Below are 144179 nucleotides of genomic sequence, written 5' to 3'. Positions count from 1 at the left end.
AATATTCAATAAAGTCAAATAAATAAGAGAAATTAATTCCTTAGGACACAATGAAGTCAGATAATCTTAAAAGTCTATCAGACTGACTGAGATATGACTATCAATACAGAGAAATGTTCACAAATAATCCTAAGTGAAAAACAGGATACAGAATGTAATACACCAAATAAAATACAAAAACTATACCTAGTATAGAAAGAGTAACAGGATTTAAGATTGCCGTACTTTTTAAAAGTTGGAATAGAATAATTTTTAAATGAATACATCAAGTCAGTCTAGCATTCTCTGGCTGCCTCCAATTATAAAAGGGTCTGTCATCATCTCTATGCCTCTAGTCATCTGCAGTCTGCATTATTCTTCTCACGAAGCAAAGAAGCCTCAACTTAAGATGCTTTGTTAACTGCTTATTAACCATTATAAATCAAAAGCCAATCAACTAACACTCAATCTGTAGGTCAATTAGATTTCTCAGAAAAATTCAACAACTAGAATAGGTGTTTGAGAAGATTTAAATGCCCTATAAGAAGGGCAAAATAATTTCTCTGCCTCACTGAATATGTTATGCCAGAAATCTAATTCCATCTTCGAACATAGAGTGATAAAGAAAGGCAATTAAAAAAAGAATGTGAACTCTGGACAGCCCACTTGAGTTTGAACCCTGACTCTTACCACTTATTAGGTATGTGGAAGTGGGCAAGTTATTTACTTTTTATTTATTTGCCCTTAATCTTTTGATATGTAAAATGAGAAAAACAACACACATAATGTTAGTTCGAGAATTAAATGACATTGCTTAGAAAATGCTTAGAACAGGGTCTAGCACATAGTAAATGCTCAAACATTAATTACTAGTATTTATCACTATTTCTTTTATTTTTAACACAATATCTGTTCCCTGTCCCACCAGTCCAGTAATTCTTTTCAAAGTATAATTAACCAGAATGAATGGAAGACTGTACTCTCGTAACATTATTAATCAATAACCACATTAGTTACATTGAGAATATAAATCCAAACACAGCATTGTAATTCTAAGACAATACACAAAATTTAACAAGTATAAACACTTAATAGTAATTTGTGCTGAACTGAATAAAGATCCACCTTGATGGCATAATAAATCAAAATTGTTTTTGTACTATTAAACTATTTCCTAAGTTTGAGTAGAGGGAAACATCTATAAATGCTTTGCTCAAAATACTATTAGATCAAAAATATTCTCTTCAAATCCTGAGATTTGGAACTATGCACTCAATTTTAGTTAAGAAACTGTATATATGCACATTTCTGGAAAGTAAAACTTGCCTTAAGAACCAATGATATTAAGAAGAATCCATGATTCCACAATGTTGAATTTTTTCAACAATCTCTAAAAACATTATAATAATCTCTAAAGTAAAAATCCTTTGTAAAATTTTAAATCTCATGGAAGTTTTACACATTTTTCTTTTAAGAAAACAAATAGTTAAAATTATTGATGTAGGGAAATTTAATTGCTGAAAGATCTGTAAAACCCCTTTTAACTCAAGAAAGTCATTTATATAAAAACACTCATGCCGCAGTCCGGCTGGCTGCAGCAAAATAACCGGGGGGTGACGAATAACTTGTGTACGTTGATACAGCAGGAGTAGGAGCCGTTTATTGCAGGACAGGAGCAGTATTTATACATTCCACACAGCTTATCTAATTAGCATAAACTAGATACATCAGTCAACCAATAAGGAATCTCCACACTTAATGGCTCGCTTTTGTTACTTCTCAAACCACTCCCTCTGGCATTTTGCCAGGCACCATCCAGACTTGTTTACAAACTCTAACATTCCCCTGGCAAAATGCCAGGTGTTATTTTTGACTTGTTTACAGACTCTAACATTTCCCCCTTTTGTTTAATTTAAATAATGACCATAGTGGTTTTTACAGAAACACCATAAATAACCTGCTACAAACAGAAAGGGAGGATACAAAATGCCACAATACCAAGCCACTTGATGGCTCCATGCAAGAAGCCCTTGGAAAAATTATACCAGCAATGACACTGTTAGCAAAGATACTGAGTTACAATTTGTTATAGATTACAGTTTGTTGTCTCAGTCCAGGTAAAGCAGTGTCTCAATAGATCTCAGTTCAGATAAAGCAGTGTCTCAATAGATTAACTCACAGTCCAGGTAAATCACAGTCCAGGTAAGTTCTGCAGGCAGCTAGCTTAAATCACAGTCCAGGTAAGTTCTGCAGGCAGCTAGCTTGATTCGAAGTCTCGCCCGTTTCTCAGCCGAAGTCTCATCCGGTTTTCAGCAACACTAGAAATTCTTCCACCTTGGTCTTTACTGGCATGAAGGCAGGAACTCCGGATGGCTAAAGAAAATCCTGTAGCATTTCACTAAGAAAACAACCTTCTGAACAATTTAGTACATTATCTCAAGTTTTTTTTTTTGCATTTGAAATAAGTATTAATAGTGCTCATTACTCATCAGCTTCCAGGTGTGGGAGAACCATTGTAGCTTAGTTACTGGCATTGAAAATGACCAAACATCAGGGACGCCAGTAGCATCTTTTGTCGGCTGTAGCGTCCTGGGCAGCCCCAGATGGCCCTGGGGAGTGTCCCGGACTCAAACTGCTACTGGGCACAGGGAGCAAGAGCCTGCTAGACTGTGCCTCCAGGTCAGGTCTAGATTTGGGCTCGCAGCAGTGGAAGAGCCAGCTCCCCGGCCAGGAGGCGGGGAAGGGCCAGTCGCCGCCGCCTCTTGGAAAATCCTTGCTGCGCTATGACCGGCTTGCACACTCGGCAGCCGCCTCTCCGCTTCACGCACCCTCCGGTAACGAAAAGTATTCAGTAATAGCCTTTTGCTGCAACTTTTTTCCTGATAATCCTTCCTCCTTTGATAATCTTTCTTCTTCTGAACTTTCTGTTTCTTTCTGACTAGAGTTCCTGGGCTTCCATCAACACATGCCTTAAATATTCTTGGTTCCATTGGGGTGCCTCCTTCCCTTAGTAATTTACTTCTCACCCCTTCCATATTTTCATCACAAAGACAATACAATACACTGAGACAAAACAAGACACAAACATACTGTATCAATCTTCTCCATTTTCTCAAAATGGCCATTTTTCCTCTCGCCCTATCTGCCTAGGGACGAGCAGATTTGCTCCCGTCCTATCTTTGGACGGGCAGCTTTTTTTTTGTCACTTACCCCCGAGTGTCCCGGGGCTCCCCGTAACGGGCCACCATCTGCCGCAGCCCGGCTGGCTGGGCAAACTAACCAGGGGGTGACGAATAACTTGTGTACGTTGATACAGCAGGAGTAGGAGCCGTTTATTGCAGGACAGGAGCAGTATTTATACATTCCACACAGCTTATCTAATTAGCATAAACTAGATACATCAGTCAACCAATAAGGAATCTCCACACTTAATGGCTCGCTTTTGTTACTTCTCAAACCACTCCCTCTGGCATTTTGCCAGGCACCATCCAGACTTGTTTACAAACTCTAACATTCCCCTGGCAAAATGCCAGGTGTTATTTTTGACTTGTTTACAGACTCTAACACACTCACCTCCCCACTAATGAAACCTTGGGGAGCCTGAGTTAATTTTAATATATACAAATCTCTGAGCCAGGAATGCCTTCCCCATTCAAACCCACCATCCCTCAGTCAATCTCAAGTCCCTTTGCCTCCCCACCTCTCCTGTACTACTATCACAAGTTATCATCTTCCTCTGTCCTGCCACAGTAAAACACTAACATGGAAGTTACATATAATCAACTTGGGCTCAAGGTTAGAAATTATTATATTTCCCCATGTAGATGATAGGTAGAATTGTAGCATGGTTCCAGGTATAAAAGCACTTTCTCCCAGTTATTCAAGTTACTATGGTGAAGAAACCCTTATCTAGTTACTATGGTGAAGGAGATTTGCAGATGTAATTAAGGTCCGAAATTAGCTGACCTTAAACAAAGGCGATTATCTAAGTAGCCTTGTACTAATCACATAAATCCTTTAAATCAAAATCCAGAGATAAGACAAGTCAGAGATATTTGAAGCTTGAGAAGGAATGGATAAAGGGAGATTCTCCATAGCCAGTTGGGAGATGAAGGAATCCATGTGCCCAGGAATATAGGCAGCAGCTGACTGCCCGCAAGGAGATAGGGACCCAAATCCCTACTGCCCCAAAATAATTGAATTCTGCCAACAATCTGAATGAGGCTGAATGCCCCCAGGACCTTTAGATAAGAAAGCCCAACAAACATTTGGATTTCAGCTTTGTAATACCCAGAGCAGAGAACAACCAGTCATGTTAAACTAGAACTTCTGATCTATAGAACCATGAGCTAATGAATGTGTTACCAAAGAAAGCTTAAATAAATCCTGTAGCTTCACTTGCTATTTATTGACTTGAAATTACTAATTTTGGAGATCACAGAGCTAGTAATAAATTATTAGTCTTCCACTAGCTTTGTTGTAGATAATACCTCTGACATGTGGACTATGATGATAACTGTTGCCTACATTTCTCTTTAGGGAACTAAAGACCACTTTTGCTGAAAGCACTAACTATTCACTTGGGCCTGCAGATGTCCCATGGGTGACTGAATGTTGGCATCTCTATCTTTATATTACGTGTATCTCCTTTGTTGTATTAACTTTTGGGTCAGATTCTATTCAGCTCCACAAGTAAACCTGTTGAACATTTGAGAAATGTTTTGTCCCAAACTATAATATAGGATTAATATGACAAGACCTACCTTCCTAGTTTCTCCCCACTTAAAACTAAAGACACCTGCCAGCTGCCATGCCCAGACACATCAGATCATGGAATTAGTGGAAAAAGGTAGCATGCAAGTTCCTGGATGATCACTACCTAGTCCCAAAAAAGACACGAATATTCCTTCCTTTTATTAGCCTCTCTGTCACCATTCCTATCCTAGACCTGTAATCTTCAACCACCTGCTAGAGTCCAGAAGCTTATTTGTGGGCAAAGCTCCCTCTTCCCATTTTTTTGGCCACTGCATAAAGCTTTTCTTTTCTCCCCAACACTCCACTCTCAGACACCAGTTTTTCTGTGGGTTGACCTTCTCATCTGATGAGTTATTTAAGATACTTGTGGTAATTTATAACAGCAACAACAGAAAACTAATAGAATATATATCTGTCATTCTCTTGGTCTGAGAAGCTTTTGGAAGGGAGGGAACAGGATATAATACTTTGAAATATCTTAAGCATACTTCTGGGGACATAACAGGAACACAATACTATTAAACACTTGCTGACTGAACTGAACTGAAATATAACAGAAAGGCTGAGCAAGCAACACAGATGAGGATCACCTCTAGAAAACGTCCAGGCAGTTCTCAAGAAAGTACTGAGCTAATGGCTGTGGATCAGGGAATTACAGCAGGACAAAAATTTAAGACTTGTTGCCAGAGACAGAAGCCAAGTTGTTTTCCTTCCTATTTCCAGCATCCTGAAGTCATTTGGTCATTCTCTGAAGATTACTATTGTGGGAGGTGATCAATGCTACTTTTGGGGTCAAACAATCATTCCTCCCAAAATGTAATGACTACATTTCTTGGCCCTGGCATAACTGAATATCAAAATAATAGGCATATTGGGAGAAAGTATTCATGATAGATCTCAGAAAAGACTCCAATAAAGAATATGCACAAGTGGAGCACGCCTGGATCAGAGCCAAATTAACTCAAAGGTCCACCAGTAGTTAATGTTTGTACAAGATGACAGATGTACTTAAGTCTCATAAAGACTATTCCACACACACACTAAAAAAGTCTCAAGACTTTTCCAGAAAGGAACCTAGAGGGTCACAAAAGAATATTCTGTGTGATTTAATTTATATTATGTTTGAAAACACAAAGGATGTTTTTAAGAGGCCAGCCTGTCTGTGCTCTGGTATCATAATGTGGAAATTAAAAATTTCCTAAATGAGGGAAATCATATGTTATCAATGTCTCTCTATATTCATCCATGTAGGACAAGGCGCTCTGCATCTAAGACACTCAGCAAATGTCTGTAGGATGCATCAAGGGGAGACCCTCTACCTTTCAAAGACACTCAAGTTCTAAGTCATGCACCTCACGGGAAGTGCTACCTCGATAGGAATGGGCAGTCCTTGTTCTGAATTTGTAATAACCACTCATCTCCTCTTCTCGCCTCACAATACAAGCTAGGTGGTGAGTCTAACCACAGCTGAAGTGTAACTAAGAGGGAGGAAAAATACTCATTTACACCACCAACCAGTATCTACTTCAGCCAGCACAACCTTAGCCCAACACTGCGCATGCACACAACGCCCAGCCTGCCATGCTCATGCGCTCTCTCATTGTAGGACATGCACATGCGCTGTGTCATTGTCGCCCGCACAGGCGCCAAGTAGACCTTTTTCTTTTTACTGACGCCATAGCCCCCCTCTGCTGCTGCCTTTGTAGGAAGGGCTAGCTGGCCTCTTCTTGTTGTTTTGGGCTATCCAGGGGGTGTAAGTGACTGGCACAATTGGAATTTGTGCCGCCATCCTACCCAGTCATTCTCCTGCTTCCCCCTCCTGCTTTCCAGAGGCTGGCTCTGGAACTTCCTGCTTGTCATTACTTCCATCTCCATGCTAGTAAACCTTGTCTGGACTCCCACTGCTTTCCCTGTCTTCTCTGGGTGGATTATAAAAGGCGGAGCTTGGAGTGGGAAGGTGTCAGCCAGATGGTGCCCTGGGAGTTGGCTCACGTGCCTGGAAATCCCCAATGAACATCTTATCTTTTAAAATAACTATGCTTTTAGAATGAATGATCATGTTGTCTTTTCTCACACTAAGTCAGAAGATTAGTCACTTTTGATGTTTGTAAGAATGAAGATAATTTAAGGTTGAGGGTGTAGCCAGTGGTAGAGTGCTTGCCTAATAGTTCAGTCCCCAGTATCACAAAAATAAAAATAAAAGACAATATAGTCCATTATCAGTGGACTAGACAGATTGCCAAGCTGTTAGCTTCTCCTTGGTCTCTGCCTTTCCATGCTGAAAAAGTATTTCAATAGTACTCAAATGAACTTGAAAGATAGAGTGTTTCTTAACCTTTTAAGGGTCAGAGACCTCTTTGAGCATACTACCCTTCCTTCTTTTTCTTTACTCCTCCTACCAAATGAATTTTACATACAGAGTTTAGGGAGGTCACAGATCTGCTAAACCCTATTTATTAACCTCTGTGCCCCACCTCGTTTTGCTTTGTTTTGTTCTGCCCCATACTTCTTTAGAACCTTTATGGCGTCAAACTACATGACTTATAACTGGGTGGTTATAACTTTTGGGTCCAACTAGAATGTCATCTCTGAGGAGAGGGCAAGTTATGTGTTACTTGTCTGTTCACAATTACAGTAACTTAAAAGTTATTGGTGCATTGTAATTATGTTTTAATGAAGTAAATAATAAATGAATGAACTTCATGCAGTGACTAGTTGGAAACTGATATTTGAAAGGAGAATGCTATAGAATGACTTTCAGGTAAAAGAGCAGTTAAGGAAACGATTTTGTTGCTGGTATTTTTCTCTTTTGGAGAAGAGAATAACCTACCAGTGTCGCAATGTTCTCTGCCATACGGAATCTCCACCCCTATCCTCCCCTAAATCTAGTTTTTTCTTTTTTCCTCATTTCAAGGACTGATACCTTCAACCAGCCAGTCACCTAAGCAAACTTCTGGTATCCTACCCACCTCCCATTTCAATCACACCTGCAGCTCAGCTCATCTCTCTTCTTCACTGCTCTTACCCTGGGGAACCCATCTCTTACGTCTGGATCCTTGCAAGAATATCCCAGTGGGATTTGGGTCTCTATCTTTTCTTTATCCATCCCCAACCCAGACCATCCTCCCCACTGACTGAGAAATTGGCTTTCCAAGTCACAAATCTAATTGTAGCACTTATTTTATTATATTACTTGGGTTGCTTTTACCATGAAAATAAAAAAAAATAAATTTAGGCTTTCTATATAAGGTCCTAAATAACTTGGACACCACCCTCATTTTTAACACTTAATGCCTTTTGCTCCAGGCAAGCAACTAACTCTTTTTCCTAGACTGTACATTGTTCTCTTAACTCATACTTTTGTTTTCATTATTTCCTCTCCTACGAATGCTTAGCTGCTTGCCTCACTACCATCTGTTTTGTCTCAGTTCTAATTCTGCTTCCAATGAGACAATTTCTGCCATCTAAAGCATCTTCCTTCTCCTCTCCTTCCCATCTCTGTTTTGTCCATGTGTCTGAGGACACTGAGCACAGGGTGCTTTGCTAGGCTCCATTATGTAATGTTAATTGAGTTCAAATAATAATTTCCTTCTTTTAAGGAGACAGCCAAGTGGATGCATAATCATTTCGCTTCCTGTCACTAAAGTCAATCCTGCTTTTAAAAGATTGCTTTCTTTTTGAAATTCTCCCCTTCATATCTGAAACACTACCATTCATTCCCCAACCACTGGTTACCTCTTTGATAGTCCTCTTCTTTTACCATATGGTTTCTAATGCTATTACAGGCTTTTCAAAACATATATTGCATAATCTCGTCCTCACATATTTTAAAAGTTTACCAGATGTTCTCATGAGAAGCCCTCTTTGAATTAAGCTCTTCCTGCTAAGTCTTTACACATGAGAGTTTCCTGATGTCCAAGAAACCCTGTCCTTCTTATTCTGAATTCTCTTCAGACATTTACTAACTCTTGGTGCCTAAATTACTATCTAATAAAGACTACTTTCCATGTGTAGCTCCTTCCTGATTCATTCTCCAAAGATACGTTTCCAGATATAAAATTTCCCATTTCAATCACACATATTATTTATATATATATATATATATATATATATATATATATATATATAATATTATATATTATACATATATAATATTATATATTATATATATATATAATATTATATATTATATATATATAATATTATATATTATATATATATAATATTATATATATATATATAATATATATATATATTAGATGCAAATACTTACAGGCATTTTGTACTCAGCATGAAAAAACATGCTCCTTCAGTGTTTCCTATGTCAGCAAATTTCACAATAATCTACTAGTTGTTCAAACTGAAAAGCTGGGAGTCATGCTTGTTTCCTCTTTTTCATATCCCCTACACACAATAACCTTGTTCTGGCCACCATCATCTGTCTCTCCTGGACTTGCACATTGCCTTATGAGTTGTTTTCCTGCTTCCACTGTTGATCCAGATGATCTCTTTGAAGGTACTGCAGTTTTCAGATAATGTCCCCTTGCTTTAAACAGTTCAGTGGCTTAATACAGACCCTAGAATGAATCCCAATTTACACAACATGGTTTTAAAGGCCTTCAGAGGCTTGCCATCTCTCTAGCCTTAACTTCACTCCAAGTCTCAGTTTTCACTTTTGTCAATCCCAACAACCATCTGTGTACCTTCATCACTTAGGGGCTAGAGACTCATTGCTCCAGCATGGAAATTCCTTTTCTCCAAACACCATCCTCCTATAGTCTCATTAATTTCCACTTACCCTTTCTGTCTTGGTTGATATGCAATGTTTATATCCTTTTAAAATCCCTTTGGTTCAGTTCCATGTTCCCATCATTCACAGTTATCCAGTATTCCTTTATTGCCTTTTATATATTAATTACTGAGGATGAAGATTATGGACTGTTCTTAGTTCCTGCTTTCAGGAGCCTCCAATTTGTATGGAAAGAGAGGCATTTATTTGTCCTCATCACTGGATATAAACTCCCTGTGGACAGTTGCCAAAGTCATCAAGGATTGAGTGGCAGAGCACCAAGAGATGGTATCAGGAAATAGCATGAGAGAAATGCTGGAGGACATCCATGCAAGGTAGGAAAGGCTTTGAGCTGGCAAGAAACCTGATCCATATCTACCTTGGTAGCTCCAGTCACTGCCCAGTGTTCACACAAAAGGGAACTTCATACATCTTGAGGCATTTGTAATTTATGTGTTTCCAAATGCATAGCTATAGATTAATTAGCACTGATGACCCATATTCTGCTAGCTAGCGTATTGAAACAGGACCTAAGCCTCCTCCAAATTCCTTCCCAAGTTATGCCTGAGAACTTGCAAGGCATGTCTCACTTCTGCAGTAGTGTGAGCCCTTCTGTATACTTTCCCTTCAGCAAGCACCTGAGTCCTTCACCAGTGCTATGCTTCCTTTGCCAAAGTTTCCTAGAGCCTCCTTAGGATGTAGGTGACATTACTGAGGTGCATCAGTTATGCAGTCTCAGCCAAAGTCTTGATCTCAGTTAAGACTTAAGGATGACACATGAATAATCTACTTGTTAAGCTACCCAGTATCATCTGAGACTTAGAGTGCCTTGTTTGTTGTTTCTCAAGAATCTCAGGAAACATGGGATCATGGGGCTACTGGATAGAAAGCACATTGTGCCTCTTCTCTGGAATAATATGATAACTGCTTACCACATGAAAAATGGCTGTTCCAGTATTATGGGACTTCTTGATTATGGGGGGAAAACCTTGAAGCTCAGTCAAGACCCTCTAAACTCCTAACTCAGACACATTGCAAGAAATAGCACATTGTGCATTGCATATTCTAAGCTATGGGATAAGCAACCCAAGATAAACCCACTGCAACAAGAAGCTAGTTGAGCCCCTCAGAAGTCAGTCACAGCCTACTCAGGGGTGTCAGTGTGGTGCTTGTTTGGGGGATACCTCTCTGAAGAATCTTTTTAAAATAGTCTATGTTTTCTCTATCACAGACCAAAGTACACGTGAGGTAAATATCTGTGGATCACAGGCTTACTTAGGCAGAAGCAGTCTTCATTGTTTTCAGAGCCCTGCAGGTCCTCTGTGACAGTATGCTGAGTTCCTCTTTAGTTAAACAATCTGTATTTAGAAAGAGAGATATCAGGAGAGTGAGGGCTATGGACAGGTCTTTGATCATTTAGTTACTTGCTTATTTCTCACCTGACAGATGCATGGAAATATTTAAAGGCAGGAAAAAGAGAGGGACTGAAAATAGGCCTGCCCTTAACATTTGCTTGGTCTAGGGCAAGATTATAAATGGGGGCCTTGATACTTGAATGCCTCAATATTTAAATGTACAAATCAAGCTAATAAACTATAAATTAAAATGTGGTCTACTCTTCTAGCTTGGCAAACATACCTTCATAGGTCAGAAAGCTAGAGTTTGATTAGAAATGTTCAAATTCATTGGAGTTCTATTCTGGATATTATAGTGTAGTCAGAGCTATTTTTGCCCCAGTCCCCCTCTCTTTCATTCCTTGCTTCTCAGGGAATGACAAGGGGACTTATGTTCACACACATGGAAATCCAACCCACATGTTCAAGCTTCATCCATCTTCTCCTCCAGCCTCACAAACAGCCTCCTGCTGACCACCTTTCATGTCTTTGGGCAGGCACCTCAAACCCAGAACAAGGGTTTTAGAGTCCCTGAAGGGGATACAGAACCATTTGGGCAGGCGATTCTGAGGTTCTCAGTACCTAGAGCACATTCTCAAAGCGGGACCCTGGGCCCATGTGACACTCTTCCCTGTCTCCAGACTCCTTGCTCAGTGCAGAAGGTCACAACCAGAAGGGAGCCCTCTTGCCCAAGCCAGAGTGTATATGGCCTATAGCCTGTGCTCGAGAGAAGGCCCTGATAAGGAGCTTGAGTGAGGATCAAGGAATTCCATCTTTCCTTTCAGCTGAGCTGGGAGAGGGAAATGCAGACCCAGAAAGAGATGCATTTTTAATTGAGAGAGCAGGGAGTTGATGTGGTCTCTAACTTGTAGTCCTGACTTTTGCAGGGACAGGGAAGGGGAGGATGCAGCATCCCTTGGTAGGTGGAGGGAAGGTGGCAGAAACTTCGGAGGGGTCAGAGGCAAGATTTGGAAAAACCACCCTCTAATACTATCATGAGAGAAGGCTGAGAAGAGACCTATGAAAACTTCCTGACAGTGCCAAGTGTATGTTCACATGGGCATGTTGGGCACAGCTCAACTCCAGAGTGCCCTTTACAGCAACAGCAATGCAAATGGCAACTTCTGGAGTCAAGCACTGTGCCTCTTGCACAGACATACCTGGCACACCCAGGCTCATGCAATCTTCTCTCTGAATTTTGATCTCAACAGGTTATATTGCTTTGCAAAGTCTGAATGAGGGAAAATAATTTTATAGGCCCCTTTGCTTCATGGAATTACTTCCTAAATCCATGTGTGTAAAGTAAACACCAATTTAGCACTACATATATAGCCCAAAAATGCTGACAAAGGACTTCCAAATAGTGTGGTGCTTACTTTTCATTGTGAGGGGCAGGATCATGCTCCCAAGTTGGCATTTTCCTCAACCTTGAAACCCACCCCTGTGAATCCCACTCTGGGCACTGATCCTTTTCTCTTCTCTTACCCAAGGTCCCACCCATTACTTAAAATGAACTATTATTTTAACACTCTTTGTGCATACCATAGAGAAAGAAAACAATTCTAATTACTATAATTTTTCATCTCTGAAATTTTCTCCCTTTTTTGCTCTCCTAAAACCTCAAATTTTCTAATCCCCAGGCTGTGACAATACTTGCCTTCTTAAATTGTCAGCCTGCTTACAATTTCCCTCAGTTTTATTTCCCTAACTCTGCTGCTATGTTGTTTGCTTTTGTTTGTTTTTATTCACACATGACAGTTTGTTTCTGTCAACTACACAGGTACATTGATACAGTTATAGAGAAGGCCAGTTGGCGTCAGTTGGTTATGGAACTAAACAGAGATGATATGGAGGCTGAGATGTTCCTTTTCAAAGCTCATGAAAAATCCTCCAAAGATTCTGAGAGACTGAGGCCTCTTCTAGGGTAACCCTTAGTCAACACTCACAAGATGTTACTGCTCTTGCTCCAAAGTAGGTGAGCCAACCAGTTCAGCTCCCAGAATGTGTTCCAACCCTGAGGACAAGGGGCAGAGCCTGCAAAGGGTGTGACTGAGGGAGGGGGATCCATTCTGGGCAAAGAATGGTGGGAAGACTGACTGTCAGCAGATTTCTTCCCAGGCACAGCCCTGGAGAGAACCCAGAAGTTGGTGAGACAAAGAATTTCCCATCCCCCGCCTTGTCCAAGGAAGCCAGACATTGTTTGGAAAGCAAGAAATGGAACACACTTTTAGAATGGAACACAGATTTTTAGATTTTTTTTTTTAATCTGTAAAGACTCAAACTACACAGGATGCCCTATGTTCTATCCCTTTATCTTTCTCTTTTAACTCTCACATTGGGGCACTAGAAAGTTCAATGGGTTCTGATCAAGTCCAGCTGTCCTCCTCTCCATCCCAGTTCTTTCAGGGCTCTTGAAGAGCTGAATTCCACCCCTAGACTGTCTCAACTCCTGCCTTGGCTCTTTTGATCCCAATAACTGGACTTGTGTGGCTAGTGATTCTGGCCTTTTGCCTTACTCCACATCTACTTTCACAACTCCCTGGCCCTGATGTAGAGCTCTTTCTGAAATGTTCTGCTTGGTTCCCCACCTGCTTGCACTAAGGATCTGAACTTTTTGCAGAGATTGGAGATTGTCAGCATGAACTGAAAGTTTTTGGACTATGCTGTAATATAGAGAAGTTCTTGTGAGCAGCTGTATAAAGGGTTTTCCTCATAGGAAATGATCCAGAACCAATATAACTGCTTTTATTCTAGTATTATAAGTCTTGTAACTCTTTCTGGCTTCAGTTTCCTTGGAAATAATCAATTTTGTTTATCTGTGTTGTCAGAGATTTGTGGGGGATAGGAGGTGATGCTGGAAATTAAATCCAAAGGTAATTTACCATTGAGCTATGTCTCCAGTCCTTCTTGTTTTTTTTTTTTTTTTTTGGGGGGGGGGGAGGGGTAATTTTGGGCCAGGGACTCACTAAATTGTGGAAACTGGCCTGAAACTTGAGATCCTCCTGCCTCAGCCTCCTGAGTTATGGAGATTACAGGCATATAACATCATACCCAGTTAGAAACTTTCTTTTTAAAAAAAAAAATAAACACTTTTATTAAAGCATAACTCACATACAGAAAATCACACATATCATAAGTGAACAACCAGATGGATTTTACAAAGTAAACATAATTGATGAATCAGAAAGGGATAGAATGATTTTAGTACCTCTATGCCCATTGCCATTCCCAAAAGACAACCACAGAACAAAGTACTACTGTTCTGGTTTCTAACATGAGAGATTACTTGTGATCACTATAGAGCCGCAATTATACACACATCATACAAATGCTTGCATGTCTACCTTCTCTGATGAGATCCATGTGTGTGGTATATGGCAGTACTTTATGTCATTGCTGTACAATTTTCCATTGCTTTGATATCCTACAATGTTCCTGTTTTTCTGCTGGACATTGAGGTACTTTCAGCATCTTTGTTTTTTTTGAACCAAGCTGCTTTGAACATTGTGCACACATATATTCTAGTGTGCATAGTGACACATGTCTGTTGGGTTATACTAAGAATGGAATTTCTTGGTGTCAAAGTGTAGCCTAATAGATACTGTCCAACAGTTTTAATAAGTGGTTGTAGCTTCAGCAAATGAGAGTTCCAATTATTCCACATGATCAGGACATGTTCATTGAAATTTATGATGAATTACTATTTTTTGCCACATAAATGCACCTAGAAAGGAAAGAGGCAGTGGAGTATTATATAAATCACTCAAGTGAAACTTCAGGTGAAGCATGCTATTGTTCTGGACCATGAAGTCCTCATCTCTAAATCAGTGATAATTTATAATATTATGTTTTTCTGTAAAAGTTACTCATTTTGTGATTTTCCTGATTCCTCATTCTTCTTTCATCTCATATTTCTGGCATCTCCGTGTGCCACCCCAGGATCAGCTCTTGGTAGACATTAAACAATAGATATGTTCATGTGTGCCGAGGTAGCACTGTTTCAAGTGCAGTGGTGGAATTGGTCCAAGAACACTGATCAGCTGAAGGGCTTAGGAAGAGAGAGTGGGAGGTGAACAAGAAGAATTTGCAATAAGCATTCTTAGCCTTGGAGTGGTGTTATTTTGTTTCAAACAGCAAAGCAGAATTGGAGCGTGGTCAGAGTTTGAAAAGAGCCTCTGACAGAGGTATGCTTCAGTCACCATGGATGAATGACTACTCACACCTACTCCTCAATGCCTGGGCTAGACATGTGGGACCTTCCAGTCTCCTTCCTGCAGTGTTCTCCCAAAAGAAAGTTTGAGCTATGCCATTGGGTGGGGTAGCTTGTGGCCTTTCTGCAAGGGAGACTTGGAGAATGTGGATCTGACATTATCAACTTCTGTACAAGGTAGGGTCTCTGAGCCCCAAAAGGGGTATAGATAAGACCATAAGACCATTAGGACTGTGGCTAGTCATGATAATAAAAGTAAAGCAATTACCAGTTGTTTAACCTTCTTCGGTTAAAAAAAAAAAAACATACCTAAAGAGTATCTGAACATTTTCTTCATTTTAATTATTTTATTTTATTTTTACTTTTATTTGCATTTATTTTATGCTGAACTTACTCTCATGCCATACATTCTTGTTTCTTTAGTTTATTTTTGGGATATCTTTTTCTACTATGCAACCTCCTCTTCTGGTTTAGGAACAATTTGTTCCTTCTCTGAGAATCATCTCAGTGTGGCAGGGGGAACTCATATATGGGTAAATCCAATCATGAGCTCTGTAAGTGCCGTGGTGCATCTTGGGTGTTTTGTTCACCTGGATCTGTCCAAGCACGAGCAACAAAAATTCAGGACTCTTTTAGGGCCACCATCCCTGTGTCTAGCCCCACTGTTTAGCCTGGGCACACCTCCCAATTCCACCATTGTAACACAGAATGGCACACATTACTTCTTTAAAGTGACATCTTTCAGATACTTAGTGGCATGCATACTCTTGATGGCCTGTGCAGTTTCAGTGTCCTTAAAGTGAACATGAAGATTTGAACCTTTTTATTTGGGTGATTTTGTGGGGTTTTGGGGTCAAGAGAGTAGCAGACAATTTTCACAGATCACCTCATGCCACTTATGGGAAGAGACCATTTTAGTTATTTTTTAAAATTTTGTTGTTTTTGTTGTCAATGAACATTTATTTTTATTTATTTTTATGCAGTGCTGAGAATTGAATCCAGTGCATCACACATGCCAGGCAAGTGCTCTACCCTGAGCCACAACCTCAGTCTCCCATTTTAATTATTTTATTTCTCATTGTTTTCTATAGTTACAACTCCCAAGAGCCACACCTTAGACCTATTCCACTCTCAAAATGTACAACTGTCAAAAGTCCAGAAGTGACACAGCTTCCCGAAGCTGTGCAAGGTATGCCAGAGGACTTGCCAAACCAAATGTTTGCCCAACAAGCCACTTTATTTTTTCAGTATTTGAAGCAACCACCCAACAGGGCATGTTTTGTTCCCATACCTGGAACATAATGCCTTGTGATTCCTCAAAGATCTGAATGATTGCACTCTGCTTCAAGCAAATACCTGATCTGGTACTCAATTCTGAGAGCAGAGAAATTCTGCTTCCTCTCATCTTCCCAGCAGCACAGCTGCTTATTAACAGATGTGTAGTTATCACAAGCACACCCAGGTGATCCTCCTTAGTCTCTGGCCGTCCTGGCCTCCTGGAGCTGGCCAGACCAGCTGGCTTTTGTATGGTTGAGCCTTTCTTATGGGGCCAGTTGTGGACAGATAATTTAACAGCCACATCTGCTCTGCCTTTCTCCATCTTCTTCTCTCTTCCATGTGGTACTTCCTCCTGAAAAATTGCCTCATTCTTTCATGAAAACTCTTTGTTTGCCTCCCTTATTCCCTGCTAGAGGGGCAGGCCATCCATCTATTCAGTCTAAGAGGACTCTGCAGAGAATGTGACTTAAATTACCTTCTGAGTAGAAGCCCCACTGCCCCTGCAAAGTCCTGAGGCACTACTGTGGCACTACTCCCTGTGTTTTCTAAAAAAGTAGATGTTCCCCAAGGAGGTCAAGTGTTGAGTCACCAAGCAATGGGAGGCCCACTATGGGTTATTTCCCCCTGAACCTGGAGGAGGCTTTGGGATTAAGGAGAGCATCTAAAGTTCAGCATAGAGAGCAGAGCAGTAAGGAGGGAACTCATGAGCACACCTCATCCAGGGTGTTTGTGTCCCCTGCTCCTTCCTCCAGCTAACCATCATGCTTCACCTTTGCCACACCTGAGAGGAGGAGGTGCAGCCCAAGCTGGAATCCCACTCAGTGTGCTCAGAGGCTTGGTCCAACTACCACCTAGTAAATATTGGAAGATATCTCCAGCCTAATCTCCAGCCACTCCTTGAGCACCTAGGTGACCCAGATCCTCAAATCCCAACCCGCACATCTCCCTGCTGAATCTTCCAAGGGTTATATTGCTCTGTCACCATTCAACATGCATGTAACAAAACCAAATTCTGGAATAGCTCTTCATAGTTTATTAGCATTTTCATGTGTATACTTACTCCACTTAATCTCCACAAAAGATCTTCCTGGTAGTTGCTATTATGCTTATCCCAACACTTGGGAAAATGAGGTTACAAAAGGTTAAGGGATGTTTCAAAGCAACACAGCTACACAGTGGCCAAGGTCACTTGCATAAGCAATGTATCTGATGTCCAGTCATATGCAGGAGAACATCAGAGGCATTCCTAGAGAACCCAACCCTGTTTCTTGGTGTCAGCACTGAGCCAATCAAATCTTTCATTTTTTTCTTCTTGCTTATTGCACTGGTCAGAATCTTCAGTGCAATGTAGAATAGAATATAATCAATGAGAACAGATGTTCTTATCACAATCCTTAGCCTCCAGAGCCACTGGGAATACAGGTGTGTGCCACTGTGCCTGGCTTGTACTCTTGATCTTACAGGGAAAACAGTCATCTTTAACCATTAAGCAGGTATTAGCTGTGGGATTTTTTTAATGTCATACTGTAGTTTGGATTCAGGGTTTCCCCCAAAGATCCATGTGTTAAACACTTGTGAGATTGTAGAAGAAAGTTACATCATTGGGGACATGTCCTTATGGGGAATTTGGGGACCCTCACACCTTCCCTCCACTTGCTCTCATTCTCTCTCTCCATATTTATATGTTTATGCAAATATATAAATACATATATAATATAATTATATATGAATGCATACATATATAATTATATATGAATACATACATGTATAATTATATATGAATATATATATATATATATATATATATATATATATACACTCCTTTTTGTGTGGTTTCCTTCTTCATATGTTCCCCTCCATGATGTGCTGCCTCTCTACAGGCCCCAAAGCAACAAGTCAGTCAACCATGAACTGAAACCTGCAAAACTATAAATCAAATTAAAACTTTTCTTCTTACAATTTTAAACCATGTATTATGTCACAGTAATGAAAAGCTGACTAACACATGCCCTTTATCACGGAAGTTCCCTTTTAGTCCCTGTTTATAGAGAGTTCATAATCAGGAATGGAGATTGGATTTCATCTAATGTCTGTCCTGCATCTATTAAGGACATCATATACCTTTTCCTGTCCATTAATATGGCAAATTAATGGGGTGCAGTGGCACACACCTATAATCCCAGGAATTTAGGAGGCTGAGGCAGGAGGATTGTGAGTTCAAAGCCAGCCTCAGCAAACGCAAGGCAGTAAGCAACTCAATGAGACCCTATCTCTAAATAAAAAATTGGGATGTGGCTCAGTGGTTGAGTACCCCTGAGTTCAATCCCCAGTACACCCCCCCCCCCAAAAAAAGAAGGCAAGTTAAATTAATTTTTAAATGTTAAACCAACCCTGAATTCCTGGACCAAATTCTCACTTGGGTATAATGTGTTATTCTTTTAATATTGAATTTGATTTTCTACAACTTTATTAAGAACTTTTTGCAGTTATATCCATGAGAAATATTGGTCTTTAGTTTCTTTTCTTGTCATGTGTTTGCCAAGTTTTGGTATTGGGGTAAATAATTGAGTTTAGGCATATTTCCTTTGCTTCAATTATCTAGAGACTTTGCAATTATTTCTTCTCTAAGTATTTGGTTGAATTCATAATTAAAGCTATTTGTGGTTTTATTTCACAAGGATCCTTGGTGTTACTTAGAATAAATAAATAAAATAATAAAAATAATCCAGAAAATGTCAAAAACTTACAATCCTAACTGCTATTGTTAATTTCAACTTTCTTACCAATAGGAAACAGTGCCATTATTTTTAATTGTCCCTGCCAGCCCCAGGAAGAATGAAGCTGGTGTCTGGATGATGTTCTAGTGGCAATTTGTGAGCTGAATTCACAAAGAGCTTCTTTCTCATCTGACCCAAATATTTCAGCAACCAGTGACTTCTGAGAATGAGTATTATTTCAGATGCTGTAGGGATGTTCTTTCTCAGCCCCCTCACCTAGGACCTTCAGCTCATTTTGTTCCCACACCTCCCTCTACACTCATAGTCTCCAGTTCTCAAGCAGAATGTTCTCTCTTCTGCATGCTTCAGATCATCTCCCTCCTTCCAGACCCAGCTGGCATTCTTATTGACTTCCTAAGAACGTGTCAACACCACAAAGACCTTTCTTGGAATTTTGGTCACTGTGACAACCAGACCTACATAGCTAATCCCTTTGTTAAACCTACCTTATGGTATTTTCTCATTGGTTCCTATATATTTTTTCAACTACATTGTAAGCTGCTTGTCTTATACTGCCTCAGAGCACCTAATGGGAGGTCTACTGTTTTAGGCTTGTCATTATAGCATATCACATAAGAATTCCAATTTCATGAAGCTGCTTATCCCAAAATAGACCAACTAGAAAGCAAATACTAGGAAGAATGTCTCTTTGTATATATATTTTTTCTCATAAGTCATTGCACATATTGTATGTCATGTCTGTGTATCTCTTAAACATTGATTGGCTTTCTTATTGGCAAAATGACTTCTGATTCTAAAAGTATATGTCACAAAAAAGTTAGTATCTCCTAATATCTAAAACATTTTGCCTCCAAAATTTCAGTATGTTCTACCATGAGGTAAGAGAGCAAATTTCATGTTTATACTGTATGAGGTCCCTCTTTCTAGCTATGGCACTGCCATGCTTCCTCTGGCCATGTGCTTGGTCTCATTGTTCCCTCCCTGAGGCCCTACTACCCCATTCCACTCCCTGTCAAAGGCCTCATATTGTTTCCTTAGTTTGGAAACCCACCAGTGTCCATTTCAAAAAGATAAATAGATAGACAGATAATCTCTCCAAATGAACCCAATCCACTCTCCCGACTGGGCAGAATTAATCATGCTTGAAATCAAGCTATCCACAGTTGCTAAAAATATATGTATTTAACAGCCAAACCCATAATGTTACTAAATATTACCACTTTGTTTTCCAGTTCCCCAATTTTCTAATCCTTGTTTCTGGAATGCCCCTTCGTATCTTCTCATGGCATTTTCTTGGCCTTGGTGTCCTGGCTGTTTGATTTCTCCTTTCCTCCTGCCTTCCTTGGTTGCCTTTCTAATATTTTTATTGTTCTCATGACTTGAGCTGGCCTTTCATTGGGTCACATCAGGTCTTGGTTATGAGGAATCAACAAAGACAGCAATTCTCCTGGGCTGAGAGAGAGCGTGTGATGGAAACTCTCAGTTATAGAGCCCAACCATAATGAGAGTGTTGGGATAAACATCACAGTTTCCTTTTCTTGCCCAGAGAAAGTCAGCTCATCCATGTGCTCCCATGCATAGTTTTATTCTTTCCTTACATAATCTCTGGAGGCCAGCTGTTAGCTTAAGTCTGAGTTACGTATAGCAAGTGCCTTGAAACCCCTGATTCTGCATGTAAGTGGGACTCAGCTCACACACACACACACACACACACACATACACACACACACACATACAAGCCCTAGTAGAACACAGATCACATGCAAATTGATTGACATTCTATTACTGTGGATTGTATATGACTATATTTTAGATCCTATTAATAGAGTAAAACGTACTTTGAGGTAAAAAGTCCAATGGTGCATTTTTTTAAAAAGAAGTTTGAAGCTCTTTAGTTTACCACACACTCAGGTTAAGATTTAGTTCTTTAAGTGTCACCCTACTATGTTGTTCATACCTGAGAAGGCTCATTCAATTCTCTATCTAGAAGTGCATATATAAAGTTGGAAACTCATTCCCCTGAAAAATGTTCTTCCATATCTGTGCTCTGCTCTTCTTACTCCACCTTCTGCTTTCAGCCTAAAGGCTGACCCAGATGAACAGATCAAGGGCTCTCACCAGAGAGCCCATGGGGAATAGCTACATGGTATGGGCAAGGGAGAATAGGGTCTAGGTATTTATTTCCCCAGCTTCCTCTGCGCAAGGTCACATTGAGTTGGCTATATTCCTGAACCTAAGATCATGGAGGCCTCCACATCTCTATATGGTTTCCTCCTATATTCCCATGGGAACCCTGAGGAGTTGCACTATTCCTTGTAGTCTCCCACTACCCAGGCCACACTGTTATTTCATTAAACCTACCATGAATTTTCCTAACTTGAGAGTGTCATTAATTTCCTGCCAAAAGACTTTGAAATATTGAAATCTTCATACAGAAGTGATGACAGGTTGAAATTCCACATTACATTGGGCTATAGATGCCTTGATATAACCTTATACCAAGGGAGACCAACTAAAATGAGAGCAGGGGCAAAAAAAATCCTGTGATTTCACTTGAGGAAATTGCATCTCACATATATCACCTGTTTTATGCAAAGTTCACATAACAACCCAAATTCAGTGTCCTGTAACTATAACTCTCTTATTAGGACTGCTTAAAGTATTAAGACTATAGAATTACTAGAAAATGAGTAAATACTGTTAATGTTTCTTTGTTTCATTTTTGTAGTGCTGGGGAAAGAACCCAGGGGCTCACAAATGCCAGGCACGTGCTCTACCATTGAGCCACATTCCCAGCTCAAAATACTATCCATGTTATTTTGAAACAAGTTTTAAATCATACCTGAAATTTGGAATCATGGGCAACCTTAAACTCTTGCCCATCTTCATAAAAAGTAGGGGGAAATCATGTTTTTGAGTCACTGGCATGAGCAACTTTACTATTAGATTCAGCCAGTTAGTAAGTTTAGTGAGACCAAAGTTCAGCCTGAGGATTGAACATGCAGAAATGCCTAGATGTTCTGCCCTGAGCATATCTGCATGCTTAGGCCCTATGCCCAACATATCACATGCATTGTCACCTTCATTCACAGGTCAGTACTATGATGAGGTCTATAGTACCCATGTCTCAGGTGGGAACTGTCTTTCCCTCACTGGCTCCCATACCTCAGTGGTGCTATGGGTCCCTGGGTCCTGTGATGTCTATGTATACCACAAACACAAACATCCCCTTACTTGGAAGGAAGTGTTGCAGGACTTCCTGTGTAAACCTCTTTCTAAAATGTTCATGGGCTTTGCTATGGTCACTCATCTGACCAAGGTCATCAAGTTTTGAACATAGGACTGTCCTATGGTATTGGGAGTGACACATTTCCTGCCCACATCATGATATGTCTTTCAGAGACCAGAATTTCCCATCTGGACAGTCTCACAAAGGTAAAATGGTCCCTATCAAAATGTATGATGCTTTTTCTTACCTCTAACAGGGTGACATTTCACAGTCCAGGGACAAAACAGGAAGTTGGATGTTAACATCTGTCATACATACACAGAGGCTTTGGGGTAGCTCATGTCATTGAAAACCATAGGGCCCCATAGCAATTTTCTATGCCTAGATGAGCTTCTTATCCTTTCCAGCTACCCTTCTAACCACAACTTGTCCAAACACTGCCAGACCAGGGTATGAAAAATGTTAATATTTCCCCATTCCCAGGAATGTACCTGCATAAACTTGAGAAGTTTCAACATAAATGTTCATTGACTTTACAGGTCACCCCCTGCCTTTAGTTATTTTCTTATAATTTGACCCTGAATTTTATAACAATGAATTTTGGGACACCCTGCATAGCATTATGACAGTTGGTCTTGTGTAAGCACTATTACTAGGAACCAGGCAATTTCAGATGGTATTCTAGTGAAGGAAGACCAAAATTGGAGGATTCAGCAAATACACCATTCCCTTGTCCCACCAGGTGAAATCCTTTAGGGGACTGCAGTGCTTTCTGCCCTTTCTTTTCCTGTCTTGAATTCATGGCCCAGCACATGGAGCAATTGGTCAAGCCTCTTGAGCAGGGAAGACAAGGGTGCCCAATCTAACATGCCTGGGATGCTCTGTTGTATGCAGCGCACTCAGGCTCAGCTAGGCCTGGGCCCTCCAGAAAGTCTGAGAGCAAGACCTCAGCCCAGGAGGAACATTCACTGAGCAAAGAGAAGGAATCCTGTTCTCAGAGGCCACAGGAAAAGAGAAAAAGTTCCTTTTGTTGGTATGGCTTCAGTCTTCTTCATGAGCCATGATGCCCTTCAGCCCTAACCCAGGTGGCATTTTTGTGCCATGAGTTTGAAAAGCATTTATTTCTTGATTACCCTCCTCTTCTCCAGATATGATGTCAAAATTTACACACATATAAGGCATGCATACATGCACAAAGAACATACTCACACATGAAAACTATGAAAGTACACACAAGCACTTGTACTTTCATACTCTCATATATACATACATCGATAGGTAATCTCATACCCTGGTATACACACAAACACACACCCAGCAGCCATGTGTGGTGGCTCTCTTTTGTCCAGGCAGAATGGCATCAGTTCTGACTCAATCCTTTTCATCCACTAGTTCCCTTTGATGAGAAATTGGGAGTGCAGGGAATAGCAGCCATTGGACTGGTTCACCCAATCACATTGAAGTGCTAGTTTAATCTCTAGATGAAGAAGCAGAATAGCTATGAGTTAGGGCATGTATGCTTGTGGTCTGGTGAGCATGTTCCTGAGGAGTATGCATCTTCCTTCCTTCCTTCCTTGTAGATTTATCCAGGGCAGAGATACTTTCAGGCTTTTTTATTTTTGTTTTTATTTTTTTGTCATCAATTATTTTTTGTCTTAAGTCCCCATCACAGAAAGGTAGTGGGTTTTTTTTGTTTGTTTGTTTGTTTTAATGAATGGCTAAAAGAATTAATGCATAAACAAGCTCAAAGAGGAAAGGCAACAACTGGATAATAATGAAGATGACTACAAAAATAGAAGTTTGAGAAGATGGATGATAGGTGATATGAGAAATAAGATAACTTGACAAATTGTTAATTTTACATTCTAATTTTTTCCTCTTACTAATTCAGATATGCAAAATTACTTGATTTTTTTCAGCACAAAATGGACTAAGACTTTCTTTTTTAAAGTAATTAATTGTTGGGTCCCAGCCTCAAATCTTTCTGGCTTGTAAAGAAATTAAACTCTATTTACTGGGATGTCCTTCCTCTGCCTAGGTTACATAGTTCTAGGCTATGTGTGTGTGGTAGGGGAGAACAAGTCTTATCCTCTGTCCCCAAGTGGCCTCTTCAGGTCTCAGGTTCTTTGGCCACATGTATACCAAGGATGCCTCAGGGACTCGGAATGTGAGTCGAAGCAGCCTGAGGCCTGACTTTCCAAGTATGTCATGGTCTCCTGATGATGAATAGAAATGAGAAGGGCCAGACTTCAGGGAGTGCTTTGTCAACAATAACCTGCAATGAGATTCAATTTTTTTAAAACCTCAGCTTTTTAAAACTATTTTTATTATTTGTTGATGAAAAATTTTTTTATTTTATTTAATTTGTTTGTGGTGCTGAGAACCAAACCCAATGCCTCATACATGCTAGGCAAGTGCTCTGCCACTGAGCCCCAACCCCAGCCCCATCATTCAATTTTTTTACAGCACTATGATCCATGATAAAGAAGACATCTGTCTCTATAACCAAATCTAGCTATGGCCTCTGGGTGCCAGCATCTCCTCTCTGGGTTGCACCCATCTCCCTTGAAGCTGTTGAGCATCTCATCTCAGATTTCTCTGGTTTTAGGACCTCACAGAGCACTGTGTGTGTGCGCGTGTGTGTGTGAGTATGTGTGTGTGTGTGTGTGTGTGTGTCCATCTTTCTGCATCTCTTCTTCATACTCACATCCTATAAAACATCCCCAATAAACCCACAGGAGAGTATTACACTGGCCCTTCACCTTCAGTTCCATGTTTAGGTAAAAGTTGGGGACTGAAATCCTAGAGGGAGAGCTCACTAAAGGAGAGAAGTTGTCAGTGACTGGAGAGGGATATGGCCTCTCCTTACTGCCCCAACACAATGTGGTGTGAACTGGGAGGGACATCCAAGAGACTGTCCCTACCACCTTGCACCACCACACAGTTCTGCTCAAAGAGGGGAGTGATATTTTAAATGAAAGACCACTGGAGTCTTATAGCCCTAAAAATAAAAGTTAGCCTGAGACATCAAAGAGTCAAGAATAGGAAATTCAGCAAAAAATGTTTGAAGTCAAAGAAGAAGGTAAAATAAAGCCATTTTCCCCATTTGCACCTAACTGGTTCAGCTGACTCAGTAAAACAGCTTTCTCCAACCCCCACATGCTCTGTCTAGGCAAGAAAAACCTTTCTCACTTTGTGTTTACTCCAGACTCCCTGATCTGACCCAAGAGCACAGACTTTGGGAAGGTAATGCCTTAGGGACATGAAAACAAGGTTAATTACCAGCTCGGTGAGAAATAAGGAAAAATATATGGAAATTGATCTCACAGCATATTAGCCCAGACATATCAGTCAAAACCAAAAAGCCAGGGATTAGAGCAATAAAGAGGAGGAATTCTAGACTTCTTTTTTGTTTTCCCCTCAGTACTAGGGATGGAACCCAGGGATTTGTGCATACTAGACAAGTGCTCTGCCACTGAGCTATATATACTCATCCCTTAAGTTGGTACATTCATGTGTGTGTTTGGGGGGGGGGGTACTGAGTTCAATCCAGTACCTCATGCATGCTAGTTAAGTGCTCTACTACTGAGCTACATCTCTAATCCTTTTTATTTTGTTTTTGAGACAGAGTCTTACTAAGCTGCCCAGGCTAGCCTGAAACTTGTGATCCTTCTTACTTAGTCTCCTGAGTAACTGATATTACAGGTAAGCATAACTGTGCCAGGCTTCCTAGACTTCCTAAAACCCTCAGAATGACTCCAGTCATTGTCATTGTCTATGGAGGATTCTATGGAGACTGGTTACCTACATAATTCTAAGATATATTTAGAGTATTCTTGCTGCATAACTCTCTTTGGGACTTTGTGATTCAACATTCTACTAATTTTAAATATGTATGCCTAGCTCATAAACAAGTTGTGCTCTAAAAGAATCCAGAATTCGGATTCACATACAAAAAATACTAAAACTAATCCATAAGATATGGGTTGTCACATAATTAAAAACAATGCTGATGCTGGCCTAATATGCTAATGAACACGTGTGAGTGTGTGTGTGTCTGTATAAACCAAGTAAGAGGTAGAATTTACTATAAATCCAGGTATTTTAACATTCTTTCTGAATACTTAAAAATTGTTATTTCCTGCATCTTGAATGCACAAAGAAAAGAAAACAAGATGGAATGTGGAAAATTGTGACAGAATTCCTGGCAAGTCAGCCCATCCACATGCCTTTGCTCTAGAACCATCCTAAGCCTCCTCCACCACCTCTGTCCACTGACTATCTCCTGGTTTCACCCCACCATTAGCACATTCCCTGTCTTCCTGTTCCACCCCCAGTGTGAATGACAGGTTCACATAAGGTGTTAAGGTTTAGGAGAAGGAAGGGTTGACATTTCCACTTTTAAATTTGCTAAATTTTATTTTAATTCCAAAGAAAGAAAACTGCAGGTGCTCAGTTGCTAGATTCCCACACAGCCTGATCTATAATGAGCTAAGGTGGTGCTGTATTTGTACAGAGAGGCCTCATAGGTGATTCTTGAACCAGTCTCTTTCTCTACCAGTCTCTTTCATCTAGCATGGATTTCCCCCACTTAGGGCACATACCCAGGACTAGTTACATAATTTGTGGTTTCCAGTACAAGATGTGGTCCCTTTTCAAAAATACTAATAATTTCAATGCAGCAGACCCTCAATTTACATAAGCTTTTCTCTTGCTTCTTATGATTCCTTTTCTAAAATCTTTCTACTCTGTATTACAAAAACCAAGTGCTATGCTGAGCCCTTTAAACATATTGCCAATTCAATACTACAATAACCCTAGAAGTTAAGTACTGTATGCTTGTAACCAAGGTATAGTAGAATTAAAAACAGCAGCAAAATAAAACAACAATAATAAAGAACAATCCTCCACTAAAAAGTGCCTCTTGTGTTTGACCACTCATGTGGTAGCCTAGGTGTGACATCTGTACAAAATCAGATCTTCCCTCTGGCAAAATCAGCCTCCCTCTCCAATCTGCACCTATTGCAGAGTATTCTTTCTTTATTTATTTATACATAACAGTGAAGTATTCTTAAAGTACTTCTTGACCCTGGATCAAAAAATGTGCATTCCTCCCTACTGTCTACAGCATTAAGCCCAACTGCCAATTTGGCTGTTAACTACTCCATTGTTCTATGTTCCTGCTAACCTGCTAAGTGAGCTCTCTTCTATGATCAAAGCTGTGCATTCACTACCCCTTAAACACGTTGAATGCATTTTCACATCTGCAGTGCACTCTCAAATTGGAATATTCTTCTACCTCTATCCAATATTTGTTCCATCTCTCCTACTCAAGTCTGGCTTCCTCTATGTAGTTGTCCTGCATGAATCTTATACTGTTTCATATTGTTATTTATATTTTTTATGTATCACCCTTGTTGTTCCAATAATAGTTAGCAATATGACCACAGTGTCATTTCATATATATATATATATATATATATATATATATATATATATATATATCCTTTTGCCACTTTGGACCCCAAAGTTAGTCTCTGTCTTTTACTCTTTGAATCTAAGCTTGAATCTGAATATGACTTGTTTTTTTTTTTTTTTTTTTTGGCCAATAGAATATTAGAAATCTCTGAGAATACCATATAAGGAACCTGGGTTAGCCAGTGAAGGGTGAAGGATGAGAGAAAATTCAAAGAGAAGTGATAGGTCACTTCAGTTGGCCAACCAAAGATGAGCTGTTCTGGTCTGAGCAGCTGGCCAATTGCCACGTGTGAGGATGAACCTGAATGTTCTAAATAAACCAGTGAACTGGAACACAAAAGTTGGCCTGGACCATAAAAGCTATCCTAACCAACCCAGAGAATTGTGAACAAAATAACATTTGTTTTTACTTACAAATTTTAATTTTATTTACAAATTTTTACTTACAAATACTTTTGAAGATGGTTTGTTTTGTACAGATACAGGATTCTAAACTTCAGGTGTTCCTATGACTGACTCTCACCTGAATTCTCAGAATCCAGCTTTGCACATGGGGTGAGGTCCTCAATAAATGCTTGCTTTTGATGACAACAATTGAAATACAGAATGCTTAAAGAAGAATAAAATTGGGGCTGGGGTTGTAGCTCAGTGGTAGAGTGCTCACCTACCATGCATGAGGCACTGGGTTCAATCCTCAGCACCAAATAAATGCAAAATAAAGATACTGTTACCACATAAAACTAAAAAATAAATATTAAAAAAGGAAGAATTAAATTATGATATTTGCAGGTAAATGGATGAAACTAGAGAAAATCAAGCTAAATGAAATAAGCCAATCCCACAAAACCAAAAGCCAAATATTTTCCCTGATAAGCATATATTCATTCATGGGGTGTTGGGGGGGAACAAAGGAACTTTGATTTGTGTAGAGGGGAGTGAGGGGAAGGATGGGGCTATAGGGATGGAAAGGACAGTAGAATGAGATACTATATATATGTATGATTATATTACTGATATAAGTGTGACTCTGCACCATGCACAGCCAGAGGAATGAAAATTGTTCTCCATTTGTATACATGTCAAAATGCATTCTGCAGATATGTATAACAAAGTAAAAAAAAAGAAATACAGAATGCTGAAACTGGGGTCAGAAGGAGGGCAGGCTTAGCCTTCAGAGGGGAAGGAAATCTGGGAGTGCCTGGGAGATGTTATCTTATGCTTAAAACCTGGACAGAGTCATCTGGGTGATATCTGAATACATGCTAACCTACCTGAACTCTGAGAGTGTCTATCATTAAATTCCCTTATTTTACACAACAATCTAGTTGTACACTAACATGGCCAACACGTTAGATTCAGCTGTTGGAGTGGAATTTCTTCCTTGGGGATAAATATAAAGTCTGGGTCAGATCAGGCATATAGTTTATCATTTCTTTATCCATTCATCAAATGTTTATTGAACTCCTCCTGTGCCTGGTATTTTACTGGGGACCTGGAGTAAGGAAATGAGTAAGCCTTGATCCTAGTCTTCCAGAAGTTTTAGACTCACAGAAAGGACAAGTATCAGAACATACCTGAGCATTCTGGCTCAAGTTCAGCAGGAATAGAGGTTAGCTAGGGAGCACCTTGGTGCTGAGACACATGTCCTAGGGCTAATTTTCCTGAAAAAGAAAATTGATTATATTACTCTTTGTCCTTTTCCACTTGTAGAAATTTATAGATATTTCCCCACGGCTATAAATTCATATTTGCTTAATCAGATTGAGTTTTTTTATTAAGAAATTTAAGTGTTATAATCATCTAACTCTTTCAGAGGAAAACAAAAAAGGTGCATCCAGTTTCTGGGTACCACATATTCTGACAATGTCAATACTTCAAACTAGGTGATGGAAGAACAAATGGCAGTGACCCATGGCATCCTCCAAAGCCTCAGTGACATTCTGCCTAATTTCCAAAGGGGCTGATCATGGTTCCTCTAATGGATGATAATAATAACTGTCACTGAGCTGAGTGCAGTGGCACACAACTGTAATCTCAGTGGCTCCGGAGGCTGAGGCAAGAGGATTGCAAGTTCCATGCTGGCAACTTATTGAGAGCCTGTCTCTAAATAAAAAATAAAAAGGGCTGGAAATGTAGCACAGAGATAGAGTACCCCTAAGTTCCATCCCCAGGACAGCCAAAAAATAAAAATAAATAAAGTTATGTAACTTGCCCACAGTCTCATAGCTAGTAAGTAGCAGATATGGGCATAAAGCCCAGTTTTTTGTTTTTAGATTCATATGGCTTGCACCACTTTGAAACTAGTCTGTGGACAGCACTGTTAGGAGACTCTGCTGCTTCCTTCCCTTTCTCCCACTTAGTGCAGAACTTCAGTGTCCCTGTAGCCCAGCAGTTCTTTGGGTAGTAAGTGGTATTCTGCAACTTTAAGGTATTAGATGATTAAATGTGGTTTGCTCTGCTGTAGATGTGGTTTGCCCCCCATGGGTTTGTGTGTTGGAAACTTGTTCCCTAGTTGGTGATTAAGAGGTGGGACCCAGTGGATAGTCATAAGGGGTGTTGCCTTCAGAAAGAATTAATGTAGTTCTCCTGGGATCCTGGTAGGTTCTCATGACAGGGTTTTTTAAAACATCAAGCCAGGCCCCTCTCCAGTCTCTTTCCCACTCTGGCTTCCTGTCTTGCCATGTGATCTCTCTCTTCTTCCACACACTCTTACCATTATGGTGGGCAGATTCACTCAAGGTAGAATCAATGGGGTTTCCACAATATTAGACTTTCAACCTCCAATACTGTGAGCTAGATAACCCCACAGCTTTGGGTATTCTTGTGATAGAAATGGAAAGTGGACTAATACACACTTTGTACACATATCTATTTCTTGTTTGCCTTATCCTTTCTAAACTTCAAAATGAATAAGAAAGAGTTTGACCTTATACCTCCAGGCAGCTTCTGAAGAAAAAACTCCATAGAACCATCAGCCAGCACTTTGCTGACACCAACCCAACCCAAGGTTGCAAGTGACTTGAGAATCTGAGAATTCACTGAAGCCCATATCCCACTCCCTGGCAGCATGACTGGCATACCACAGCATCCCTGAGTGAGTGAATGAATCCACAAGATGGGGAAGAAACTCACCTGTCAGTCCTGTGTCTTTCTTGTTATATATATATATATATATATATATATATATATATCCTGAAGCAAGCTCTTCCTACATAGATGGGGTTCTAGCCTCTTTATTCCTTTATTGTTCTTTTCTTGAACTCTTTCCTCTTTCTTGACTCCCTCCCATCCCTACACTTCTCTCACTCCTTTCTCTCCCTCCCTCCTTCACACAAGATTTTCTTTCCAACCCTGTAGTAAACTCCTAATTCAGATAGGTCTTCCTGTGTTACTATGGCAGCTTGCTGTGAATAAAGCCTTTATCAAATTTGCTTTTTTCTTCCATATTTTTCCTTACCAGTTTGAGCAAAACTCCAGCCTCAGATTCCCAAACATTTTCAAAAGTTTTTTTTTTTTTTTTTTTTCTTGTTGGTAGTGGTGATGGTTGGTTGATGGGCTTTGTTGTTGTTTTGAGCAGGTTGGCTTTGAACTCCTGGGCTTAAAAGAGTCTTCTGCCTCAGCCTCTCAAGTAGCTGGGACTACAGGTATGTGCTACTGTGCCACAGTGTTTATGTGTCATCATTTGAGTTAATTCCAAATATATCAGTACAATTGTCTCCATGTTGTGTATCTGGCTTCCTTAGTCAGGGGTGGGCTATTTGAATTCATACTTAAGCAGAGACATTGATATGAGTTGACAGAGAGGAAGGAGTAGTTTAGGCAGGACCACAATGTCTCCCAGGGAAGGCAGGGGCAGATTAGAAACCAGCCCTGAGGAAAATGTCCATGCCTCATGCATCAGGCATGCTTCTGAAAACTCAAGCCATGGTAACACACAGTGTCCTACAAGGCTGTGTCCAGAGACCCTCTGATGGAAGCCACATAATCACTGATCAAAACAAAGTTGGTCATATTAGTATCAAAGTACACTTCAGAGAAAGAAAAAGTACCAGGAATAAAGAGAAACTTGCATGATAAGAAAACTAGTACTTCTCCAAAAAGACATATCAATCGTTAATGTGTATGCATCAAATAACAAAGCTCTAAAGTACATAAAACAAAATGGACAGAATTGAAATGATTTTTAAAGTCCAGAAATAGACTAGAGATTTTAATATTTTTTCTCAGTTATTGATAAAACAAGTAGACAGAAAACCAGCAAAAATATAGCACTGAACATCATCATGAAACAACTGGATCTAACTGACATTAAAAAGCAGAACACCTGAAAGCAAAACAATGCTCTTTCTCAGACATACATTGTTATGGTTTGGGTGTGAGGTATGCTCCAAAAGCTCATGTGTGAAGCAGTGCAAGAAAGCTCAGAGGAGAAATGATTGGGTTGTAAGTGATTTAATCCCCTCATAGGGATTAACTATGTGGTAACTGAAGTGGTAGGGTGTAGCTGGAGGAGTAAGAATTGGGGCATGGCGTTCAGTATATATTTTGTATCTGGAGAGTTGAATCTCTCCCTCTTTATTGATCACCATATGAGCTGCTTCCCTCTGCCCTACTCTTCTGCCATGATGGTCAGCCTCACTTTGATCCCCAGGGAATGGAGCCTGCTATCTGTGGATTGAGACCTCTGAAACTATGAGCCCTCAAATAAACTCTTCCTCCTCTACAATTGTTCTGGTTGGGTCCTTAACCACATCATTGAAAAAGCTGACTGAAACATACATAGATGGCTCATCAAGATACAGTATATCCAGTTATTCAACAGACATTTACAAATATAAATTAATTTAAATCATATAAAGATTTGTCTTTATCATTTGTTCCCATTCCATAGATTGTCTTTTCATTCTACTGATTGTTTCCTTTGCTATTTTAACATTCATCTTAATTAATTTTTTGGATCAAGGTTTTTGGATCAGAGACATATTTCTTTGTGTACTCACAGAAAGAGCAACAGCAAGGAAAGCATTGCAGCACTGCTCTCCAATGTCCACCATCTCCACAGAATACTCTGTGAGAATCAGAAAAAAAAAACCTTCAAAACAGTGGAGCCACAGAGAAATATGGATTTCTTTTGTTTATAAAGGGCTGACACCATTTCTGCTTCTCCCCTTCTAAGTGATCTTGGAGATCAGGTAGAAGGATTCTTACCCTAGTCCTTTTATAGGAAAATAAATCTATGAGGGAAAAGATAAGCACAGTATATTTAGTTTTTCAACTCAGGGATGTCTCCAAGGCTCTGAGCCTCCTACTGCCAGAGTTAGGTCAGTCTCTTTGGAATGCTCTCACTAGTTGATCATGCATAAATTGCCCTCCAACCTTGCTGATGGGTCAGGAAACAAATATCAGTAAAATTTATTTATAAAGCTCCAACTCTGCAGAATCATATTTTCTCTACAATTTCTGAAGAACTCTATAATAATTAGACCAATAAATGTATAATATCACTTAAACCCACTAATCAATCGAGAGAGAGAGAGAGAGAGAGAGAGAGAGAGAGAGAGAGCCAGGCATTATATGAATTGTGGTGTGATGTAATAGGAAACTCACAAAGCCAAATTTGAAATATTCTTGTAAAATAATTATCCTGAATCTAATCAAGCCTCTACTCCCAAACATCAGTTTATTTTTAAATAATACCACAGGATTGTACTTTCACAAATCTGGGAAATTCTACAAGATAAATGACTTGATTTCTACAATCAATAAATAAATAGCAAGAAAAAAAGGAGGTAGAGGAAATTTAGAAATGGAAGGAGACTCAAAAGATGTCAACCAATGGGAGTATGTAGAGCTTGTTTGGATCCTGATCAAAAATCTCAACTGAGAGTTTGGGGATAAGGCAGGTTAGAGATGTAGCTAAATGGTAGAGTGCTTGCCCAGCATGCCCCAGGCCCTACCACCACCACAACAAAAAAGATATTTATGGACAACAGGAAAATTGACACATTGACTGAATATTAGATGATCTAAATGAATTGTTAATTTTTTAATTATGATAATGGTACTGTGACTCTTTAAAAAGTAGAGTTTTTGCTGGGTGTGGTGGTGCATGCCTATAATTCCAGCAGTTACAGAGGCTGAGACAGGAAGATTGTGAGCTCAAAGCCAGCCTCAGCAACAGCAAGGCCCTAAGAAACTCAGTGAGACCCTGTCTCTAAATCAAATACAAAATAGGGCTGGGGATGTGGTGCAGTGGTTGAGTACCCCTGATTTTAATTCCCAGTACCCACCCCCCCAAAAAAAGTAGAGTTCTTATCTTTTAGATACACCTCTAAGTATTTACAGAGGAAAAATGATACAATAATTGGAAATTATTTTAACGTAATAGGTAGCAATCCAGGGGTAATGGGGAAGTACAGAAGAAGCAAGGTTGACCATGTGTTGATTATCATTGAAGTTGAAACATAGAATTACCAACATCCAAGGCCAGAGGCCCTGCTGAGGTTCCCACAAACTGGATTATGTTACTTGCCCCCATCAGAAATAAGAGAAAAATAACATTAAAAGTAAAAATGAATTTAATCACAATTTGGCCCAAACTGGAATGGTAGCTAATCTGTCTCCACCAGTCCTACAGGAATGTTACAACATATAGGAATAAAAGCTAGGAAATATACAGGGCTGTGTTAGCCAGAGAAACATGGCAATTCCAGTTTCATTGGTACCCACCAGAACCAAGGGGCAAGGCCAGGGGCAGCTTTTTAGTTTACATTCTTAGCATGAAGAAGGTGGGATGGAGAGATGCTAATTATCAGGAAATTGGGGAGAAAACCAAAAATATAATTTGGGGCTTTTGATTTCAAAAGGGCTGTTATATTATGGGACTTTGAGTTTCATTATATGATTTTCTCTACTTTTATATGTTTGAAAATATCCAAAATGACCACTTTGTTTGTTTGTTTTGTTTTTATTAAGTTCCAAGTAGTAAGGACCTTATACCTTCCTTCAGTCTATATTAGTTTCCTAGGGCTGCTGTAACAAAATATCACAGATTTTTTGTATTAACAACAGAATTTTCTTTTCCCACAATTCTGGAAGTTAACGTCTAGAAGACCATGGAATTGGTAGAGTTGGTTCCTTCTAAGACCATGAGGGAGAATTTATTCCCATTTTCTCCTTGGCTTGTAGATGGCCATCTTCTTCCTGTGACTTCACATCATCTTTCCTCCATCCAAATTCTTGTTTTCCTGTTACAATACAGGATTAGAGTCCACCCTAAGAACCTTGATTTAATTCAGTCACCTCTGCAAAGACGCTATCTCCAAGCATAGTCACATTCTGAGGAATTAGGATTAAGACTACAATGGGGTGAATTTGGCAGGACACAATTCAGTCTGTTATGACACTGCTCTGTCCCTAGTGCCCAGTACAGTGCCTGGAAAATAGAGGGACCTTAAAAAAGTGTGGAGCGAATGAATATTGAATGATAGGAAGCAACATCTGGGCAGCCAGACTGTGTTGTCAGAGTCTCCCTCTCTCCTAGTGTTTTCTCCCTACTGTAGTTTGAAGAATAGGATTCTTTCCCTTGAGTCTGTAGGCCTGAGTTAGTGGCAGTAGGGGGATAGCTATCAGGAAAGCAAGGCAGAGACCACCAGCAGAAGGCTGGGTTTTCTGGCTCTCCATGTTGTGACCAGCTCTTTTGTGTGCTCTGATTTATGAGGACATGGTCTTATCTTAAGCACGATAACCAGAGATGGCCAAGTATATTCATTGCCCCAGGCAATGTTCAATGGGTCCTGTTAGGCACCTGCTTTTCCCATACTTTACTTTCCCCAACCACAAAAGCAACTTAAACTAATGAGTACTCAAACCTACCCATGAAATTAAGGAGGAACAGAAGTTATCATTAACATATCAGAGCTCTGCTGATATGCAAGAAATCCTCTAGGATGGCTTTATGCATTATTAACCTAAAAGAAACAAAAACAATCTATAATAAAAAATGCAAAATAAAATTCTTTTTTCAGTTTCTAGTACATTTAACAAGTCAATGTAGGACTGTCATTCCTTTGACTATTTCCCATGATGTAAATGAATAAGAGAAAATTAACCAGTTCATAGTTATCAAATATTTGCCCTATTTTAAAATTGTGTTTAGACCTCAAAATTAGGTGAATATAGCAATCTTGAAGTATTTTGGACAATTGCTATTATGTCAAGTTATTTCTTTTCTTTTTCATTTCTGGCTCACAAATCTTGCAAAAGCACCTTACTTTTAAAAAGTAATTTTTCCTAATTATAAAGATGATACATGTTCATTGAATATTCTTTTGAAGAAATGGAAAAATCATAAAGAAAATATTTAATCCTATCCAGAGAGAGAGAGAGAGAGAGAGAGAGAGAGAGAGACTGTTTATATTAGTGTATTTTCTTCCCATACTAGGGATTGAACCTAGATATGCTCTGCCCCTGAGCTATATTTTCCCCACCCCCACTCTTTCTTATAACTTTATTTATTTTTGTACGTGGTGCTGAGGATAGAACTCAATGCTTCATATGAGCTAGGCAAGCACTCTACTAAGGAGCCACAATCCCAGCTGAACTTTTTTTTTTTTTTAATAGGGTCTCACTAGCTTGCTGAGGCTGGCCTCCAATAGGGGTTCCTCCTGCCTCAGTCTTCTGAGTCACCCCGAATACAGATGTTCACCATTGTGACAGGGTTTATCCTGTCATTCATTTAAATATTTAAGGTAATGTGATTATTCCCTATGTAGTACTTTTTATTTACTTGTGATTTTGTTCTTTTTAAACAGAATTTTATTCTTACATATATAACACACTCCAAGATAACACTTCATTCCAGCTATAGGTGGAAAAACATGTTTTGTTCTGGGAACTTGACTAAAAGAATCTTCTGAATGACAGCAAACCTCAGCTCTGTTTCACCAACTCTGACCTGGCCTTTTACCCTTTGTTGAGTTGGATATGTGGTTTCCCCAAAAGCTCATGTGTGACACAATGCTAGAATGTTCAGAAGCAAAATGATTATGTAATGATAACTTTAACCTAATTGATGGATTAATCCACTGATATGGATTAACTAACTGGGTGGTAACTATAGGCAGGTAAGTTGTGGCTGGAGAAAGTAGGTCACAACATTTCTGCATTTGGGGCTTATATTTTGTCCCTGGTAAGCAGACAGTGCTCTCTTGCTCTCTCTCTCTCTGTCTGTCTGTCTCTCTCTCTCTTTCTCCTCATCCTGGTTTCTGTGTCCTGAGCAGTTTGCCTCTGCCAAGCCCTTCAGCCACCATGTTCTGCCTCAGCTTGGGTCTAGACCTATGGAGTGTTCTGACCATAGATTGAACCTCTGAAACTGTAAGTTGAAAGAAACTTTTTGTCCTCTATGTTGTTCTTGTCAGGTATTTTGTTTTGGTTACAATGATGAAAAGCTGAGTACCAAATTTTTCCTATTGGGGTCTCTTTCTCCCTGCAGGTGCTTGTCTCTCCTAAGATGTTGGATCATTTAGTTACTATGCAAACTCATCTCCCCATAGTCTTTCAAAAAGTTGTAAATTTGAAGTTAGTCTGCCTCTTTTTTGTTGTTTTATACATGAAAATACTTAAATGTGTGCCTGTCAGGGTGTTTAGTTTATACACATACATTCACACATACATATACACACATATGTGAGAAGCGAGAAGCAGGCCATCTGCAACCCAGGGGGGAGGGGCTCAGCTGACCCCATCCTCCTGGCTCTCTGATCTTGGCCTGTTAGCCTCCAGATGTGTGAGATATAAGTTTCTGTTGTGTAAAGGCCACCCAGTTGATGGTTGTTTGTTACAGCTGCCTCTTCTGTTTCAGACATGAGTAATCTGAGTTGGATTTGTGTACTGCATTATGTACCCTTGGAGGTATGCAGGAAAGCTGAGAATGCTCTCTCCACAGAGCAAGTACAGTGTCTGCACAATTTCAGGGTCTGCACACCCTGATCCAGGGACATTTGGCACACAGTGAGCCTGCAGGCTGTGAGGGTTTTGTGTTTGGAATTGTGGTTTCTGATGGCTTTATGCCTGTGGCATGCTTGGTGGCTAGGAAGTTTCTGTACAAAGACACACAATGCCTGGCTGCTAGGAAAACTTCTGTGCAAAGATACAGGATGTCTAGCTGCTGTAGCAATGCCCTGCATGAGGAGGCTTTGTGCTAGAATCTTATCAGCCTTTACCTTGATCTCAGGCACACAGCTCCTGGGAATAAAGGAACTCACTTGTTAAACAACCATAATGTTTCACCAAGCTCCGCTGTGCCTGAACCTGTCCACATAACAGTAATTTTAAACAATGGACTTTCTTAAGAGCTACACAAACCTCCTAACATTGTAAATTACAACTATAGTATGTAACTGAAGAATAAGCTGCATAATGTTGCTAAATCTGTAACCTGCCTAATGACACAATGAAAAATGATGTACTACTGATGCCAGTGACCTAACGTAACCTATTGATATAAATAAAGCTGGCAGCTTGGGCAAGGGGAATTCTGCCATTCTGCCTCTGTACCTTGCTTTTATCTTCTTATGATTTCTTTACAGATTTTGATTTCCTTACAGCAAGCAGCAATTAGGACCACAGACAAGCACAGAGTGAGAGTGGTCACCTCTACCACCAGAGGCTGCACTCCAAATGAAGGTGCCCTCACCCCTTCAGTGGGGACATCTGTGGCTTGCCCACTTGGGTTTCCTCTCCCTATCTGGTCATGGTTCCTGGAATTTCCTTTGATTACCCTTCATTTTTCTCACAGGGTGACTCTGCTCCTAGGGCATGACCATTCAGAGCAATCCATCCCAGTGTGATTGGCCCAAAGGAGTGGTGACCCAGGCTGGCTGGGCCAGGCTAAGCCCCATGACTTTCACTAGAAACATTAGGCAGGGGAAGCTCTCTTTTTCTGCAATGCCAAGCTGTCAGACTGTGCCCCTAAAACTGCTGGGCAACATGCCACCTCCCCACAGAGAGGAGATGAGCAGGGGAAGGCAGTTCACAGAGATGGAGAGAGGCAGTGTCCTGATGCCATCACTGTGACCCCTAGATAGAGCTGTACCCCAATCTGGAATCACCCCAAACTTCCCAATAACCTGAACAAAAAAATCTATTGTTTAGCCTTTCTTTATATTATTTATTTATTTATTTAATTTTATATATTAAAGTAAATAAAGCTAATAAACGCCTAATTTTATTATGGTTTATCCAAGTTGAAATTATGAAAGATGGACCTGCTCTGCTCTACAAAGTTGTATGGCCTTAAACCCTCTGAGCTTCATTTTTCCTTGTTAATAAAGAGGAGTTGTTAGTTCTACATACAGTATAGGAAGCCTGACTGTGGATTAAATCAGGTGAGGCAAAGCATTTCAGATTGATGTTTGATAAATGGAGGTTACTATAATTCTAATCTACCAAGTAAGCATAATTTACTGAAGAATAACTACAGAAATGATTTCAAATACCCAAGTATCACTGGGTGTCTGACTCTGATGGCCTCAGCTATCTGACTTTTCAATGGGGCCTCAGTGTGGAAGCAACTGTTTCATCCTTAGTGAACACCCACAATCTAATATCCTGCAATATCACACACACAAAAGCATCAAAATATTGATCTATCATATTCTTATAAGACAAAAAATAAAAAACAAGTGGCCCCATCTGCATTTAGAACTCTGAACCCCCTCACCCAGGAGCTCATTGCAACTTCATATTAGAGCCAGGACGCTCCAACCAAAGAGTTTCTCAGTTTGGACATCAAGAAAAACTTTTTCCATTCATAGAATAGTACAGCTCTGGGGGCTGCAGCACCTCAGCCTAGGGATTACCCAGGGGAGCAAGCTCCTCCTCTGAGAGCACCTGCAAGATCACCTGTGACCAGAGGGCAGTATGTGACCCCCAGTGACTGAGTACATCTTGCTCCCAATGGGGTGAGCCAAGCACAACTTCCTTTATACAGATGGCCTAGCTGTGACAACTCAGCAGCACTGATGTATGGGGGTAAGAAGACTATAGTTCAGAGGTTCAGGCTCACATGCTACAAAATGGGCAGGACCACTATTCAAACTTGAGACTGTCAGATTCCAAAGTCTGGCCCTTTGCTAACTCTACACTCCCAGCATAGATCATAACCATGTGTGGGCTGTTGGTTTCATCTGCAGAGCAATGTAAAGCAGGATTGGCAGCCAGACCCCTGAGAAGCCATTCACCATCTCTGGGACCTTAGGCAAGTTGCCTGCCATCTCTGTGCCCTAATTTCCTAATCCACAAGAGAAGATGTTTTATTCACTGCATAGGACATGGGGGTAATTAAATGAGATGTCTATTGAACTGGCTTCTTATCTTCTTATCTGATGCTCCTGCAACACCCTATGAGGTTGCTACAGGGACATACACCTGGATGGCACAGGAGACACAAGGAAGAAAGAAATCCAGGTCCCTCTTGCTGTTCTTGACACTGAGAACAGTCTGCCACAGAGGCCCAACACAATCTGAAGCTCCCAGGAGCTACACTGCCAAAGCCCTGAGAAAGCATCAAAATATACAGGTGGATAGGACTGCATTATTCATCAGGAGAATTTCTGCTCATATAAGCCATAGCCACACAGGCTTATCTGAGTCAATCCTAAGGCCTCAGAGGACCCAGAAATATCCTACTTATAAGTTCTGCGCCACATTCAATGGACAAGCTTTCTGCACAGCAGGGAGGAGAGACTGGGCCTGGGGTTCCCAGCCCAGAACCAAAAGCTCTGCAAAGAACAGGTGGATGTTTCCTTTCTTGCCTAATGACATGGTGTCCTGGCTTCCTCCCCACTTGTCCCCACTACTTGTATTTCCTCCCCTGCTCAAAACTCCCCCAGGGCTCCCATCTTACCCACAGTGAAAGCCAAGGGCTTCAGCAACCATGAACCTTTGTATTATCAAACCCTTTTCTTTCTCTGACCTCATCTTCACTCTCCTTCACTCTGCCCTGGTTTCACTGGCCTCCTTGTTACTCTCTGTTCCCAACTCATGGTCTTTGCATATGCTGATCCTTCTGCCAGGAACACCCTTCCTGCAGATTTCTACAACCTCCATGACTTCAGCTCTCTGATCCAATGCCATCCCCTTAGAGAAGACATCTCTGACCACCACCTCTGGTGAGCCCTTTCCATCTCTCTCCAGACTCTATTTCCCCCCTGGTACTTGCCACCTTTGATATATATTATTTATCTACATGTCCCTAGATTCAAGGAAAGCATGTGAGCACGTGCTCAATCTGTGTCTTTTGGAACAGGCCTGGGAAATAGTAGATGCTCAACAAATATTTATGAAAGGCAGAAGGGGAGGGAGAGAGGAAAAAAGAAAATTTTCCTCTAAGATTCAACAGACATTTTCCACTCTTGTTCTTGCTATCAGCAGAAACATCCTGAAGTAGAGCTCTAAGCAAACCCTCCCTTGCTCATATATCTTCTATAGCCACCCCCCCCCCCCCCCATAATATGTTGAGGTGAGTACAAATGCTGCAGCCTGGCTTTCACAGTTCTGCACAGACTGCGATGAACAGACCCTCCTGCCTTATCTCCTCCTTATACATGTACCTGACCCCAAGCCTTTTTCCCAGGGACCTGCCCATGTTTCATAGCTCCTTAATGCTGCCCTCTGTATGCAAGGGTCACAAGAGCCTGAAAAAGTAGTACTTGAATTCTACCAGCTGCATGGACTGTCTGTGTGACCTCAAAGCAGGTTGCTTAATATCTCTTTGCCTTTGGTTCCTCACACATCAAGTAAAGGAGATGAGGGTTCCCCTCATGGGGCTGTGGTTGGGAGTGAAGGAGATCAGGCTTGGGAACTCCTTGGCTTGGTGCTGGATATCACATTACCATTCCATGAGCTGGGAGGATTTAGGCAATGCTAATATCAGCCCTGAGTCTGTCCTTGCCAATGGCCCAAGCCACATTAAAGGTAAGACACTGAGGCAGGCTTAGGAAGTTTGTCCCAGACAACAATAACAACAACAAGAGCTGTGCAACCATAGCCACCACTTTTCCTTTGAACCCCAAACAGGCATATGAAACAGTTTAAAAGAATTGAGAATGAGTTACATAAGAAGAGGACATGCACATCTGACTAACTAGAAGGGGCATGTTGAGCATGAGGTCCATCAGCATCAGGTGACAACAGCTTTTCCAAGCTTACCAGTACAGTTTGAGCATTTCTAATCCAAGAATCTGAAATCTGAACAGGTTTGATGTGAACATGAAGTCATGCATGGGAAATTCCACACCTGATCTCATGTGACAGGGCACATCAAAATGCAGGTTCACTAAGAATACCATATGAAGATACCTTCAGGTACAGGAGTAAGGTGCAAATGAAGTATAAATGAATTTCCTGTGTAGACGTGGGCCCTGTCCCTAAGATGGCCCATTTTTTGTATGCAAATATTCCAAAATCTACAAAATATCCAAAATATTCCTGGTGCCCAGCATTTTGGAAAAGAAATAGTATCACCATTTTTGGCTGGCTAATCCCTGTCAGTAACGTGGTTGGGGTGGGAGGAATCTTGTGCAGTGCAGGATGTTGTGAGCTACATGCCTGGGTTCTTCTTGCTGGATGCTGTGGGGAAGTCCCAGCTGTGACAACCAAAATGCTCCAGACACATACTAAAAATGTATTCACTGTTTTTCTGAGATTCAAATTTAGTGGGCCACCCGTATATTATCTGGCAACCCAACTTTGCGGGAGGGGCAAAGCTATTGCCCTGGTTCATGAAGAAAGACTGGGTTGGACTCAAACCATGGAGTTCCCATGGAAATAGCAATACCCCAGCCTTCTTGGCCTGGCCCCCCTCCCATCCTGGGCTGGGAAGATCACTTCCCCAAACACATTGCACTGGGCAGCTGTGCAGATGGCTCTGCAGTGACATGCCTCTCAACAGCCCCAGTTCACAGAGGTAGAAGCACCTTCGCCTGTAGGACCTGCCTCATCTCCCTGCCTCCTCCCTGGCTTTCATCTGCCACCCACAGCCCCTGTCTTCTCTTTTTTAAGGAAGAGGCCTCCCAGGCTCAGCCAGAGGCAGGAAAACAAGGCAGTTACACACTTTGCTTCCGTTGTCAACTGGCATCTTTTTGCTGATTCCTTCAATGGCAGTTGTGGCAACGGAAAGCTGGTCCCTGCCCACTTTGAAACAAAACAAAATTAAGGGTGTCAAAGGGACAAGCTAGCCAGGAAGGATCCATGATAGAGCTGGTGGGAATTAACCAGAGGAAATCATGCTGAGGCCACCCTGTCTCCAGCTTTGCCTTGGTGGCATATGGGGAAGAGAGACAAGCAATAACCCTGCCCTGGAGAAGCTCAGATGAGGGTGTTTTCACATAGTTGATCCTTCCAGGTGAGTGATTTTCACTCCCATTATGAATAAACCCAAACTCTGACACTGAAGGTAGAGACAGGTACTTATCTAAGATGGTCGAACTCAGCCCCGCTCCCTTCCTTCCATATCCCCAGTGTCCTTCCCATTCTTTCCTCTTTGCTTTTAAGGTAAGACCACACACCCCACTTCCTATGTACCCTGCCCAGTTCTCCTTCCTCTCTGCTCCAGCTACTTTGGTTCCTTCAAATTCCCCAGGCTGCATCCACCACAAAACCTCTGACACATACAGTTCCTTGTCTGGAATGGATTTCCCTCTCCTCCAGCTACTTCACACCTCCACCTAAAAGGCCTACTCAGCTTTCATGTATCTTCTTCTACTTCACACCCTCAGAAAAGCCTTCCCTGACCCTCTGGTCATGTGCAGTTCTTCCTGTGTTCCTCTTTTGTGTCTTCTTTCTTTGTTTCTTTTTGTGGTACTGGTGATAGAATCCAGGGCCTCCTGCTTTCCAGGCAAATGCTTTACCACTTAACTACACTGCCATCCCTGTGTTTGAAGTTCTTATGGTGCCAAGTGACTCCTGTAATTATTTTCACTTATTTTTGAGAATCTTCCAGGGTCTGTCTCTTCCAGGAGAATACCAGCCTTGGGAGAGCAGGGGCTAAGCACGCCTGGTTCACTGCAGTACTTAACCAAGCCCATGTCAGACACAAAACCTTCAATAAAAAATACGTTTTAAAAAATCTCCAGGATTTGAATCCAGTTCTGGCTGAGCCTGAAGGACTTTCTTGACTGGTTTCATTGGTCCTGGTCCTGATGGTTTCCCAGGTCAGCACTAAACAGATTTTCCAGCCCCATAGACTGTGTGCCAGCCCCTTAGTTGCTGCAGAGGCTCAGCCCAAGCTTGCACGCTACCTAGCTTATCTAGGGAAGCTGATTAAGACACATATTCCAGAAAGAAGTGTGAGGCTGTGACATTTAGTGACATGGCTTCTCTGAACCCAGAGGGAGGGGAGAAGAAATACCTGGTTTGGTACTTAGATTTCTAAACAAGAGCTTTCAATTCCATCTCACTGAAGACTGGCTCTCTAACATTGGAAGAGATGTCCTTGCCAAGGAAGTGAGCAAAGGAAGGAAAGAATGGAAAAATTCTGTTTTGGGGGACTCAGTAAGTCCTGAGTCTGCCCCTTCTTGGCTGGGTGCTCTTGGGCAAGTCATTCCTCCCTGTGAGGCACGGTTGACTGTGTGTGAAATGGAGTCAACCTACCTACCTCATAAGCCTATTGTACACTCAGAGTATGGTACGTACTGTCCACTGGTAAATGGAAACCCTTAATCCTAGAATGAGGGCCCCCAGAAATGCAGAATTTAGAAAGCACCACCAATTTGAAACTGTGATTCCAGATCTGGAATTCAACACATCTGGACAACCAAGCGAGGTTAGGCCCCCTGCCCCTCCCAGGCACCAAGCAGGGTGATGAGTGGTTGCTCTGAGTAGATCTATTTTTAGTTTTTTTAGGAACCTTCATACAATTTTTTTATAATGTCTGTACTAACTTCCATTCCCACATATCATCCTTTCTGTAGGGGATACACATATGAAGACTTCAGACTAACATTCTCTTCCCTTTCTCAATGAATAAAGTTTACCAATGTGCAAGTGCCCCTACTCTGTTCATGGAATAACTTGAAGCTTGGGCTCCAACTGTCTTCTTAGAAACTTGGGAGTTTTGATTTAGGAAAAAGTGTGTTACATGCATGCACATATGTGGGTAAATACGTAAGCACATTGACTCTAAGCAGCAGTATATTTATCTGAACATTACAATTCTAACACTTACAAAAACTTATTTTCTACATAATTAAAAGGGAATATATTTTATATCCAGAGGAGGATAGGTTGGGGATGAATGACAAATGAGACATGCTGAAATTTAAAGGATTTATTATTTCAGGTATACTGTATAATGCTCACTGTTTTTCCTTAGAAGTTTTAAGGTTAGATTGTAGGCCAGGCCTGTGCTCTAGTGCTTCCTAGCTCATGAGGTGAGCAGCTTGCTCTGCCATGTGCTTACATCATGGTGTGGTTCCATTTCTAGAGGAGCAAAACAAGTCCTTAGTCCTTGGGCTAGAACATCCAGAATCATAAGAAAAGTAAACATTTTGTTTTTATATATCAGTTATCTCAGGTATTTCATGAAAGTGATGGGAAGCTGACTAATAGAAGGATTGATCTATTATTTTAAAATTGTGTGAAGTTTCTCTTCTGCCAGGAAAGTCTTCCCTCTTACGACTTCTGCCAGAAAAGCAAAATTAGCACATGTGTTATCTGCTGTCCACTGCAATCAACAAGAAATGGCTCAGAAATTGCAAGAGGCTTATGTCTTATGAAAGTTAAATTTTTGTCCATTCTGATTTTTGCTTCAGAATCTTCAGCCTGTACTTCTGGCTGAGGATATCTTGAAGCTGCTGATGCTACTGGTATTTGTCGGAAGCAAATCAATACCAACTACAATTTCTTTCAGTGTCTGTGAAATAAATACCATCCTCTCATTGCCAACTCCTTTCTGGATTCACTGCTCCACAGGAAAATTTTGAGCTCTCCCTCTTTTTTAATATCCAACTTTAGAAACTTCTATATGTTCATTCCTCTAGTAAGGCCAAGGTGTGAAATTGACAGGCTGCACTGGTTGAGGCTGATGATCACGTCACTCTTGGACACTTGGTTCACTTATCCCACAGACTTTTTTGGAATATCTTTGTGGTAGGGGCTGTGACACTCCAGTGAAATCTCTTCCTTCAGGAGTTGTCTCAGAGGGCTTTGTGTCTGAGAGGCTAGAGTCAGGCCTAGAGGAGGAACCCTCAGGTTCAGCCCGACTGGCTATATATTTCTGCATCTGCAGGTCAATGGAAAGGACTGTTGGACATTCGGGCCCAGAGGATATCTGGACTGGACTTGGTGCCAGGAAGCAACAGCAGCAGCACCACCAGCAGCTGCAGCAAAAGCAGCAGCTGCCGCCAACATGAAGCCTGGCTGGTGCAGAGGGTGCACCCCCCTGGAAGCTACCTTGCTCTCTTGCTTCTTCCCTCTGTCACCCATGTTCAGGGACTCCCTCCCTGCTGCCCTCACTAGAAAGCAAGGGGCCCACCCACTTTCCCTTAGCCTTCCTTCTGCATGGGTAGCAGCAGTCACCTTGATTGACTTTCTAGGAATGGAGGGGCACCCCGCCCGAGCGCTTGAGATGTTGTCCAGCTCGAAGTTGCCATAGCCAACCGAGCTGCGAGCTGCTTTGGATGCTCCACTGCCCTCAGATGTCTGCAGCAGCTGCTCTCCAGGGCTGCTGGGAACCTACGCCAGTTAGCTTGCTGACTGGGCCAACTCTCAGCAGAGCCTGGACCTGCAGAGGGGAGGACAATGCCGCCAGGGCTGGTGCTACCTGTGGCGATCCTGCGTCCTCCCAGGGCTCGCCGGCCCTCCAGCCCTCCAGCCCTCCCAGGTTCGCTGGACCTGGGGAGCCCCGAGTGCTCACGCACAGAGACAGGTGTCCAGGTGCTAGGCCTGCCTGGTGCGGCCAACCGCAGACTGCGCCGCCTAGCAGGACGCCAGGGTGCTGCTGGCAGGCAATTGACAGCTGCTGAGTCCAGGGCCCTGGAAGAGGCAGGAGTGCCCAGAGGGCACATCGGACAGGCCATCAGCAGAACCAAGCTCCACTTCCACGGCCTCAAGAAGTTGGGGTCGCATGTGTTGAAAAGAACATGCCCTCATGGGGTTCGGTGCCAAGGTCTCCCCTGCTAACCTGACCTCTGAGCCTCTGCTTGTGTTGGATCTTCCCAGGATGCTGCCATGACTGCGGGCTCTGCTGGCTGGCGCTCGGTGACGTCATTGTGCCATCAGTCCGCCTGTCCTCGACACTCGCCAATATCTGGAGAGCAGCCAGGGTGGCATAGCAGCCACTAAGCAGGACCCTTGGCACCCAAGGCCCAGAAAGACCCACAGGGGACACAAAAAAGGGCATTCTCCTGCCAGAGCCTAGAACCCTTCAGGCCTTTGACTTGGAAGTGGATGGATGGATGCTCAGGGCCGCTTCCACTCTTGAGTGCCAGACTTTCCCCTTCCCTGCAGGTCTTGAACAACGGCTATTTTTCATTCTAACTTCTACTTTTACACACCCATGTCTTTTCTGGAGTGGAATCTAAATAATGAAACCACATCACTTGTTGAGTTTGTGCAGGACATTGGGGTCAATATCATATTCAGAGACTTTTCTTTGTGTTAAATTTCTCCTGATTCTAACTAAAGAAGGATTCAACCATCAAATCAAAGGTCATGAATGTCAAATTATGAGGTGCTTTGGGTAAGAGTTGTCACAAAATTTTTCCTGTTGAATTGTTATAGGATAAAGATGCATAATTTAGATTTTTGTTTTACTATGGGCAACTTAGTGGGCATCTGCTACTCCATTAAAATTAATTATATGCTGAAATACTTTATGAGAATTTATTAAGAACTTGACAATGCTAATTAAAGTTGACTTCTATCCAAGATGTTACTAAGTTACAAAATCTTTACTGTGCAAACCTACATGCAGAGTATTGGCTTGCTAAAATGAATTATAGAACATCCATTTTAAAATGGCTAATCAATGCATCTTCACAGACATCATTTTAAATTGCTGTTATTCTTGATTTCTCATATTTAATATTCAAACATGTGCAATTTAACTTCAACATAATAAATTTTGTTTAATTGCTTGGTTAATCCCATAATGCATGGTAATGCACAATTAATTCAATTGGAGTATGTATAATTACAGTATTCTGAAAAGATTTGAAGCCATATGACATATACTTTAGACTTTAAACATAATTGTCCCACCTACCTTATTTGGTAATTTTTCATTATTTATTCTGCTTGAGAAAATATGCTACTGAAGGCAAATTTCATCATCCATACAATTTGAATGATATACTTTTAAATTTTATATGACCTTTATTAAAGCATACTATGTAGGATGAAAATTTAAGAGTCAGAAAAGCAGAATTATATAATAAGCCTCATTATTTTAAGATTAGAAATGACATTAAAATCTGGCCTCTCTGTTAGAGCCAGAAATACCTGTGTCCTGGAGACATCATATGATTGACAGGGTTAGTGATGAGGGATCATGGATACTGCTTGTTGGATGTAAATGCTGCTCAGCAGGGCCAGAGGTGGTAGAGTACACCTGCTTGCACACCACTACTCCTTGTTCTCAGTCCTTCTAAATAACCATCGTTAGTGCTCATAATTACTTGTTGGTTATAATGCATAGATTTGTCTTCTCTCTGGAAGTAAGAAGTATTGTCAGCAGTTGGAGACAGACTGGCAGAGGCTGGCATCTGCTGTCAGAGTCCAAATCTTGAGGCTTGAACCCCAGTGATGCAAGGGAAGGATCCTTTTGAACCAGTTCTTTGGATCTTCTTTCCTGTCCCTTCCTCTTTCCCTCTGTATGATCACAGCACCTCCTGCAGGCCCAAGGTAGGCTAGGGTGAGGGAAGGTGCTGGGGAACCCAAAGGGAAAGGGCATGTGAGTAAGAGACCAACAGGGGGAAGAAAGAGAAGAAATTTGATTTACAAAGGAGTTCAATAATAAATCATAATTGAAAGCATATATATATATATGCATTTTGTTGTTGTTGTTGTTGTTGTTCAGAGAAAGACAAAAGAGATCAACACATTCAGAGCTCTATCTACTTGGGGAGTATTTTGGTTAGCAATGCAAACATTTTTGTAATTTTGTTAATGTGTAAAGACTTTTCACCTACCCTTCATTGAATGTTTCCTGTGGTTTGTGGATTACCAAGTTCATTTAGCAGACAAAACTACACAGATTGCCTCCCATCATATAGCAACAACAGAAGAGGGGAAGGCCAGTGTAGATTGTGGGCAGTGCCAGACAAGAAAACAACATGAGGTCCAAACACTGAGTTAATCTTTATTACTCATGTGTGCAGGCAAAACAAAAATACATATGTTTTCTCCTTTACTACTTTTGAGCATTTCCTAACTGCCTAGGATTCACCAAAGCTTAGAGTTTGCACAAGATTTTGTGGCCACTTGTTTTAATATCTTACATACACAGAAGTATCCTTGATTTTGACATGACTTTTCTCAGACTATTTCAATTTTCAGAATGCCAATTTAAGCACAATTGTTTCAGGCCTTATTTTTTTTTTTTCAATTTATGAAATTTGCTATGGTTTTCCCCAGGGTGCAAAAAATTCTATCCCCCCAAAAATTATAATGATGCACTTTGGGGGGCGGGAAACCAGCACAGGAAAGAAGTATGGTTTTTGGAGTAAGTACTTAAGGAAGGGATATGTCAGTTGGAGTCCATTATCTGAAACGAAGCCATGAAGCAAAGGATATTCTTTGTCTGTCCTCAGAGCTCAGGTTCTCATCAGAATATATCCCAACAAAGTTAATTTTGTCCTCCATTTTTTTTTTTTTGAATACCTGAAGCTCATTTCAATTTAGAGGTTAGGTTGTTAGCTGCTTCCATGTTTCTGCTATGTTGGAAATCCTCTTGGGTGATATTTTCTTGATTGTCCTCATATTTCATTGTTGAAAAAAATAAGGATGGCTGATTTTTCTCATGAACACAAGGCCTACATCATACATTGAAGCTGTCTTTATTCTCTCTCTCTGTGGTTGTATCAGACAGTGGCTGGGGCCAGGTCTTCTCAAAGTCTCCTTTGCTCCCAAGTCTCATCCTGGACTAAAAAGGATTAGAGTGACTGGAAGCTTAGTGTCTTTTTCTCTGTCTGGTGTCCCTATTTGACCTCTCCACATGGTGAACTCAGAGAAGGGTTTTTGCAGGGCTGAAACTGGAGAAAGCCCAAAGAAGCTGGCAGAATCTTAGCCTTCTCACACCAACATCAGACATCACTCAGCATTGCTTCCACACCAGGGCAGTCACACAGGCCACCCAGTGATGAAGAATGGGACAGAGACCATTTATCAATGAGAGGGATGTTAAATATTGGTATGGACTTTGAAACCATCAGAGTCAGAACTCCAGTCACAAAACATGTACATTCTTCCTGCTTGAAAATTATATTCACTCTCCCAAACCTCCAGAGTCTCATTGTCATCTGAGTGAGTTCTGGATGCAGATGAGGATTCTTGGTAAGGTTCTTCCTCATTTGAAGACTTGGGGGCAAAAGGGACTGGCTCCTTTCCCCTATCTTGCCCACTTACAACCATGGGGCAGAAATAGTGCAACCACCGCAGAGTCTCTTACAGGAAAGGGTTGAAGTGGGGAAACCACGATTGTCCCTGGTCTGCATCACCTGAAAACCCATCAAACACCCACTCTGTAGATACAGGCCCACTGCCTGGAAATGCTCCTTCATGGTTTCTAGTTTAATCGTCTGGAGCTCTGAATAATTCTTCTTTGTCCAATGGGGAATTATGGGTTTTTGATTGATCAGTTTTCTCAGTCTGATTTCCCTGTGTAACTACCAGAAATTAGTGGCTTAAAACATCACCAGTTTATTGTGCCCATGGTTTCCAAGTCCAGGCCCAGCATAACTGTGTTTTCTTCTTTGGATCTCATTGAGCTGCAGCCAAGGTGTTGGTCAGAGTAAGGATCTCAACCCAGGTTAGGATCATTTTCCAAGTCCCTGGCTGTTGGTGTAATTTATTGCTGTCTTCTCCTGCCATCTCTCTGCTGCTGGAGGCTGCCTGCAGGTCTTTCTCTGTGGAAAAAGGATAGTTCAGTCTCTGTCTTCTGTCACCACATAGAGAGCAATTTTAAAAGGCCCACCTGATTGCATAAGGCCCACATGGCCAGTCTCTCCACATTAATGTCAGTTGATTGAGGACAATAATCACATCTGTGAAATACCTTCAAAGGGGCAGCAACATTACTGTTGAATCATAGAGCTGAAGATAGGTGCAAGTTCTCTAGGGGCTGAAGATCTGAGAGCATCTTAGAATTTTTCCCCTCACATCACATCTAGCAGTTTGGGATCCAAAACCTTTGTTCTCTTGTGTATTATTTTTGCTCACTTTAACTCAAACAGTGGTATTTTTATATAGCAATTACATTAAAGATTCATGGATCTCCCACAAGTTCTAAGTGTATTGCACATAGCAGGTGCCCAACCACAAATGTCTCTGAGATAATATCCTCCCTACTCTGGGTTCCTGAATCATCATGATAGGAGGGCCAGACCCTTTAAACTTCTTAGAGGACCTATTTTTTAAATATTTTTTTTAGTTGTTGATGGACCTTTATTTATTCATTTATTTATATGTGGTGCTCAGAATTGAACCTAGTGCCTCACACATGAGGCAAGTGCTCTACCACTGAGCTACAACCCTAGCCATAGAGGACCTATTTTTAACAGGTAGAATCTGAGAGGCCCAAATTTTAGATTATCAATTCTCTTTCTCTTAAAGGATCAGTAGGCACCTACTTCCTTCTTTCCAAGGTCTTAATGAATGATCTTACAAGCCTACATTGACCTTCATTTTGAGGTTCTTTCTTCATTTTGTCTTTGGTTGCCATTTGCCTGTATTAAGAATTGTTCATAATTTTGAGCACATGTTTTCCTATTTGCATCATTTAATTTCTTTTTTCTTTCTTTCTTTCTTTTCTTGCTAATGCTCTTGGTAGGGTTTCAAGGACATTTGTTGAATAGAAATGGTGAGAGAGATGCGGCATCTCTGTCTTATTCCAGTTTTTAGAGGGAATGCTTTCAGTTTTCCCCCATTTACAATGATACTGGCACAGGGTTTAACATATATATTTTTTATAATGATGAAGTATTTTCCTACAATAAGTATTTTTTTCCTACAATAAGTATTTTCCTTGTGTCTTGGATGCTATGTTTTGTCAAATGCTGATTCTGCATTTATTGAGACATTATTAGAATCCAAAATCTCCACCCGAAAAATTTGAGAACTCATAAATTAATTCAGAAACTTATCAGGATATAAAAATAATACCCATAAATCAATTGCATCCCTATACACCAATGATGAATCAACTGAAAGAGAAATTAGGAAAACTGTCCCATTCACAATACCTTCAAAAAAGAAAAAAGAGAAACTTGGAAATCAATCAAACAAAAGGGGTAAAAGATCTCACCAATGAAAAGTACAAAACACTAATAAAGAAGTTGAAGAAGACAATAGAAGATAGAAAGATCTCCTTGGGTAAGCAGAATTAATATTGTCAAAATGGCCAAACTACCCAAAGTGCTATACAGATTCTGTTCAATCCCAATCAAAATCCCAATAACATTCCTCATCAAAATAGAAAAAGTAGTCATGAAATTCATCTGGAAAAGTAAGAGACCCAGAATAGCCAAAACAATCCTTAGCAACAAGAGTGGATCTGGTGGCATTACTATTCCAGATCTTAAATTATACTACAGAGCAATAGTAACAAAACAGCATGGTATTGGCACCAAAATAGACCTGTAGACCAATGGTACAGAAAAGAGGACACAGAAACTAACCCAAATAATTACAGTAATCTTATATTTAAAAAAGGCACCAAAAATACATTGGAGAAAACATAGGCTCTTCAACAAATGGTGCTGAGAAAACTGGAAATCCACATGGAACAAAATGAAATTAAATCCCCATCTCTCACCATACAGAACTCAACTCAAAGTGGATCAAGGACCTAAGAATTTAACTAGAGACCTTGTGCCTAATGGAAGAAAAAGTAGGCCAAAATCTCCATCATGTAGGATTCGGCCCCAATTTCCTTAATAAGAATCCTATAGCACAAGAATTTTAAAAAAGAATCAATAAATGAGAGGGAATAAATCCAAAAGGATTCTTCTCAGCAAAAGAAACAATCAGTGAGGTGAATAGAGATTGGGTTATTTGATTTGATTAGGTTATTTTATTTTTCGGTGTTAAGGTTTTTGTGTGCTTTATGTATCCTAGAGATTAGTGATCTATCTGATGTGCTTGTGGTAAAGAGTTGGTCCATCCAGAGTTGAAACCTCAGGGCAGCAAGTAATTTGGAGCAACTCTTTACCACAAGCACATCAGATAGATCACTAATATCTAGGATACATAAAGCACACAAAAACCTTAACACCGAAAAATAAAATAACCCAATCAATAAGTGGGCCAAAGAACTGAAAAGACACTTCTCAGAAGAGTATATATAATCAATCAGTAATATATTAAAAAATGTTCAACATCTGTAGCAATTAGAGAAATGCAAATCAAAACTACTATAAGATATATATCTCACTGCAGTCAGAATGGCAGCTATGAAGAATACAAAGAAAAATAAGTGTTGGCAAAGATGTGGGAGGAAAGGCACACTCTTACATTGCTGATGGGACTGCAAATTGATGCAGCCAGTCTGGAAAGCAGTATGGAGATTCCTTGGAAAACTTGGAATGGAACAACATTTGACCCAGCTATCCCACTCCTCCGTCTATACTCAAAGGACTTAAAATCAGCATACTATAGAAACACAGCCACATTAATGTTTATAGCAGCTCAATTCACAATAACTAAACTGTGGAACCAATACAGATGCCCTTCAATAGATGAATGGATGAAGACACAGTGGTGTATATACACAATGGAATATTACTCAGCATGAAAAGAGAATAAAAGTATGACAATTGCAGGTAAATAGATGGAGTTGGAGAATATTATGCTAAGCAAAGTAAGCCATATTGGCTCTGGAAGCACCAGCCCAGCAGGTCTGATGCCAAAAGTACAAAAAAGGCGTCCAAATGGTTTCCCTGGAGGGGACTCCAATCTCCCCTGAGATAAAGTGGCAGCATCACCCTAGGTTGCTGTGAGAGCTGGCAAGGGTCCAGTTCACAGAGGCAACGTAGACAGAGGGCCAACCTGCTGAGTCTCTCTGGCTCAGAAATGATGGGCCTGATGTGGGTTCACAGGAGCTGAAATACCAGAAGCTCAGAACTAACTGTGCTATGAGGTTCTTCCTTGGTAAGGGGCATGGGGCAGGGATGGGGCTGAAGAAAAACCACCAAATAGTTGCATGGATAGCACTGAGAGCAGGGGCTGAGCCTGTACCTCTGTGTCCTGTTTATCCACCTGCTCCCAGCTGGCTTCAGAGAAAATCTCTGTGATGCAGCGAGACAAACAGTTCTGATCCAGATTGCTTTCCAAGTCAGGGATTGAAGTCTGTTGGCAAACAAACACAGCTGAACAGAATGAACCCGGTCTCCTCCAAAAAGAAGAAGAAAGGGCTTGGTGAAAAAGGGAGCACTGAGGACTAGGTGCAGGCATAAGTACTAGGGCTACCGAATCTGAGATGCATCAACCATTGGGCCTTGGGTTAAACAGGTGCAGAGATGATGCTGGACTCAGTTGAAAGGAGATACCCAGGTTGTGTGCACTGACACTGGAGTCAAAACATGGACCTTAGGGTTCCAGGAAGTATGTGGGACAGAAGTGACCAGGATGGAGTGGGAACTGAACTCCCAGTGTAAGCTGCCCTGGTGGACCTGCTGATCCAACCACGCCACTTTGTAAAAATAGTGCTCTGGGCATGGCCTCCTTTCTCTGAAGGATTCTTTGCAACAACAGACAGTCTTCCATTTACATGGCTGAGGCTGATCTTCAGCCTCCGTGAACAGGGCTACTTTAAACCTTTTCAATTCATTTAGAAATCCTCACCAGTCACCATGCACTGGGTAAAAAAGTGTGCCCATCCTCGTTCTGCCATCTTCTCTCAGACGGCTACAGAGGAACCATGACCCACACACCACTTCATCTCCAAAGTCCCCACTGAAGCGCAGTGATCCAGTCAGGTATTGGCTCTCCAGGCGACTCTTCAGCTCCTGGACTTGTTTCTTCAAGGTCTCCGCTTCCTGCTGGTGGCCTGACTCGATATGACGCAGGCGCTGTTGGATTGTGTCTGTGTACACAGGCATGCTATCATCATCCAGGTGGCTGCGGGAAGGGTGCTCAGGGCTGCTGACTGCGGATGGCCTTCCCGAGTGGCTATGCAGCCACTTGTGGTGCAAGTTTCCAAGAGTGTAAATGGACAGAGCTGCAGCTTGTGACAGACAGCTGGCGGCTCAGCGAGTCCTTGCTCCTCCCAGCCTCCGCATTGGCACAGTGCCTATTGGGTGTGGAGTTCTTCTGGAGGGTGCCAAGTGCTGGGGGCTGCTCTGAGGCCTTGTTTTCAGTCTCTGGGGCACCGTTACACACAAACCCCTCTTTACATTCGGCTAAAGGCAAGGCACAAGGGGCCTTTGTTGGGCTAAGAGTGCTGCCAGGAGAAGTCCTGTGGACCACAGACCCCCCTTGTGGCTTCTCAATGAGGCTCCTCTCAGCAGGCCTGGGCTCCAGTGCTGGGGGAAGCACGTCTTTGCCACTGAACCTGCCAGTGATAACCAGGCAAGGCTTACGGTGGACTTGGGGTCCACTTTCTGACTTCACATTATCTTCCATCAACATATCCATGGAACTGTCCATGTTTGGTCCTCTGGTCTCAAAAGGGACTTGGGAAGGTGGCAGAGAACTAGACAGTGAGGTACCAAAACCAACTTTTACATCTACTGGGATGGAAGGAGCTGCATCCTCCTGGTTCTCCGCAATATCCTCTATTGGAGGCTGCTCCAAAGGAACCTCCCGAGAATCCTCTCCCCTGTAGGGTTCCTGGAGTGAACTGGAGAGAACACTGGGCCCACCCTGCTCTTCAGGAATACCCTGTGAGAATAGAGACAGGCTGGAGTCTGGATGGCTCCTCAGAATAGCAACCCCCAACTCTGCTTCTTGGTAAAGTACAATGGCTGAGCCCTCAGTTGCTATCCTGTTCTCCTCTTTGATCTGTGGCATCTCCACACTACCCCTGTGTGCAGGCTCTTCAGCCCCACTCTCTTCTTTGGTGGCCTCTTGCAAAATGTTCTCCATCTGCCCCTCAGCCACCCCAGCTGCCACGGACAGCTCAGCACCCTGGGCACCCGGGTGTCAGCAGATGGCTCCGCTCCAGGACCAGCAAGGTTGCTCAGTTCCAGAGAGCGCCGGTGCTCCTGCCACTTCTCATTCAAGCTGGGGTCGCTGCTTCGCCGGCTGGCCAGAGGCACTGTGCTGTCGCAGGCTATGGTCAGATTGTCAAATGATCTAGTCTTTGGTATGCTAAAAGATAGAAGTTTGGGAAAAGTGAGAATCTTGGAGGCTATTCAGAGGAGATCAGGAGACAACAGGTTTTAACAAGCTGGAGCTATGACATTTCAAATAATGTTCTGGAGTGCAAAGCTCCCTCATAAGTCCTCGTATCTGCACTGCCTCTAACCTATGCCCCATCCATACAAATAAGTTAACAGCAAATGTTATTTTCAAAAGGCATTCTCCCTGATGCTGTTGTGTTTCCTCAACTGGTGGCAAGGTCAGACTGCTGATTCTTTGATATTACAATATTTTAATTTATTAGCCAATCACTCTGAATTTAATAAAGCTAATTCATAAGTAGCAAAGCCAACATTTCTATGATCTCACAGCATTTGCTTTCAAGCTCAGAAGACAAATCAGGTCAGGGAGGCAGGAGCAGAGAGTAGTGAATGAAATACAAACCAGGGTTCACAAAGAGCACAGAGGATGTACTCTATCACTGAGAAACTGCTTGGTGCATGTCGTAGAACAGGGCCCAACTCACTTCTGGAAACTAGGCTGTTGATTATCTTCCCAGAGAAAACTTTAGAGACCCAAGAACATGTTGTGGAGCCAGAAAATATCATGATCTTTAACCATCCCTGGCATGTTCCCATACAGGAATATACCCACACAGGACCTGAGGCCTGTGGCATCACCCCTGGGCTCACCGGCTCAGGGGAGGATCATCAGGGCTGGTGCCTGGGACTGGATATGGTGCACAGCTGTCATCCACAGGGGTAGAAGGAGATGGGCAGGGCAGATACACTGCACTCCACAGCATCAGGTTACACAAATGGCACACAGGGTACAGTACCTGAAGAGGGGGAGAGGACACAGATTTAAATATGTCCCAATAAGCATTTTAGAAATATCTGGAAAGATCAAAAATATACTCCCAGCTCTAACACCCCACAGCGCTAGGACACTGATCCCTGGGGAAGCAGCATCAGTGGATAGAGAGCTATCTCCTAAAAAGGCCAATATAGGACTAGAGATTCTGTTTGGCAACATTTTTCACCTAAGCACCTCTTATGGGCATGAAAGTCTGAAAGGATCTTTTAAAGGTCCATTTTTTCATTAAGTATTTCTCAGGTCATCTTTATTGAATGACTGATAACTTTCATCAGCTTGCTTTGCTGCATAAGAAAGTGAGTCATTCTGTTACAGTGATTATTTGTTTCCTGTATAAAAGCCTGGCTTCAGCAGAAACTGCCAAACCTGCTTTACAGGATCATTTATATTAATCATGTGAAAAGGAGGGTATTTTCTTCTTGCACTGTTACTCCTCCAGGAGGTAGGGTGAAGGGGGAGAGAAGCAGTTAGCTTAAATCTTTGATTTGATTATTTAAATGTAATGAGAAGCATATGAATATCCCAGCTAAGCAATATAACTTCTGATTAACCTGCTTTGATTTCTTATGGGTTTAAGATGCATTCTGAACAAAGGAATTTTACCATCTATTGACACGCAAATGTATGTGCCTGTTTTCTCTGCTGAACAGAAGGTATTCCTTTGAGAAACAAAGTCTTAAAGGGCCTGCTAGCTCTCTTATGAGCAGAGAATCACATACACATAATCAGTATCAGACCCAGTTCTGTGCTGAGACAGAAGCTGCAGAGGATATCATCACCTGGTACATGAGGAGGTGCCAGGGGCCTAGGAACAGCTCCTTCTGAGATATGAGAAGCACCCAGAAAACAACTTAAGTGCTCTTCCACCAGTTAAACAAAACATGCTACGAATAAATTAAGCTCTGGAGGAAGTGCCAGAAAAGATTGATGTCTAGGGTGGCAAAGTAGAAATGTATATTAAAACACCCTAAGCAAAGTGGTCAGAAGCAGGTCAGAGCATCATCAGGAAACAGTTCTTTCTGAGAATAGTGAGGGAAAATGGAAACAGCTCATCCATAGATAGAGATGCCTTCACAAAAAGAAGCACTATTCAAACAGGCTCCCATTTGTCCCCCACCCCAAACTCATTCTGCTGATGACAGAGGAAAGACTGAAGGATACATATAGCTTCTGACTGAGAGGAATACAGTAGGTTTTTGAAAGCCTTGCTGCCAGCCCGAAGAAGCGACCATACAGAACATGTTCATTCCTGAGTATGCTTTTCACCTCTCTCCTTGGCATTGTTGCACAGGAATGTTCCAAAGAGGCAGGAATAGGTATGCTGCACCAGTTTCACCTATGGGAGTCCAATGAGGCAAAATCATGCAGTAGGGCACACATGGGAGCCCAGCAGAGCCATCTACCCCAACATGTCTGAAAGCACTTCAGTTTACGCTGTCAGGATAGGGAAGCCCGGTTGGTCACACAATAGCCTCCTCTTCATGCCACCAACTCCAGGGCCTGACTCTATCCACCAGCATTCCTGAGTTAAAGATAAACTGGTACACCCCCTTTCCTCTTAGATTCCCTGTTGAACAGTCTCTGAGCTTCTGAGTTAACAGCCATCCTCAAGAGAAACAGAGCACAGAAGCTGGGTGCAAGAGCAGGTCAGCGTAAAACTGTGTCAAAGCTGAAAGCACATTTGTAAAACTATTTGTTTATTCCACAAATCATTACTGAACATTTCACTTGCCCCAGGCATGACTACAGGTACCAGAGGTGATGGATATGCAGCAATTATCAACCAGCTTTCCTGCCCTGATGTAGCTTACTCTAGCTAGGGCAGAGGTGACAAATACTATGAAGAACAATAGGACAGGGTGAGAGGGGTCTAGGCTGTGGGAAGGCCTCACTGGTTGAGACCTGATAGAAGGAAGAGAGGAGGTCATGTGGGTATCTGATGGAAAATGCTCTAGGCAGAGGCAACCACAAGCACAATGGCTGAGGGGAGTACATTTACAGTCTGAGAAATAGTTAAGAGGCCAGTGGAAGGGAGGGGAGGGGATAGGAGGAAACAAGCCTAGAGAGGTAGGCCTTTTAAGCCATTTTAAGGACTTTGGCTTTTACTGTATGAAATATAGTTACTGGAGGTTTCTCAGCAGGGGATGACATGGTCTGTCTAATGTTTTAGAAGGACTAGCTTGACTCTATATGAAATGAGAGTAGGAGATAATGGTGGCCTGGACCAGTGTGACATAGTAGAGGTGACAATAAATAATAGGTTTTAGACACATTTTGAAAGCAAAAACTGCAGACTCAAATAGACTGAATGTGAAATAAGAAGGAAGAGTTGAAGATGGCATAAATGTTTTTGCCCTAAATGACTGGAAGGATGAAGTTGCCATATGGTGAAATGGAAGACTCTTACAAGATTAAGTTTGTGGGGAGATGTAGAAATCAAGAATCAAGTTTTAAATGAATCAAGTTTGAAATGCCATTGAGACATCCAAATAGAAATACCGATACCGAGTGTTCATGATTGTGGCTGAAGTTAAGTGTAGAAGTCTAAGCTGAATGGATTCTCATCACATGGAGAGCAATTAAAGTCACTAGACTGGGTGAGATCCTTCAAGTAGTTACATTGTAGTTACATGGAAAAGTAGCCTTGAGGATGAACCCTGGGGCATTCCAAGATTCAGAACTAGGGAGACCAAGAGGAATCAGCAAAGCAGACAGAAAGGACCAGTCAGAAAGGAAGAGGAGAATAAGAGTGGTAAGTGTAAGAGGTCAACTTGAAGAAAGTATTTCAAAAAAGAAACTGAACTGTGCCATTACAATTGATGGATCAAAGAGATTAAGCACTGATCACTGGGTCAGCAACATGAAAGATCATTGGTAACCTTAACAAGAGTAGCTTTGGCAAAGTGTTATGGTGCATGCCTTCCTGGAGTGGGCTGAAAAGAACAGAAGAAATTTGAGATAGCTAATATAGGAGCTCTGCAGTAAAAGAGACCACAGATACAGGATAATAGCTGGAACAGAATGCAGGACCAAGAAAGGGTTTTGATTATATATATATATATATATATATATATATATATATATATATATACACATTATACTTTGCATGTTTACAGCTGTGATCTGGGAAAGGGAAATATGCCATTGCAGAAGGAAAGAGGAGAAATGCTGGAGCTAGCCAGCAGGACAGATGGGAGGAGATGGGAACTGTGTATAAGCAGAACAGATGGGCTAAAAAGGACAAGGATAGTGCATCTTTTATCAAAGGAGAAGGGAGAAGAGAACTTTGGAGGCAGTAGGGGCTTTGGTAGATGGACTGGAGGGAATATGCGACACACGAATTGCTTCTATTTCTAACTACTATTTAGGGTTTCTATCATCTCTTTTAAAAGCTAAGTTTAAAACAACTCAAGGTTTACAAGAAAAAAAAAGGTACATTTGGATTCAGTAAGTAAACAAATGCCAATTTATTATTGTTTTCAAATAAAAATAGGAGAAAATAATGACCCCTCTACTTAAATTATAAAAAGGCTACATACTTTCATGTGAAAATTGGACCACTAATATTTGCGTAAGTATCACGTCCAATTTTGATGGTTCCCAAAATGTAGAATCAGAAGCCCAAACTCACAGGAATGCTTCATTGAACTCAAAAGAGCAAGGAAATTGCCTCTGAAGCTGATGAACGCATTCAAGCCATTGCAGAAACACTGGGCAACGCTCGTTCAGATCATCCGAGGTCATCTCCCCATGACCGCACCGATCAGAGTAAACTTATGGCCAAAATCTAGCCACTCCACCTCCACAAGGACCTGGAAACCCTGCAGGGAGGCACCCAGGAAAGACAATTTGTGCTGGGCTACCAACACTGTAGCAGTCCTGAGCCTGGTGTCACCACCAGCAACCCCATTTAACAGCTTCCCAGTAGGTTCCTCTAGCCTAGGTCCATAGCCAGCTCCTTCTATTGGTACACAAGTCTAAGGAACTTTCTCAATTATCTGAACTCCATTCCACACTCACTGAAAGGGCCCTAACAATGCATCTTAGTTAACTAAGCTCCTTTCTTGAATTTGTTCATACTTTTAGCCTCCAGACTAACATCTTGAGGGATGTGTGTGTGTGTGTGTGTGTGTGTGTGTGTGTAATGAGTACCAGGGATTGAGCCCCAGGGACACGTGATCCACTAAACCATATCCCCAGCCCTTTTTTGTATTTTTATTTAGAGACAGGGTCTTGCTAAATTGCTGAGGCTGGCTTTGAACTCATGATCCTCCTGCCTTAGCCCCTCAAGCTGCTGATATTACAGGTGTGCACCACCACTGTGCCTGGCATTTGAGGGACAATTTCCCAGAGAAAATTAATATTTAATGTTTTATAAAAGCCATATATTCCCCCTTAATTTACCTTTTATTTTGAATTTTGCACATTTGGTGCTAAATTTACAAAGGCATTTTTGTAAAATCCTTCCCCACCCTAGATTTTTACAAATGTTTATATATATATGTGTGTGTGTGTGTGTGTGTATGTTTAAGCGTACTTTGTGGTTTTTCTTACTTCTTTAACCCAAAAGGAGGTTATTTTAGGGTCAGACTCCTTCTTGACAGAACACTCTTTTTGTAATATCTAGACCTATTATCATAAGCAAACCAAAATCCTTTTTAAAGAAGCCTCATTTTCCTGGGTTAGCCAGAACTTTCCCATGTAGACAGGCTATAAAAGAAAAGATCTATATTTCTCAATACCTTGTAACCTACAATCTGTCACACTTTAATAGGCATAAGAACTGCAGCAGGCACCTCTAACAATGTAGCTCAAGGTGCAGGAGGAATAATTAAAAACAAATTTGGCTTTCTTTAGACCTAATTGGTAACCCCCCCCCAAAAAAAAAAAATGATCATAAGACTCTCGGAGACCTCCCACACTTGTTATACAGTACCAACTCCCACACTTTGGACACACTCACCTCTATGGTTCGGTAATAAGGGTCCAGCAAGAGCTTAGCCAGTGCCACAATCTGAGGGGTGCAGTCCCAGCCATCTGAACAGTGCACTAGTACAGGTTGCTGGTCACAATCCACAGCTTGCACCACCAGAAGGGCCAACTTCAAAAGCACAGATAGGTGATGAAGCCACTTTGTGCTTTCAAGAGCTGAAAGCCAACTATAAAAATAGGAAGGGATGAGGCAAGTTTTTATGATGTATTGATCATATCCAACACCTGTCAAATAAAAAGCAATACCCCAAGATTTTTCTCTTCAAATGTGACACTGCCAAAACAGACAGAAAATCTGTTTATAAAACATGTCCAAAATCAAGACTCAGGCCTTACTCTGTAATAGAGGGCATCCTCAGAAATAGGGACTGTATTTAATAAGACCACCTTTGGTTATAACACCTTTGGTTCTAACATGCTGATGAGTAATTTCCCAGAGAAAATTTAAAAATTAATGTTTTTCAGTCCATAGTAGATACACACAGTATAAGAAAAGTGGAACCTTCTGAGAGATATTTCTAAGATGTAAAACAGAAGACATTTAAGAATCAACAAACCTTTCCAATAAGTTCTCAAAAAAAAAGTAAACTTAAAAATATAAATAGTCTATAATGAGATATAAGCTGAACACTGGACACCACACATGGGGGGCTGGAGTTATAGCTCAGTGGTAGAGTGTTTGCTTAACATGTGTGAGGCACTGGGTTCAATCCTCAGCACCACATATAAATAAATAAGGTAAATAAAGGTATTGTGCCCATCTATAACTAAAAACAAATTTTCAAAAAAATCTGAATGTGGCTGGGGTTGTAACTCAGTAGTGAAGCATTTGCCTTATACATATGAGGCACTCAGTTTGATCCTCAGCATCACATAAAAAAATAAAGGTATTGTGCCCATCTAATATATATATATATATATATATATATATATATATATATATATATATATATATACATACATACATATATGTGTATATATATATGTATATACATATATATACATATATGTGTGTATATATATATATGTATATACATATATATACATATATGTGTGTATATATATAAAATCTGGATGAGCCTAATAGGATGATTTAGACTTATGAAACTAGTCTACCAATGGCCACATGGAATTGCTAGGCTTTACCCATATCAGATTGAGCAGGGATCTAGAAGAATCTTTTTTAAAGGAGCACTCAAGAATATCAGATAGCAAGAACTGCCTCTTGGGAGTAATCACCAACTGACACATTTGAGTTTTTGTTTTTTGTTTTGATTTGTTTTAATCTGTTTACACATATGTTTCTTGTGCTTCTCCCTGCCCCTAATTCCCAAAAATGAGTTCAGATTTTTCTAAAATGCAAAATTTGTAGTTAAGACAAGTCCAGGTCTTCAAACAATGAGCCAGACAGGAAGGAATAAATACAGATGAAGTGGTGGTACATCTATTTTAGGAGTAACTGCCAACACTGGGACTACAGGACAAAGCCATAAAGGTCTACTAAATCTCAGGGAATGAATGAATTTTTGGAAGAGTCTAAGGAGCAGGGGATCTTCCCAGCCAGACAAGCAGACTACAGAATTAAATGCATATGTACTGATTTCATATAGATTAGTACTGTCTACCACCTGGACTGTGACTCTTTGGAGAGCTGACACTGTTTCCATCACAGATGTACTGAGTGCCTAGTATTCAGAGAGGAGACCTACTGTTTAATGAGCTGTAAGTCTGCCATCAGTAAAAACACAATATCAATACTTTCTATCTCCTAGTAGATACTTGGAAACATTTTTTCCTGATATATCAATTGTTTATTCTCATTGTTCACATGGCCGTGAAGGAAACCAAACTATAGGCTTAAGAGACCAAAAATGAAATTATCTTCTTACCTCTGGAGAAATGGTGAACAAAAGAATCAGTGTAGGTTTCTTTTGAACATGACTGAACCGTTATAAAATACCAGTTGGTGCTATCCTAGTCTAAGAGAAAAGCTGCACTCTGAAGTATGCCAGCAGAGGAGGTTCTGGAATACAGCACACTCCCCTGTGCTACTCTCAAACTGGAGCAGAAGCATCCCCTATTCCTCCACAACCCCAAACCACCATTGGGGATGAACTTAGAGCCATCCCATCACTACCAAAGCGGCTTTTTTCCCCCACAAGAGGCTTCGGTAGTGCATTATGATTTGCTGCTTCTTTAATAAAATTCCCTAGATATTAATTTGGAGGAAGTAAGAGCTAATAATCTGAGTTCAAAAACTAGCTTTTCTAGCCCAGTGGCTTGGAAGACTGAGGCAGGAGGATAGCAAGTTCAAAGCCAGCCTCAGCAAATTAGTAAGACTCTGTCTCAAAAAATAAAAAGGTCTAGGGATATGGCTCAGTGGTTAAGTGCCCTGGGATTCAATTTCCAGTACTCCCGCCCCCCCCCCCCAAAAAAAGCTATTTTCGTAATTTTAATATGGACGATATGAGAGATCACATAATTGGCAATCTTTGTTTTATAGACAAAAAAGTAAGACCTATGGTAGTAAAGTCACTTTGCCAAGGTCACAAACTCAGTTTGCGTCAGGTCTCCTGGGTTCCCAGCCAGGTACATTCTATGCCCCATCTTAGAGGAAAGGGTGCTGCCAGATGGGTCCTGGAATTGTGTAGGAATTGCAAATAGCAAATCCCAAAGGAAAGTAGGAAGCTCATTTCTTTGAACAGTCTGCCCACAAAGGACACTTGCTTTAACCTAAGGGCTGAATGGAACTGTAATGAATTTAATCCTTTGCTAGTAAAAGTCAATACAAGTGGTTTAGGCAGTACCTGATTTAATAAATCCAATAAAGAATGCAGCAAAACTCAATGTGATCATGAGATCTACTGAACAGGACCCAGGGAAATGACTATGGGCTTTAGCACAAACTCTAGAAAAAATGAATTCTGTCTTCTCTGGCACCAACTCTAGCTTCCTGAAATAGTAGAACAGGGGCTTTTAAATATTTATTGTCCATATTTGTTTTACAGAGCCCTGCTCCTAATTTATCTTGTATTCAAAGAGTACCCTTGCAGAGGGTATTACTTCACCTTCCTTATTACAAATGCCAACCATTCATTTTTAATGAGCAATAAAAATCATGATAATGTTCTCAGTAAATAAAAGAGTAGTTTAGAAATCAGAAGCAAGAATAAAAGAAACTGACCTAATGACAAGTTTAATCCATTTTAGAACATGAAGAGTAAACTGACTTTTTGTGGTAAAACAACCCAGTTCATAGCAAATAAGTGTCACTATAGGATTTCAGAAAACAAAGAATAAAAATGCTTTAGGACAAAAACAACATGAAAGAGAAAGGGTGGGAGTCCCAGCACAAACAAGGCAATGCTTCTGTTCTAAAAAGGACTGAGATTTTTTTCCTGTGCTGCACATTTAAAAATGTTTCAAAGGGCTGGGTTTTTCTTCCATCTCTGCTCTATGCTGCCTTGCTTCTGATGCAGAAAGAATATGTAAAAAGGCTAAAAATGTAACTTAAGTGTACCATGAATCAGGAGAGGATACCTCCAAATTTAATTAACAACAAAAAAAGAGCAATGTAAAACTAAAGTCTTACTTTCCCGGATCTGGCGTCTGTGTGCACAGCAACCTCAAAGACTGAAAACTCCCCATAAACACAACTTCACAGTTTGGGTAATAATTTGGAAAGAATAACAATAAAGAGAACACAAATATGTTGAATTTAAAGCCTGCATGACCAAATTTAAAAGATGCAAACTGGCTATAAAACAAATCCATTGCAGCTGCTAACTAATGAAACTGCAATGTTGTGATGCTTGACTATTAATCCAGTGCTTTATTCAAAGATGCCAACAGCACTTGCATTGTAGCTGTCTTTCTAAAAGAGGTGAAAAAGGAAGGTTAGAGCTGTAAAGAAGGTACTAACAAAATAAAAGCTATTTTGTTTTAAAAGAAAGACCTATAAACTTCCATCTCATCTTTACTTCCTGGGCCTCATCTATTTGTGGCTCTGGAATCTCTCTGAAAAGAATCTGGCAGAACAGTGCTTTCATGCATTTAAATTTTATCTTGGTACAACTGCTTCCAGTTTCCAGCTCAGGTCACACCTAAATAAGGAGCTTGGTACCTCTTCCTGCACCATCAGCCACAACTGGTACCAAGGAGTCCCTCCTCAGAGAAAGCCACCATTCAAACAGCAAATGTGTTACAAGTCGGGACAATTTTCACCCCAGGTTTTCTAAGGAAAAAATCCCCACATGGAGTTTGCCAGGAGGCCAGTAAGGAGCATACCCACTGTCAAAGGCAACAAAAAGCTTTTAGAAGACTGAGAAACAGAGCCACTAAAGCAGCATCCAAATGTAAACAAGTCTTATGGAAGATTTGCTTTCTTTATCACTTAAAGGTTGGCAGGAAAGGAAGATTATTTGGCTTCACTGCACCTCCTCCTCCATATATGCTTGGAAAAGAACACACAATTTTAAGAATATAAAGAGAAACTCTGGCTCTCTCAAGAAAGAAGGGGAGAAATATCGCTTGTCACTTATTTCAAATTGAGAACTAAGTCCAGGTTGGGCATGGGCTGGACTCATAAGGAGATAGTAGTTGAGGACCATGCGCCATCCATCTTACCTGGGCATTCGCAGCCTCCTCCTTTGGCTCGGTTTGCCACAGCTGCTGCATAGGAGCGAGCATCCAAGATCAAAAGCTTCTGCGGTTGGATGGCTAAACTCTCTGCTCCTGAAGCATTTGATAGAGAAGAATCTACGGACATCAGGAAGGGGGGATGGGTAAAAACTAAATAAACCTGTGTCTCTGAGAACTGTGAAAACTAGAACCAGAGACACATGTTGTAGTACCAAAAAACTCAAATGAAACCTCCTAACCAGACCTAGATAGATGAACTACTCTTCTTAGTTTATTTTCTATTTTCCCTTCTTATTAAAAGTTGACAATTCATTTTCCAAAACCAACTCCTGAGGTAAACATGGAGATCCACATAGCCCAACCTCCTATATCTCATTTCTACACCTATAGTCCAAAACTTGGTACCTCCCTACAGGAGTATAGATACACTACAAGTCCCCATCACACTCATACTCCATTCTTGTCATGAGAGCCATGCTTGAAACAAAGAGTCTTCTGGTTCTTGGCCAAGACTCAAGACTCCTCAAATAATCCCATCAAATTCTCTTCCAGAAAGCTCTTCTAAAGAAAAGGCCACTTTGGGCTGGCATTGTAGCACAGTGGCAGAGCACTTGCCTTGTACATATGAGGCACTGTGTTTGAGCCTCAGCACCACATAAAAATAAATAAAATACAAATATTGTGTCCATCTACAACTAAAAAAAAAAAAAAAAGATAGAAAGAAAAAGAAAAAAGAAAAGGCCACTTCAAGAAAAGTTTCTCATATACTATAAAACTGCTGCTGTGGGTGCAGGTAGCACCTTATCAAACGGGCTTCTTTTTTTTTTTTTTAAACAAAAAGTTTGAACCCAGGCGCGCTTAACCACTGAGCCACATCCCCTGCTGCCCCCTAACAGCGCGCTTTTTAAACATTTTATGCAGGGTCTTGCTAAGCTGCTTAGGGCCTCATTAAAGTTGCTGAGCCTTCTTGCCCCTACTCTCCCCGACACACCCCAAACAGATCCTACCTTTGGAACTGAAAACACTTGCCTACAAAAAATCTGAGATTTCATGAGTCAAAAATTGCTCTTATTTAGGCAGATGGCTCAATAAGCCCACTATCCTTCCTCAGGCTCTTAGTAAAAGAACAGCAACCTCAATAAATCATACTCTGACAGATCTTTTTTCCCAAAGCAGAAATCATACTCACAGTCTACTTTAAGATGCTATTAAAACCCAAAGTGTTTTCTAATTAGGCAATTATAGCAATTAAAAGGTTAGAAAAATTATTTAGCACTAAAAAGGAATAAAGTTCTGATACATGCTACAACACTGATGAACCCTGAATATGTTATGCTAAATGAAATAAAATAGACAAAAAAGGCCACATATTTTATGATTCCATTTATATTAAAATATCCAGACTAGGTAGATAAAATAGATTGCTGGTTACCCAGGGGTAAGGGCACTGAGGATGGAACAAGGAATGACTGCTAATGGTACAGAATGTCTCTTCCAGGTGATGAAAATGTACTAAAATTGACTGTAGTGACAGTTGAACAACTCTGAATACAGTATACTAAAAGTCATTAAACTGCACATTTTAAAAGTGTGAATTTTACATGGCATAGCTCAATTAAGCTATTTGTTATTGTTATAAAAGTAATCAGTTGGCAGTAAAAATAGCTGGTAAGCAAAAAATTTAAATGTCCCTATTCTATAACTCCAAGGAAAATACTTATGTTTTACTTTCCTTTAAAATTGTTTTTTAAACATGTATAAGCATACACACAAACACATAAATATGACACAGATGGATTTAAATAAAACATACTACTGAATCTATATTTTTTCCAGGGAACAAAGTGAGAAAGACTATTGTATTTAATCCTAAAGCTCATGAGCAATAAATTCAATTTGGCAATAATCAAATTCCCTGAAACTACCACTTTACTTATAGTTTTTAAATCCTCCCTCACCAGGAGAAACAAATATTGCTAACACCCTGAACTGGCTCATGTGCTGAATGAAGCCAAAGTGGACATAAAATCTCATTGGCCAGGTGTGGTGGTTCACACCTGTAACCCCAGCCACATAGGAGGCTGAGGCAGGAGAATCCCAAGTTTGCAAGGAGGCCAGCTTCAGTAACTTAGGAAGGCCCTAATCAACTTAACTGTCTCAAAAAAAAAAAAAAGAAAAATGGGCTGGGAATGAAGCTCAGTGGTAAAGCAGTACCTCTGGATTCAATCCCTTGTACCAAAAACAAATAACAACAAAAAAAAAGATAAGATAAGAAAACCTCATTGATTTTTTTAACAATGCCTTGCAAATAACAGGCACTGGGTAACCACTGAGGCAAATGACTGCAAATCTTCACAGAAGAGATTGGTGGGACCTTTCCTGAGCATCCTCTTCCTCCACAATGTTTCCCAGCACTGCCCAAGAGGAACAGTAGATGGCACTTTTCAGTCTAGGTCTTGGATTTTAAGGGTCACTGGCTATATTTCAACTGGACTACTGCTTTCTAAAATGCTTTAGACTTCATGAAAGAGAACTCAAACACTACAGTTAAAACTCACTAATTAAACAGTATTTCTATCACTTTAATAAAGAGAAGGAGGAAAATTATAGAAGTTGAGATAGCCAATGGATGAGCCTCACTAAAACACTGAAAGCTTCAATTTTACACAGAAACAACTGTTTTGAAGTATTCCCAATTTATAGGTTAGGCAAGCCCTCTACATGATTAGGAGTTACTAATAATCACCACATGCACAAAGTGGGGAGCTGTGAATCGCAATACAGACGGTGCTCTTTGCACCATCTTGCTATGTTAGAGCAATCTCTGTCTTCAGTTATAAATCCAATTAAGTGTTCTCTCATCACAGCAGGAGAAAGCCCTAATCAGGCATTGGTTCAGCATGGTGCTGTCAAGTAACTGGCTACTGGCAACCTCAGGAATCATTACCGCAAAATACAAAATATAACACACATACATACACACACACACATATAACATATTTACTGAATTTGGTGTCTGTCATATTCAGAAGCACTCTGCCACCTAGGCTGGTAGAACAGAGAGTGATAGAGTGTCCCAAACATATTTCATGTACCCCTTAAAAAAAAAAAAAAAAAGCTGCCAACTAACCTAGCAACCCAGTTTGGCACTCAGATAAAAGATATATGTTCTCTAGTTTGAGTCATTTACATCAAATAAGAATATTAGTTGAGAATGTTTTTCTAAGTTTTATATTCTACAAAGGCCTAAAAATAATGTATAAAGTGCAACATAGCCAACATGCAAAATTCCTTTTTACTTTTATTATATAAAAGTAATTGTAATTCTTATCTAATAAATATGATGTAGATATATAATAAATCACTAGATAGGTAGTGTGTTTCAATGAATATGTAATAATATCTGAAGACATAAGGATTTCTAGTCATTAAACAAAAACTAATGAAATGTGTATCAGGAATTATAAGTTTGCCTTTCTAAAATCAAAAAACAGCTAAATAATATTATAAATCCACTTGATTAACTGGTGTATTAAAAATAGATGATTGTGAAAACACCTAGAAACATGAATAATATTAAATGGAAGAACCACATATAAAATTGTATATCAATGATTACAAGTAAAGACCATTCTTTAATATAGAGTGGGTATAAATATTCCTATATTATAATAGCTGATGTGGTTATAAATAACTTTTTAAATTTCTTTCATATAAATTTTCTGGATTATGATTAGTATACTTTCTTAAGTAAATAGTAAAGAATTAGAAGGTTTATGATGCTTTAAAATTAACCTTCATCTAATTTTACTGTTTCAACACTAAATATAAAGGAGAAATTACAATTTTATTTTTAAGCAAGATTCCAAAACGGTAGTTTTAATCTAAATTTTGTATTTTATATAATATTCAACATAAGTTAAATTTAAATCAACCATAACAAGTTAACAGAAAAGAAATATCAAAATCTATTGCCAAATAAACAAGGTCAATTCATTAAAAAAAAAAAAAAAGATATATGTTCTGGGGCTGGGGTTGTGGCTCAGCAGTAGAGCACTTGCTTACCATGAGCAAGCTGCTAGGTTCCATTCTCAGCACCACATAAAAATAAATAAATAAAATAAAGGTATTGTGTCCAACTAAAACTAAAATATATATATTTTAAAAAGATATATGTTCTGAGACAAAACAACCAGTTCCAGAAAACCTATCTGGATTTACAAAAGCTATACCATGAACTTTCATTTATAATCTTTTGAGAGACTTTCTCTGAAAAACTATAATTAAGAGTTTTCACTTGTATATATACTTTATGGTCTCTACAAAGGGAAAAAAGCCCTAGAGTTCATGCCCTCTAGAACAAATTTTAGAAAAGAAAAAAGGCTTCTTATTTTTATTACACTCTAGTTTTTCTTCAACTAGTATTCTTAGGCTTCTCTGCCAAAAGGGAGATTCAATCACAGCCTTTAACTTAGAAAATGAGAGTACTTCCCCCTTATGTTCAAAGCCAGCAATCCTTGCAAATGCCTGATCTAAAGCAGTTGCTGGCCAGAGCAGTGGCTGGCTGCTTTCCCCATTCTAATGGGACTGATCATTGATTAAGAGTCATAAATCCCTTCAGTTTTTACTGCTCTCCAATTCTTGTGTCATCCTTACCACTTGAGTGATAGGTAAATTTGGTGACCTACTATTTTAGGACTGTCTGAAAATAAGAGTGATGAAAACTGAGATTGAAAACTTAATGGGTTCTGCTGAGCCATAGCAAACATCTTTCCATCTGTACTCAGGGTGAGCATCAGAATTTGCCTTCAATGAACTAAATGAAAATCTGGTTATCTCCATAAGATCTCCACAAGGAGAGAAATCCCTTCCTACAACCTCGATATTTCAGTGGAATGCCTCCTGGCATCAGAGAGTTTCTAACTAATCCATTGACTTGGACCAATTAGTCTGTAAAATGGAAAAATGAAATGGAGAATGCTATAGGATGTAATCATTACTTCCTAGAAATTTTAACATGATAGTGTAAAAACTGAGATAGTCACTGAATTAGAAAAGCAGGGTTCAAGTATACAATCTACAATCTGCTCCAAACATTTCTTAAAGAAGAAGCCCAGTGTTTATAGGCCCTCATTCAGATGTCACAGTACATCTGCAAAGTAAGACCTATCTATCATTCCCCTTCTTCTCATTAGGAAAAGACTGGGGTCAGCTAGGAGACTTACTCAAGGGCACAGCAAAGAATGTCAGAATAGGCTTGACCTCCAGTCTGTGTCTCCAAAACTTGTACTCCATCACCATTCTACCATCTCCTTCTAGAACTTGCATTCCTTGGTTCTCACAGCTTGGATATTTGAAATCTTCAACCAAGTTCAGCCCCACCCTTTTTCTCTAAATGCTCTCTCTCAAAACAAAATTCTTCCTCATGCTAAAGGGTCAATCACAAAGATAATCACAGATGATTCAACACTATTCTCAAGACTCATTTTCTAGGACTCACCTCTCTCAATCCAAAAGCCCTGCTAATATCTAAAGCTAAATGCAGTACCAGCACATGATCTTCTCACAGAATGAACTAGGAAGGATCTTGAAATAACAAGTCCGTCTGCTTTTCTATTAAAATTTTCTCATCAGTGTCAACTGAATTACCAGCTAATGCACAGGATGCATTATCAGTGTGTTACCAGAAAAGCAGCTTTAGCAATAAGGAAGCACAGACTTGCCTGGAAAGTTCTCTGAACCATTCCCTCCCTAGATTAGCAACAGCAGAGACAGCAGACCACAAGTAACGAATGAGCAGTAGCACCAACCAAAGCTGGGGCTAATCCAGCTTACACTTACCTGTAGACAACGGCAGGGATACATTTCCAGGACCTGAAGCTTGCTACACTTTCTAGCTCTTTATCAGTGATCCAGGCAGGCACTATGAGCTCTTGTGGATAACTACACCACATAACCTAATAAGATGAAAAGGGGGATGGGGAAGGGAGGGAAAGACACTAGGTGAGCCAACACAGAGATTCTGATCATGCTATTACAAAACCACTTAAAAGGCAAGGAGGCCTGAGTTGAGTTTTGGTCTCAATAGAATGAAGCACGATAAATGTTTGCTTATATATCTCTTGGATTGTTGCTTTTGATGTTACCTTTGAGAATCTGGCAATCTATCCAAGAAAGCAAGATGTAGGGGAGTTGAGGGGCACTCTCCTTATTTATCATAATTCTCTGTTGTAACAAATACATAGGTAATTTTTATCTACACAAGACCCAATTATTGGGGGAGGGGGTTCACCTCTAACAGACCTTTAGTCATTCAGACTTTTGTTGAAGGAAATGTGAAAAAGGATAAAGGTTCACAATTTCAAGTTTCCAAAGACCTCTTATGAGTAATTCATTCTTTGATTTGAACCAAACAGATTGTCCTAATTACAGGTAACAGGAGCAGCCTTGAGTATAAAGAAACAATACCACATGCCAGTGTAGGTGCACACTCACAGTCTCCTTGAGAGCTAAGTTAGTAATGTGAATGAGCTAATAATCATCATGTCTATAAAACACACTTCAGAACAAATTATATTCAAGAAGAAAAAAATCTTTTTTTTTTTTTTAAGAGAAGACGTTAGCTGCATGCCAGTCAAGCTGGTGTCACAGGAAGCTGTGTTTCTGATAGGTTTGTATTTACAGGACAGTCTCTCTCTGTGGGTAACCCAATCTTCCTTTTTAACAGCGAAGCTTGCCACAGACTTTAATCCACATCTTAACACACACAAACTCTACCACCTCCACCACCACCACCCTCTACTCTAGACTATTCTATGCATTAGAGGAAGAAATAGAAAAATGCACTGGATTGGGAATTGGGGATTTTGATCACTTTGCACCCTTCTCCTTATGATAATCATTTTCTTAATTTCCAGAAGACAAAAGTATCACGAATTAAAAAGCCACTAAACTAAGAAAACAGCTATGATCAAGAGCAGCTATACAAACTTTCTAACACCTACCCCATAAATTTAGCCTGGGACACAATGATCATGATTAATATTCTAACCATGAGTTTCATTCCTTTCATTCTGCTTTAAACTCAAAGAGATTTGGCTCTCATTCTTCCTTTTATAGAACTTTACAATGACCCAAAGACTGATTTTAGAGTGGAACTAGTAGACTCAAAGACAAGAAGTTAATTTTTTAAATCCATATTAGGGATTTTGTTTTTAAATAATTAATTTTGTGTGTGTGTGTGTGTGTGTGTGTGTGAGAGAGAGAGAGAGAGAGAGAGAGAGAGACCTGCACAATGTATAATGAACCTATTATTTTTCTAATGACCAATATAGGAGCTTTAAAATGCTCGCACGCATTCTTGCGCAGTACCCAGGATTGAACTCAGGGGCACTCAACCACTGAGTCCCATCCCCAGCCCTTTTTTCTTTTATTGAGAGACAGGGTTGCTTAGCACACCTCACTTTTGCTGAGGCTGGCCTTGAACTCGGCAATCCTCCTGCCTCAGGCTCACAAGCCACTGGGATTATAGGCATATGCCTCTGTGCCTAGCTTAATTCAGGTTTCTGACTCACCAATTTTTCTGAACATTATGTTAATGTCCTTTAGGTACTACATTATCCGGAAGTCAGCCCTTAAAGCAAGTACTAGCTGCTCACTCTGAGTAAGCAATTCCATTTTAGAAAAGGGGGGTTATAATCAGCAAAGCCTATAGTAATCTCGGGTTCTAAGGCTCTCCCTTCTCCAGTCTTTACTCTCCTTCTCTGCTGTGACTTGTCACTGAGAATAAGTAAAGATATGACAGACAGATCTGCAGACTGTGATTCTTCACAACACCCAGGCTTTTAACTCCATGGGTGAGGTCCATATTAAGAGCTGTATACAGGGGTGGGGTTGTGGCTCAGTGGTAGAGTGCATGTGTGAGGCCCTGGGTTCAATCCTCAGCCCAACATAAAGATAAATAAATACAGGTATTGTGTCCATCTAGTACTAAAAATATTTTTTTTAAAAAAGCTGTATACAGTAACAAGCTATAGTTTTTTTCAATGAAAAATGAAATACTGTGATGGTCAGACACAAATAGACCAGGAAAATAGCTATCATAAAGTGAGGCAGCTCAAAGAACCAAAGGATGATTAGTGCTGCAAGGAAACTTAAGAAAAGGATATATTAATTTATATTTTCTGGACAATTTTGTTTTACAGAAACTCAGATAACTGAAATCACAGTAGTTAATTGTCTTCTCCCCACCAAAGCACTTACATGTTTCAAGAAAACAAGTAATAGCTAAATATTTAATAATTATTACATGAATATTTAATGGGGAAATGATTATGATTATGAAGTAACTTTTATATCAAGATACTAAAAGACCAGAATATTACTTGTGTCCATTTCATAAGATTTAGAATGAAATTACAGTCACAAAAACTAGTTTCTGAAGGTTTTGTCACTGCTTTTCATTGATCCTAATTCTCATGTGATGCCAAGTGAGGATGAGAATAATGCTTACCTACAGGTACACACAATATGATCTAGACATGCATGTGCAAAAACAACAGAGGCCTGGAGGGATAGAAAGGAAGATTCCCGGATCACTTTCCACTCCAGTGGAAGCAACAGAATGAAAGGCTCAAGAAGTACTTTGATGATCGTATAGTTAAACTTAATAAATAAAACCATTTCAAAAAAAATTCTGGGTTCAAGTGTTCTTCCACATGAGAATTGGGGTTTCTGCAAAGGTGTTGGTTGTCAAACACAGTTTACAGGGACCCATAACTCACTTATATTTCTCATTGATGTTAGAAATCCTCCAGGCGTTGTTCATATCAAAACCCATTCGCTCCACTTCATTCTTAAACCTTGACGTTACATGCTCCCCTAGGGACCACAGACAGCAGAAAGGAAAAAATGAATATCATTTTGCAAAACAGAATAAAAGCATGGTTACCTTGTTCCATTACAGTTAAAAATATGTTAAAAGACAGGAATTGTATAAATAAGTCCAAGTTAAGATTTTTATAAAGAAAAAGGAAAGAAATTTAATTTTGAGCAAAATTTGACTTATGTAATCTCTAATATCAACTATGAGGGCAACAGTACATAGCTCATTTTACAGAGAACAAACAGACTGACAGATTAATTATGGCTTATCTCTCTGGCCCCAAAGCACATGTTCCTTCTTTTGACCATACTGGTCAGTTTCATACTTCCACACTCAGAGTGACATAATAAATAAAATTAATTAACAAGATCACCAGGAATAATAATGATCTACAATACTTCATTTGAAACCTACTGTGTCTCATTTCAGAACTTGAGAATTTTCTGAATTTTAAGATGGTGCATATATTATACTCTTAGGTTCATGATCTCAACAGGAGCTAATAAAGCATTGATACTTTTTTTCTTTTTGTATACCAAGGATTGAACTCGGGGACACTCAGCCATTAAGCCACATCCCCAGCCCTATTTTGTGTTTTCTTTAGAGAAAGGGTCTCACTGAGTTGCTTAGGGCCTTGCTTTTGCTGAGGCTGGCTTTGAACTTGCAATCCTCCTGCCTCAGCCTCCAGAGCTGCTGGGATTACAGCCATGCACCACCATGCCCTGCTGAATTTTTTTCCCCCTCAGTGAACTACATGGGTAATTCATACCTCGTGGGATTAATAAAGCTACAAGTAGTTTCCTGTCAGCTCAGATCAGGTCAGGTCAACTCATCGAACAGTAAGAGAAGCCTTTTGGTTTTTAGAGACTTTGAGATTACAGAACTACAGTAGTAGTCATGGAATCCCAATTGCCATTACCCAAATGCACCAGGAAACACAATACTAAACTAAAGTGATTGCTGGGCTCAGTGGCACACATCTGTTATTACAGAAACTTGGGAGGCTAAGACAGGAGGATCCCAAGTTCAAGACCAGCCTCAGCAACTTAGCAAGGCTGTAAGTAACTTAAGGAGACCCTGTCTCAAAATGAAAAACAAAAAACGCCGGGGGTATAGCTCAATGGTAAAATGCCTCTGGTTTCAATTCCTAGTACCCAAAAATAGGTAAAATCTGGCTACTTTGCCCTGATGAATTTGGCTTTTTTCCTCATATGATAACAATAAAGGTAAAAATGAACCTAACATAAAAGTCAGTAAGTCTGAAATATCTTCTTCCCTAAAAACACATTTGCTAGAGAAATAAAATAATTAAAGCAAAAACAAAAACATTAGCAGACCCCTAACATACACAACCTGGTGTTACAGGTTGTAAAATAAATGCTAGTGAGGGCTGAAAGAAATCACAATGACAAATAAAAGCACAAAAGAGACTGCTTTGATGATCAAAGCATAAAGCTTTCCTCTCCCTGGGAGAGGAATTACAGAATAGCAAACAGCAATTACTTGAATGAAGGACAATTCTATAAAACTACTTCCCATTTAAACTGCTTTTCTTGAGCTTAGACTAGGTATTATGTGTTTCCTGAAGGAGAACTATAAAAAGATGATGTTAGAGATGCAGAGAGAAATAATAGCTGAATCTGCTCCATTTGGAAAAGTTTTAGAAGCAATGTAGTAGGCTTCCAAATAGGAAAAAGAAGCTATCCAAATGGGGTGCCATCTGTCAACAAATTGCAAGGAATATTGACCATGAAGAACAAAACAGGAAGCCTTTCATTCAAAAATTAAAATCTAAAGCCTGTAAAACTGGCAACTTCCAAATTCAGTAATGAAAGAAAAGATATTTCTCCTTCTTCCTGGTAACAGGTCCAAAATATTGCAAAGGCAAAAATACCTTTATTAAGGATGTTTTACATTAATCTCTCCATCTTAGCCAACATAAAGATCTTGTGATTTAAAAACAATCACTGGCAATAACCTACTATAACTACTAGCAACAATTTGCCACATAGAACCAATAGTTAAAGAAGGGCTTAGAATCACCATCCAGAGCACAAAATTCTGATCTTCACACAGAAAAATAAATACTGATTAATGACCATAGAAAATTTGTTATTTTATGTTATCCTATAAATCAGTGATCTTCACAATCCTTGAAACTGACTATCATGACCCACAATATGAATTACGTTGATGTTTACATCACAACAGTTTAAAATATTTTTACATTTATATTTTTGAAAGATTTTCACAAACAATACCCTTACCATGTGTGTGATGCATTTTGACATTTCTCATTTTAATTCATTTCTTTACAATTTGATTTCATGACCTATTAGTGAATGCTTTTTTAAAAAAAATCTGGGCTGGGGTTGTGGCTAGTAGCAGAGCACTTGCCTCGTTCAATCCTCAGCACCACATAAAAATAAAAAAAAAGAAATTAACAGCAGATCTTATAGACAAGAGTAATTCAGCTTTTGAAATTTGTGTTAAATATTCACTATGTTTATTTAGCCAGAAAAGTGAATAAAACATATTATATTCCTCATAAGAATTTCTACCTCAGCATTCCCATGTCTTAATGTATTCAACATTGTATACATTGAAATATCAGAACTTATTTTAAATACTGTGACCATAAGGTTTTTGTTTGACTTTATATTTCCATTTCAACTCTTCCTGTCTGCTTCCTTCACTCCCAAATGGGGATCTGTCTCTTGTTAATGCTTAGTATTTCTTATACCACAATTATAGACAATCCAACATTTTTCGTTTCACTAGAGATAAAACTTACTTTAAAAAATAAGTTCCCTCTATCATAATCACAGAATCAATCTACATTCAAAAAAATTCTTCCCCCCAAAATCTAGCTCATTGGATGATACTAGGTATTAAAACCCACAATACACACATGTCAAAGGCCTAGGATAAAAGAGATAGGCTCTTACCCAGCATGTGAGGAAGCAAACCCTACCAGACTCAGAGGGGTAAAAACTACATCTCCAAATTTTCAAATGTGGAGGGAAGAATCACCCTTTTATATGTACAGAGATCCCAGAGAGTCCTCTAGGTACATACTTCCTGGGCTGTATTCAAGCCTGGATAAGACTGAGACTTATATGCTGTTAATGGAAAAACAAGAGGCACTTAATGGGCATTTCTCACCTGATGCTAAACTAGTAGTTGAACTGCCCAATCATCTCTCAAGACTCTAGACTAATGCTCTAATACAGAGCCATCACCAAGAAGCCAGCTGCAGTGAGGAGCAGGAAGCTGAAAGACATGGGAGAGAAGCTAAAGCTTTGAATCCACTCCTTGTATAAAGTGTGAGATGGGGCTAAGGACAGAATCAAGGGTTTGGTAAAAACTTTTACAGGTTTCACCACTGAACTCCAATAGCAATGCTAAGACTTTTTCCAAAGCTGATTAAGACCTAGAGTTATGGCCACAGTATCGTTGGGTTAACTAAAATTTATATTAGTACCAAGATAATCGTGTGTTTTGGCCATTTTCCTCCTCTCTGATACATTCTATTCTTAACAAGCTAGGTGCAAAGAACTGATAAAAGGCTTTATTAACTGCTGAAAGACTATTACCTCTCAGGCTATGCTTGTGATCTCACATATTGAGGCAGATTATACAAAGGCATCAGTTTAAAAAATCTCAAGTGTTGTCTCACCTTTCAGATGACTTCTTAGAATGTGGCTGTCTGGTATGCTCATAAACGGTGAGTAATGAATGCTGTAGCCACAACCAACACTCAACAATAGTGGGTGGAGACAGGAGAACTAGGTGAACTGGCTTTTAAAAATACCACGAGTATTCTGTTTCTTATTGAAAGCAAATTTTTCTTCTGTAGTCCATAGTGAAAATACATAAAAGGACAAAAGCCATAATACAACACACTTAAGGACACTAAAATACAATAACATTCCATGTGAGAGGGGCAGGTTGATTTCAGCACGGACCCTGTGTCTTGGGAAGGAACAAAGTGTAACCTTTACTCAGAGAATCTCCAACATTGGTTATGACAGCATTACCTTGTAAGTTGCATAACTTTCAAAGAGTCTTCACAAGCATTGCTCATAGGAGGCACCCAAAACATTTACTGAACTGAACTCTGTAGCATTAAAAGATTTGCTCTTTAGGACATCCAGCTGAATCAGTACGAACAGGAAGAGTATGAATATCCCAGTTTGAAGAACAAAGGAGACCCAAGTGCAGAAAGGATGAATGACTTATCTGATATTATTTTCAAATAAATAGTATAGGTTTAAATTCAGGTTTTCGAACTCCAAAATCAGAACTTTACCACTTACATGTATAATAAGCCTGTGGGAAGACAGAGGACACTGTAGATATCTCTAAGTCCTGATGGCCAAGAAACCAGACATTATCAGGAAGAGAAGAACTTGGGGACCCCTCTTAAGGCAAAGCCACCCATAATTAAAAAGAGTGGGGTTCTGACTTAGCACATGTTAGGAATACCCTAAGAGTTGGCTTAAATACAAAAGAAACTGAAAGTATCAAGGGAATAAATAAATCTTCTTAAAAAGATGAGGACTTGGGGCTGGGGTTATGGTTCAGTGTAGAGTGTTTGCCTAGCACGTGTGAAGCACTGGATTCAATTCTCAGAACCACATCTAAATAAATAAACTAAATAAAGGTTCATTGATGACTAAATTTATTTTTTTTAAATGAGGACTTTTCAGTGAAAGCAAAGGACAGAAGAAAGTAAGCCTTATTGACAAAAGCTGACAACCCCAAATTGGGAAATGTCTCTTTAGAGTTAGGGATCCTAAACAAATCACAATTCTTATATAACATTATGAAGTATGATGCACTCTTAAATAAATTTATTATCCTAGGAGATGGTGGAAACTAAAAATTTCATAAATAAGAGGCAATGATTAAAAACTCAGAAAACATAACACATAAGATTTGTACAGTTTGTTTCCTGTAAACTTTACCATTAAAATCCTCCAAACTTAAAAAGAGCCATAAACAAATCCAAAAATAAATTTAAAATATGACAGCATCTCAAGAAAAATGAAAAACAGGAAAAAGAGGGGGCACCTATCAAGAAAGGAAAGTAAGAAAATTTCAAGGTGGGGACTGTTTCTTGTGAATGACTAGGTTCCACTAGCCTAGAAAGGCTCAGTAGACTTTGGATTCTGAGGCTGCCCCTGAGGCTCCATGAGGGTAGGTACCTCTGTTCTTCACACTAGGTAGCCATAGCACCCCACACCTTGGCTTTCAATAACTGAGGACTGGTTTTAAGTCCTACCTTGCTTACTGACTAGTAGGAGAACATGGCAACAGGTTTTACCTTTAAGCTCCCCATTTCTTGTGTTTCTTTCCTTTTTCTGAGTCTCCATTTCTTTGGCTCCTAAAACAAGGATACCAACCTATCCTGCCTGATTGATGAAGTCATAAGAATCAAGCAAAAGTATATATCAAACATCATTTAAAGTAAGACAAGGCTTATGTTTGTCATAAGCCTTTTGATTAAACAGGACAAGAATCTGAACCAAAAGCTTCCCTTCCATCATTGATGGGTCAGGATACAAAGTAATATAAACATAGACCCTTTAGCCTCAAATGTTTTAAATGACCAGGGCAGACACCGAAAATTGAAGATTAAGTATTAAAACTTCAGGTTTAAAGAAAAAAGTCCCAAAAGTAAGGGAGCTTACAACTTTCCAATGCTTTTAAATTCAAGACACACTGAAGAGTTGTTGTTGGACCAGCAAAGTTCCACTTATGGGAGCATAACATTTACAGAAAACTGCATGCAGAGAAATAACATGATCTTGGTCAAAGCCACATCAGAGGGAGAAAGAAACTGGAAGAGACAAGGACTATATGAGGATTCAGGAAATCTGGGTTTTAGTACTGGCTCAGCGTTTCTGTATTTGTCAGTGAGGAAGACAAATTTGCCTTTCTGGATTTCTTGTTTCTTCATCTTTGGGCAGAAAGGGGAAACTACTGCTAATTTATGCCTTGAAAATTCTATGAGAGCAAAAAGCTATTTTGTATTCCCTATTCTCAAACCTGTGTACCTCTATTCATGCTACTTGCCCTCTAATGTTCCCCATTCTCTAATCAATGAGCACCTATTCAACCTTCAAAGCCTACTCAAAAGCCTTTTTTTTTTGGACTGGGGATTGAACCCAGGGGTCCTTAACCACTGAGCCACATCCTCAGACCTTTTTTATATTTTGTTTAGAGGCAAGATCTCCCTGAGTTCCTTAGGGCCTCACTAAGCTGCTGAGGCTGGCTTTGAACTCATGATCCTCCTGCTTCAGTCATCTGAGTCACATTACAGGTGTGTGCTACCTCACCCGGCTCAAAAGTCATTTTAATGTGAAGTCTTCCCAAACTTATACACAAAACTCACAACTCCCTTCAAATGGGATTCCATAATACCCATGAACCTTATTATAGTTGCTTTTAGGTATAGAACACAATACCAAATCTTTTATTCTTCCCTTCCCCTGACAACAATATGTTCTTAAAAGGATTAGAAGAAAATAGGCACCTGCTATGATCCATAAAATATACATTGATTGGAATATAAGAGTACTAAGACTCCCATTTTGTATTAAGGTTACCTCCAGCCCCATTTTAGAAAGGGTTACCTGGTCTGCACAGGTCTCCATGTTGCTCTTTTTCACTGGCATAGACCTCCATGCACCAAGCATGGTATGCAAATGAGAAGAGATCTTCTATTGTAGCAGGTGGTCGGATTGCATTGTTCAGTCGATTAAGCCAATCTTGACACTGTTCAAAGGTTGAGAACTGACACCTTTGTAAAGTCAAACAAGTACGAATATAATCAGATGACAGCTGACTATGAAATCTAAGAAAAGGCACCATTTTGAGAGTGTCTATTTATAGTGAAGTACTAACTGAACAGAAAGCATCAAAGGCAATCATTTACATATTCACTACTGTTTATAATAAAAAAAACAGTTCCAAAAATTTTTAGCCAGCAGTGCAAAATATCAAAAAGACGAGAGCTTGGGGCTGGGATTGTGGCTCAGCGGTAGAGTGCTCGCCTCGCACGGGCGGGACCCAGGTTCGATCCTAGCACCACATAAAAATAAAGGCATTATGTTGTGTCCATCTACACCTAAAAAGTAAATAAATATTAAAAAAAGACGAGAGCTGGACATTGGAAAATCTGATAATCTAATGAAACTTCTCCTTATAAGGATTAATTATAATAATTAAAATAAAATTGCAGTTATTGTCTTTCAGAATGAGATTTCATTCTACTTCTTCAATCAGTATTATGGTTGTCCCTTTCAAGAAATATATTTTGAAGAGTCCTTTTAGTTTGTTATGACATTTTAGGCTAAGGTTAAAAAAACAAAACAAAACACAAATACTACTTTTAGCCAGCTAGGGAGTAATCAAAATTTGTCTGTTTAGCAATGAGGACAAATCAGCATGTCTGGATACAAATAAGACAGATTACATTGAAATTTTCAGCTGTGAACATGCACAGAACAAAACAAATTCTATCTTATCAATTGCAATTTTCATTATGTACAATTAAGAGGTTAAAATAATAAATGCCAACTGTTTTTTTAGCAATTAAGTATTTGAGGTTTAAGACTGAGTAATTAATAAGCAAACTTTGTAAAACTATGAGTGATAGTCGCTATCATCATAAGTAAACCAAATCTCACTGGCTAACATGCAACTTCAATATTTACTTGAAAACTAATAAGGACAGCATTTATACCTCTTCCTTGTCCCAATCAATCTGACTCATCGACATGCTGACATACAATGCTTATTGGTATCTCAAAACAGGTCAAAGGGATAAAATAACCATGTTCAGAATTTAAAATTTCTAGAGCTACTAAATTTAAAAGGCACATTTCAGATATCATTCTGCAACCATTATAGTTAAAATTAGATGAGATAAAAATAATCAATGAGTGGTAAATTTATGGAGAAGTTTTGATGAGAAGCAAGACATTTTCTCAGAGTGTTTCCCTAGACTATATTAGTTGTAAGGAAGAAAATATAGAAATTACACAGAAATCAGATGACGGCTTGATTGAAATAATCAAAATTCACCAATGAGGGACAAGTAGACTGTTCACCTCTGGATGCAACACAATAATGCCCTGAAAAGGACACAATACAAAATTCCAACTGAATACACAGTATTCCAGCTGGGAATGTATAACATCAATTTAATCTCGATGAAACCTAGGACAAACACAAAATAAGAAACATTCTATTAAAAGAAAAGACCATATTCTTCATAATGTAGATGTCACAAAAGACAAGGAAAGGCTGTTGTGGAAAATGTTCCAGATTAAAAGAAGGCTATTGAATTATGGCAACTAAATGTATTTATTATCTGAGCTACACTGGATTCCCACACTGAATGAGGTGGGTCAACTATCAAAATTGGAACATGAATTTGGGGCTGGGGTTGTGGCTCAGTAGCAGAGCGCTCGCCTAGTACGGGTGAGGGACTGGTCTCTATCCTCAGCACCACATAAAAATAAATTGATAAAAATAAAGGCATTGTGTCCACTTACAACTAAATTTTTTTTAAAAAAGGGAACATGGATAGTAGTCTGGATAACAGTATTACCAATGTAAAACTGTGATGTTGAGAATGATACCATGGTTATGGAAGAAAACATCCCTATTCTTAAGAAAGCACTCTAAAGTATTTTGGGATTAGAATCATGTTTAGGTCATTTACTCTCATTTTGTTCAGGAAACTCTCCTCCCCTCCCACACTCCCCCCCCCCCCACCAAAACACACACACATCATAATACTCAGAAGTGTTCTGGGAATGATAAAGCAAACTGGGGTAAAGTGTTAACTACAGGTGACTCTGTTGTTCACCTGTTGTACTATTCACCTTTTATGCTGTTTTTATTTTTGTACTTTAAAAAACTTGAAATTATTTCCAAATGAAAAATAAAGCATTTGTCAACATAAGCAAAATATTCAAAAAAATATTGTAGGAACTACTCAGAAAATATTCCTAACAGTGCTTACTTTCAATAAGATATTTTGCCACGTTTACCAAACCATATATTCATTTTTTAAGGTGTAGATGGACACAATATCTTTATTTTGTTTGTTTGTTTGTTTTTACGTTGTGCTGGGGAATGAACCCAGTGCCTCACCCATGATAGGCAAGCACTCTACCACTGAGCCACAACCCTGGCCCCCTTCATTCTTTAAAAAACATTTTCCACACAAAACAAGCTGCACAAACGTACCTTATAACTTTGCAGTCTTTGCAAGTCAAATGAAGCTGAAATATATCTCGGCATTCAACGCTTTCTATAAGCTGTAATGGAACCTGTAATTTAAAAAGATGAAGTCCCTTAGTCAAAAAGGTTCTTCAATGTACCCAGCAAGACTGATTAGAAAGATCTCCAGTGGGAAGAAGCAAAAAAACCCTATAAATTTAGCAGAATTAATAGTACCCAAGTGATCAACTACAAAGTGAATTAGGGCTTTCCTTATTCTACATAAATAGCCTCAAGCCATGTCATGGCAAGGGGAGGAACAAAGGGGAGGAACCACCTCTGGAAAAATAGTGTAATTATGTCACTTGAACATCAAACTCACAAGCTCATCTCTCAAAGTACTACTTCTACAGTTTGTTGCTGCCTATGATTTGCAATGACACAGAAACTGAAGGGTACTGGAGTAATAGTCCAGTCTTGCTTATAATAAAGAATCACAGAACACAGTGCAAGTGAGACTCTATTGGAATATTGACAAATGGAGTGGGCTTATGGCTCAGTGGCAGAAAGGAGGCTTGTGAAAAAGCTGGAAGTCTGAACTGCCTGTAGGTTGCAAAGAAGAGAGGACAGGACAGTAGCTCCTGGTCCAGCTCTCAGCTCAGCAGGATAGACCCACAGGAATCAGAAGGAAGGGAGAAGGTCACACAGTGGTCAAGACAGTAGGTACAACTTGCTTCAAAAGACCAGTTGAAGAACCCTGTTTGCCAAGTAGGGCTTGAGAGATCTGAGCAGGCTGTAATGGTTCTTCCCCTGAAGATCTGATCAACAGAGTGTACTTGAACACAGGTGTTGTGAGAAACTGCAGCCGATGTGGCTAAAATTCTTTCAAGACCTGTACATCTAAGAAGGAAAAGAAATCAAAAATGTCAGTAGAGATAAATTATAAAGAAGGAACATGGAGATTAAGAAGATACAGATTAGAAGATGATACTGATTTGTTCTCAGGCCAGTCCTTTTGGTGCCCTGTAATAGACTCTCATCACTTTATTTATTGATTAAATGTACTCCAACTATACATTTAGATACTGATGGCTTAAAAAGTGTACATCTGACACTCAAGACCAATTTGTTGGATTCTCATTCCACCTTGCCCACTCACCCCCAACCCCACTCACCCCCAACCCCACTCCTGCCCCCACCCCCACAAAAAGTGGCTAGCTGACAGGCAAATGAGAAGCCTGAATTCCAGGCTTGTTTTTCTAAAATTTTACCAATTAAAAATTTGCCTGCTTCCTGGCTTCCTTGAATGAACCTCCAGACCCCTTATATGCCACCAGCCTCTGCTTTCTAAATTTCAGATGGTCACAATTTACTAGGTCTCATGTACAAGACCTGGGGTGAAGTGATAGTTTTAAAAATCGACACAGAGAGGCTGCTCTCCCAGTAGTCACCTGCATCCCAGGTCCTCTTCAATTGCCTTTCCTTATAGCTAGAAAAGGTAAAAAACACTTATGCTATTAGCTGTTGGGAGAATGTTCTCAGCCTGTGCTACATTATTACAAACAATAGACAAGTTTTACATTTCTACTATTGGACCAGAGCCCAAGGGCCTGAGTCCAAACTCCCAGAATAAGAATTAAAACCCCCCAGAGCATGCAAAATATCTGCTACCTAAAGTGCATTCAATAAAATTTGTATGAATCTTAACATTGCAGTTGTATAGAATAATAATAAAAATGTTGGTTCTATGTTTCAAATCAGATTAGAGATACTAGACAAGACACCAAAACCAACAATGTGTTCTCAAGTCAGATATACAGAAAAGCGGATTTTAATACTCATGCAAACTTACACATGCAGGGGAGTTTAATATGTAGCAAGAACAAGGACATTTAAAAGAGAAACACCTAATTTTGTATCAATAAATGCTTCTTTTTTTCACTTCTCCGTTTATCCTCTCTGATTTGTCCTCTCTTCCTCCTAAAAAGGCAGAATTTGCCACCTTTTCCTCTTTGACATTCAACTATACTGTTTTTTCTACTTTAAGACCTACCACATGGCTCTAGTTTTCTTAACATTTCTCACCTATGGAAAGGATCTCTTGCCATTTCTATGACTAAACATATGCACTACTCAACCTCATAAACAAAGAATCAAATTTTCAAGCCCAGTCTATTTCCTAGCCCAGGTTGGTTGAAATATACTATAAGCAAGCAGCAAAGTCTGGGTTAGAATTCCACGCTGCCTTTTAACCCAGGTTCCTTCGACCACATATGGTGTGACTTTCTTTCTTCCCCTAAGACTGACTGCCCTTCTGTTTAATACGAGATTTCCTTCACTTTACTTCCAAAAACAAAAATTTGGTTTCTCCACCAGGGATCATCAGGAGAAAAACAGAATTTAAAATAAAGATTCCTCAGAGGCAATTCCATCTGCAAAGGAAATAGAAAATCACTTTCAAACCTTCTCCAGACCAATGATTCGATGTTTCAAACAACTCATTTTCTTTTTGCTTCTTTCTCTTCCATCTTCTACTTGTCAGGTAATTCTATCTTTTTATAGTGCATTTGGTCTAACAAATTACACCAAACTCATGCTCAAACAATGCATAAAACACTTGGTACTGTTAATCAAATCCTCAAAAGGCCAAAAGTTACACTTTACAGGCACCAAAACCCAAGAGCATCAATCCACAAAAGCAAAAAAGAAGCAATTTAAAAATTTAATAGACATACATAGGTATTAAAGACCCACAGTACTGTCATATTCATGAGGGATCTGACATCATCATACTCTAGTTTAACTCTTGAATTCATTCTTTGTGTGTGTGTGTGTATGTGTGTGCATGCATGTGTATTATTTTCAAGCACCAGGATTTAGAAGTGGAATAATTTCTACCTTTTTAAAAACAAGCACTCTTTTCATAATCTGAATGAGAAGTATTAATTTGTACATATGACAATAACACAGTAAAAATAATAATTCTAATGATAAAATATAAAATAAAATGGAATATCTAGGCACCCAATCTAATCAGAGGAGGAAAAATACATATATGCAAGCTATCTCTTTCCAGGCCTGATTTCAGATGCCTCAACTATTATATGAATGCTAAGCCAAAATATACTTAAGTATTAACAATAACCTCCTCCTGGTAATATGGGGAATGAAGGTGATTGTTGAAGGAAAATGCAAAGAAGTGCAAAGAAAAGGTGTTCTAAACTACTATACTTCCACACTTTTCCTAACAGGCATTGACAGATCGACTTGAAAAATGGAAGTTTAATGTCCTCTTAAATACAAATGTTGATTTTACAAATTATTTCTGGCTAAAACTCAGATTACATTTCCATCACTTACGTATAAACTGAGGACCTTAATCTTCACCCCACAATCTGTTCTCATCAAAGCATACCACTAGAACAGGGAAGCAAATCATGCAGAGAATACACATTTTGCTGATTTGCAAAGTGTACATCTGACACTCAAAACCAATTTGTTCCAAGCACAGGTACAGTAAAACCTAGGATTCTCATGCTCCTTACTGGGATTTCAGAAGCAGCAGATTGAGAAGCAGTCTCTGTTTATATATTATCTAAGTTTCAAAGAAATATACCTGCATATATGTAAAAATATAGTTTTGGAAAAAAACTAAGAATGGAAGCAATTCATACCTTAAATGTTACAAACGAACTCTATTACAGAGATTGTTTACCCTAGGAATTGGAACCTTGATATTTAGTGAATATGTGTAGATTAAGGTAATGATGTTCATGGTATCTAAATATACTGACACATTTTACTCAATGTGCTGTGAAATTACAAAAGAATACATGATACCAGGTAGCTTTTTTAAACTTGATGGCAAGTCATTTTCTAAAGTGCTAAATGATGTAAAGTGGGGCATGCTACAACACAGAAAGGCACATTTAGATACTGATGGCTTAAAGATTATTACATCCAAATCAAACATATTTAACAGGGGTTTCTTGATCTCCTATATTTTACTAAAGTATTTATTTGCTGAGGAAAGGACAAAGGGAGGGAGATGAGAAACAACACTATCAATAACCCTCTGATCTCCACCCACGTCTGATGCAGGAGAAGTCATTATTTCCTGGAATAACTTGAGGTTCCAAAAATCTAATGCTATGATGAGATTAACATATTAGTATGGAGAAAGGCTGATCTATCTAAATAGGAAGTGTTTATAGACACTACAATGTCAAAATATTTTTGCACAACCATCTTTTTGTGCAAAGCCATTATTTTGGGCTTTTAAGTGGCATGTAGGCTCTAAGCCTTAGAATTATAATGCTAGAGAAAACATGTATATGAGGAATTGAGTCCAAAAGTAAGAGCAGTGGTAAGTTTCCTTAAGCATAATACTTCATCTGTAAAAGGGACCCATAATTCCAGTAAACAACCTACACATAGAGCTACTATTTGAGACAAAAACCACACATACACACAAAATATACAGGCCTATTCCCATAGCAATACATTGTTTTAAAATGAACTATAAATTCAAAAAGGGGAAAAAATTGCTCAATGTCTATTTCAAATTCATAGTAACTTCAATTAACTTAATATCTATTAGATAGCAAAACATCAGGAAACAAGCTGGATCCTGGAGATACAAAGATGAAAACCAAAAAATTACAATATGCCTAGTAAATATTGTAAAGATATGTTCAAGATAAAGAAGAGGCCACATAACTATAATTAACTGTCAGGAAAGGAATGAGGACTGAGCAAGGCTTTTTAGAGGAAGTTATCACCTGAAGTGGGTTTTGAGAGATGAAGAGAAGTTTGCTGAGCAGGAAACAAGGGAGAGATAAGAAGTAACACTGAAGAGAAATATGAGGTATGACTGACCAGTCCAGGGAGGCTGGTTTTACTAGTACAAAAGGTGAGAAGAGGGAAGAACAACATAGAAAAGCTAGCAGGGACTCAAAGATCACTGTCTTACATCATGCAAAGTAATTTGATTTTCATCTTAGAAACAGAAAAGAAACACTGAAGGGCTTTAAGATAGTGAATGGCAAGACTCTCCAACCAACCATTCCCAAAATAGATCTAAAACCAGTTAAAACCCAAAATGCTGATAATACAGTATGGCATGGGAAAATGCAATGACATGAAACTCTATCATTTTCACATGCAATTTACTTTTACTGAAATAACTTCATTGATTCCATCCATTTAAAACACTGAAAGAAAACAAAATTAAATTGTGTAGTTCTATTAATTATTACTTCCATAGTAGATGACGGGAAATTTTTGATGGCTGAAATTTTAGAATTTCCACCTTTTCTTTTCCATCATACACTCAAATCCAAATGGACCCTCCTGATCATAATGCTATATGGTATGGAAGATAAGTATTGCCTCATTCCTTGATGAATTTGACACATACATCAATTTTCTGTCCATCAGTTAAAAGTAACAGCTAAGATTGTAGCCCAAATCTAGAATCCAGAGGAATTCAGGTCAAAAGGGCTCCTGGACATAAATGCTTAACTGCCGCAGTCTGGCTAGGCACACAATCACGAGCCACCACACAGCTTGTAGATTCAAACAGCAACTCTTTATTCCCGAACTCACACCAGCCGTCTACAAACACGTTCTGGGGAAATCCACGTTCTCTCTCAAATCCACCTCCACTGGGTTTCTGTCTCCCAAAAATATACTGTCTGAATCCCGTGAGAACTCAAGGGGAACTCAGGCAGCAGGATACGCCCTATTCCCAGCAGGAATAATCTTAAACCTTAAACCTGGAACCTAAACCAGGAACGCCCTAATCTGCCTTGGTCCTTGAGCAAGGTCACCTACATTCAATGTCACTGCAACATGGGGTACGCTGGCAAGGAAATTGTCATACCTACTTACTTGGCTAATGGCTCCCAGCATCTCCCCCCTTCTGATTAATTAAACAACAAGCAATGTGGCTTAAGGACCGTGCCTGGTAGGTTGTCCAATTCAACATATGGTTCTTACCCGTCATCGGAAAACTGACCTTTAGGCGTCAGCCTCCTGTCTTAGGTTGATACCACTGCAATTGGATCATACCCGTCACTGACTACCGGTCCAGCATACAGCCATACTTGTGGATAGGTCTATGCACCAGTGGGGGGGTGAGGTTCTTTGCCTCACCTCTGTTGGCCCCCAAATTTGGCCTTGGTGCCAGTGGGGGAGTGAGGTTAATGTGGCTTAAGGACCGTGCCTGGTAGGTTGTCCAATTCAACATATGGTTCTTACCCGTCATCGGAAAACTGACCTTTAGGCGTCAGCCTCCTGTCTTAGGTTGATACCACTGCAATTGGATCATACCCGTCACTGACTACCGGTCCAGCATAAGCCATTGGCCCCCAAATTTTAGACCATCACTAGCAGAAGGGAGGAGGATACAGAAATGCTACGACACCAAGCCAATTGACGGCTCCTTGGGAAAAATTGCATCACTAGTGACACCATCAGCAAAGATATGCCAGCATTACCACAATTCGCTGCACCAAACGATAGTTACATAGTCCAGGCAAGTTCTGCAAGCAGTTCAAAGCGGAGGAATCTATCAATATGTCCATTTCCTCCCAAAATCCGTTTCCTCCCAAAGTAAGTTAACTCCTTGATTGAGCATTACTTGTTGAGTTATATTCATTGATGCATCAGTTTATACAGTTTACTGTGATAGCTATCATAGAAGCTGTAGTCTGGTTGTATCTTTGTCTTCACCGGCACTGGGATGAAGATAGGAATTCTGGCAATGATGCTAAAGAGACATTATCCTGAAAAGAATTATTAAATATAATGAAAAGGAAAGGTGAAAGTAAACAAACAGATCTGTTAACCTACTTTAAAAACAATCCTTAACAGCTTTTTACCTAATTTAAATTAGTAAACAAACAGATCTGTTAACCACCTTTAAAAACAATCTTTAACAGCTGTTTACCTAATTTAAATTAAACCATTTAAATCACGTGAATAAAAAAAATAATAACAATTCGGATCCATTTTTTCATGAGTGCTCCTCATATAAGAAATATGGACATACGCACATACAGACATACAACACAAAACACAAGAGTGTACACAAACGTACAACACATAAGAAAATAGTAAAGGCCTTGTAGCTTTACCTAGGTGAAATCTCCATTGCAATGTTTAAAAACTCCACAGTCAAAAAATAAAACTGATCAGAAAAACATTAACCTAGGTTTGTATGAGCTCAAAAAATAGAAATAGAACCTTATGATGTAGAAAAATGCAATAATAAAATAGCTATTGAAAAAAGCATCCTGGTTAATCACTGTCGCAGATGTAAGAATGGCCAAGCTGGAGTTCTGGATATCAGCTGTTATGGATTTGAGTCAAATCATCTTCTTTTCAATCTGTAGAAATTGTTTTAGTTAATCTCTCTGGAATCCAAATCGGCTGCTGTTCTCCCTGTGGAAACACACAAACAAAACCCCGACTCCAGACAATCACTGGGTCAGGACCTTTCCATTGTCCTGTTAGAATATCTTTCCAAAGTACCTTAGGCTTATGTACATTTTTTGGATACATATGTCTTTCCGCAGCACTAAGTCAAGATGAATCCAAATTTAAAAAGTTTAGAGTAAAAAGGGTTATTTTAAGTTTATCTATGGGGGATATATACCCCTTTCCAATTCCCTCTTTTTGCTTTAATAAGTATATGTCTGTATCTAATAGTTGTCTAGCTTTTTGCATTTTTCTATCTGAAATACCTTACTTGACATTTTCAACCATTTTTTATCTTATTTCTATCTTCTAGTTTTTTTTCCCCCCCTAAGGTTTGTACATTCACCCTTAGTTGCTTTTTTTTTTCCTTAGTTTTTTTGTTTCCTATTTTGTGTGTTTAAAATTATTGTCTTCCTACATCTTTTCTATCTTCCTATATCTTTTTTATCTTTTTTTTTAACTTTCTATACTTCTGTCTTTAAAGTTTTTCACTTCAAATTTTTAATCTATCTTTCTACATCTTTTCTCTTTTTTTACCTTTCTGTACTTCTGTCTTTAAAGTTTTTCACTTTAAATTTTTAATCTTCTTTATCTAAATATCTTTTATCCTATTATCTTCCCATTTTTTTTAAGTAATGCCTTTATGATTAACTAGGCTTCGAATGACGCAATCTTTCCTCCATCATGAAGGCATTTTAACCACCTTCAATTTAACCTTTTAAAGCCTTCCAATTATCATCTATACTGTACTTTTAAATGTACTTTTTCACCACCTACAACTTCACTCTTTTAAACGAGGCTTAGATTTTGTTTAAATCGCTTCAATGTTAGTTTACATGGCTGCCCTTCAACCAAAGGCTTTTTTTTTTAAACTCCATTGAGAAGCTTTGTCTCAATCTGCCATGTACAAATACCTTTTTCTTCTTTCTTCCTTTCTCAAACTTTTAAAGTAAGTCTAGTTTCCTCAAAATCTTTTTAAATGGCATTTACAACTTTTTACTTTACCACACAGAGATTATCTCATCTAGAAACATTTCTTTTTCCTTTAACCTTTTATATTAAAATATATTTCCACATCTTGAATCTTTTTTAACCGTTAACCCTTTTTATAAATTCACATTTTGAAACAACTCTTATAAAATTTCTGATTTAGACAAATCACTCCACTTTAATAAGATGAAAGACTTTCATGTTTTTTTATGATACTATAATACTATAATTGAAACCCAACTGAAAATTTTTCTACTCTTTGTATATAAATTACACGATAGAATCTTAACTCTTAGTAACCTTGTTTTAGCAAAGACACAGACACAAAGCAATATTAAACCTTTTTCCATTTACCAATTTATGAAAACACACATAATGTTTAAATATATTACCTTATGGAACTTAATAAGTAAAGAGTACTTGATTTTATATTTAGTGGTTGATATTTTAACACTTTAGCATTGTAAATTAATCAGATATCTGTAAAAACCAAGATCTTAGACAAGTGTAGTAAACAGAACTAGCCATCTCTTTCTTGAAGAAAAATCCTTCTACAGGATACCATGATGGTCCCATTGATATACTTAATAACTCGTCTTTAAAAAGCCATGGGCTACATTTTTGTATTGTATCAACATATGTCCTAACTGTTCTTGGTCTTACTGGGGTGCCTCTTTCCTCTAACAATTTTTCTTCCTCGGAGGCGAACAACTTCAAACCTTGAGTCAACCATTTCCCCCAGTTTGCCTGAGAAAGTTCTAGGAACAGGCAACTTGAAATAAAAACAAAATAAATCAAAACGATAACACATTGTTTTTTGAAATGTTCACCCATTCTTTCTCTCTTCCTCAAGGGTGAGAAATTTCACTTACCTCTAATCTTCAGAAGTTCCCCGCACGGGACGCCAAATGCCACTGTCTGGCTGGGCACAAATGCCCCAGTCTGGCTGGGCACACAATCACGAGCCACCACACAGCTTGTAGATTCAAACAGCAACTCTTTATTCCCGAACTCACACCAGCCGTCTACAAACACGTTCTGGGGAAATCCACGTTCTCTCTCAAATCCACCTCCACTGGGTTTCTGTCTCCCAAAAATATACTGTCTGAATCCCGTGAGAACTCAAGGGGAACTCAGGCAGCAGGATACGCCCTATTCCCAGCAGGAATAATCTTAAACCTTAAACCTGGAACCTAAACCAGGAACGCCCTAATCTGCCTTGGTCCTTGAGCAAGGTCACCTACATTCAATGTCACTGCAACATGGGGTACGCTGGCAAGGAAATTGTCATACCTACTTACTTGGCTAATGGCTCCCAGCACTTAACTACAAAAAGAGATTAGATTAGATTAAATTAGATAACACATACTAAGAAAATGGCAGCCACTGACTCATGGTAAATCAAAGAGGATTTGGGTAACTTTTGGACTGGTGAGTAAAATGAATAAAAGTGACAGATCTCAAAGAACCACAAAATGAAAACCAAAACACAATCTGAATGGGATATAATACTGACCTCTTATTAGGTGTTATAATATATTTCTCTGCGCTAGCACTGACATGCAGAAAACCACAATACTAGCAAATGAAGAATGCATTTGTTTTGTGCAAGTACAACTTTTGTGCCTCTGTGGGTTTCATTTAAATCTACTAAATGACAGCAGTACACTGAAAGATCCAGTTCACTGAAAAGACCCTCATAATTGAAAAAGGGTAAGTATACCCTTAAGAATTCCTTTTCTTCGGTAATATAGGTAATATATGGTCCATTATGCAAATAAACATTGCACTTAACATCTATACTTATACCACTTAGGAGCCATTAGAGTAACTTCATCCTATAATGAGTCTGCAGTGAGCTCAAAGCACATATCATCTGACATTAAGGCCCAGGAAGTAGTTGGTAACTACTAACAATTGAGGAATAAAAGCTTATTCAGACTCTGTACTTTTATAAAGCTTAACATAAGGCATTACTTAGTGAAAATTATTCAGTTTTAACTAAACATTGAACACCTTAGCTGACAACTAAATACATCATTTTAAATAAGGCATAAGAATTGTCCTTCAAGTGCAAAACAGAGAAAAGCAGAGCACACAATGCTTGCACACACCCAAATCCTGTATGTCTCTGAGTACACTACAAAGTTTTTTCAACTTAAACTTTCTATGTCTAAACCTTAGAGATAGTAGTTAGTAATCACTTACATTAACAAGAGACTCCTTGAACTTGATGTGAAGTCTATAATTTGAAAGGGCAATGATGGCATCCTCAGCACGACCCACATACTCTGTGCTCTCCATGAAGTTCAAGGAAAGGAACCTTCAAAATGAAGAAACTCTTCAGAGTTCTGAAGCAATTAAGGCCAAGTCTTTAAACAAAGGTCGGGTGAATAGATAGTGCATCCTCTTTAAATGGACAGTCATCCAGGTTTAAAGTACAGTACATAAGTCAAGAGGATGAGATTATACCCACCTAATTCAAATGTAATTATTCAAATCCTGGACTCCTAAAGGAAGGATACTCTAAGAACATAAGTCTTGCTACAATGGTTTCCAGCTTGCATTTCTATAGGTATGGCTTAAAAAAAATATATGTTTATAAGTCCATCCCTTTAATCCATTAGCTCTGCTACATCATTACTATGATGCTAAATACATATTACAATCCAAAGTGGCCTATGATTACCTGAAGATTCTCATCCTCCCGAATCAGCTGCTTCCTAGGAAAGATCTGATTGGCCTGGATGCACTCAAGACTGTGCCGAGTCTCTTCATCCTGAAAAAAAAAAAAAATTTTTTTTTTAAATAAATAACTTCAAAAACTTCTAGTTATCTATATTTAGTTTTTCTGCCATGTCTTCTCACATAATCACAGTAAGAGCCCAATGACCAAGGCAAATAGGCAGAAAAATGCAGGAAAAAAATATTAATTCCCCAAACTGTTCCATCAACATATTAACTGCTACTATGGTTTCGATAAGTGTCCTCCAAAGGTCCATATGTTAAAGGGCTGGCCACCAGTCTGTGGTGCTACTGGGAGGTGGTGGTACCTTTAAAAGGTGGGGCCTAGTGAGAGGAAGTTGTGACACAGTGGGATCTGCCACTGAAGGAGATATTGGGACTCCAGCCTTTGTGTCACCTTTGATTTTTATGTGAAATTTTCATCAATCGAATCTTGAAAGAATATTTAAGAGAAAGTAACAACTAAATTTCTCAAATTTGAAACATGTATGAATACCAGCCCTAAATTAATCTGCCTTATATTCCCAAATAAATCTATTTCTGTTAAGGAAATTTCAAAAGAGAACAAAAACTTCTCATCTAAATTGCACTACAATTTAATTCACATTTTAAAAAGTAATGTTACAGGAAGACCCAAAAGAAATGTAATGTGTTAGAAAGCCTGACTCAAAATGATAGTGAAATCTGTTTACACAGATTTTTGAGGAGAGAGGGGAGCAGTGTTGGGAGTTGAACCCAGGACTTGATACATACATACATACATACATACATTTTTTTAACACAACCGTTTTTAAAACAGCAAAAACCATATCATGTTCAACTTATAACCACTACTTACTGAACATTTAGCACATGCTACTTATCACAATGTTATAAATCTCCTCTGGGTGGGGGGGGGGGCGTATAAACAATACTTAGGATTAGGGTTGCTGTTAAATAAAACCATAAGATTACACTACTTTTATCAGTGTGGTTCTTCAAGTGAAGTCTGCAGATTCTATGAGGTCAAAACCAACTTTACAATAATATTAAGGCATTATCTGCCTTTTTCCTACTGTGTTGACACTTGTTCTAATACTGTAAAAAGAATAAGAAGGGTAAACTGAGCACCTTAGCACAATCAAGGCAGACATACCAATTTAACTAAAAATGACCTTGGAAAAGGCAGGAGAAAATTATACTGAAATATTATGGTTGCTTCAAGGAAAAATATCTATGTGACTTTCAATTAACAATGAACTAGCCATTTTTTATGCACAATTTTTAATTGAAAGAATAACTGATGGACAAATTGTGGAAATTAAGACTTGGCCATATGGCAGATCTTTTTTTCCAAATGACAATATATTTTTTATGCAAAAATTACAATACTGGAAAACCTGTCATCTGCCACCATGAATTTGATAGCTTTCCAATATTCAAAAATTTTGTGATAAAATCAGTGTGATATATCAAATATGATGTTTTAAAAATTCACTATATGTCAACAGTTGAAAAGACCTGCATTGCATAATGAACCTATTATTTTCCTAATGACCAATGTATGATATTTTAAATCACGCATGGATAAAAGTGCAAGATAAGGGCTGGAGTTCAGGGGTAAAGTGCTTGCCTAGCACACACAATGCCCAGGTTTTGATCCCCAGAACCACACACCTGCCAAAAAATTACAAGACAGATCAAAAACGGTTAAAATAGAACAAAGAGGTTCACTTATAGTTTTAGATTCACACTGCAACTAAATTAAGGAACTACCACTTGTCAAGTTTTGGTGTAGTATTAAAAGAAAATACACGTGATTATCTAAAACACTTTTAAAATACTCTTCGCTTTTCTAACTACCTATTTATGTATGGCTGAATTTTCCTCACATTTGAAATAAAACATATTTTAATAGATTGAATGTGAGAGTAGATATGAGAATGTGTCATCTATTAAACCAAGCATTAAAGAGATCAGAAAATTTACACAATTTTTGGACAAGAAGTTATTTTTAATTAAAAATACTTATATTGCCATGTAATTTCTTACTTTTAAATGAATTTATAAGCATTTGAGAGATTTCTCAGCTTTAATTTCTATTACAGTAAACACAGCAAACATAACCCACATAAACAAGCCCTCTTGGGAGTCCTTAATAATTTATCAATGTAAAAAGAGATGCTGAGACCAAAGGGTTTCAGAACTTCTATTCCAGACTGCACTCTAATACTAAGTAACAATTAAAGCTGTATAATTTGAAAAAGCCAAACTTGTCCCAAAACTATTCTCCTATTGTTAATCCATGACAGAAAAAGCCACTCAGAATTTAACAATGACCTCAACCATCATTCTAGCAATCTTTGCTACAAAATGACTAAACCATTTTATTTGGAGACATGAGCTTTTTAAGGGCCTTTAAAAAAGATTGATATTTAAAATTTTTAAATAGCTTCAAATTATAAAAATATAATTTTACAAATGGTTTATAAAATGCTATGAAAAATTATGAAACTTTCATTATTAAATACACTTTTATTATTATTATAAAAAAAATATTTCCCTAGGATTACAAGCATCCCAGGATAATTGTTAAGAAACTGTAGCTGATAATCAAATAATTTTAAAAGCAAAATTATAAAAAAAAGAAAACAACTTTTGTTTCTTATGTAGCCAAAATAAAAATGTTTAATGAGGGCTGGGGTTGTAGCTCGATGGTAACGTGCTTGCCTAGTATATGTGAGGCACTGGGTTCCATTCTCAGCATCACATATAAAAAAATAAATGAATAAAGGTCCATCAATAACTAATAAATTTTTTAAAAAAATAATTAAGTGATGCACTTTAATAAGGCTGATATGACAGAGCTTAGTGGTCTCGGAAAGAGTAATTACCTAAAGTGTACTAAAGTCTGTAAATGACTCCACTCCTATAAACACCAAAATAACTTGTTAAATGAAAAATGTTGAATTATGTCCCATCTGATTCAAATGTATGATATGTCAAGGTCATTGTACTGTCATGTGTAACTAATTAAAACAAATTAAAAAAAATAATACAAAAAAAGAAAAATGTTGTGTTGATCTGCACTATATTATGCCTTTCCACTCATTTTGTTTGAAGTCAATTAATGAGTGAAAGAACAGGGGGAAGTGATTTTTTTAAAAAAGAACCCACTTTTCTACCATAAGTACTGGTTTTAAAAAAAATCCTACTTTCATTATGAAAGGTATCTCTTGACGTAAAGAAGGCTTAATGTTTACACTTAAAGGGAATAAAAGGAAAAGAGAGAGAGAACATCCCGAATCAAGAAAAAATGTTCTCATGAACCAACAGGGAATAGGTAGGAAATGCTATAAAAGAGGGAGAGGGGACAGCTTTTAAAAAGTCTTACCTGAAAGTACACTTTAAACATACCTTCTCAGCATCACATTAACTAGCTTTTTAACTCACATAAATGTATAAGGCCTAAACTTTTACTGTCTTTAAGATCATTTTACAGAGGCACTCATTATTTCTTTATGTGATTCCTTGACCCAGTTTTCCACTGACCCTCAAAACAGCTCAGAATTGAAATAATGTAGCAGGCTTTTTAAAAAGAGAAAGAAAAGTAAAAAGGAAAAAAAAAAAAAAGGAAAGAGAAGCCATTTACCTATTCATTCTTGCTAGCACACTCACTTTGGTGCTAATCCAGACTAATGTACCTAACCAAAGTAGCTACTGAACACTGAAAGAAAATTGCTTTCAACATATGAGAACTGACAATTAAGCCAGCAAGACAAGAACATGAAGTACTTATTTTCATTTAAATCAAATAAATGCTCTTTTTAAAAAATACTGCCTCAGCTCATATTACCTATAAGGCTTCAGAAAAATGTCCCCCTGGGTTGGGGTTGTAGCTCAGTGGTAGAGTACTTGCCTGGCAAGTGTGAGGCACCGAGTTCAATTCTCAGCACCACATATAAATAAATGAATAAAATAAAGCTCCATCAACCTCTAAAAAAATATTTTAAAAAAGAAAGAAAAATGGGGCTTTACACAGAACTGCATTTAACCTCAAAGATTTAATTAACATTAGGACCAACTAACTAACTGCCTAATTTTATTATAGTCTCTGTGATTTTACAGGTATAAAAAGAAACCCAACTTGACACAGTTAATAGGGAGGGAAACTGGGAAGAGGCAGAACTGGAAAGTAGTGGTGTGATAAAAAGCTGGGAACAGATTTTGCTTAGGATATATGCACTTATTCATTAGTATTAAAAAATGCATTCCACATTGTTGATTTCCTGGTATTACTCAGGAATGCCAGGTGATGTAGAATCTGGTATTTCTTTGGCTCCACCTAGCTCTGTAAAGTTAGCAGGGTCACTTGCAAAATCCAGAAAAGGGATCAGTCAACCACAGTTTCAGGTTGGTTTCTGCTACAGGCTAAATTATGCAGGTAAGAAAGTTAAGTACATACTTCAGAGGAGAAGTCAACATTAAATATAAATATTTAAAGCACATAAGAGAAGACTGCTGACCAATTAAGTCCTATGAACTAAATCTATATATATAGTGTTCATGTTCAAAAAACGTAAAAGTAATCACCGGTCTTCTTACTGTCAGTATTGTCCATACACTATTCTTGGGGCTAGTATTTATAGTCATTGAAAATATATTTCCCTTACTACAATCCTTGAAATTTGGTCAAATCAATTCAAAGGGCTAGGAAGCACAGAGTAGGAATCAGATAAAACAAGTAGCCATAAACTGATAGTTACTGCAACTGATATATATGAGAGTTCACTACAAATTCTTTCGTCATATAGTCTATGCTTAAGATTTTTCCGTACTGAAAATAAAAACATTTTTTCATAATGCCTGGTCTCTCAAAGAGACTTAAATATCATTTTAGATCTTTTAAGATTATAAGAGGTAGGAGAGGATGTTACCTTCAGATTACTACAGAAATATACATCAAAAACAAAGTTCAATGCTCCTTTCTTACACAAAACTAAGGATTAAGGACATATAATCTGAATGTTAAAACAATATGGTATATTAAATATATACCATATGAGTGGATCAAAGGCTGAATAACTTGCAAGATATTATGTAGCTAGTAAAACGATCTTTAGGAATCCAATAAATCAACATGGGAAAACGTTTAATGCATTGAATGAAATGAGCAAAAGATTTCATTATGTTATTGTAACTATATATGTAGATATATGAATGACAAGGACTACTTAGGAAAACACAACCATAAGTTCTGGTGGTAGAATTACAAATGAGAATTTTTAAAAAAAATGTGTTATAATGTTTTATGTGGGGGGCAGGACGCACCACAGTCAAGCTGTTCCCCAACTATCACACATAGAGGTGTCTCCAGAACATTTCTGCAGCATAGGGGCAGGAAGTACACAAGGAAGATAGTTGGGCACCAAAGAGATCCCAGCAGCACCAAGAAGAGGACCATGCTATTTGTTTCTAGCTATGTGGTATAAGATGAAGGACAAAGTCTCCATAGAGAACAGATCTGCTTTCATAAGCCCATAATTTGATAAACATTAGCATTGGCATAGCATACCATATAAATACAAGGCAAGCACTTTTTCAATTCATTGAAAACTGAGACCCAGCACCACACAAAAAAACAAAACAAAAAAAAAAACCCTGAGACAGGTAGTAAAATAAAGTGTAGCCTAGAGAATTAACAGTAATGTTAACATTAATGTTAATGTTTGGGTACAAGAAATTAGAAAGTTGTAATGCCCACAAACTAAGAAAAAAAGAGTCTACCTTTAAGAAGAGAACAGTTACCTTTCTCCTCTTTTTCATATGACATTTCTGCACAACTACCTTTTTTGTTTTGTTTTACTATGTTTTTAATTTTAAAAGCATTTTCCATACACATCCCTAATGAAGCTTGAAATTAACATGGTCTTTTCAATTCCTTTTTTGTGCACCAGCATGAAACAGTTTGGATCTAGGAAACACCATAAGGTAGAAACAGGACAATATTACAGAGAATCATTTTTCTCTTAAGATCTGAAGTGCTGTTTATATGTCCTCGATTAATAAAAATGTAGTTGGCTTGTTGCTCCATCTTCTCTGCCTTCCCTGGACCCTAAATGGTCCAGAAATCACTGAACTGTACATGATATGTTCTTTTCAGTCAAAGATTCAAGTAGGGGAATGCAGATCTGCTGCCCTACTACCGAACCAAAATGCTGCTTTGAAGAGACATAGATAGGCTGGGGATGTAACCCAGTGGTTGAGCACTTGCCTAGCATGTGCTAAAGCCCCGGGTCCAATATCTAGTACTGAAGGGCAAGAAAGGAGGGTGAGGGGAAAGAGAGCAAGACTCATAGGAAATATAGGGAATTGCTTTGTGAGGTAACGCATGTTAACTAGCTCAATGTAGCCATTCCATAATGTATACACACTTCAAAGAACATTGCACACAATATACATAATTTTGTCAATTAAAAAAAGTAAAGACTATTCAGATGAAAAAAATCATTGTCACTATATCCTACTTCCTAAAAGTTTCTTTTTCTCTCTTTTCCTTTTTCTTCTTTTGGTACTGAGGATTGAGCCCAGAGCCTTGGGTTACTACTGAGCTATACTCCAGGCCAGTTTCCTAGAAAAGGAATGAAAAACCTAGAGCCCAGGAACCATATGCTATTCTTTGGTTCCATTCACTAGCTGATTTAAAATGAGACTTAGTGTCCAGGTCACAGAATTCAAGTTAAGAGAAATGAAACTGCTCCATATACTGGAGTACCCTATCATTACTAATAATAAAAGAAGAGAGATTCTAGGGGAAAGAAAAATGATTTCTAACAAAAACAGAAATGGGTAAGTATGGAATAATGTTCGGCTGAATTGTCAGAATTGAGTTCAACTCCAATTTTCTTATTTCCTTATACTTACCATGACAGGAGGCCCAGATTAGGAGGAGAGATCCCCGTCCCTTCTTCAGTGTCTGGCAAAGCTCTTCTTTCTCTTATGCTGAGATCTTTTATTTAAGAGAAAGAGAGAGAAAGAGAAAATGTTTGTATGGATCTTCTGTCTATGGGAAGCAAACATATTTAGCAAGCAAAATATGAACAACCTGTTTGTTATTCCAATATTCTATATTCACCTGTGCTAATACTTCCTATCTATCTATCTATCTATTTATTTTTGGAGGTACCGGGAATTGAGCCCAGACTGTTCTCTCACCAAGCTATACTGTCACCCCTTTTTATTTGTTGAGATGGGGCCTTGCCAAGTTGCCCAAGCTGGCCTCAAATTTGTAATCCTGGCTTTTGGGGAGGCTGAAGTGTGAGGATCTCTCATGTACTACAGTGCCCAGCTCCTTTTACCTGTTTTGTTAAGAACAAAAAGGAGAAAGGGGAAGAATACCCTACTAGAAATGCAAAGATAGGCTATTAAAGTAGTATCTTTAGTAAGTTGCTCTTTTCTTTGAATAGATTAGTCTCATGTAATTCTGATTTGCTAAAGTTCAAAAAACAGAGGCTATCCTGGTTAACATTCAATATAAACCATATAAGACAGTGTAAATGACAAAACAGAGGACAGTGTAAATGACAGAACAGGGGACATCAAAGAAGTAGCAGGGTCCATATCATACAACGGTTTTGGGGTATTGTGAGCAAGAAGAGCATCAAATGATTTACTTTCAAGGATTATGCTGGCTAATGAATGTAGATAGGGAATAGTTTAGACTATTGGGAATGAGAAAGAAACAAAGGAAGAAACAGTTGGAAGGTAACTGCAATGATCCAGCCAAGAGACAAGGTAATAGTAATGGAAATGGTGGGATGTTGCTAGATTCTGGATATACTTTGCAAGTATCAACTTCAGGATTTGAGCTCATGAATTAAATGTAAAAAAAAAGGAAGTCAATTTTTTTTTTGCCCCAGCAACTGAAAGCAAGGATTTACTGATGGGGAACGTCCATGCAAAGACGGGAGTGAAGAAACAAAGGAGAATTGTAAGTTCTATTTCAGACGTATTACATTTGAGATGCCCATCAAATATCCAGTTGAAAATGCCAAGTAAAGTGCTAGATAAACCAGACTAGAGATCTAAAAGATGGAAGTCAGAAATATTAATATAAATGTGGGAGACATTAGTGTGTGAACAGGATTTAAGCTGTATAAGTATAAAGAGAGGCCATGAAGATCAAGGACAGGAGCTTGATATAATCCATTGTTTACAGAAAAGACCACAGGGTTCAGTAATAAGCCAAGTCACAGTCATCATTCTTGACATTCCTTCAAACCCACACCAAATCTTTGTGATTTGATAATGACCCAAATTGGCATAAGATTATTTCCTTTGTTCACTCCAATAAATATACTCAATACCTACTATATTCCAGGCATTGCTAGGCTTTAGAAAGACAATTGTGCATAAAAAGTCAAGAAGCGGTCTTCCTCAAGAGAAACAGAATCTAATGTTAAGTAGTTAGCTGATAAACGCTACAAAGAAAACAGAGTTAGGGGTAAGAAATAACAGAATATGGTACTTGAAATAGGAAGTAAAGATGTTGTAAGAGGGAAACTGTTAGAATTAAAAAGGAGAGAGGTATTATGCACAGTGGCCTACACCTATAAACTCAGCAACTCAGGAAGTTGAGGTGGGAGGACTGCAAGTTTGAAATCAACCTCAGCAACTTAGTGAACCATAAAAAAAAAAAAAATGAGCCAGATGTGGTTGTGCACGCCTGTAATCCCAGCACTGGGGAGGTTAAGGCAAGAGGATCGCAAATTCAAAGCCAGCTTCAGCAAAAAAGCCAGGCACTAAGTAACTCAGTGAGACCCTGTCTCTAAATAAAATACAAAATAGGGCTGGGGATGTGGCTCTGTGGTCAAGTGCCTCTGAATTCAATCCCTGGTACCCCCACAAAAAATAATTATGAAATTCTATCATTTGCATTAATATGGATCAAACACAGGACATTACTTTAAGTGAAATAATTCTGACACAAAAAAGACAAATAATGCATATTCTCACCTACACGTAGACTCTAACAAGTTGATCTCCAAGAAACAGACAATAGAATAATGGCTAACAGAGCCCAAAAGGCTGGTGAGGGAGAGAGGAGAGAGGATGGTTAACAGGTATACAGAGGTAAAACTAGATAGGAGGAGGAATAACTTCTAATGCTCTATAGCACCATATGGTAATTGTGGTCAACAACAGTTGATTATATCAAAATAAAGGATTTAGAACACACAAAGTTCCCCCCCCACAAAGAAATGATTAATGTCTGAGGTGATAAATGTCAATAATAAGTCTGATCTGATCATTACATATTGCATACATGTACTGAAATATCACACTGTACAGACTATACTCCATAAATATGTTCAATCACTATGTGTCAATTTAAAAATACATATGTTAAAGACTGTTATAAAGAAACATTTTAAAGAATTGAAGTTCTGGACATCACAAAACCAAATTTATTGTTTATACAATAAACACCAATGTGCACTCTGTGTCTTTGTGTGTCGGCGGGGGGGGGGGGGGGGGGGAATATAGATTGTACCCAGGCTAAGCAAGCACTCTATAATCAGGCTACATCCCTAGTCCCACCTACCCACCCAACCCCTTTTAATTTTTATTTTGAGACATGGTCTTGCTATGTTGCCTAAGCTAACCTTGAACTTGCAATCCTCCTGCCTCTACTTCCCAAGTGGCTGGGACTACAGGCTTGCACCACAACACCCAGCACATTTAGTGTCCTTTAAGGTTTATTTTTTTCCCCAGAAAAAAATGCACAGAAAACTCATACAAGCATCACAGAGTAAGATGACCAGCTGAATTGTACTCATCTAGTGACAATTCACTAAAATTAAAATTCCAATTACAAAGTAAATTGTTATAAGAATTGTAATGCATTCTTCTGTCATATATAAATAAAATAAATAAAAAAGTAAACTGCTGATCAGCAGTTACATCATATACACATATGCTAACTTCACAGTTAAGGCTAAATTTTTAGTAAGCATGGAAATAATCACAATGAAGATCTGCCACTTAGCATTAAAAGACTAAATCAATTTAAAAAGTCTTCATCCAGAAGTGATGCCTTTGATTTCTGTACCAAATAAAGACTTTGAAAACAGCATACTACACTGCAGGCAGTCAAAAATTACCCAAAAACCTAGGTCAGATAGTTTGATATGTATTGGTTCTTACACTAATGCAGTTTTTGTTCTAATGACAGACAGAAAAAGATAATAATTACAAAGTGTGTTAAATGTGATGAAGGAAACAATTAGGATGCTGAGACAGAGAATGAATAAGAGGATGCAAGAGACTACATCAGAAAAGTTGGCTGGGATTGGGGGGGGGGGGGGTCAAACTTCTGGTATAGATAACAGCATAGTATTCCAGAAAGACTGACATATTTGAAGAACTAAAAGGAAGAAATCATTCTAGCTAAAATATATTGAATCAGAGTGAAAGTAGCCCAATTTAAAGTTGAAATGTATAAGGAAAAGATCATGTAAAGATTATATTCCAAGCACAACAGGATACCATTTACAGGTTTTAAACAGAAGAGTGACATGAAGATCATGCTGACTATTGTGTGGAGAATGGATTAAAAGACGGAAAGAATAAAGAAGACAATCGGGAACAATTACAGGAAGAAGATGGTGTTTTGATTTAGAAGAGTGGAAGTAGAGACAGAAGAAAGACAAAGATCTGAAAGGTATTTTGGAGTATAACAACATAACAAAGGTAAAAACATGGATGTAGGGGTTAAGGGAGAGTGGAGAATTTACAATTCAGGAGAGAAAATAAGTAGATAAAATAAAATCAGAAAATTGGAAGTGCTGCTTTAAGAATTTGAGAAAAATTTAAAATTGCCATAGGAATTCCAAATTCACAAGTAAAAGCCAAGATCATGGGTAAGTCTGCAACCAATCTGAATTAAAAAGTTTTTAAAGATTCCTTTTAAAGCTACAAAGAATAGTCATGAACAATCCTTAGGAAATATTCAAGGGTCATTGCAACACCTCACTTGCATAACTTGGGCCGCATTGTGGTAGTTACACTTTCACCACAAAAGAAATAAGTTGAATCATTACTGTTAGTCTGATAAGCAAATTCACATTGCTTAGGTCTAATAGTAATGGATGGTCCATGTAAGAAATTTTAAAAATAGCTATAAAAGGTAAACAAATACCCTCTTATGATGCTGGTGGGAATATAAAATGGTGCAGCCTCTTTGGAAAATAGCCTCATATTTCCTCAAACAATAAAATAGATTTACCAATTGACCCAGCAATAGCATTCCTAGTATTTATCTGAGAAAACAAAAAAGTATGAACACGTAAGAACTTATACATACACGTTCTCAGCAACATTACCGAAATAACCAAAAGGTGGAAACTATTTGTTCAACTATACGAACATTTGGATTAACAAAATGGTATCCAAACAATGGATTATTGTTCAGTCTTAGAAAGGAATGAAATATTGATAAACTTTGAACACATGATAAAAGAAGCCAAACACAAAAGACTACATGCCATAGCAGGATTATGTTTACATGAAACGTCTAGAACAAGGAAATTCTATAGAGATAGAAAACTAATTAGTATTTGCTTAGGGCTGGGAGAGATGGAAGGCAAGAGACCGTCTTGGGAATCAAACCCAGGGATTCTCTACCACTGAGCTAAATTCCCAGTGCTTTTCCATTTTTATTTTAAGACAAGGTCTCACTAAATTCCCAGACAGATCCCAAACTGGCAATCTTCCTGTCTCATCCTCACAAGTAGCTGGGACTACAGAACCACACTCACCAGAATTATATTTTAATAACTGCTTCTTAAAAAAACAAGAAGTTTGGGGCTGGGGTTATGGTTCAGTGGTAAAGCACTCACCTCACACGTGCGAGACCCTGGGTTCGATCCTCAGCACCACATAAGAATAAATAAGTGAAATAAAGGTACTGTGTACAACTACAAGTAAAAAATGAATATTAAAAAAAAAAACAAGGCTGGGGATGTGGCTCAAGTGGTAGCCCGCTCGCCTAGCATGTGTGGGGCACTGGGTTCGATTCTCAGCACCACATAAAAATAAAATAAAGATATTGTGTCCACTTAAAACTAAAAAATAAATATTAAAAAAAGAAGTTCCCTTCTCCTTGTTGCCCCTCAGTTCACCTACACCTGTTTATAACTAGTTTTAACTACTCGATACTTTCATCCAGATAATTCTGTATGCATATAAAAAAATACAATCTATTCCAAAAAGGGGGATGGAGGGAGTGTCATTCTGTTCTCTAATTTCTTCCATTAATATAGCAAATCCTTCCTGCGTCAGTATGTGTTTTTTGATGGCAGCTCAGTATTCCATCATATCCTAATATGAAATAGAATAATCACATAAACTGATGAGATATTTAGGTTGTTTCCATCTTTTATTTTCCATCATATCCTAATATGAAATAGAATAATCACATAAACTGATGAGATATTTAGGTTATTTCCATCTTTTATTTTCAAATATTTATTTTTTATTTGTAGTTGGACACAATACCTTTATTTCACTTATTTATTTTTATATGGTGCTGAGGATCGAACCCAGGGTCTTGCATATTCGAGGCGAGCGCTCTACCACTGAACCACAACCCCAGCCCCTCCCCATCTTTTCATTATCACCAAGAGGCAAAACAACCATTCACAAGTAAATTCCAATCAAGTCACTATTTCTGTAGCCTTGATTCTTAAAAAAAATAAATTTACTAGATGAAAAGATCTAAACTTTGTATGGAGAAGGATGCACAAGAGTTATTATTGCCAAAGACTGCATATACTTACTCTTCATCCACATAGTCAACAACTTGGTAGAAGTTTTAAGTCCTCTGTAATTTTAAAAGTTAAGAATAAGCAAAAGCATCATCTGTATTCACCATGAAGCATGTTCGTATGTATACAGGAAAATGATAAAAAGATTGTTAACAATGGTTATCCCTTTAGGAAATAGTAAGAACAGAGACTTAGGTTTCATACTTTTAAACATTTACATTTATCATTAGGAAAACAAAATTTTCCTCTAAAGTTTTTAAAAAAGAAACTCAAAATAACTAGTTAATAAAAGGTTATCATTTAACTGATGACAGAGTGTGAAGATAATGACCTCAAGAAAAAGCAATTAAGTATGTAAAGCAATGGCTCTGAGGGCAGGTAAGATACAAGTCCTGATTCTGCCATATACAGGTTGAGTACCCCTTATTCAAAATGTGTGGAACCACAAGTGTTTGAGATTTCAGAAATTTTCTGATTTTGGAGCATATCAAACTTCCAGATTAGGTCTGCTCAACCTGTTCTAACTCAATGACCTTGAAGGCAAGTCATGATACTTCTTTTACACATGAAGATACTGAAGTGCAAACGATAGAAATAAAAGCTACATCAAAGAGTTGTAAGGATCAAAGGATATGATATATATGATATGCTCAATATTAGTGCCATTTAATTATATGTACATTTAAAATTAATACTGTTTACACGCAATCCTATATATGAAATAGTTCTATCTAAAGATTGTACTTCATTAAATAAAATATTCCATTATAAAGCAAATTACATGGACAGGACAATTCCCAAGTATCTTTATCCACACATATTTGTATATGTGTACACAGTTATTTTCTTTGACTCTTAAGCATGGTATTTAATTCTTACTACTTTCAGTGTATATTTCTCAAAAGCAAAGAAAATCTTTTGTATAAACATAGCACTAGTTTTCAAATTCAGAAAATTTAACGCTGACTTTAATCCACCACCTCTATTCTACTTTCTTTTTTTTAATATTTTATTTTTGAATTGTAGTTGGACACAATACCTTTATTTATTTTTACATGGTGCTGAGGATTGAACCCAGGGCCTTGCACGTGCTAGGTGAGTGCTCTGCCACTGAGCCACAATCCCAGACCTCTATTCTACTTTCATCAATTTATCTAATTATATCTTTTATAGCAAATCTGCACATTCCTCCTGCCCCTGTAAAGGATCCATTCCAGAATCACATTGAATCCATTTGTCATATGTCTGGTCTCCTTTTATCTGAGGCACATATTAATTAATTAATTTATTTTGGAGGGAGTACCAGGGATTGAACTCAGAAACACACAACTGCTGAGCCACATTCCCAGCCCTATTTTATATTATTTAGAGATAGGGTCTCTCTGAATTGCTTAGTGCCTTGCCATTTCTAAGGCTGGCTTTGAACTCAAAATCCTCCTGCCTCAGCCTCCCAAACTGCTGGGATTCTATAAATCCAAGCAACATTTCTGAAACCACCCATAGCATGGGCGGCCAAACCCAGCATTCGTTGTTTTGTAAATGTCTTTGATGTTTTTCTGTAGATTGATTTTAAAGTTAAAAACAAATAAACATTTACATTATGATACTGTAAATATTAAACACTGAAAACCAACCAATATCTTAGAATTATATTTCTTTTTCTAAAAAGAAACCCTTTCTCTACAAAGCAACTCCTTTAAACAAATGAAGGACAAGATTTCTATCCCAAGCATCAAGTTCAAATTTCTCTTTGCTTAATATATGTATGTGAATTTGACAGTGGTGACTCACAGGCTTCTCTGAGTTCCAGCAACAGTACCCATTCCAGGATTCAATTAACAGAAATATTTATGAAACTGTTATTTCAAGCATTTTTGAAATATGCATTTATTTTTTAGTTATAGATGGACACAATATCTTTATTTTATTTCTATGTGGTGCTGGGGATCGAACCCAGTGCCTCACACATGGTAGGCAAGCGCTCTACCTCTGAACCACAGCCCCAACCCCAATTTCAAGCATTTTTAAAGAAGAAATTACTCAATTCCTCACTTAAAAACAAAAATTCATACTTGCAAACAGTAACAATTCAACCAAATAAGATACTGAGCAACTTGGACTACAAAGACATTGATTATATACTATATAATCCTTGCAAAGAAAGAAACACAGTAAACTAAACCAAAGATTATGATACCCAATTTCTACTCAAACCAATCTATTCTCCTCCCTCCTTACCAAAATCAAAACCCTAATCAAGAGGGATTTAGAGTGAGAAGGCACTGGTATCCAGGACTTGGGTGAGTAGTATATAAACTGATAATGCAAACACAAAGTTAGTTCTTGCCTTTTGGCATTTGTAGTTCTGAGGAGCTGATAGATGTAACTAATAGAGTATGGGAAGAGATAAAGAAATATAATTCCATAGTAATGCAAAAGACAGAAAGATTCTGACCTGGGCATTCAAGGAGGTCTTTGTAGAAGACTTGAGCTTTTAATTATTGAACCAGCAAGATTTTTTTTTGTACCAGGGATTGCACTCAGCAACACTCAACCACTGAGTCCCATCCTCAGTCCTATTTTTTTTTAAGAGAGAGAGAGAGAGAGAGAATTTTTTAATATTTATTTTTCAGTTTAAGGTGGACACAACATCTTTATTTTTATATGGTGCTAAGGATCGAACCCAGCACCCCGAGCATGCCAGACAAGCACTTTACCGCTTGAGCCACATCCCCAGCCCCTATTTTGTATTTCACTGAGTTGCTTAGGGCCACACTGTTGCTGGCTTTGAACTTGTGATTCTCCTGCCTCAGTCTCCCGAGCTGCTGGGATTACAGGCATGCGACAGGATGCCCAGCCAAACCAGCAAGATCTTGAACTATGAGACAAAGATTGAACAGAAATTGTACATATAGCAGAAAAAAACCAAAAATGAACACTGAACAGTATTAAAAAGACAGGAAGTAGGAAAGCGTGTTTATAACAAGAGTCAGCCAAGGTACACAGGGAACAGGTTATTAGCTATAGAAGATTTGTTCAAATCCATCTCTAAGAGCCCTACATGCCGTGCTAAGGAGTTGGATCCATGTTCTAGGGCAATGATAAGCCAAGACAATGGTTTGGATTTAATAACTTAAAAGCAAAGTACAACTTTTCAATGAAAGGGAATTATAATTCCCTAAATTAAACAGATTTATAAGGCTATAATAAAGATACAGTAAGGGACAGATACCGCCGGATTAATATCCACACTGGAGTAAGATCCAGAAAAATCTTTAGAACTTGTTTTTCTAATTAAACTTCACACTTGTACTACTACCTCTAGTATTAAGAGGCATTAATTATCATATAAATATATACCAATTTTAAGAAAATTCAAAGAATCAAGTTTTCAATTTTAAAACTCCAGATTGGTAAGGGCTGTTTATTTTAGAAGAAATACTGTGCTGCAACTCATTAACTCTCAATTTAAATACAAATTTCCAGGCACAGAACATTACCACAATTACATATGAAAAAAGTAACTCTCCCTGTATCCTAGTGAAGGAAAAATAAAATTAAAATCACACACACACACACACACACACCATATTTAAAGACATTAAAATGAACAGAAAACTTCATCTAAGTAATTATGGACAAGACAGACAGACTCCCCACCACCACCATCATTCTGTAAATCATTTTTTCCTGCTTCAAATCAGCAGAGAGAGAATATTGCAGGGGGTAACTTACCAAATGAAGTTTGTACGGAGAACTTTTTCTATCAGAAGGTTTCACAAGGAAATCTGCAAAAGAAACACATTTTATAATGACAAATATTTTAAGAATCAAGATAGATTTCACTGCCAGATTTTTCTGTACAAGTTAGAACATATGATGGATTTTTCTTGCTGCAATAAACACTGTTCAGAAAACACTCTTTATTGCAGCAAATAACCACAAATTTTATAATATTTAAATCACAGAATTAAGACCCAGCCAGGTCTTTGCATGCCTTCTGCAACAGTAGAAATATACAAAAAAGAGCTTTCCAGGAACCTCCTATTTTAGGGATTTTCTTCAGTCAAGAAAGCATCATTTCTGACAGCTTGTCAGGGAAATCTCTGCAACTTAAACGAACAGGTACGTTAAAAACTAAGGTCACAGCTACTCTGGTTTGGACTTCTACTTAAAGTTTTTGGTACATATAATTGCCTTCTACCAATGAATCTTTTTTAAGAAAAAAGTAAGGGGCACAAAGAATTTGTTCTCTACTAGGCAACTATTCTGACCTTTACAGAAATAAAAGACCTAATTGACCTAATTCCTTTGTGATTATTTCTCTCAATATTTATAGACACAATTCTTTTGAGCTGATGGTTCAAGTGACATGAAGTCATATATGTGAAGAAGAATATAATGAATATTGAAACTCAGAATCAGAAAAATAACTATTTCATTAGAAAATGGGGTGGAATTCAAGGAAGCTAGCCAGCTATGTACGCTATTCTAGTAACCTCCCAAGAATATATATGTCCATCAGATTATTAGGGTTGTGGCCGGCTGTGATGGTGCACACCTGTAATCCCAGAGGCTTGGGAGGCTGAGAGAGGAGGATTGGGGGTTCAAAGCCAGCCTCAGCAAAAGCTAGGTGCTAAGCAACACAGTGAGACCCTGTCTCTAAGTAAAGTACAAAAAAGGGATGGGGATGTGACTAGTGGTCAAGTGCTCCTGAGTTCAATCCCCAGTACCCCCCCTCCAAAAAAAGATAATTGGGGTTGTGGGGTGGGATTAAATTCAACACAAAATCACTACATCTATTCTAAGAATTATCTGACATGTTTTAGAAATTACTTATTCTGTCAGAAATATGTTCATTAAGTGTTCATGTAAAATTTCCACAGGTGCCCGTGAAATTCCAAGAAATGAACCAAATAAAAAGACAGATTCAACGAAAAGGCTGAGACAGGTAGGCTTCAATTACAGCAAAGAATCTTCTTCCCAATAACCAAAATCAAACATCTTCTTGACTGGAAATAAGCATATCACTGTGAAACACCACCAGCAAAATACATTGCCCATGTCTCTAAGGACTATTTGTCACATAAGGGCCATAAGTCTAAAAGAAGCTCGGCGGGAGACAAGCGTGAGGCACTGGGTTTGATCCCCAGTAACACATAAAAATAAATAAAGTAAAGGCATTCTGTCCATCTACAAAAAGAAAAAAAAAAGGTGACGAGCACCTTCCTATGATAAAAGTCAGATGTACCTCAAAGTAGTTATGTTTGGGGGCCTTGAACATAATCTTAATTTTAGAGCTAGAGAATTTAATATGGTTATGTTGGGTGAGGTAGGGGTTAATTAACTCTTAAATGTTAAAGTTACTCTTATGTTCCATCACAAGGGAATACAAAAATTAAATCCTTCTGGCCAGATGCAGTAGCCAGCAGCTCCAGAGGCCGAGGCAGGAGGATCAAGAGTTCAAAGCCAGCCTCAGCAAAAGCAAGGCACTGAGAAACTCAATGAGACCCTGTCTCTAAATAAAATACAAAATAGGCTGTGGCAAAGTGGTCAAGTGACCCTGAGTTCAATTCCCAGTACCCAAAATAAAATAAATCATTCTGAAGCTATCTGAATTAAGATATAAGTTTTTTACCATTACATATTACACTATATGAATATGATTTTATCTATTGTAAGAGATAACCCTAAAGAATAAAAATCAACATAGTTAAATATTAAATACTATGACACGAGATATTATCACACAGTTTGATCAGAGAAAGAAACCTAACACAATATACTCAATGAACTCTCTTTCTGGAAGATAATGAGGTTGACTATGAAAGTCACAGAGGCCCTGAGAAGGCCAAGAAGGAATGGACAAATTTAGTATATACTCAGTATAGTTTGTGATTACCTATGTGCCACCTACCACACTAGCTTCAATAGGGCAAAGAGGTACACCAATCTGGATGATTTATATAATCTTTTGAAGCCATTACATTTTTTGAAGAATTTAACCTTTTTTTTTTTTATTTGCTTTTATGTGGTGCTGAGGATCTGACCCAGTGCCTCACCCATGCTAGGCAACCATTCTACCACAGAGCCACAACTCCAGCCCCAACTTTTTTAAAAAAAAATTTTAAGTTGTTGATAGAAATAAATGAATAAATAAAGATCTATGTGGTGCTGAGAATCAAACCCAGTGCCTCACACATGCCAGGCAAGTGTGCTACCACTGAGCCACAGCCACAGCCCCAACTTTTTAAAAAACAAAAACTAATCAGTAAATATAAACAAGCGTCCCTCTCCTGAGAGAACCTACTCTCTCCCTTTACTGTGTCCCCTTCTCTCCTTTCCTATCCTTTCTAATAAACTCATGCCTATTATTCTGAAAAAAATAAATAAAACAGGAAAAACTAAAACAAAGGCCAGGCATCCTAAAATGTTTGGGGGGATGGGAGAGGGGGACAGTGGAGAACTTTTTTTTTTTAACTGAAATACATTTTGAAAAATGGAGTAATTTTCAAATAGCCCTGTAACTTTTCAAATGCAGGATATTAAGAGTTCAAAACTTTAAGAAGGCAAGCAACATTAAATAATTTTAAAACAATCTTATTTACTGTGGATATGAAAACAAATTGATCTTCTTGCACATGCACTGAATAGTTAAAAAAAAAAAAAAAAAAAGAACAGATTTGGAACACACCTTGAGTGTGGAGGCAATACTAAATAGTAAATCCGGGATTATTAAATTATAAGAAATGATTTTACAGCAAGGCACAGTGACGCAGACCTATAGTCCCAGCTACTTTAGAGGTTAAGATGGGATCACTTGAGTCCAAAAGTTCAGAACCATCCTGGTCAACATAGCTAGATCCTATGTAAAAATTAAATAAATAAATAAAAATTTAAAAAGATTTTTTTAAAAAAGCTTTACAACTGCCACTGGAAGGGATATATTTTTTTCTTTTTTCTTTATGTATGTCTATTAACTTTTTAGATATTCAAAATTAGGATACCTGTAGTAGGTTGGGTAGGATTATTCCTTGGTGGAGAGATGATTTAATCATTGGCATTAAGTCAAACACAAACATTTATCATCTGGGTAAATCAACTATGGCTTAAACTCATTCCCTCAAACTCAAGTTTCCTAAAAACCTTTACTGCTTAAGACAAGTATAACTAAAAATACAAACAAGGAGAAAATCAAAAACATTACTGCATCCACCTACTTTGCTTAAGTGGTGAAGATTCATGCATTCAACAAGTATTTTTGGATGGAATGTACTACTCCAGACACTGGTGATGCAGCAATGAACAAAATTAAGTTCTAATCCTTCCGCAGCTGCCATTTTACTATCAACTATGATCTCACAGGCCTGATTGTTCACTGCATGTCCAGAAGAAAGAACATGGGCTAGGCCTCATTTTACTACTGAAACTGAGAATTAAAAGTCTAATTTTATAAGGCAGTATTTTAAGTTCACCATCTAAAATAAAGAAATGTTCCCTATCTCCTAAAAGAAGAAGTTAAAACCTTTAGATCAAAAGGAAATATTTAAGTCTTGGTTAATTAAGAAAAAGACAGGAAATTCAGCAATCACTGTAAGTTGAATTAAAAGGCAAGCAGTTATGTACAACCATAATGCACCAATTTTAAAATGTGGAGGAAAAAAAAAAAACAAGCAAGATCAGAGTGCCAGAGGTAATTCAATACTTGTAATTGCTATGGAAAGATCAGAAAGACTAGACACAAGCACTGGAAAAAGGTTTCCTGACTTTTGTTCCTTTTACTAGTTCCAAAGTCTACCTGTGGGAAGGCAAATTCCTGTACACTCATTAATGTCCTGTTACCTGTTCTCAGGTAATCACTGATGAAGAGGAAAGAAATAATTGTGGTTCACAAGCCCTCCCTCTTTCCTCCCTACCTTGATCCAAATCAGAATCCTCACCAGCAATGCAGAGATCAAATCTTTTTTATTCAAATTCCAGAAATTCACAGAAACTTAATATTTCTCATTATAATCTTACAATGACTTCTGCCCTCTCTTAACATATATTTAACACTAAACCACTAAATCTGTACTTTTAACACTAGGAGGCAGGTTGGACAAAGTTTTAATTGAATTTTCTTGGATTAAAAAACCAAAATGACCACTTCCGATGAAAATAAGTCATTTTATAGACTCTCAAAAAAAAAGTTTCTTGCTAAGGTGTAAATTAAGAGCTCCTTTTTCTTTTGTACTCAACAGACAAAAATTAACCAATGAGATAGGTAATAAACACCAAAAATTTGAATTTTTTTTTAAAGAAAGTCAACTAAAACCCTAGGCAAAATTTATGGTTAAAAACATATCAGGGCTGAGGATATACCTCAGTTGGCAGAGTGCTTGCCTCACATGCACAAGGCCCTGGGTTCCATCCCCAGTAATACACACACACACACACACACACAAAATCAATGTCATATTGAAACCTAACAAATTTACACTGCTATACCAATATGCTTTGCTTCTGAATTCTGCCATAAAGTAACAAAATAATCTCCAAACCCCACTCAACATTCCCCTTTCATCTCGGTTAACAGGTTTCTTTTCCAGAAAGATAACCTAATCTGAAAGTCAGCTTGCCTTAGGAACTCAAAAGTATGCCTGTGTATAAATAAGCATGTATTTCCTATTTTGCCTAGATATCAGCAGTTGTCTATTTTGTTGAGATATTAAACATCAGTTTAGGAAAAATTTGGAAGGAAACTACACTTGAAAAATAGCTATCAGTACCCCACACCTAACCAATCTATACATTGTTTATGGGTATATAAATATCTTAGTAGGCATGCTAATGTTCCTCTCTTTTTTTGGTAAACAAACAGACTCTTAAAAGTTGTGGCTCCTTCTACTAGGTTTTACGCAGAGAAATAGGCATCAAAATGAACAAGGACCTGAAAGCTGAATGAAAATGCAGAGTCATCCTTTAAACACATGGTTTAACATCAAAAATTAAAAAAAATTCAATTTTTAAACACTGTTATCACAATTAAAAACTATAGGGTCTGGGGCTGTGGCTCAGTGGTAGAGCACTTGCCCAGCATGTGTGAGGCACTGGGTTGGATTCTTAGCACCGCATATATAAATGAATAAAATAAAGGTCCACTGACAACTAAAAGGTATTGAATTTAAAAGAAAAAAACTATACACCTCCAGCCATCCAGGAACTAATTCAGAGAGGAAAAACAAAATTCAAAACATAAAGGCTGTGTGAAATGAAAAGTGCCTACCTACTCTTTTACTAAATAAAATTTATATTCTGGAAATTATGTAAGGGGCTACTCTTATTTCTGAAAATAAGCCAATAAAAACTCAACCTTAAGTAGCCAATAAAAACTCAACCTTAAGTAGCCAATAAAAACTCAACCTTAAGTAGCCACATACCACAGTGCAGGATCTGTTTACATAGTGAACTCAAATACTCTTGTTTGGTGCTGGGGATCAAACCCTGGACCCCAAGAATGCTAGGCCAGTGTTCTATCACAGAGCTACATCCCCAGACCTCAAGTGGGCTTTCTCAACTGTTCTCCTTAGATAATTAAATAGGCAAGAGACAGAAACTGTCAACCTAAATACCATCTTCAACTCAATACATTCCTAGAAAAAGACCCACCCTTTTAAACTAGCAATATTTATCTCATGTAAGCAGAAGGATACACGTAACTGCCATCTATACACCAAAGAAAGCTAAAAAGAAGAATTCATCAACATAAAAAAAGGAAGGCAAAATACTAAATTAAGCAAGGGCTAATAAAAAAGTTGGTAAGTGGGCTGGTGGTGTGGTTCAGTGGCAGAGCGCCTGCCTTGCACATGTGAGGCAATGGATTCGATCCTCAGCACCACATAAAAATAAACAAAAAAAAAGATTCATCTATATTTTAAAAATATATAAATAAATAAGTTGGTAAATACAAGGGATTTCTCTCTTGTGCTTTTAAATAACCACACTTAATTCAAGGAAATTCCAAAAAGCCTGGGTTCAAGCTGAAGACAAAAACAAACTTTGACTTTAAAAACATTCTTAAACCATCATTTTGTTTAATCCATTAAACAAATCCTCCTGAAAGGAGGGAGCTTAAAAAAAGAAAGTCTACTAGTTAAATCATTTACGTTCATACTAAACATTTAACTACTGGTGAAATAGCTTCAATAAGATCAATAACTTCTCAAATATTCAGCTTCAAGAGGAAATTTTTTCTATTCACATTGAGTAATCTGAGTATACTGTTCATACAGAAAAAAACATAAGTACTATTCAATTTTTTACAGAACTGGAATTTGTATTTCCAATAGTCACATGAACATAACTACTGGTAATATCACATGTTCCTAAGTCAACCTGAGCCTCTTATGTTTCCTGAATTTTCTGGGCCCCCTGTGGGGAGTATGTGAAGCCTGGACAGGAGAGCCTGGATTTTACTCTGGTGCTTGAGTGAGTCAAGCCATGGATTTCTTCATACTGCAGCTTCATGACAGCATCTATTGGAATAACGTTCTGTAGGGTTTGAAAAGTAAGATATAATTATTAATAAGAAAGAAATGAAAGGAACAAGATGGGAGGTAAAGAACCTGTTAGCCAGAGGACAGTGTACCAGCAGAAGTCCCTCCCAATGACCTTTTTTCCAACAGCCATCAGGAGGAATTGCCCGTGTTTGTTCTCTCCGTGGGGCTGGAGGGAAGCAAGCTCTCCATGAGAGATAGTGTGTCTGGCTCTGGTGCTCAACCCTGAACTCCTGATCTCTGCTTCCCTCAGGAACCCTGTCTTTCTGTTTTTTATTGCTACAGTGGAAGACCACAGACTGGGTAATTTATAAAGAAGAGAGGTGGGTTTGTTTCCGTTTATTTTTTATTAGTTCTAATCAGTTATACATGAGAGCAGAAAGCTTTTTGATTCATTGTACACAAATGGAGCACAATTTTGTTTTTCCGGTTGTACATTATGTAGAGTCACATCACAGGTGCAATCATACATGTACCTAGGGTAATGATGTCGCTCTCATTTAACCATCTTTCCTACCTTCCTCTCCCCTCCCCCTATCCCCCTACCCTTGGCTCGACGAAATTTCCTCCATTCTCACCCCCCCCCATTATGGATCAGCATACACGTATCAGGAAATGCAAACAATAATTTCATTAAGGTCACATGTAGAGGTACCAACAGAAATAAAATTTCAACCCTCGATTTTGATTTTGTTCTTTTAATTTCTCCCAATAAATCTTCCATGCCTGAGGAACATTTTCCACAAATCGTTGCTCAAATGCTCAGATGTTACCTCCAATAAACATAATGGCCAAAGTCTCCATCCCCAGCATCATACTTCCTCAAATTCTTTTCACTTGCCTATGTTATCATTCAAGATCCAATATATATGTATAGTGTGTGTATGAAGTGTTTTTAGAAATTTCGTTCAGAAAATAAAAGCATATATTTTTGTCTCCCTTAAGAAGTTGGCATGCTTCCCTATTTTATATAATTATAAACATATATTTAGTCAGCTCTTTGGTAGTCAGAAAGCAAAACACGCGGAAGTTTTAGAATCACTTCTGGAAAATCCACTCAACCCATGGAGGGTTCATGTTGTCATTATTTTTATTTGGACTTCATTTTGCTGATTGTGCTTTAATTCCTCTCATTCAGGTTATACATTTATATGTGATAAGAAGAGCTTCATTTAGAATCTTGGAACCAGTAGTGTCACCCCTTCCTGAAACAATAGTATTAAAAATAAATGCTTTTTCAAAATAAAGGAACATAATAGCCATCATGTATATACAGTTGACCTGTTTACACATGAAATTTTCACATTGTCTATTGATGTTGTACACAAGGTAGAAAAGAAACAAGCAACACCATTGTGCTCAAGCTAATGGATGAAGACAGCATCTCACATGCTTGCAGACAGACAAAGGACAGGAAAATGTTAAGTGCTTCCAAGTAAAGAGTAGGAGATGATCTCCCAGAGAGAGAAGAAAAAATTTGTGGAAGAAAAGATGACTGATTATTCACATGTCTCACAGGAATACTTCTCTCAAACAAGCCATATTGTGTGGATATGTAGGTACTAGGAAGCAGGGGAGGGGAAGAAACTATAGGAGAGATTGAAAATCTTGCAATAAGAGAAGGGATATGCTTTCCTGTTCAGAACTCTGCTTCAGAGCTGAAGTGAAGACATCCATGCCCAAGCTCCACAGAATCCAGCCAAACATCACAGCAACTGTAAGGCTTCCAAAACTTCAGCAAGCCATTGCAATCTTGAGTTTATTAAAATTGACTCAGGGTGGATATAGTGCCCTGGCAACCCCTAAGAGGGTTCTGGTGTGATCACATGATTGTCTTCGTTCTATGTTGAGTGACTGAGTTAACCCCAGGCAGGCCTGCCTAGTTAGGTTGAACAGCTTCTTTCCTTGAAAGGGACCCTGGAAGAAGAATGAGCCATCTATCTCCTGGAATTGGCCATTTCCCTTTTTATAGCCCTCTCATTTACTTTTCCCAGATATCTCTGCTCCCAACTAGAACAGATATCCAATGAGTGAAGAGCAGTCCAAAAGAGTCCACCAGTTAATAACAGCATTTAGACAAGAAGGATAATATGTATCCCCTTGAATTAAAGATAAAGATGGGAAGAAAACCAGCTTGGTGTTTGGCAGATAATAGCTGCATGACAAATGGCTATGGGTTACTAATCCAATAACCTCTTTCTTTTGCAAACCAAATGTACTTGCAGCTTGAAAACTGATTTCTGCACTCAAGCATCCATCTAAACTGGAACCAAGAAGGTTTAAGAATGGTGACAGTTGAGTAAAGGACATACTCCCCCACTTCACATCCATTTCTTCTTTGGGCTAATAATTAACTCTTGATTTATATACTTCACTACACACATGGACATGGGCCCAAGAGTATCCAATCTCCAAAACTAAAGCACTCCATAATATAAAAAAATATTTATCACATCCAATTTTTATGGAGAAAAATCAAGATTTTATTCTTTTAGTTATTGAAGAGAGGAGTAATTCTTTAACTCTTGAAACTTCTATATCATTCTCCCAGGATTTGGGGATATAGCTGTGCCAGTTACTTGCAGAAGATGTCCATATTTCACACCATATGCCTTAAGGGGAATAGAAATTAGCCTAAATATTAGGAGCCTTTATGTGGTTTTAGGCCTGACATTTTGTACTTTGCTTTTGCATTCAGTTTAGGTATCGTGACCCATTATAAACATTGGGGAGAATGACCAATATAATTAAATTTGTGAAAGAGTTTCCACTATAAGCTTTGATTTGAGGACACTTGAGAATGTTTAAATAATTCCCCTTTGGTTAAAATTTTCCATTTTCAGTTTTTGCCCAAAGGTAATTTCTTTGGTTTTGTTTGCTTTGGAAAAAATTGAGGGAATTTAACAGTTTGAGGGTTTGAATATATTTATTTATGATTAATTTTGATGAATACTTTTATAAAGTATATTCTAAATGCTGTAAATTTCCTGAATTTAAAATTACAAACTTGGAAAGTGAAATGATCATTAGAAAATTTTAAACTATAGTAAATAATTGTAATGAACATTTGACTTAAGAAGAATGATCATACACACACACACACACACACATGCATAATTTTATATTAAATATAAAGAATTTAGGTCAAATGAATTTCAGCTCACATTCTGTCTTGTACCTACAAAATCTGAAGAATGTACCCTCCTGAATTTAATTAAAATTCCATAAGAGAAAATTCAACCTTATTCTGTCAATTTCCCTATCTCATTATATTAGAGTAAGGAAAAAAATCTGTTCCTCTTAAATATTAGTTTTTGATTTTTGTTTAAAAAACAAAAACCTGTCCTCCCTGCATGCTTCCACAGATGTAAATTTCAGTAGTGGAGATATAAGGGTTTTTTGTTTTTTTTGTTTTGTTTTGTTTTTAATGAATCTAAAGATGTCAGTTCCTATATACAAAGATCCTGTATTTTGTCATCCCTATCTTACAATAAGGAAAAGCAGATTACAACTAACAAATAAACTCCAATAATTTTTCTTATACACATCAGAAAAACAAATTTCCAGTGCAAACTGCCTCCCCCAAATCTGAAAAAGCTGGGGATTCAGAGAGTCCCAACAGAGACTTTGTTGCCCAAGATCTGAAGCAGAGGTCACTATAGGCATAAACTGGTGGAAAGATTTCAGTAGCAACTTTGAGAAACTGCTGGAGGCTTAGTGTGAATTATTAGGAGATGATTAACTCCTGGGAGCTGCAGCCTGAAGGTTTGGGGTTGTACCTCTATGTTTTCTATGAGGTTCTCATGGTAAATATCCAAGAAGATCCCTTCATGGCTCTGACAGGAAAATATTTTGAAAAATCCTTGTGAAATTACCCTAGAGTGTTCTCTGTAACAGTCTACTCTTCAGGGACTGGAAGGGCAGGGGGTTGGTTAGAACAGAACAGAAAAGAAAATGGAAAAACTGTCCTTGCCACAAAATCTCAGGTAGAAGAGGAGCCCACTCTCCATTCGGCCCCTTTGGCATTCCTATTTCACTTTAGAGAATAAAAAATAGTGTGAAGGTCAGATTTCATGGATATGGACACACTCATGACTGGCACTTAGTTTTGAGATTAAGGATTCATTACCATCACAGCAACAGAGCTCTAGTATAGTGGGCTACAACTTAAGTGATTGAAAGATCCAGACTCCCTGAACAGGAATATTCAAAAGAGGTCAAAATCAAGACAGGATACAAAGGTAAGAACCAAGGAGTAACTTAAACTCCTTGCATGGACAGCGAACAAACCTTCAAGAAATTCCAAGCCTGAGACAGACTAGCAACAATTTTCACACTATCTGCCTTATGTACTTTAAGTCTATTAATAAGTGTTCATCGTTCAATGAAAAAATGTATAATAAGGATTAAGGCAAGAAATAAATAACAGTGTGAAGAGAAGAAGTAGCAGAACCAGATTCAGATACATCAAAGGCTCTAGTATAAAAGGCAGACAACAGAAATGCAAAAACATACAGAGCATGGAGATGTGAATTCAAAAATTGTTATGGTTTGGATGTGAGGTGTCCTCCAAAAGCTCATGTGTGAGACAATGCAAGAACGAAATGATTGGGATATGAGAGCCTTAACCCAATCCATGGATTAATTCCAGTGATGGGATTAACTGGGTGGTAACTGAAGGCAGGTAGGGAATGGATGGAGGAGGTAGGTCCCTGGGGACATGTCTGTAGGATATTATTTTGTATCTGGCTACCGACATTCCTCTCTGCTTTCATCATGTGAGCTACTTCACTCTGCCACACTCTTCTGCTATGATGTCCTGCCTCACCTCAAGACCTGAGGAATGAAGCCAGCTGTCCCTGGACTGAGAGCTCTGAGACAGTGAGCCCCCAAATCCACTAATTGTTCTTGTAAGATCTTTTGGTCATAGCTGCAAAACTGCTGACTAAATCAGATCTCAAAAATTCTCCCTCTCTGTCTCTCTCTTTCTTATATATAAGCAGAGATGAACTCCAGCAGCCAGGTACAATATCAAAAACTTTTCACCTACATATATCCACCTCAAACTACAGAAAACAAAAGACAAAGAGAAAATCTTGTAAGAAGTCTAATGGAAGAAATACTGCACCTATGGAGAACAACATTAAGAATTATAGGGACTGGAGTATAGTTAAGAATTATAGCTCACTGGGGTATAGAACACATGCCTAGCATATCTGAGGCCCTGGGTTTGACCCTCAGCATAACTTAAAAAAAAAAGATGAATTATTTCAACTTATTTCTTCTTTCCTCTAAAATTATATGCAAGCAAATGAAGAGTACAGTGAAACATCTAAAGTGTTGCAAGAAAAAATCCAAATTAGAATTTCATATCTACAGTTAAACAAAAACTTCCCACTGTATATAGTGACTTCCTTCAATATATTAAATAATGGATTGGGATTTAAAAAACAATACTTTTACATCAAAGAAGCTATATGTACCACTCATATGATGTATGAAAATGACACTTTATATCTGAGATTTTCCTGGTAAACACCCACAAACCTGACTTAATCATGGGAATATAGCAAAAAAGTACCAGCTGATTGGCATTTTGAAATAATATTTGCATTATGAACTCTTTAAAAAAAAGACAAGAAAGAGGTGGAAATGCAGAATTAATTTTTTTTAAAGAGAGAGAGAGAGAATTTTAATATTTATTTTTTTAGTTTCGGCGGACACAACATCTTTGTTTGTATGTGGTGCTGAGGATCGAACCCGGGCCGCACGCATGCCAGGCGAGCGCGCTACCGCTTGAGCCACATCCCCAGCCCCTGTACTATGAACTATTAACACATAAAAATGTATAGATATATACTGTTCAATATAGGTACTTCTGGCCACATATGATCATTGAATGTTTGAAATGTGGCTAGTATGAGTTAAGATGGACTATACATGCAAAGTAAACAACAGGTACCAAAGAATTAAAATAAAAGAAGGGATACAATTAGTCATAAAACACTGATTATGTACTGAAATAATAATTTTTATATTTGAGTCAAATTACATTATTAAAATTAATTAAATTTGTTGATTTTTATTTTTTACTTTAAAATGTTTAATCAGCACATGAAACTATATATATTCAGGTATGCAAAACGATTATATGTGCACTTATCATGTATGTATCATGTATTAATCACCATGGTCAAATTAATTAATATAGCCATTACCACTCATAGTTACTATGATTTCCAGCATTTTATATGTAGTAATTGGAACATTTCAAATTACATATGGTCCATGTTCCATCATGGACCCTATCTATTTGATAGCTCTATACCTAACTTATAAATCCTAATTTTCTTTACCATGTTCATCAGATCTTTATAGAAATCTCATGAAACATCAATCAGTATAAATGTAAAAAATATAAATACCTTAAGCATACCATATTCAAAATGTGGATAACCAAATATAAAGAAAAATAAATTGAAAGAAGTTCTATTTAAAAAAAAAAAAAAAAACACCTCACCCATAGCACAAAAGTTAATAACTAGAATAAACATATGGGACTTACTCAAACTAAAAAGTTTTTTTCTCAGCAAAAGAAACAATAAGAGAGGTAAATAGGGAGCCTACATCCTGGGAACCAATCTTTACTCCTCACACTTCAGATAGAGCCCTAATATCCAGAGTATACAAAGAACTCAAAAAATTAGACAATAAAATAACAAACAACCCAATCAACAAATGGGCCAAGGACCTGAACAGACACTTCTAGAGGAGGACATACAATCAATCAACAAGTACATGAAAAAATGCTCACCATCTCTAGCAGTCAGAGAAATGCAAATCAAAACCACCCTAAGATACCATCTTACTCCAGTTAGATTGGCAGCCATTATGAAGTCAAACAACAACAAGTGCTGGCGAGGATGTGGGGAAAAGGGTACACTTGTACACTGCTGGTGGGACTGCAAATTGGTGCAGCCAATTTGGAAAGCAGTATGGTGGTTTCTTGGAAAGCTGGGAATGGAGCCACCATTTGACCCAGCTATTCCCCTTCTCGGTCTATTCCCTAAAGACCTAAAAAGAGCATGCTACAGGGACACTGCTACATCGATGTTCATAGCAGCACAATTCACAATAGCAAGACTGTGGAACCAACCTAGATGCCCTTCAATAGATGAATGGATAAAAAAAATGTGGCATTTATACACAATGGAGTATTACTCTGCATTAAAAAATGACAAAATCATAGAATTTGCAGGGAAATGGATGGCATTAGAGCAGATTATGCTAAGTGAAGCTAGCCAATCCCTAAAAAACAAATGCCAAATGTCTTCTTTGATATAAGGAGAGTAACTAAGAACAGAGTAGGGTTGAAGAGCATGAGAAGAAGATTAACATTAAACAGAGATGAGAGGTGGGAGGGAAAGGGAGAGAGAAGGGAAATTGCATGGAAATGGAAGGAGACCCTCAGGGTTATACAAAAGTACATACAAGAGGAAGTGAGGGGAAAGGGAAAAATAATACAAGGGGGACAAATGAATGACAGTAGAGGGGGCAGAGAGAGAAGAGAAGAGGGGAGGGGAGGGGAGGGGAGGGGGGATAGTAGAGGATAGGAAAGGCAGCAGAACACAACAGACACTAGTATGGCAATATGTAAATCAATGGATGTGTAACTGATGTGATTCTGCAATCTGTATATGGGGTAAAAATGGGAGCTCATAACCCACTTGAATCAAAGGGTGAAATAATATATATCAAGAACTCTGTAATGTTTTGAATAACCAACAATAAAAAATTTAAAAAAAAATAAAAATAAAAGTAGATAACAACAACAAAAAAAACACCTTAGCTCTTTAGGAGCAAGCATGGAATTTATCAGACATTGCTAAGAAATCTAACAAATAAAAAATGCAGCAAAATATTTAAAGCATTGAAATATAAAAACCACCCACCTAAAAATTCTGTATTCAGTAAAATTATCCTTCAAATGTGAAGCAGAGATCAAGACTTTCTCAACAAAAATTGAGGTATTCTTTGACAGTATACCTGCCCTGCAAGAAGTATTAAAAGGAATGCCTCAGAGGAAAAAGAAAATAACACAGCTCAGAAAACAGATCGACATAAAGTCATGATGAGTATTTGACAAAGAATAAGTGAAAGAAAAATGCAAAAACAAATTTTTTCTTAATTTAATTAGTCTGACACCATTGTGCTAATACTAATTAGCTGTATTTAATTCGCATCTATACAATTATACATTTTGCTCTCCAGCCCACATGAAACACCAGCCAAATCAAACCACATTCTGGACCATAAAATACACCTTAACAAACATACAAGTAGAAATTACAATGCCTAATCTCAGATCACAATGAATAAACTTGAAACTGACAATAGAAAGATAGTGAAAAGCCCTGAAAACTGGAAGGGTAAAAACAACAACAACAACAACAAACTTCTAAAGTGACATATGAGACAAACAAGAAATCTCAAAGAGAAATTTAAAAGCATTTCAAAATAATCAAAAATCAAATTACAAGTTATAAAAATTTGTGGGGAACATTAAAAACAGCAGGAAATTGATAATGTTGAATGCATATATTAAAGAAGAAAGATCTGAAATCAATAACCTAAGCTTCTCACTTAGGAAACCAGAAAAAGGAAAGCAGAGTAAATCTTAAATAAACCGAAAAAAAGAAATAATTAAAATTAGAGCAGAACTCAATGAAATTGAGAACAGGATACCAAAAGAGAAAATTAATGAAAAAAAAAAAAGATGGTCTTTTGAAAAGATAAAATTGGTAAGAATCTAATCAAGGTAGCTAAAAGGGGGGGGAGAGAGAGAGAGAGGGAGGGAGGGAGGGAGGGATCATAAATTACTAATATTGGAAATGAAAAAGAGGCCATTCCTAAATACTCTCTGAATGTTAGAAGGATAATAAAGTAATATTATGAATAGTTATGTAATCAGAAATTTGAAAACCTAGATGAAATGGAATAATTTCTTGAAAGACAAAATCTACCAAAAGACCTACTACAAAAATAAGTAGATGATCTGAATGGTACTGTATATATTAAAGAAATTGAATGAATACCAACAAAGGATTATTGTATTTTAAAGTTAAAAACAATATATTTCTCCATTTTTCCCATGTCTAACCCCTCTCTGCTATGGATCAGCATCCACTTATCAGAATATTCTGCCTTTGGTTTTTAGGGATTGACTTACTTCATTTAGCATGATATTGTCCAACTCCATCCATTTACATGCAAATGCCATAATTTTATTCTCTTTCAATGCTGAGTAACTTAAATTGTTGAGGCTGGGGATATTGCTCAGTCTTTGAATGAAAGATGTAGAAATGATACTTCATCACTTTCTATGGGGAAACACAATAGAGGCCAAGATCCTGGAAAGTAAGAAACTGCACAGACATCTACCTTTCTCACAGGTGCCACAGGATAATTTTATCTTCGAAATTATCAAATCTTGGTCAGAATGGCATATCCCATTCATGAGAACCTTATGTGATAATTCAATCAAGTATATGAAAAAAAATTCCTTCATGTTCTCAGAATAGTAACGTAAATATGAGGTGAAGGAAAATGCAAAAGACATAGAAAGAAAATGATGAAATGAATAGATGAAACAAGGAGGAAAATATTAAAATTATTTTTAGCAAAATTAGTTATTACATTAATTATTCAATGACTATTTAATGTCAAAGCCAAATAAGATATACTTTAACTTGTGAGGAAAAATCCTGATAAAACTAGATTTAAAATATTTGGATTAAATTTTAATCATAGGATGAAAAACCTCTTTATGTATATAAGCACATGTAAATCAAGACCTGACAGCTTACATTTTTCAGGGGTTCTTTTTGTCTTCCCTGCATATTTTTTCCTGGTTCCTCCTGAACTTAGTACTAGCTACCCTACGTTTTCTTACATCAGGATCCGGAAGCCTAACTTTCAGATACCTCAACGATAGATATACTGGGTTTTGAGAAAAACAATTTTCACAAGAAGGACAAAAACATCTTTTAGATTTGTCAATAACAAGAACAACTACAAAAAGCAAAAACTCACTATAAGAACGTTCAAGACTTGGGGCAGGGGGGGGGCTTGGGTTGTGGCTCAGCTGTAGAGCCCTCACCTGGCACATGCTAGTCCCTAGGTTCCATCTTCAGCACCACATAAAAGTAAATAAATAAAATAAAGGTATTTTGTGCAGAGCAGCACACCCCAGCAACTCACCCTCAACGTCGTTTTCTTTTAAAGGTCTTCTCCCACAAACGCGAAGAATGGAATCCTCAGGCCAGATGGAGCAAGTATTTGTTGAAGATCAGTGTAGAAGACTCGCAGTTCAACACACTGTGTGAGGATGGGTCTTCTTCCTCTGTTACCACCGTCTTCTTCTGTTCCGCTGTCTTCCTCTGCTCCGCCGTCTTCCTCTGCTCCGCCGTCTTCCTCTGCTCCCCCGCCGTCTTCTGTTCCGCCGTCTTCAGTTACCTTCTGCGAAATGTGTCTGGCAAGAGGTCTTATATAGCCCTTGGGTCACTGTGATTGGCTCAAAGTTATGCTAATTAGGGTTTGAAAAATGTACCAATGCTATTGGTCCAGACTTTGTCCAATCAGGTTTGGAAATGATCTAATGCTATTGGTCAATTCTATATTCCCACCATTCATTCATGTCTGCCCCACTTCCATTTTCTCAATGGAGGTTGAGTAGTGGGAAATTGAGGTTGTGGACCCAGCTGCAGTGATGCATGGCATGGGCTTCTGCAGCAGGCCTCCCTGCTGTGCCAAGGCCTGGCTGCTGCAGATGACAGGTCTGACAGGTCAAGGAGCCTTGACTCCCTAGGCACTGGCTCCAGGCAGCGGCAGGGCCGCTGGAACTCTCACCCACCCAGGCCAACACCCCACCTCTCTTGCTTCTTGGCAGGGATTAGTAGACAGGCTGTGTGACTTTGTAGCCAGGGCCATCAGTGCTTAAATACACAAATAAGAAAGACTTTAATAAGACTTGGTTTTGAATAACCAACAATAAAAAATAAAAAAAAATAATAAAATAAAAACAAAACAAAAATGCACAGAATTGGTCTGATTGCTCCAAAATTCTGGCTTTGGGCATGAGTGGAATGCAGACCATTTTTAGCCTAGATGAGGTTCATAGGAAAAGGCTGTGTGCCTGGTACAGCCCAGGACACCTCCAAGCGTCCATTCGCAAGTTTTGCTCCCCCAGGATGGTGCCTGTGGGTGTCTGTGGCCATGGATGTGGCCTAGGACATGGATGGAGTCCAATTCCCAAAGGATCCAGCTGGATCCCTAGGATGTTCAGGCCTAGTGTCCAGGACATGGCCTTGGCCAGTGGTGCTTGAGTAGTACGGGGGCTCTGATCCTCCCGTGGTCCCCAGGGGACTTGAAGTGGAAGCCGACAGGAAGGAAGAGACCAAGCAGGAAGGCCTCGGTCCTTTCAGAATGCCACCACAACACACCTAGACTGGTGGCTTATCAATCACAGAAATCCATTTCCACAGTCCTGGAGGTGAAAGCCCAAGGGCAAGGCATGGGCAGGTTTGGCGAGACTCCACTCCTAATTCACGGAAGGCACTGTTTTCCTAGGCCCCATGGCAGAAGGGGTGGGGGAGTTCTCTGGGGACTCTCATCAGGCCACTGATCCTATTCGTCAGGGCTGCACGGCATGACCTGATCACCTCCCACAGGTCTCACCTCCTCATACCATCATCTTGGAGAGAGATGATTTCAGCAGATGGATTCTGGGGGACATGAACATGCAGACCATAGCAAGGAGACAGAGAAGTCTGGAGGGATGGCAGAGTACGTGCCATGGGTCGGGGAGGTGAGAGAGAGAAGGGCCTCAGCTTGGGACGCTCTGCCTGGTGATGCCCGAGAAGCCCACACCCTGACTTGGAACACACAGACGGGTGTCTGCTGAACTGGCCCCCAGATGGCACCATTTACTGCTGGCACTTTGGCACATGATCCTGGATGGACTCCTCTTAATGCCACAGCAACCAGGGTGGTGGGAGTTCCCACTCACTTCTGTCAGGGACAGCCTTGGCCTCTTGGATCTTAACCCCCTGTTTTTGGCCAGGAGCTGAGCTGACCCAAGAACAGATTTCCAATGTGTCCCTTCTTGAGAGCAAAGATTGCCTTTGTGACCCATGCCAGGCTGGTTGGAATCCAGATGGGCTGACTGGAGGGGCACCGAGACGGAGAGAGAAGTGGGGTACTATTTACAAGGTTTGAGGCCCTGGAGGTAGCCATATTTGACACCACTTGCTCCCTGGCATCTCATTTTTAAGAGCAAATGAATTGAATCACTTGCTTAGGATAGCTTTCATTAGATTTCTGCCATTTGCAAACAAAACATTCTTGACAGGTGGAATTCCTTTATCTTTGTGTGTTCGTGTGTGTGTGTGTGTGTGTGTGTGTGTGCGCGTGCTCTTGCTTGAGTGGCCGAAGTATAAGGTTTGTAGATAGAAATGGCAGAGAAAAAAATGGGAAAACAGGTTGAGTTATATTGTAAGGGACGATAACGAGACACTGAGAAATTTTAATCAGAGAAATGGGTTGGTTCCAGACAGGCTGATCTGAAGGAAGAGGGGAGCTAGACTAGATTTCTTGGGTGTGTGTGTGGAGTGTGATCCACCCTGAGGGGGACAGGCTGGGCTTATAGCAATGGAGGCAGTGACATACCAGGTCCAGCCTAAGGTGGGGGCCACAGGGACTGAGAGGGATTGGTGGCCCTGCAGGTGGATTGGTGGGGCTGTGCTGGCTGGGGCAGGTGAGGGCAGAGCAGCCACTGGGTTCGGTCTCTTTGGGTGCCATAGAAACCACATGGGCATTGTTGGAGGGGCAGTGACGGAGGTGGGGAGCACACTGGTGGACCCTGGGCCTGGGGCTCGGAGGGGGGTGCACTGCAGGTGTGGGTGCAAGGGCGCTGGAGTCTGGAAGGGGGCAATTCTGTCCCAGGGACTGAGGACAGAGAGGCAGGAAGGGAGGTGAGCTGCGGTCAGATGGGAGGGCTGAGCTGCCCGCTGGACCTGCAGGCACTTGGTAACCTGGCAGCTGGCCCTGGTTAGTGCAAGGCACAGAATGTCAGCGAGGCAAAGGTACCGGAGAGGAGAGAATCCTGGAGGCCTGGAGGCAGAGAGACCCATAGCCCTTTCCCACGGGGGCAGTAGACAAACTGCAAACATGGTGACCAGAGAAACGGCCAGAGCCCTGTGTGGCAGTCATCACAGTGTGGAAGTCACAGTCATCTTGACCAAGTCAGAAGCACAGGATCTCTTGGCCCATATTCCCATCTCCTGCATGGGTCACTCTTCCAATAAATGGCCCACAGAAGTCCCTCCTGGGGCCACTAGGGACCTGGAGGGCTGTGCTCTTTCTCAATCTGCTCTTTAGCACTGAAGGGTCCGAGGATATTTGTCCCTGGGCTAAGCCAGACAGGAAAATATCCCTTCCTTGGGTTATTTACTCGATATTTTCCAAAAAGGGAGAATATGGTTATTATGTTTTATCAAATGTGAACAGAACAGGTAGAGGCAGGGACCAGGTTGGGAAAGCCTCACGTTGCTCCTGCTGACAGGGCCTACACGCTCTTGGAGCCTCTGTGGGTGGTGAAGAGGCTGGGGAGACTCTCAGGAGGAGCGGGAAGGTGACGCTGCTGCCTTTGAATGGTCTTCCACCATGACGTGGGAAACTATGCACTAAGGGGGTTTCAACTTAGTTTCAAGTCTGAGGCGCCATCTTAGTAGTGTTGACTAATTCGGATTTGTGCAAGGGTGAGTTCTGGACACAGGAGTCCTGCAAGGTGTTTTGTTGGAATGATGGGATAAGAGGTCACTTCTGATCACTGCGTGGGGAAAGAGAACCAAGTGTCCTGCCAGCAGGCTGCTCTTCTGAAGCCTCAGGAAAGCCTTCCAGATTGTTCCCTTGCCACGAGCACACACAGGCCAAGCTGGACAGTCACCGAGTGCAGAGGGAGTTTTAGGAAGGTTTCTAAAGTGGCAACACTGAGCCACTGGCCTGGTGCCCCTCCTGGCCACCTGCCCTGCTGGCTGTGCACCCATCACACCTTCTGCTCCATGGGAGCTGGGCTCGGTGCTAGACTCAGGAAGGAACCTCTAAGCTGGCGGCACCTCTCTGACTGCACCTCCCACCTCCCTGACCCTCGGACCTGCTCATCCCGCTGGAGCCCTTGCCACCTGCCTTCCCAGCATCACAAGGCCCCCAAGAGTCCTCACCATGGATCGCCTCCCTCTGACCAGGTCCTCAGGTGGCTTTGATGGGGAGGGTGCCAGACTCTCCAAAGGGCGCACCTGTAACAGTCTTGAGATCTCACCGCAGAGAGAGGCCGTCTTGTTAGCACCTGTGAGGGGCAGGTGCATGGGGCCCCCAGAACTTGCAACTTGGCACCAGGTGGTTTGTCACCAAGGAGAGCTTGAATAGATGGAGTTTGGGAAATTTGTGCCCAAATCACAAATTGAATCAGCTCCTTCAGATGGAATCTGATTTTCTCAGGAAAATTTGAGGAGGTGATGGAAATGTGGGAAGTGGCTGGTGACTTTGAGACATCTGATTGACAAGGGAGCTGCCCCTAATGGGTCGTCAGGGACGCCTACACTGAGAACATCTGGTTTGTCCTTTTCTTGCTCAGTGACATGTGTAAATGTCTCAAGTGATTATAACACCTGTGGCATCTTCGGAATATTCTAGAATGTAACTTAAATGAGTTATCTGTGCATCAGTAGTCAGATGAATTCAAATCAGAATGAGAGTCACAGGAGCAGACGGAAGGCAGAGCCTTCCTGACGATGTGCAGGGCTGCTTAGAGCCTGCAGGGCTCAGGGCAGGGCCCATGCAAGTCGGGTTAAGGCTCCAAGGGTCGGGGTGAGTCTCAGGACCCAGGGGCACAAGACAGGGAGCCTCAGTGTAAGCTCGGCTGACCTGGGTTGCCCACGCCCATCACCTGTGTTAGGCAGGTCCTGAGAGGGACTGCAGCCAAGAAGCAGGCATCCAGCGACCATCCAGAAATACACGAGCCATTTCTGCATCTGAACCTGAGCACGCAGTACTGTCCTGAAGGCCAGGACTAGGGACTGCAGGACTGGATAAGATGGATACGTGCAGAGGACAGGGCTGGGGACAGCTGCCTGCACTCCTAGTCCTGGTGAGGTTATGCAATTCTCACCCCCACTTTCCTTTTCCATTTCCCAGGCTTCGCTTCTGTGTTTTCATAGGAAAGAACACACAGGTGGTTAAATGCTTTGTTACAAAATATAAATTTGTCCTTTTCCTGTTTTCTGGTTCACAGATTCCTTTATTATTTTATTTTAATTTTTAATTTGTTTTAATTAGTCCTACATAACAGTAGAATGCACTTTGACACATCATATGTAAATGGGGTATAATTGCTCATGCTTCTGGTTGTACGTGATGTGGAATCCCACTGATCATATAGTTATGTGTCTACATAGGGTGATAATGTGTGATTCATTCTACTGTCCTTCCTACCCACGTTCCCCCATTGCATTCTTTAAATAAACATTCTCTGCAGATTGACACTGGCACTGAGTGACCAGATGGACACTGGCCTGTCCATGCACACAGCTGTCAGCTCCATCAAGTGTTTTGAAGGATCTTGTTACAATGTGACAAAACTGGAGTGCAGAATTTTATACACAGCCCAACTACAACTGCATTTTAAAAATGATGCAGCTACCACCCACTGGTAAGATCATAAATTGCTGGCAGCCGACTTCCCGGCTAGACCCTCAGGACAACTTCTCCTCCCTCCCCCTCCTGCCCTTCCCCCCTTCCTTCTTTCCTTCTGTCTTTCCTTTCCTTTCTTGACAATTCCCACAAATGGATTTGCTCTGCATTTCACATTCTGGGGGCTGCTCTGCCCCGCTGTGGGGTCTTCTTGGGATAGCAGGGACCCCACCCTGGGAGGGCGTGACCTGTCTCAAAGGCCCCACCTCCTGAGTCCTGTCTGCTGGCTTCTCTCTCACACAAACCCCAGGAATCAGCGTTAAATGCAAGAATGTTCCTGCTCCAAGGAGCCCTGCTGTCCTACTCTCACCTCACAGAGCGGCGGGTGCTCTGGGAGTGCAGGAGGGCAGGAGCATCTAGCTCACCTGCCTCGTTCACAAACGAGGCTGCATGGAAAGAGCGACAGAGTCCTTCAATTAAAGGGGGCTTCGTGGGCTGGAGGGAAGCGTTTGGCTTTGTTTGCAGTGGGATCTTCTCCGTTCATCACTCCCACACTCAGCCACTTTGCCATTTTTATGAGACACAGTAGACTATTTCATTAGAAAAGAAGAAGTACCCCTCCATGCCCGTCACCAGGAATCACACTGCAGATGCCGCTCCCCAGGCTGATTGGTGTGGGCTCAGAGGAGGTGCCTGCTGGTGCCTCATCTTTCTCTGCAGGGGGAAGCAGCTCATTCTCCTTCCCTCTGGGAGGCCTGGAGCAGGGGAATGGGGTGCAGGGGACCTGGGCACTGGGGGCCTCCAGGCTGTGGGTGTCTGAATTCCGGGCACCAGGGGCGACCCAAGTGCTCACTGAGGTGAGGAAGTGTGCTAAGGTTTCAAACTGAGCTGAAGTCACAGACAAACCAAGGACACAGGGCATTGGGCAGGGGAGTGTGGGGTCAGGGGTGAAGGGTCAGTAGAATGTGGGATCCAGGAACAAGTGTTGGGGAAGCATTTGCAGGGATGGTTCTGTCTCCACATTGACACCAAGAGTGGGCAGGATGAATTTCCTCGCCAGACCTGCAGACAGGCCATCTGGGTTCACCATGAGCTGCAGAGGCAGCTGAGGGAGACGGGGTTTCAAGCATCCTCCCCCCAAAATGTTACTGCAACCTGGGTAAAATATGCATGGATTCTAAAGTAAGAAAAGAAAACTGCAAAATCAAACGAACAGAAGTTTGAAAGTCTAGAAAAATGTCCTTCCAGGACAGTCCCTGGCTCCCAGAGCCCTTACTGGTGGCATGTGGAAATTCTCATGCTGTTCTGCTGAGCACCTCCAAGATACACTCATCCTAAATCCTCAAAGGCTTCAAGGACCCAGGACAAGCACAGAGCCTGACTCCACCTTTTGCTCCTGAGCCCTTAACAACCCAGTTCACAGAGTCTCCCATGGAAAGTCAGCACCAACTGGGTCGTGAGGAAGCTGGGAGGAGAGTCCAGGGTCAGGTGCCATGGATATTCACAGCCTTTCTGTCTTAGGAAACTCTATTTTATGTCTCCTAAATTTACATAATCCATGGTCCAATCCCCACTTCTCCTGCATTGCATTTCCCTTTAATTAAAGGTTGAGCCAAAATTGACCCCTTTGTCCTCTTTGACTGAAGTTCCTATGGGATCCAGTGAGTCTTGGGGAGGGGACCCCTGAGCTCGTTGGTCCTCTGTGAGGTCTTCTTAAGAGGGTCATCAGGGAAAGTGAGGGGAATGCAGCAGGACCGGGTAGTGGGGTGTGCAGACTGTGCTGCAGATCCTGGGAAGTCCCTCGTCCACGTCAGGGAGCAGGTGTGGGGCACAGCCCATGGGTCTGGGGAGCCCAACCTGGGATGGGATGTCCAGGCCCTGGTGTGACCTCACTAGGCCATGGTCTGGAGGCTGCCAGAGAACACCATCTCAGCTCAGGCCCGAGCTGGACCTGAAGGCGTCCAATGGAAATGTCCTCCACACACTTCCAACTGGCAGCAGGCTCTTCTTAAATGGTGGCCTGACTGATGCATCTCATGTCAGCAGTGACTTCTGTTGGACTGTAGACAGCCTGCTTCCTTGGCTGCCACCGTATTTGATGAAGCACAGAGATTTGGCATTGGGTCACAGCTGGGAAATTACGATGCCCAAATCTGGAACTGACCCCAGCCACAGGAGGCAGGCTCTCCTGACCCTGCTCACCACCCAGCCTCTTGCTGGGGCTTCCTGGGCAGGGACTCCCCACGCAGGCGTTGGTGGAGGCCTGCAGACTCCTTCCCACTAAGGATGCAGGGGCTCGGGGAGCGGCTGGTTCCTGGGGGGTCCCTCGGAGATGGAGTCTCACTTTCTTAAAGCAAGGAGGTGAGGCGTGGGGAGGGCCTGTCCTGCTGAGAGGCAGCTGACCAAGGCGCCAGGCGGCCAGTGCTCAGCATTCCCAGTTGCACCCCTGGGTTTGTTCCCTGATTCCCAGTTCGGCGGCTGCTCTCTCACTCCGTGTTTGTACAGCGCTTTCTGGTTCTGAGTTATCACAGAATGCTGTTTCCAAAACTTGACTCTAACAATATCAGACTGAGGAGCAGCCTTCAAAGTCTCCCAGCCCTGCCCCGCCTCCCTGTGCCCGCTTTGCCCACTCACACCAAGCTTGCTTGCACTTATGAGTTTAGTAAAAGAAGCTTCTTGTGTTGAGATCTCTACAGGGAAAAAGATTCAGAACACAAGCATGGGTCTGCCTCGGAATCACTGCACCCCAAAGCCTTACAGATACCCTCCGTGAGGGCCACCAGACGCCCTGTGTTGGAAGGACAGGATGTCCAGGGCGGGTCTCCAGAGGACCTCTCCTTCCCATCCTGGTGCAGCTCTGCCTCCGTGTTCCAGGGCCGTGCAAGCCTTGCGCCTCAGGGAAATGGTGAAACCCACCAGCAGGAGGGCAAAGACAGGCGCCTGCTGTCCCCAGGTCTTAACCACACCTGCACCACGGAGTCTTTTTTTTTTTTAAGTTCTGTTTTGCTTTCTGACAAATTATCGCATTTCCCTCCTTTCAGTGACTGGATACTCAGGGTCCCTACAGATCCTGCTGAGAGCCTCAGGCCCACTCAGACGCAGGCGCTGGACAGGAGGAGGCCACTGTGTCCTGCTGCATAGTTTCAACCAGCAGTAGGGGTATCTGTAAGGATAAATGCAGGACTTCCTCCAGAGGTGTCATTTCAACGTCGGCACACAGTCTGAGTGCCTGGAGGGACCACGGAGAAGAAGTGGAACCTTCTCAAAGTTCATTTTGGCCTCTGTCAAACACAAAGCGCGTTTCTCTTTCCAGTATGGAGTGCAGCAGGTCACACAGAAGTCACTGTCACAGCTCCGCCACCTGCCATGGGCCGGGCAGGACTGTGCTCCCTCAGAAGGAACCATCAGCCACATAGACACCACTCAGCCCAGACCTAGGTTGTCCATTTATAACCAAGTGTGTGTGGGTGTGTGAGTGTGTGTGTGTGGAGGGGGGGGAGTGCGTGTCTGTGAGAGTATGTCAGTTACTATGAGCTTATGTGTGTGTGCCTCTGAGCATGTGCTAGAGTGTGAGTGAGAGAGTGTGCCATGTGTGTTTGTGAACACGAGTGAGTGCATTGTGTGTATACATGAGTGTGAGTGTGTGTTTGTACATGAGTGTGAGTGCTCGCTGTGATTGTGCAAGTGCTTCAATCTTCCTCTTTCTCCTTTGTCTGTGGTTCAAGGGATAAAAATGAGTCAAACCTAAAGTGAGCCCCCGTGGGTGACAGCTCTGTGTGTCAGAGTAGCTTTATGCTGCACCCCCCCACACACAATGAGTAGTGATGGGGGGCTGCCTGGTAGGGCCCAGGATGTGGTGGCACAAGTCACCATTTGTGCCTACAGGAACCGTCCTCATTCTTGGTGCAGAAGCAGTCAAGGGAGCAGACGGAGGGACGAGAACCATCCTGGAGGATTGGGTGGGCACTGCTCTGGGCAAGGGAGCTGCTGTGCTCTCCAGGAAGGAGTGGGCACCACCTCGGAGAGACGCTGACCCACGGGGTGGGCAATGGGCATGCCCCGGTGACAGACTGGTGTGCGAGTGTATGTGAGCGTGTGCTTGCACGGATTCCTTTCCAACACCCATGTGACAGGCTCCGGGGAAGGGCCCGCTCCCTCCCCTGTTCTTCTGCTGGGTGGCTGGCCTGGGTGATCCAGGCAGGACTCCTGCCCCCGGGCTTCTGGTTGGGCTCAGCAATGGGGATCCTGTCGAGCCAGGGGGAGGCAGAGCAAGATCCGGGCTTCTGCGTCTCCTGCTTTCTCCTGGGGGGAGCCGGCTCCCCTCACTCTGATCATGTCAGCTCTCCACGTGCCCCTGCGATGGGCCTTCTCCTGGTCCCTGTCTCTGCCCCCCCTGCCCCCCGTCATTCCCTTGGGCCTCAGGGTGAGTTCTCGTGTGTGCAGCAGGACTATAACAAAATCCCGGAGGCAGCCTCTCTTCACAAAGATGACGCTTTACTGGGTGCACAGTTTGGAGGTGTGGGGACGTTGCTCAGCTCTGAGGAGGGCCTTCGCAGCCACGTCCCGTCTGGCAGGAAAGCATGTGAGAGGAAGAGATCACGGAGGAAATGGAGTCACTGGGCCCCACAGGCAGTCCCAACACAGTCCCAGCGAGGCAGCGACCCAGATTCACCAAGACCTCCCACGAGGCGTCACCTCTTAAAGGTCCATCACCCCAGACCACACCATGCTCAGGATGGTCATGTGCCTCTAGCACATGAGCCTTTGAGGGACACTGGGGCCATGTCCAGTAGGTAGCACAGCAGCTGGGACCACACTCGGGTGAGCATGGCTGCTGTGGCCTTGGGCACAGAAGCTGTCCACCAAAGCGGCTCAGTGCAGGGATGGGAATGGCCGGCACCATGGGGCTCGTGGCCATTCCAGTCCCAGGATATGGCCTCTGCGAGGAAACCCGCCACCTGCCGCTGGTTTGGTAACTTAAGATGATTCAGTTCCAGATTCTCCTCTTCCCTCAAGCCACCTCCCCGGCTCCAGTGAGCTCAAAAACAAGATGTTGAATTAAATGGAAACAGAATTGTGAAGCTGATTTTTGAGTCCCTTCTGGGACAGGCCAGATGTCCTTGTTTGGGCTCATCGTCCCAAGTTAGAGGAGCATCTAAGAAAATGGAATCGTTATGTGGCTCTGTTCTACCTCCGGACAGCGACCAAGAACAGAGACCCAGTTGTGGCCTGGTTCCTTCTGGCTCTAAAAATGGAAACCCAGGTTTCTGAAAAGACACGGAGTTATCTACGCAATGAAGGAAAAAATAAAACCAACGAGACTGTGGCCCCAGACTCCTCCTGGGGAGCAGCCTGCCACAGGCCCAGGCAACAAGGAGGTCAGTGCAGCGTGTGTTGCCCTGGGAGGACATGAAGTGTGTTTGCGGCATAGGACATGAACCCTTAGGAGTAGCCCTGAGGCCCAGGCTCAGGGAAGAGTGCCCCGAGTGGGCCAGACAGGAAGGAGACTGCAGAAGGAGCAGAGAAGCATCTGGGCCTGCTCAGGGGGGAAGCCAGGAGACTCCATGTCTTTGGGGTAACTGAGGAACATTCGGTGCACATACGGTTCAGCTGAATAGTGGTTCGCGGAGTTCATGGAATTCCCTCTTTGGCTTCTCACATGAATGAATGCCGTGCTGCACCCACAGGCACCTGGGTAGAGTGGTGCTGTGTCCCACAGCTTATTTGTATGCATGTTTGGACAGAGAAGGCCCCGGGAGCCATTGTGAAGAGGATGCTGCACTTCCCAGGCCACGACTGGAGGTGTGAGATGGCCACTCCTCGTCCACGGTGTGCCAGGAGGTCACATGCTGGTCACACTTGTCCTTCGACGTGAGCATGTTCCCAGGGACGCCCTCCTGAGAATGGGACAACACTGATGTGTCCCTCGGGATTGCAGGGTGTGATGGTGGCCCTGGAGGCCTGCAGGGCCCTGAGAGCTGGCATTGCCCTCGGCTTCCCCCTTCCCCTGTCTGCTCCTCCACCACAGGGCAGGTCCCCCAGGTGAGCTGAAGCTCCAAGAAAGTTCCCGATGACGTGGACGCCCCACTGAGCTGCCTGTCGAGAGCCGCTAGAATATTTGCCATCAGTCACATAGGAGGTGCGTATTATGACTGTAAACTGTGCCCACTGGAACCCGGCTTTCTCGTGATCCTCGTCACACTCACAGTGAGCGGCGGGATGATGTGCTTCTGGCTTTCACAACAATGATTTTAACTCATGGCAGCATTTAGACCTCCCAAGTTCACGGCAGGCTGTGGAAGGCAGGCTAGGAAAGGGGAGGACATTTCAACACCATCCTCAGGATGTCTCTGGTCTCACTTCTGGGAACGCGTTTCCTGATCCTTCTCTAAACATGAGGTGCTTCTTCACAGAGGCCAGATCTCGGTGGACACACAGGCCATCTGCTTACTCACTTGACTGACAGGTTGGCACAAAAGGACATCATTACTGGCCACAGAGTACTTCATCAGATGGAGGACCCACAGTCACCGACAGTCCCAGGGCCACTGTCAGGTTGGCTGCCGAGGGTCATTACCGACCTGATTAAGATGATGTTCTGGCCAGCAAGCTAAACACACCCCCCTTTCTCTAGAAAAGAGTGTGACTTCCAGATCAAAAAGCACGTGCCTATAAAGACTTCTGACCTTCATGGCTGAATTGTCCACATAGAACTGGACCAAATTAACTTCTCATGGACAGTGTGGGATGTGGAGGGCAGAGTGTCTTCCTGGGTACAGCCTTGCAGCTCTTCAGCTGCAAACAACGGTGACTTTTCTTTCCTATCATCATTAGCCATTTATATTTCTTATTTATGAATTTTCTGCCCCAATTTTTTAAATCAGGGTGTTTATGTTTTCTGTTAAAACCTTTTCTTTTATTGTGCATTTATATGCACACTGTACCTCAAAAATGTTTTGTCGCAGCTTATTTTAAAAAATACTTAAAAAATAAAAATATAGGCCAAAAATAGAGGAGAAAAGTGCAAAATAAGCAAACACAGCATGTATAACGTGGTCAGTACAACCGAGCCACACCTGGGCCTGAGATTCTTGACAAAACATGCAGAAAGAAAACCCTCTGAACCTTTTCCCAGAAAAAGCCAGGGTACCATTTCTTCAGAAAAAGCAAGTTAATAATTCTATCAAAACTTAAAGGAACTCGTGAGAATGGGTACAAAGGTTTGGGGAATTGTTGCTGAAATGTCTTCAGACAGGAACTTCAGAGCCCAGCAATTCTGCCCTTTCAGACTTGAAATCAGTCACAAGAAGCCTTGGGCCCATGGCTCCCTGCAACCCAGGAACAAGCCATGGGAGGGGCCAACAGCGAAGTCCCTAACTTCTCAAGTTCTCGTGGGAAGACGTGTCTCAGTTCTCACGTGGTATACACAGAAGCCAAAAAATTAAACATGCTGTTTATTGTGCTGAGGATTTTGTCAGTGACGGTGTCCTATCCCGTCTTCCCCATAAAACCCCACTAGAAAGCCATGATAATAAAGCAAAGCACAGAAATCCCCCCAAGCCAGCTGGCTCTCATCAAATCCTTTTTGTTGACTGGCACCGATCCAAGGACTTTTTTTTTTTTTTTTTTTTTTTTTGGGAAAGTCACTGATTCAGGAAACTGAGGCCAAGAAAACCTCAGTGCACTGCCCCAAATTACTCAGCTAATTAGCAGCAAAACTAGGATGAGAATTGCAGACTCCTAATTTTTGACTCCCCAAAACAAGAATAATGATCTTCAGATGTGAAGGGGAAGAGCAGAGGCTCAAGCATGTGAACCAAACAGCTGAGGAGCGGAGAAGAGGGTGTCCCTGGTGCCGAGGGATTGCGCCCCAGGCTTAGAGGGCTGGAGGCTTAGAGGAGCCAGGTGGGGAGCCCTGGGTGCGAGAGGACCTGCAGGTGTGGGGCAGTCACAGGAGCAGCAACCGCGGGGCCCCAGGGGCACCAGGAGCCTGGGTGCCTAACCGGGAATTCAAGGTCCTGCTGGGGAGCAAGAGGACAGCTGGCCCAGAAGAGGGACTGAGAAGGACTTGGAGATGGAGCGACTCACGACAGATGGAGTGATTCTGTGTGATTCTGACTCAGAAGTAGAGCCTCTGGAGGAAATCTGCTGACTGCTGAAGAGCAGCAGGACGGGATTTCTTGCCCATCCAAGTCCCAAATTCCAACAAATAAATGTTTTTAAAAGACAGTCCTTCAAGGAGAGCGTCACTCTTGAACACAGGATGACAGGAAGCCGGGAAGTACTCAAACCAAGAGCGGAGGGTCGGTTGGGAGCACACATGGCGAGCACTGTGGCACCTGACGTCCTCGCAGAGGAGTCTCAGAGGGAAAAAAAGAGAAGAGACACAGGAGGAAAAATGGGAGAAAAAAAATCTTGAGCCAAAGAAATGACCTTTCTCCAGAGGGCTCCGGCCTGCTGGGCACTAAGAGGAATGAGTGAAAGTCAGAAGGAGGACTGCGGTGAGCCCCACGGTGTGTCGGTGAAACTGCAGAATCCTGCGCATAAGAAGATCAATCCTAGTAACTTCTCAAAAGAAAAAACACGGGGCCTATCAAGAGTTTTCTTAAAACTCAGATCATGTCAGACTCCCAACGCCATGAGATCAGAGCATCAATCTTCTAAGAAAAAGATGATTTTGAACCTGGAAATGCATCCTAACCTCACCGACCATCAAGTGAAATCAAAATAACGTTTTTGGAGAAGCAAAAACAGGAAGCATGTGCCCCAGTTCAGCCAGATGGAAGCCAGTCTCGCACCCTGCAGGGTGGGTGGAGGGACTCCGCCACCTGCTTCTCACTGCGCGGGGCTGCGGCTCTCCAGCTGAAGCCACT

The 144179-nt window shown here is 39.9% G+C and overlaps 1 protein-coding gene across 1 annotated transcript; it reads right to left on the bottom strand.

Annotated features, from left to right (window-relative positions):
* Nucleotides 1-54199: 54199 nt before the first annotated feature.
* On the bottom strand, nucleotides 54200-136228 carry LOC139706138 (phosphatidylinositol-3,5-bisphosphate 3-phosphatase MTMR3-like). Its single transcript, XM_071613835.1, is given in 24 exon segments — nucleotides 54200-54415; nucleotides 55000-55266; nucleotides 55268-56196; nucleotides 56199-56377; nucleotides 57061-57207; nucleotides 58411-58580; nucleotides 60872-61012; nucleotides 61015-61065; nucleotides 62208-62403; nucleotides 65829-65913; nucleotides 66863-67061; nucleotides 72445-72490; nucleotides 72719-72822; nucleotides 72825-72834; nucleotides 75661-75757; nucleotides 82403-82569; nucleotides 85029-85111; nucleotides 95682-95769; nucleotides 95771-95796; nucleotides 96163-96252; nucleotides 112760-112812; nucleotides 129969-130090; nucleotides 135677-135752; nucleotides 135940-136228. Coding segments are annotated over 24 exon segments (3831 nt in total).
* Nucleotides 136229-144179: the final 7951 nt, after the last annotated feature.

Source organism: Marmota flaviventris, chromosome 6 (genome assembly GCF_047511675.1).
Source record: "Marmota flaviventris isolate mMarFla1 chromosome 6, mMarFla1.hap1, whole genome shotgun sequence".
In the NCBI taxonomy this organism is placed as follows: Eukaryota; Metazoa; Chordata; class Mammalia; order Rodentia; family Sciuridae; genus Marmota; species Marmota flaviventris.
This window is presented reverse-complemented; position numbering and strand designations above follow the sequence as displayed.